General features: G+C 39.0%; 4 protein-coding genes and 2 pseudogenes across 9 annotated transcripts; 3 read left to right on the top strand and 3 right to left on the bottom strand.

Annotated features, from left to right (window-relative positions):
- Nucleotides 1-9,375: 9,375 nt before the first annotated feature.
- Nucleotides 9,376-12,224, top strand: LOC143853105 (Tetratricopeptide repeat (TPR)-like superfamily protein). Of its 2 annotated transcripts, XM_077362832.1 has the most exons (3): nucleotides 9,376-10,401; nucleotides 10,630-11,070; nucleotides 11,730-12,224. In XM_077362832.1, the coding sequence occupies exons 1-3, from the start codon at nucleotides 9,739-9,741 to the stop codon at nucleotides 11,901-11,903; spliced, it is 1,278 nt and encodes a 425-aa protein (XP_077218947.1). In that variant the 5' UTR covers nucleotides 9,376-9,738; the 3' UTR covers nucleotides 11,904-12,224. The 2 variants fall into 2 exon arrangements, with proteins under 2 accessions (XP_077218947.1, XP_077218946.1); XM_077362831.1 differs by having other exon boundaries at nucleotides 9,378-11,070.
- Nucleotides 12,225-30,483: 18,259 nt separating this feature from the next.
- LOC143853090 (uncharacterized) lies at nucleotides 30,484-34,853 on the top strand. The gene is made up of 5 exons (XM_077362810.1): nucleotides 30,484-30,645; nucleotides 30,759-30,824; nucleotides 32,541-32,724; nucleotides 34,360-34,449; nucleotides 34,528-34,853. The coding sequence occupies exons 1-5, from the start codon at nucleotides 30,562-30,564 to the stop codon at nucleotides 34,680-34,682; spliced, it is 579 nt and encodes a 192-aa protein (XP_077218925.1). The 5' UTR covers nucleotides 30,484-30,561; the 3' UTR covers nucleotides 34,683-34,853.
- Nucleotides 34,854-39,945: 5,092 nt separating this feature from the next.
- On the top strand, nucleotides 39,946-76,225 carry SCY2 (SecY protein transport family protein). 3 transcript variants are annotated; one of them, XM_077362055.1, is made up of 14 exons: nucleotides 39,946-40,138; nucleotides 41,503-42,036; nucleotides 43,021-43,112; nucleotides 51,182-51,261; nucleotides 51,386-51,475; nucleotides 54,068-54,159; nucleotides 60,413-60,496; nucleotides 62,742-62,883; nucleotides 63,444-63,560; nucleotides 64,010-64,139; nucleotides 71,030-71,153; nucleotides 71,270-71,376; nucleotides 75,558-75,679; nucleotides 75,756-76,225. In XM_077362055.1, exons 1-13 carry the CDS (start codon nucleotides 40,066-40,068, stop codon nucleotides 75,645-75,647), a joined length of 1,755 nt encoding a protein of 584 aa, XP_077218170.1. In that variant the 5' UTR covers nucleotides 39,946-40,065; the 3' UTR covers nucleotides 75,648-75,679; nucleotides 75,756-76,225. The 3 variants fall into 3 exon arrangements, with proteins under 3 accessions (XP_077218170.1, XP_077218171.1, XP_077218172.1); XM_077362056.1 differs by having other exon boundaries at nucleotides 43,024-43,112; XM_077362057.1 differs by lacking the exons at nucleotides 71,030-71,153; nucleotides 71,270-71,376; nucleotides 75,558-75,679; nucleotides 75,756-76,225 and adding an exon at nucleotides 69,481-70,365 and having other exon boundaries at nucleotides 64,010-64,200.
- LOC143853146 (DNA (cytosine-5)-methyltransferase DRM2-like) lies at nucleotides 43,563-44,538 on the bottom strand (annotated as a pseudogene).
- A 1,605-nt stretch (nucleotides 76,226-77,830) lies between the features above and the next one.
- LOC143852651 (uncharacterized) lies at nucleotides 77,831-100,718 on the bottom strand. 3 transcript variants are annotated; one of them, XM_077362154.1, is made up of 9 exons: nucleotides 100,001-100,715; nucleotides 93,961-94,041; nucleotides 93,794-93,871; nucleotides 84,421-84,924; nucleotides 84,269-84,337; nucleotides 82,199-82,363; nucleotides 79,072-79,288; nucleotides 78,643-78,984; nucleotides 77,831-78,551 (listed from the first exon to the last, which is right to left on the bottom strand). In XM_077362154.1, exons 1-9 carry the CDS (start codon nucleotides 100,568-100,570, stop codon nucleotides 78,439-78,441), a joined length of 2,139 nt encoding a protein of 712 aa, XP_077218269.1. In that variant the 5' UTR covers nucleotides 100,571-100,715; the 3' UTR covers nucleotides 77,831-78,438. The 3 variants fall into 3 exon arrangements, with proteins under 3 accessions (XP_077218269.1, XP_077218271.1, XP_077218270.1); XM_077362156.1 differs by having other exon boundaries at nucleotides 93,961-94,048; nucleotides 100,001-100,301; XM_077362155.1 differs by lacking the exon at nucleotides 77,831-78,551 and having other exon boundaries at nucleotides 78,779-78,992; nucleotides 100,001-100,718.
- A 7,627-nt stretch (nucleotides 100,719-108,345) lies between these two features.
- Nucleotides 108,346-109,820, bottom strand: LOC143852751 (putative aspartic proteinase GIP2 pseudogene; annotated as a pseudogene).
- Nucleotides 109,821-118,156: the final 8,336 nt, after the last annotated feature.

Consider the following 118,156-nt stretch of genomic DNA (forward strand, 5'->3'; position numbering starts at 1 on the left):
ACAGGATAGGTCCCCGACTCTAGAAGCACATTTGGAATTCCTGGTTAAGAACCCCAAAAAATCACTCCGAGTGACCTATTTTAGCTACATGTTTCAATTATATGCTATGTGTGGCAAAAATGATTAGCATAGGAATCAATGAAGCCCAACATAAATATCTAGATCTGTTGAAAATTTTGGAAGAACGAGATAAAATGACAACCCATGATTCATGTAAGATTAATAAAATATTCCCAAGTGGGAAGAAAAATTTGAAGACGATGTCTTCAAATGTTAATTATTGTTGTGCAAATGTCTTGTAATAGGACCCTGACGGACTAATGTGCACGACGCACATTAGTCCAAGAAGAAGAGAGTTTGTAACCCTATACTGAAATAGTGGAAAATCTTCCTGCGTGGATGTAGGCATTGCCGAACTACGTAAATCTTGCGTTTCTAATGTGATTGTGTTTCTTTCCATCATTTTTTGGTGTTTTGTTGCACATTGTGTTCGATCCGTGTTGAGAAGGTTTTTCTTGTTTTTTCTACAATTATGATGGAAAGCTCAAAAAACTATAGGCATAAGCAGACGGTGAGTAAGTGAGTTCGACATTTCTACCTTGTAATCTATGAAGATGGATTGCGAAATGTCCGTGGGTCAACTCTAAAATAAATACAGTGGCTGATTTTAGAGTTAGTCAAAAGTTGGATATCATTGCCATTCAAGAATTTAGAATGGGTCGTGCGAGAAGATCTTTTAGTAGGAAGCTCGTGGGCAAATTAACGGAAGTAGGGAGGGGGTTATCATCTTGATTTCGCGTCAGGAGGCTCTGTTGTTGACAAACCCACTGTATAGGAGAATTTTCAAACTTTGCTTGCCATCGATTGATCAAAGATAATTTTGAACATGTTTTTATCGGGTTCATGGTCCCAATGATACTAGAAAAAGAAAATACCTATGGCAGGAATTGGGTGCTATCCCGAATAGGTGGAACCTTCCTTGGTGCCTTGGGGGGCTTCAGCAATATCATGCACATTTGCAAAAAACCCAACAGAGGGAGACACACTACCAGTATGAGAAAGTTCAAATTTATTCAAGTTCATGAATTGCTAGATTTTCGAATGTCATGTGCTAAATTCACTTTGACCAAAAACCATCACCTATCTTTATTCATGCGCTTGGACATATTTCTTTTCTCCAAGGAGTGGGAGGACTATCATTCAAAAAAAAAAAAAAAAGGAGTAGGAGGACCATTTCTTAAATATAAGCATCTTGGTTGTCCCAACGCCTATTTTTTATCACTGCCCCCTCATGCTATCTATGGAGGTTATTGCTTCTGGCCATAGGTCTTTTAGATTTAATTTAGCCTTGCTTGATGAGTTGATGTTTTAGTTCTTAGAGAGGAAGTTGTTAGATGGTGGAAGGAATGACAGGTGGAAGGCTAGAAAAACTTCCACTTTATGCATAAATTGAACCAAATGAGAAATTGGAGGAAATCAGCTGGGGACAGGAGTCGAGTTCCACTTGTCTCAACGGGAAAAGCATTTTTTCTTTCACAAAATGTTGACCGCTACAAGAGGAACCATATTTAGAGTATAATGGATGGCGTTGTTTTGGTGCAGAAGACAGGAAACATTGGAAGTGAGTACCTTAATTACTATACTTAACTATACTCGTGTGATGGCTGTTGGAGACCTAATCTTGATGGGAGGTTCCAATTCAGCTGGAGAAGAGTTTTGATTAGGAAGAGGTTATGTGTGCGGTTTTCATCATGCCAAAGAAGAAGGCCCCAGGCCTTGATGGCTTTCCATTGGTCTTTTTACAAGAGCTCTGGGATGTAATCAAAGATCTGGTGGGTATCTTTGAGGTGTTCTATACTTCAACCAAAGTATGATTGCCTCCTTCACTTTGCCCACATTCCGAAAAGAGGTGTTGTGGAAGCCAAAGATTGACCAAATAGTTTGGCGTGCTGCCTCTGTAAGTTCATAACAAGATTCCTTGCTTCAAAATTGAAAAAGGTGCCGCCAAACATCATACCTGACTCAAGGAGCCTTTGTTGGGGACAGCCAAATTCTAGATGGAGTGCTAATTGTCCATGCATTATTAGATACCCTTCATCGTAGCATGAAAGAAGCTACCTTTGGAGGATCAACATAGGGAAGGTCAAAGACTATGTGGACTGGTCTTTCTTGGATTCCATCATTAAAATGGGCTTTGGGCAGACTTGGAGAAACATGATCTCCGAGAGCTTCTCAACTGCATCATCCTCCCTTCTAATTAACAGATCTCTTGTTGGATTCTTCAATAGCATCATAGGCTTTATTTTCTCAGAAAAAATAGCAACATAGGCGTTAGACAAGGGGACCTTCTTTCCCTTCTTTTTTTTTTGGATTTTGGGAGAAGCGCTGGCTGTTTCATGCGGTTTAATATGCAGATGGCATTATTATCTTTTCCAACAATATCGAGCACGATCTCACCAACATCAAATCGATATTGAGATGGTTTGAGGCAGTTTCTAGGCTCAAGGTAAATCTGTACAAAACTGGTTTGATTGGCATTAACTTTCATTGTGAAAGAGCAGTGAACTTGGTACAAGATTTTGTTTGCCAGGATGAATTACTCCTCATCCAATATCTAGGACATTCTCTTGGCATAGGTGCCCCTTCTAAAGCCCTTTGTTCAGTGGTGGTGGAAGCTAAGCTTGCTTCGCAGAAGAAGAAGGACAGTTCGATGGAGGGTCGGATTACTCTCATCAAATCAGCTATGGGCCTATGGCTAATCGTCATATCCTATGGCTAATCTTCATATCTCCTACATCCCGATTTCTAAAACCCCTTCCTCTATGGCTAAGAGGATAGAGAAAATCCGAAGTGACTTCTTCTGGTATGAGAGGGAAACAATGAAGAAAATTAGATATCTCATAAATTGGGAAGAGGTAGATCAAAGATAGATGGTGGGCTGGGTATCAGAGATATGGAAAATAGGCTCTCTTAGGAAAGTGGCATTGCATTAATGAAAGGAAAGATCCTCACTTTGGGTCACCTACAAAGTTGAGTGGTCGTGGGCCTTCCGCCTGTATTTCAAAAAACAAGAAGAGTACCACTTGCGCTCATGAACAGACTGGATCAGTTCCACCTATCCCCAGTTCTTTGTGACACTCATTGGGGGATTTGGGAATCGAATGGCCATTTTTCTCCCAGGTCTTTCTATCGAATGATTTGCTCAGGTAGTGTTGCTTCCCATTCTATAAGATGAGCTCGGTCTGCCCTTCTCCCCCCACACGTTGCGGCATTTGTTTGGACAGCGATGTCTGAGAGCATTAATATGCTTGATATGCTTAAGAAGGAAAAAAAGAAAAGAATGGCCAACTGGTGCATCATGTGCAAGAAAAGAGGAAGAATCTGCCAACCACATGTTAATCCATTGTGAGACTGTCAGCGTGGTTTGGAGTGCAATTCTAAGCTGCTTTGGTGTGAATTGAGTGTTCCCCTATTCCATTAGCAATCTTTTCATCAGCTGAAGTTCAGCAAGTTTGGGAAGAAAGGTAGAATTATGTGGAATGTCGCTTCTTTTGTGATCATATGGAAAATCTTGAATGAATTTAATGACATAATTTCTTAAGACAATGAAACCAAAATTGGCCATCTCATCAGCAACATCGAAATATACATAATGAAGTGCGCTATGAAACTGGTCATACTCCGTGTCAGTCTCTTCGATGATGGAAAGTGATGGCCATTGACAGATCTTACAAATGTAAACCACTAAACTTGCTCCTTGATGATAACCTTCGCAACTAAATTCTAACTTTGATGGTAGTTCAAGAAGTAATCCAGGTTTGACCCAGATTGGAGGAGTGATCAGAAATGATGCGTGTGTGTGTGTTTTTGGGGAGGGGGATGGGGGGGAGATCGAAACTTTTTCCGGTCCTACTGGCTTTTCTGTTTTCTGTTGCTGATTCGAATGAAGTTGAAATCAAAGCCCTTCTTGAAGGCCTTGTCATTCTCAAGGATATCAGATTTGCATGGGAAGTGACTCAACAAATGTCATTTCCTGAGCTACTAACAAGTACATGGGTCATTGGAGGTTTCGAAATACGATCTCGAGATGAGAGCCTTAGCTTTTTGATGAATATATCCTTCTCCCTTATTCCACGATCCGCGAATGCGATGGCTGACGATATAACTAAATCCGGGGCTGATTGTGTTAAGTCTTAATGTATTTGGTTATGTCCCTATAATTTAATGGGGCTGTTTGGCCTAGGGTCATCTGGACCATAGCCATCTTTTCTCTTAATAAAGTTCCATCTTTCTGAAAAAGGCAACTTCCCTTGTACCCAGGATTTTAAGGGTGGTATCTTTTAGTAGCAATATTCATTTCTGTGAAGAAGACCTCCCTTTTAACTATACTAATTTCTAGCCCAGATATATTTTTTACCATATTGAAGATATTCATGAGGTTGGAAGCATTCTCTGGTTGGCTAAAAGGAATATCATAAAATCCTGAGCAAATACGAGATGACATATAATAAGATTACCTCTTTCAAATGAAAATGATAAAAAGCTTTCATATATAGATTTGTTCATATGACTCATAAGCATCTTTATCATAATGCAAAAAAGACAGACAAAGTGGATCTCCTCGTCTTATTCCTCTGTCACCTTTGAAATAGTCTTTTTAGGCCCCCATTAACAATATTGGAGAAACACGAAGAATTGAGGCATTGAGAAATCTAGTTCAGCCAAGTCTCATTGAACCCTTGAAGCTTTATAAATTTATTCAGAGGATGTCAATTAACACTTGCAAAGGTCTTCCTCACATCACACATGCACTTGGAGTCTTTTACATTCTTTCTATGGAAATTACGCATAATGTCATGAGAAAGAATAAAATTCTGATATGAGCCTCCAATGCCTCTCTGCCTGCACTAGCCAATCATGTGGGTGATTTAGCATTCACATTTGTGATGTCCCTAAATATGATCGAGGACACGTGGTCCACCTTGGATATTAGCAGAGATGAGGATGATGGTTAGTGGACCGTTTGGATTCAATTAGTAGCCTTGTTCATATTATTGCTTTCCATTAGTTTGATTACTTTTGCATTGGAATTGATTTTTCATTTACTTAGGAGGTTATCACTTATCACATTATATGGAATGTTTCTGGTATTGCAATGTTTTTGTACGGTAGTTTCTTTTGCTTCAATATTAGTCTTGTTTTAGAAAGAAGTGTGTCTGTTAGATTCCAATTTATTTTGGAGTCCATGCTGTTTAGGATTCTTTGGAAAGTCATTTTTTTATTTTTAAAAGTCCACAGTGTTTTGTACTTCGGATTGTTGGCCCTTTTTGGAGATTTATTTTTACGTTGAAGACTAGAAGGACAAAAGAAGAATATGATTGGTATGGAACTTCGGCATTTTTATGTAATGGTAATAATTTTCTGTTGGCTAACTGGTGAACAACTAGTTCAGAACTGATTCTGCAACCGTTCAGTTAACTTAGATTTTCCCAAAAGACTTGAAGGCAAGTTGCTTGTCCTCTTTTGACAAAAGCTACCCATCGACTTTTCTTTTCCAATGCCTTCAACCTTCATCAGGATTTCAAGCTTTAAAACCATGAAGAGTTGCAGGAATTTCAGGTTTAATTCACTGAGTTTAGTTCCTGGGGTTCTTTGGCTGCTGCATCCAACTGGTTTGGACAGTGTTTCAAACCGTGGATGCAGGTCAAAATGTAGCCAAATAAAATCTCAGTCAAGTTGGCACGATGTAGTCAAGTACACGTTTGATGTGGATTGGTACTCGGTTGATGTTAAAGGAGTTTTGATTGACTTTGTAGGGAAAAATACTGACTCGGCCAAGAATGTGGCCAAGGGAGTTGACTCCCCTTTTACTCAAGGGAGTCCACAATGACGTGCGGGAGTTTTGAAACTATGGTTTTGGGTTTGAATTCTCATAAAAAAATATAAGTTCCTGGGTTTAGCACTACAAACCCACGTTTCTATGTGGAGCAACCAGATTAGTCATTGATAGTCATGGTGCCATCAATCAATGGATTGTTGCGGAAGTTTGATTGATTTGCTGAGATGCATATTTTCCAAGCCATGCCCATGAAAATCTTGCTATTCTTTGTCATCATCATAGTCAAATTGTGGAACTTGGATTAGAGTCTTCTGAACTTTGGTTTGAATCTCACAAGAATTTCTTGAGCATGGGAGCTGATAGTTCTTCGTTATTTCTGGAATCAATCATGGAGAAGCCTATCAACAATACAATCTTAATCAGCATGTGAAATTGTGAATGCCATAGTTTTGTCTTGGAATTATTATTGAATTTGCAGCACAATATGATGGAGCTTTGTTTGAATTTCTCTGTTTTCCCAGCATTGAAACGACCATGTATTTGCTTCAATGATTTGGGTTGTTTTGGCTTTGAAGCTTTGCTACCGGAGGTGGTTTGGAGGGCTGAAGATTCAGAATTCTTGGTTGCAATGAGTTGATATATGGGTTTTCATAAGTTCTTGATTTTTAAACTGTTCTTGATTAATGGGTTTTCCTTCTCATTGAAGATCATGCTGGTGCGCTCTTTGCAAATTGTCTAGAGAATAGCAAAGGGAGTGAAAATACACTAGGTCTTTGCTTCTTCTTTTTAACAACCTCTCTGCATTTTTAACTAGTGAAAAGGATGCTAACAGAACTAGGGAAAACCCAATAAATCCCGAAAACAGTTAAGAATGGAATACCAGAGAGAGTGGACTGCTTCACAGTGTAATAAGACATGCTCGGCCGATTCATCGTCCTTCTTGAATAGAATCAGATTTTTTTCCTTTTCAACATGTGTAAAGTGTTATACTTTCTCTAAGTTTCTAATATTAATGCTGCCCAAACGAAAGCAGGCGGCAACTTCAGTAGTAAGCGCCGCATGCTAGGCATGACTTCATGTTTTTTTCGAACAGGTAACAACATTTTATTCCAATCGAGAAGAGATTACACGATGGGGTCCCCGATCCCCAATCAATACATGTAATCCATTACTCAGCCGGACTAACCATTTTCACAAGCGTGACTTCTATGGTCGAGAATAGTGCCACTATAGCTGATCTAGAATAAATTTGCCTGTTATAATCCCATGTTCAGTCAAGTTTATCTTTACAGCTCATCTATATGTAAGGCTCTGTTCATTTCAGATTGTGGCAACCTATGGTGAGGCCCTAAACCGATTCTTGGACCAAAATTCAAATGAACAAGGCCTAAGTTTGCTCCAATTTTCTTGCAAGATCAAAGATCATCCAACTTTGTTGTTGTTGACACATTTGCCAATTTTTTCAAGATAGCCTGTTCAGAGAGGGATATTGAGCGCAAAGGTGTTTGTCCCCAATAAAGTAGTCATTGCAAAATGTGATGTGTTTGCCTTGGCCGATGCTGATTCTGATTCCTTTATGCTCTGTTGGGTTGCCCTTTTGGGAGGATTGTAGGAGTTTCAAATGCTTGAGATCTTCCAAAGATCTCCCAAAAGCATGTTTGGTTGCCATTTGGAATTTTGACTACTAGACAACTTCCAGACATCATTATTACATTTTATCCTACGTGGCCAGAGATGTCCCCCCTCCCCCAATCTTCTCCCCAAATTTGGTGAAATTTGAGGAGAAGATCCCAAGAGGTTCTTGTCTTATTATCTTTTATATCTTTCTCTCTCTTCCACCCTCCATTTTGGTAATGGCACCCCTACACCTTCCGCTAATCTTCTCGCGGATTGCCGCGCAACCAAACACACCCGGTCAATCTTCCACTATTCTCCTCCCAATCTAATCTTCTTGTCTTCTCCCCTTTGACTTCTTCTTCTCCTAATCCCCCACCCAACTACCAACAACCAAACACAGCATTAGAGAACTCATCTAAAACACAGCTCTATTGACTGCAACATGTGAGATACATTACCTACAGTGGGTTTGGCAGTACTGCAACCAGAATTTGGATTTCCATACTTAATATGCGTGAAGAGCAGAATCTTCCTCCCCATATATCCAAAGCCACTTGCATCATGCATGATTTCTCCTCTTCGTATCCCCATTGCCCAATCCTCCGACTTTCTTCGGTTTACTAACTTCTTCCCAATTACTAAGGTTCCTAAGGCCATGTGGTGAGCAAGGGGTGGAAAGAGTGGGAGATGGAGAGAATCTGAGAATGCAGGAGTGAGGAGACAGTGGTAAGTGGCTGAAAAATAGGAAAGGAATTCTATCTTGAGTCGAGTTTTTCGTTTCCTTGATTTTTAGCCACTTCTTCCTCTTTCCTCACCCATGCCCTCTCAAATCTCTTGTTGCGGTCCTAAGTGGGGGGCCGCTTTGGTATGGGACTATATGGGACCCAACCTGGTCTGGGACAGGTTTAAAGCGCCTTGCCTAATGCGTTTCATTAGTTTTAGAGCTTTTGGCGTATTGGTAAGGTACCTAACATTTGGTATCAAGCAGCCACCATGTCCTGTGTTCGAGTCACGAAAGGGGTGATCTATGAAGAGGACTACATGGCAAAAAGCTGGTGAAAGATGGTGGGCCTTGCTTGACATGTTCCATCAGCCGAGCTTTTGGCATATTGGTAAGGCACCTAACATCTCTCCATCTCCTACCCTCTTTGCCCTTCTCCCATGACTACAAGAACAGAGTGGCAACCCACAGCTGGCAATCCATGCCTTCAACACCTCTATCCATCACCGATCAAAATGGAGAGAGAGAGAGAGAGAGAGAGAGAGAGAGAGAGAGAGAGGCATGTGGGTTGGATAGGGAAAACATGTCATTTTTCTTCTACTCGTTTTCATGCCAACAAAACTCATAGTCAACTTCCGTTCAGGGAAAAAAAGTGTTCCTCATTTTCATGTTCAAGGGAAGTGGTGAAAAATTAATTTGGAAAAATTGTCAATGGGGGACACCAAAATACGAGAATTGCCAAAGGGGACACTCGTTTGAAAAATTATAAAGGAGTCAAAAACGGGGTTATCAGTTCTAAAAAAGGGTTATCAAGTGCGAAAACAGTGAAAACCTGACCAAAATATCCCTAGGGGTTATCAAGTCTAAAAAAGAGGTTCTCAAATCTAAAAAAGGGTTATCAAGTACTTAAATAGGGATTACCAAGTTCGTAAAGACTTGATAATCCCTTGACCCTGTTGAGAACTTGATATCCCCTGGCGAGATTTGATAACGCTGTTTAGATTAGAGTTGTTAAATCATATTTAGACCTGTTAACTAGTTGATAACCCCTTCTCCTGCAAATTCCATTTTCGACCCCCATTTATAAGTTTTTAAAAGAGTGTCCCCCATTGGCAATTCTCGTATTTTGGTATCCCTCATTTGCAATAATTTCCAATAAATTTTGGACTCGCAATCGGCTGCCTGATGTATGGCAGATTATCGGTAGAAACTAGAATCATTGATTGATGAGCAATGAAGAAGCCAAAACTGTGATATTAGAATAGGGTTGGACCCAAAATTCAATAGCGCCCAAGCTCACGCCGCCCTATTAAATAATTCCCATTTCATACATTTCGTCACGTCATTTCCGCTCCTTAGAAGAACTCGGAAAGAACACCTGCTCTCTCTCTCTCTCTCTCTCTCTCTCTCTCTCTCTGGATCTGGATCTCCTCTCTGCAAGAGAAAAACAAAATCCCTCAATATACATATCGTCTATCTGTAAATGCTAGGGTTCTGATCCAGCAACCTCAAATCTTTCTCCATTTTTCTATATCATCAATCAGAAAAAAAATTCAGAACTATGAATTCAAACCCTGGAAATTCTCAGCGTGGATCATCAGTTTCCCTCAACAACTACCAATTCGATTTCGGATTAGGCTCCACCTTCTCAAAATCTTCCTCCCCTAATGTATCTCTCAACGATAAAAAACAACAACCTCCTCCTCCCAAAACCCCCTATTCCTTTTCTTCTTCTTCAAAACCCACATCCAAACCCTCATGGACTCATCAGCCATCTCCAACTACCGCGCCTAGATCTGGCCTCCCAAACCCTAACCCTAATTCCATGGTCGGTGATATCTTCGGAAAAAGCTGGGGATCAGCCGCGCCATCCGGTCAAGGTTCGCGTCTTGGAATTGTTGAACCTAACCCTAATTTGTTTGGGGATCTTCTTGGTTCGAGTCTAGGGCAAGGTAAGAACAGTAATGTTCCGTTAAAGAATGCTACGCCTGCTAGGAATTCGTATTCCATGGGGAATTTGGCTGATTCCCTGCCAAAAACTGGGAATTCTTCGAAAATTGGCACTTGGGAATCTGCTGAGAATTTGGGGAATTACTCTTCTGTTAATAACAGTAATAAAGGAGGGAATTTTTCGGGTTCTTCGATGAAAACTGGAGCGCCCATGAATTCGAATAAGGATCCTTTTGGGTCTTTGATGGATTTTGGATCGAAGCCCAAACCACCGGTAAATTCATCTGTCAATAAAAATAATAGTAGTGATAACTCCTCATTTGGGGCTTTTCAGAATGCTCCAAAATCAAGTGGATCATCATTTGCATCTAGTTTTTCTACTTCTATGAATGATAAACCCAATACTATGAATGCTTCGAAATCTAGTGGACCCACATTTGCATCTAGTTTTTCTCCTTCCATGAATGATAAACCCAGTACTTTGAATTCTGATTCATTTCAGAAAATGGAGGATTTGGGGGGTTTTGGTTCTCTGAATCAGCCTCCACAATCTAAAGTTGTTGATCCACTTGATATGTTGTTTTCATCCTCATCGTCTTCCTCTGCGGCTGCACCTGCCGCTGTGGGTGCTGGAAGTGAGCCATTTTCGGGGGTCAATGATTGGAATTTGGGTTCGGAGTTTGGTGGGAATGATGATATGGGTGGTACACTTGAGCTAGACGGGCTTCCCGCCCCTCCTGCTGGGGTCACAGCCTCAATTGCGAAAGAAAAGGGTTTGGATTGTCACAAACAGGGGCAGCATGCTGATGCTATAAAGTGGCTCTCTTGGGCAGTTGTGCTTATGGAGAAATCTGGTGATGCCAGTGTGGAGGTTTTATCGTGCAGAGCTTCATGTTACAAAGAAGTTGGAGAATATAAGAAGGCAGTTGCAGACTGTACAAAGGTAAACACGTTTATTATATTTATTGATTTAGCTTGCTCCTTTTTTATTGGTCCTACCAATCAATTCTTATATCTTGCTCCTTTGTTTCGTTTTGGTTTTAGGTTATCATTTCTTGGTTAGCCTTATTGGAATCTAATGGTTTACTTAATACTTTTGGTATTTGTGATATTGATTTGAATTAGAGGATTTTTTACTTTCCTGAAATTATAGTTCTACTCAGTTTAGATTGATCGATACATACATTGCAATTACTACCCTCTTATCCAAGTATAATAGCTCGATATTTGAACTTTTAAAATTTGTACCCAATTTTTTGATTGGTTGAGATCCCCATTTTGACCCATGCATAGCATGGCCTGGAATATTAGTTGATTTATATATATATATATATATATATATATATATATATATATATATATATATATATATATATATATGTGTGTGTGTGTGTGTGTGTGTGTGTGTGCGCGCGCGCGCACTTTTGTAATTGAACCCAATCATTCTTTGATGTTGCTATGCACGGTTGTTGCTATAAATTGGGAGGCAGTCATGTTTTAGTTTACTTAATCATGTGATCAGAAGAAAAATCTAGTGCTGCTATTTGCTTAAAAGAAGTGAAAAGAAAAAAGAAAGTTCATGGTTTGCATCTTGTCTTGCAGGTACTTGAAAATGATAAAACGAATGTTTCCGTGCTACTACAGCGTGCACTTCTGTATGAAAGCTCTGAGAAGTACAAGCTTGGGGCTGAGGATCTGAGGGCTGTTCTGAAGATTGATCCTAGCAACAGGCTTGCGAAAGGGACCATTCACCGGTTGGCTAAATTGGCTGACTAGAGAACTTTTTGTTGTTCACTCAAATAATTCCTCTTGGCTGAAGGTGCATATGAATTGCTTGATCTCACATGTATGTGGGGAAAATATCATATTTCTTGCTAGGAAACATGTGTCATGCTTTGCCACTTTTTCTTGTCTTCGAGTCAGATATTGCGTGTGTATTGTCACCATGTGTTGTATTAAATTTCTTCGAATTGCTGGCTTTGTTGATGACTGCATATATCTTTTTCTTGACATTCATACAATTCGTTATTGTAGTAGATTCATTATATCTAGTTATGTAAACATAGTTTAGAAAAGCTGATTTCCATGTTTCTCTTTCATGGCCCTCTTGGGGAAATATTTTCTTCTTTTCTTATTTTAAATTTTCTCAAGGGTTTACTAGATCACTGATTTATGTCGCAGGGACAATTTAGTATTTTATTGTTTGTTTTGATCATTCTCATATGTATTTACGCTGCTGCAGTAGTATTTTCTTTTTCTTTTTCAATCCTGCCCAAGATATATATATATATATATATATATATATATATATGTGAGGAAAAAGATTGTACGCTCTAGCTTACCAAGCTTATGGTACGCTCGAGTGCCCCAATCACATGGATCCCACATTTTTTGTGGTGATCCAAAGCATTCATTTGCAAGGCCCTATCATTGATAGGGTGTGTACCAAAAATCAGCTCCATTGAATCATCCTAACCAAAATGGGCAGATTTGTGGTATGTCCATTTTGCCCTCCACAAACGGGATGGGTTAGGATGATCCTATGGAGCTGATTTTTGGTACACACCCCATCTATGTAAGGGCCTTTCAAATGAATGCTTTGGATCATCCTAACAAAGTGAGCCCACATGTGATTGGGCACTCGAGCGTACAATCCTTTTCCTCTCTCTCTCTCTCTCTCTCTCTCTCTCTCTCTCTCTATATATATATATATATATATATATATATATATATATATATAAAGAGAGAGAGAGAGAGAACTGTTGGGTGAGACCATTTTTTTCGTGCGCTTAAGTTGTTATAACGCCTCCCATTGGTGCACTTAAGCGGGACCCAAACATTTAGACGAATGGGAGGCGTTATAACAACTTAAGCGCACCAAAAAAATGGTGAGCTTAAGTGCACCAACAGTTTTCTCATATATATATATATATATATATGAAATGGTAAGAGTATAATAATTAAATAACAAGAAAAGCCCCGAGATCGAGAATATCATGGGGGAAATACAAACCACAAGAAAAAACAAAGAAAGGGGACAACCAACAACACAAAGTCAAGGCAGCAGGAAGTCAAATATCTCCAATGGCGTTTGATTCACCCCTTCCCTGGCTAAACGATCCACGTCACTATTAGCCGAGCGACGGACATGAAACCGGCCAGGATGGCCATCCACATGATCATGGATCTCGTCAATCAAATCTGTGAATCCCCACGCAAATGACCTGCTACCGTCCATCTACCTAACGGTTTTTAGAAAATCACCATCGTCTATCAATCTATCCAACAGACTCTCGTCAACGATTCTCATGCCCTGGAGCACTGCTCCAACCTGTGTCTCATTGGAGTCATTGACCCCAATGGGTCCCGAGAATGTCCATCTTGTCTCTCCCTCCTCATTTCTAAGCAACCCCCCCCCCCCCCCCCCCCCCCCCCACACACACACACACACACACACACAAACACAAAATCTCTAGCCAGCCCCGGATTTCCCAAGATAGATCCATCAAAATTTAGCTTGAGCCAACCAGGTTCAGGCGGCAACCAACTAGAATTAACTACACTCCCTATTTCAGAAGAATGACAAAAAATCTCCTTCCACCCTCTTTTGAGATCAGAGCTAGTACAATTTGGAAGGGAGGAGAACCTTTACCTAAGAGATTATAATGGATAAGATCTTCGTAAATGTGAACAGCAGGCCTTTTGATCGGTTCTTGAAGAGCCTTGTATTTCTCTCCTTCCAAAGAATCCATATCAAAGCAAGCATTCCCCTTGCACAGTGCCTCAGCTGTTTAGTTTTTTATCTTTACTTATGTATCATACTCATTTCCACTCAATTGGATTCCCTCCGTTTTGGGGAGAGACAAGAAGTTGCAAGGGGAATTCTCTGTGCAGGTTGGGTCTGAGTCAAAGGAGGATGCACAATGTCAAAGGGATGTCCATTGAGGTCTTGGAATAAGATCCAAGGGAAATGTGGAGGGTTGGGAAGGTTTTCTCTGGTTAGAATAAGATATGAAGGCTTCGTGTATTGGCGCTAGTACTTGACTTCTTCCAGTTTCTCTAAAAGTACACCATGACTGAAGTATGGTAGGGAGGCATATCTCTGGGTGTTTAGAGAAAATCTAATGTTTATCACATTTGACAACGTCAATGGCTACTTTGTGGTGGGATTGAATGATTGATACCTGCAATGAAACTTTAGGGAGATATCTATAAGTCTATAAGAGGGAAGAGGTACTCAAACACTTGTTGATGATACGTGAAAGACGTAAAAAAATGGACGATGAGCTTACCATTCAAAACAAAAATTAACGTTGAGTAACAAATAAGGTGAAGTTCAATTTCAGTGCATTGACAAGGCGAGAGATGCATTTTAAAGTTGTAGGATGGATTAGGTATGAGGGGGCTGGGATGGATGGTTGGATTAGGTATCTATCTACCAAGGTTACGTGCAATTTGCTTACACCAATTGCATAGTAACATGGCCTTTTCATCAGATGCTTTGAAACCAATGGGACGGGAATAAACTTGAATATTTTCTCACCGAGATCTTTCATATCAAAGCCTGATTTCAAGCTCTCTTTTACTCATTTTAATTTATGTAGTCACTTCTAGTAATTATAATATCATCAACGTACAATAGAATCAATGCCATACTTGAAGTGCAGCAAGGAATTGCCTGATCTGCTCCTTCCATTCATACATCTCTTAGCAGTGCTTTATTGGTGCTTGTTTGGGCTCATATGTAGCTTCCGTTATCTTGCATACATAACTCTTTCTGCTAGGTTTCCAATAGATGAGATAAGTGTTTTGATATATCAAAGGGTGGGAAAGCTGTCAAAGGAAGGTGTTGATGAAAGTAGAGGGATTAAGATTTGATTGGTTGAAAGATAATACTAGAAAGCTAGGCTTATGAATACTAATTAAAGGGATTAAGATTTGATGGGTTGAAAGATAATTCTAGAAAGCTAGGCTTATGAATACTAATTAAAGGGATTAAGATTTGATGGGTTGAAATACTAGAAAGCTAGGGTTGTGAATAGTGACAGAAGAAAATAAGAAAAAGGTTTGAATGGATGAGAAGAAGCCATTCAAAAAAATGGATGAGAAGAAAATAGGAGCTAAGGTTTCTAGATGTGGGAGAAATGCCTCTATTTTATATAATGGAGATCTCCTTCGGATCATGGTCACCTGAGCTTTAATACCATAGCCCTAATACCATGGTAAACCTGCATGAATCTGATGTGGATTGAGGGGGAGGGAGGAGGAGTAAGAAGAGAGAATGGGAGACGAGAAATTCTGGGATTTTGATTATTTAAAGACATTAGGCACACCCTGATAGAATGACTTACTTGGAAGAAACCAACTCCTTTGGGTCTTGATCAACTGAGCTCTAATACCATGGTGAACCTGCGTAAATCTGATGCAGATTGAGGGGCAGAGAAGAAGAAAATGTGGCCAAAAAAGACGAGCAATTCATGGAATCTGATTATTTAGGGACAATAGGCACAACTCGATAGAATGACTTGTATGGTAAAAATCAAATAATTAGCAATTACTGGGCTACATTTATTACATATACACCATAATTAAATCTGATGCAGATTGAAGGGCAGAGGAAGAAAATGAGACAAAAAAAGATGAGCAATTGATGGAATCAGATTATTTAGACACGACAGGCAGAACCCGAGTTATATAGTGAAAACAATCTAATTACTGAGCTACATTTTATAACAAACTAATTACTGAGCTACATTTATTACATATTCACAGTGTGTGTGTGTGTGTGCGCGCGTGCGCGTGTGTGCGTTCGTGCGTGCGCGCCATTTGTGAGTATCAATATGTAATTAGGATCCCTTTTGAAGTTTGACTGTTTGGGGTTGCCATTTGTGAGTATCAATATGTAATTTGCAGTGTGAAAATGATGTTACATTCAGTGCTCTATCTGGTGGTCATTTGAATGCAGCGTACTCTTAATTGTGTGTGCTATATTGTGGCATTATTTTCTGTAATTTGGAGGATTGGCTAGAGAAGAATGATAGGATTTAAAAGACTATGCTGGTGAAGGGAGAGATGTACTTGCTTTCACTCAACTTGTTTTGTGTTTTGACGGTAAACCTTTAGCTGGTTGTGCAGAGTCGCTTGATCTCCGTAGTTCCCAGCAGGAAGTTTATGCATGGGTCTTCCTAAGGGCATATCGAAGTTGAATTTCAATTGTAGTAATGGAAACCAGCGTCCCTAGATTCTGGTGGGGCATTCGTGATTCTTTCTTCTATTGGCAGACATTCTTATCTGGGTTGGCTTGAGACACTGTCACTGTGCTAGCAGTCTAATTGTTCTTAAGGGAGGTCTTTGAATTTCCTTCTTATTAAATCCACTTCTTTATTGTAGACTGAAGGAGACTCCCATAGTATCATCCGATGGATCATTAGGTTGAGATGAAGTTATATATGTAATTTTGAATCCCATCATAATGGCTATTTGATTTGTTTCGCAACTCACAAGGCCTTTGTCGTATTTTTGCCTCTTACTAGGAAATTCCTGTTTATGAAATGGCCTTTTATTTTGTATAGATGGAGATGACACTTGAGCCATTCTTCTATTAAAAGCTTAAAGTCTTGTTAAAGATGAGAGATCAGAAATATTTCTTTGATGGAGGCAAGATTGTGGTGAGTGTATAATATGTTGTTGACTTGGTTTGTCCTTTTATGAACCTACATGCATTATTTATGATCAAGAAGCAGCAAATATTCAGATGGGAAAATGAAGGTGATCTATAGACATGGAAGTCTACCATTCCATTGAGTGCAAATCAAAGGGCCACCCTAGATTTATTTGTCTAGGCATCCAATCCAACTGCATCAGCCAATAGGGCCACTTCCTAAGTCCACGGAGCACGTAACTGATCCTTTTATACTAACTTAAGCTATTGGAAAACATTTCTTCCATTGCATATTGGCTAGCTAGGAGTGACATTCTTGTCAAATACACTGTTGGGTTCTTTCATAACTGTTATAAATCTGCACTAGCTGAAGCCTTTTTGTGGGTGTGAATTCGGATCACTGAGCAAATACTGGGGTTCTTATACGATGGATGCGCATATTTCCCCTTTCAAAAGTGGCAATAAGGCCAAACGATCTAAAGAAGTTATCTGGTATGTCATCCTATGGATGAGCCATGGATCAAAATTCACTCCCATTGGACAATTCTAAATATTTATTACAGATCTAAAGTAAGAACAACACCAACAAATATACTACAGTTTTTTTTTTTTTTAAATAGAATAAATTTTACATTAATCGGAAGTCATAATGTAGTAATTAAATCATATTTGTGGTTTTGTTTGGATGGTAAATTTGGGAATGTGATGGTTTTTTTAGTATTTGGAATGCGTAGATTTGGGAATGTGGGGGTTTACCCACAAAGGAGCGGCAGGACACCCGGGTAGGACAGCAGGGCCGAGACTGCCATTTCATCCGCGTGCCCTGCATGTCGGATAGCCTGGGATGTTGATGCAGAATCTGTGGCGTGGAACAAGCCCTTATTCTTCAACTTCTATTTTCGTCATCCTATATTTAACCTACTTTTTAGGCATCAAATCTTGTTTGATTGGATTGATTTTGGTACCATTAGAAAAGTTTTTCAATTACCTATCTAATTAAAGAGTCCAAGATCACATTATTTGAGGAAGTTATGTACGATGTACGGTCGTAGTACATGTCTATTACGGGATTTTTATTTTATGGTTATTTAATTCATATTTCTAACTTTTATTTGTGTTGCTTTAGATGGACGATTGAGATTAATTGTTTAGGCCTTAAGTTAGCATTTAGGGTTTTTTTGGGGGTGGGGGTATGCTTACCATCTATACAATGTAATGACATGGGGAAGAAAAGATAGATTTTTTTTTTGAAAGATGACAATTTCATTGATATTACAAAGGCATTGGGGACCAGGAGTCCTCGTGACTCACGTCCTGCATTACAAATACCAATAAGACTGGACCAGGCATACCCAGAACCAGATAAGGTAAGCCTAACAGAACAAGTTCACTACCAAAAGATTAACTTTTTCCTTCACCATACCATTCCAGTCTTACCTATGTTTTCCAAAAAATTCCCTACGACTGTCCTTTTTACAATCCAAATCCCACTCCTTTTGTTAGCACCAATATTAACAAGACACCAGAAGTTCATAGAACCAGAAGCAAAGGCACCCAACATGCTCCTTCTCCATCTATGAATACGAGATTAACGGAGGCATAAAAACAGACTTCCTTACCCCGAGCATTTCTCCAATTCCTTCTAAATGGATTTGATTTCGTCAAGGACCTATTCTTCCTCTGAAGCTTGGTCTTCATTATTTAAATTCATATTCTCCGAAGCCTCTTCTCTTGAAATCCTATCCTCCAGCTTCTGAATCCCAGCCTCTTTCTTCGCTTCCCAGTCCAACCTCCTTTCTTTTCTTTCGTCCATCATGAACTTGACAAAGAAAGGGTGTTTAACTGTTTATGCATGGGCTTATGGCATTCTTTCACATTATAAAGCCCAGTTAAATTAAAGAAAACATCCCTCCTCCTATTGGCCTCTCTTTTAAAAAGAGTTCATTCCTTTTTCAAGAATTCACTAATTCCCTCTCTTTGGAGAAGATTTTGAGGCCTATTCTTCATTGTAACTCAAGCCCCTAAGTCTTAAAAGAAGCTCCTCCCGAGCCAGCTTGTCTGAAGGACGTTTCCTTTTTAGACTTGGTCCTACCGAGGAAAGGGGAGAGATGGGAGGAGATTGTTTCTAATCCATTCTCCAAACTATCTGAGAGAACCGACAAGATGCTTCCAAGGTTCAAAAACACATAGGTAACCGCCAACGAGGTTTAGAACCCAGGTACTAAAACCAATACCCGCCCCCATAACACACGTAGAACGAGGGTGCCAACCTGGAGTTAAACTCATTTATGACGCCTGAACATTCTTGGCCAAGGATTCCACCTTTTCGTTTTCCAGAGATAATAAGACAGAAATTCCTGAAGTAACGTAAAAATCGATAGAAGATCCCTAGCATGGACTCTGACATATTGCAAATCATCCCCTTCGATAACCCAAGGCACCATAAATGAACTACTATAAATAATGATGGCTTCAGCCCCCTAAAGAGGGAGCGCCTTAGCTCCTTGACCTTTCCGATGATCACAATTTAATATATCGATTTTGAGGTCCAATTGAGTAGCGTACACGTCTAGCTTACTTTTTCGATTCCCAAAAAACCAAAACCATCTAGAGATCAAGAGAAATTCCTGCAGATATCCAAACACGTAAGGGACCCACAGATTTCCTTGAAAGATAGGTCGGCGAGAGCCCCTCCACTGCTTAATTTGCCAAAATAGAAAAAAGGGGACGGGATGGCAGGGCCAAAAAGGGAAACCAATTACGGGGTTTGAAATTTGAATTCAGCCGAGAGGGGTCTACAAGATCACCCAACTTTTTGCCCATTATCCTCTAGGTGGACAGATCCCGAAACCCACTCCCCTCCGATAGAACCAATGGCGACAACCCAGTACAATGGACGCTGGGACGATTCAAGGGTGGCAATTCTGAAGAGTTCGGTGACAAAGATTGTCAAAGTTCAATACCTATAGTAAAAACCTCATCCAAGACCCAAAGGAGGACAAATGAAGAGAATTTCCACCTGGGGCGAGAATTTTCGCCAAGACAAAGCTCATACACTGCCTATGCTCTCCCTCCATCCTTATCTCCAAAACCTGACCAAAGATGCTTCCCAAAGCTTCCACAGTTGACGTTGCCCATGCATGAAGGGGAATTCCATAAAAGTTGACCCAGATTTCCTCAGCTCCCTGCCTGAAATCCCGAGACCATGCTGAAAGGGAGAATAGTTGGTTGCCACATGCTTCCCTACCTTTAGCCAGGACTTGAGACGCCTGTTCAGCGGATTCAAACATAAAGAGGATCTCATCCTCCGCTAGCAAACAGGGGCATGAGAGGGAAGGAATGTTCCAAAAGCTTTTTGCTCATGACCATAGTTCGTCTAGAGACCCGCTTGGGACAGATCTTCTGCCGACCAAGCATGCTTTTAAGATATTCATTCGAGATGTCACTTCCTTCCCCGCTACCGATAAGGACGAGATCCCGTTTCCGCTCTGGAAGGAGATTTCTCCAGCATCCGGCCAAGAATCCCCCTCAGGTGGCCCAAGATTGGTTATATCTAGGGAAAAGAGGGTCCGCTCTCTTTCCTTTCCTTTTTTTCCTTTTTTTCTTTTTCGGTTGGGAACACCACCGGCAATTTGTACGCCATTTGAAGTTATGATAAGGACAATACGGACAAGTCCAATCTCCTGGCCATCTTCTTGGGTTCACCTTGGGGGGGGGGGGAGATGGAGTATTTGGAAAACATTGTTTTTCCCCTCCAATTTCCTCCACACAAAGTTCTTCGACCACTTAGAACCCCTGAAAGCCATGTCCTATCGCTCTTTTACCTCTAGCTATTTCAGTTCATCAGCTACGAAGAAAAGATAGACTTGAATAAAGGTAATTTTCGGAATATCCTTTGTGAATTGCGTCTTGCCTCCTTCAGTGGTTGAAGGAGCTTGGCTCCTTCACATGATATTGGAGTTTTTCTCCAAAACCGTGGTATATTTTTTTCAAACCCCAACTAGTTGTTTTAGTTGCTCTTTGTGTGATCTCCATCATGTGCTGCTGCTCGACGGTCCTTGCATCAATTGGTACCAGATCTTCTGTTTTGCGCTCCTGCATCAGTTTGTATCGAAGCACACATGCACAACAAGATGAAGAAGTCTCCGCAACATGAGGAAGATACATATGGATCTGAGAGTGCCTTTGAGAGCCTCTTTCTTGGCTAAGTGCCATGTAAGGGACCATGAAAAGATGAGAAAAGGAAGAAGAGAAGACGCAACGTCGTTCTTATGATGTCTTTATTTAGAGACAATTAGATTTGGAAGATAGTGGTCTAAACTCGAGGTTAGGTTTCTTCAAGAGGGGGCGAATGATGCAGAACGTGTGGCATGCAACAAGTCACTTATTCTTCAACTTCTATTTTTGTCATCTTATATTTAGCCTACTTTTTAGGGATCAAATCTTGTTCGTTTGAATTGATTTTGGTATCATTAGAAAGGTTTTTCTATTACATATCTAAGAGCCCAAGATCACGCAATTTTGACATGATTTGAGGAAGTTTTAGACGATTTACGGTCGTGGTACATGTCTATTATGGGATTTCTATTTTAGGGTTATTGTAGTCATATTTTTAACTTATTTTTTTGTTGCTTTGGATGGACAATTGAGATTAATTGTTTAGGCCTTAAGTTAGCATTTGGGGTTTCTTTTTGGGGGTTTGGCCATTTATATTATGTAATCACATAAGAAAGAAATGATAGATTTGAATAAAGTTAATTTTTGGAACATCCTTTGCGAAGAGTGCCTTGGCTCTTTCATGTGGTTAAAGGAGCTTGGCTCCTTCACCTGTGATATTGGAGTTTTTCTCTAACACCGTGGTATCGTTTTTTCAAACCCCCACGAGTTGTTTTAGTTGCTCTTTGTGTGATCTACATCTTGTGTCGCTGCTCAACGGTCCCTGGATAAGCTGGTATCAGCAAGGACGGACAGCCCCCAACAAATTTTTCTAGATGGGATTTTACTCGGTTATCAAAAATGCCCTTTGCCCCTCTTCCTAATTTAGTCTGATATTCTGAAGAGGGCAACGCCCCTATGGCAAACCTCACACAATCTTTTTTTTTTCAAAACTGCCTGGTGCCCTAGTTCTCTTCAGTCTCCCCTGCGATTCTCCTTTTCTAATCATCAAGCGTTCCAGGTATGCTCTCTCTCTATATATATATATATCTGTGTGTGTGTTGAAACCCCTCTGTTCTCATTCCCTCTCACTTGGACCTCTCTTTGTTTTCCCTTCCACTCTTTGTATTTTCCCCTCTCTCCGATCATGTGGGTTTTGGGTCTGTCACCCAGAACCTATCAATAACCGTTTGGGTTTGAGTGTTTGCTCTCTCGCCCCTCACCGTCTGGTTCTTCCTTCCTCAACCACATCAATCATTAATGTACGTATAGTTTCCCTCTTTCTTTTTTTTTTTTTTTGGTTCGTGTGTTGATGGTATCTGTTGATTCTTTCTTTTGGCATTTCTTTTGTTATTTATTTTTCTGTCATCACTTCATTGCATTATAATAGATATATTGAAGTGGGTTTTTGGTAAGGTGTTTTGGGTTTTTGAGTTGAAATTCTATTCTCACATAGAATGTATTTTAGCACGAACCGACAGATAGTTGAAATTTTAGACTCATTCTTCTGTCTGCTTTTGCTAGTTTATTACTGCTTAATGTATGCAAACATGTCTGCAGAATATAGATTATAGTGATGTAGCATAGAAAACTAGAAATTATTAGGACTGTTTAAAAAGTCATCATAGGATGCTGCTTTGAAATTAGTTTTTTTTTAATGATCCGCGTATTTAAAATCGACTCTAATTATTTTCCTTGAGTGAGTGCAATAGGATTCAAAGTACCAATTTTCTCAGTTGTAGCAAACTAATTACCTTTAATCATTTTTATTAATGACCAATTTGTTGGATGGTATATTTAAATTGCTAGGATTTATTCTTTCTCACTACCTTTGGGGTACTCCTGTACATGTCTCAATAGTACATCTACTTCAATTTATTCCTCTCATTCCGGCCAAATTCTACATTTCTGAGCATACTATTATGACATGATGCAAATGTCGTTTGACATAAGAATTGATTTTTTGCACTAAATCTAGTTGTTTTCCAGCATCGCCATTAAAGAATTGGATCATAGAAAGGCACACTGTTCTTCACCTTCGATCTAGAGGGACATGAAAAGAAAATTGCTAAAAATTCTCTCAATGTCAGTACTTGGTTTGCACACTAACATGGAAAAAATTGATAGAAACATGAGAGCCCTATGGTTGGGCCACCACTGAACAGTTAGTGTGAAACCAGTGATGCCCTCGTCTCTAAGATACCATGAGCCCCCACTGATTTGGCCATCCCAAAAAAATTAATCAGATTAGACAATCCTAATTGACCACTTTATCTATAGGCATATGTGGGGACTGTTGCTCAAATTATCGACTCCGATCTATTTCCAAACAACAAATTGATAGAATCCTTCCAAAAAGATCTCTAAGTACTATTATAAGTGACTAAGATGACAAGCTTACACCCTCTAAAAGATCAATGCTTGATCAACAAATCACTTTTTTTGGGTAGCCTCCCCTGCCTCTCTCTCTCTCTCTCTCTCTCTCTCTCTCACACACACACACACACACAGACACACACACACACATGTAATAGTATACTTAGATATGAATGGTGAAGGAGAGATTCAAAATGGTTTCCTTGTGAAGTATCCTCAAATATACTTTTGTAACATCAGGGACCGAGTGACCATCTTCTAGCTTAATATTCGCCAAATTTGCCTGACAAAAATGGGATGCATCTAGATGGATGTCGTATCATGTAATTACTTTACTAGATTAAAGATTTGGATGAACAGTAGTAAGACCACATGTGCGAAGTTCTCCCATATTTGGATGCTATTCTAAATCATTGGTGGCTGCACTAATGAGATTAGACTAGGCTCTCAAAAATTATTAATTAGATTGAAAGTTCGTTCCGAGGCCAACAACAAGAGCTTCATGCCCTCTTTTACCAAATGATTGATAAATAACAACAGGATTGCCGAATCGACCTTGAGATGAAGAGGCACCCTATTGCACTAGAGAACATCAAGATTGAGGCCCATGAGAAGAGGAAGAAAGATCTTTCTGCTTTTTCTCTTTCTCTCTCTTTTTGTCAATGCCCTCCCCTATATGACTCTATTCCTATTGATAAAAATTCAAGGAAGCAATTTTCTCAAATCACATCTTAAACTTGGGAGTTAGGAAGAGTAGATAAACTTCTAATCCAAGGATTATCTATCATGGCCTTTAAAATAGTAACTTTCTAATAGAACCCAAACCAACTCCAAGAATGATGCTCCTCAAGAGAAGATGAGCTGATCCGATACCATAACAAAATTCAGAATTTGAATGATCATATTAATTCAACGGGCAAAAAATAATCACTTATAGATGTCTCTACTAGTTTTACAAAGTCAGAAAGTATATCTGAAGATAAAAATACAAAAAAAAAATATATTTGAAGATTAAAAGAACAAAAAATATAACTATATTTGAAGATTTCTACATCTGGGGGAAATCAACTGATTTTGTTCGTATCTTTGGAGATTGACCAGATTTGTTGTGCATGCTTATCCTTCTGTGATATGTGGAACTCCCCCCCGCCCCGGTAAACAAACTCCCCGGTAAACAAACTCTCTCTCTCTCTCTCTCTCTATTCAGCCTACTTCTGCCTACCCTTGTACCTAAGCCAAGTAGGAGAGACACAAGGAAGCACTAGATGTTTTAAAGGCTACCACCTCTCTCGTATAAATAGTTTTTGTTGAGAAAATCCGCCGGCAAATCCGATCCGATCGCGCACAAATTAAATGGAAAGAAAAATAAACCAAGCCACAAGATGAACACCAAGATTTTTTACGTGGTTCGGCCAAGCCTACTCCACGGGCGAGAAATACGATCTTCCACTATGAGAAAAACAATATACAAGGATTACAATGGATTTAATCTCAAACCCACAAACCCACAACCCTTTCCTTGCTTCTCAAACCCAAGACCGTACACCGAGAGAAATCCGAGAGAAAACACCAAGAGAAACCCAAGAGAATAACCCAAGAAGAAAACCCAAAGAGAAAACCCTCTCTTCTTCTTCTTCTTCTTCTCTCTCTTCATTTGGCAGCCGACACACCAAAGAGTCCTCAATCTCTTTCTCTAGCCACAACCCTTGCCTCAACACTATGATCGTGTGACAAGCATAGCAATCTTCTACATCTTAGGTTTATTTCCCAAAACCTAAAAAAGGATTTCTAAGTTTGCCTTAATTGCCTTCCCATGCACGGTGGGAAATAAGGCAACATTCCCACCGTTGTCGTGGGAAACAAGGCAACATTCCCAACAATCTCCACCTTGGCTTGTTTCCCAGCCACTTGAAGATTTTCCGTTGATGCTGTCACCGATCCACTATCGCCGCAAACCACCATTGGCCTTCTGAAGTACCAGCTACACACCCTTGAATCATCCTGGTTCTCACTCGTTCCGATTCGATCAACACGGCCAATGCACATACATGTGTAGCTACGAACCCGTTGACTCACCCAGTCAACCTTGGAGAGGGATCTCGATCCACCCTCCCAAACGCAGGTACTATCATCCTCTCACCATCGTCTGCAACCTGCAAATTCGTCTCTGCACCAACTGTGAAAGAGACCCTACTTGTGCGCACATAATTACCCCGTTTCCAACTAGCCATCAAGATCTTAGAAACACTAGCTACCGTGTCTCCGTTCAGACGATATAATCCACCACACTCTTCTCCTTTCATCAGAACCATACAACCGCGTGTGATTTTCATGGCTCCACCTGCAGTTGAAATCCTGCAACCTCTGGAGTCCAACCGGCCAAGAGACACTAGATTCCTTCGCATCTTTGGGACATACGCCACACCACTCAAAGTACGAACCACTCTATCAAACATCTTGATCTTCACCGTCCCAACTCCTGTAACGTCACAAGTAGACCCGTCACCCAAGGACACTACACCTGCCCTTGTCTCTTGGAACGTATCAAAATATTCCCTCATGGAGCATACATGAACAGAGCACCTTGAATCTAGTGTGATTACCTGTGGAGACTGTGAGAATGTCTCCAAACACTTCGCTCTGTTCATCCGTTACCGCCACCACAGTATTCGTAGCACCATTGTCCACCCAGTCAGCTCTCCTTGGACAATCCAGCTTGATGTGGCCATATTCTTTGCAATGGTAACATTGCACGCCCTTTCCGCCGACTCTGGATCTTGACCTGCCTTTTCCTGATCCCCTGTTATACGACCTTCATCTTTGATTCCAACCATGAACAACCAACCCTTGTTCTTCACTTATACCAAGAACATGTTTCTTCCGCATCTCATTCGATAAAAGCGACGCCGTGACTTCCTCCAACTTTATCGTATCCTTACCATACAATAAAGTCGTCATCAGGTTGTCATACGAATCAGGAAGTGAAGTAAGAAGTAATAGGGCCTTATCTTCTTCCTTCAACTTTTCGTCAACCTTGTGGAGCTGATCCATAAGCCCGTTGAACACCGTAATATGTTCCAGAAGATCCCTGCATCTTCAGCCCGTACAATTGCCGCTTCAGATACAACCGGTTGGCCAAGCTTTTTGACATATAAAGCTTTTCCAACTTATCCCATAATTTAGGCGCATCTTCTTCTTCCATAACGTTAAACATAACGCTATCTGCCAGACATAGTCGAATCGTGCTGACCACATTCGACTCAATGTCTTCCCACTCGGCACCCGTCATCTTCTCTGGCTTCCCATCCTTTCCTTTCAACGCTTTAGCCAAGCCCTGTTGAATTAGGATGTCCTTCACCCTCATCTGTCATAGGGTGAAACTGCCTTTTCCGTCAAATCTTTCGATGTTCAATTGAGTAGAACTTGATTTTACCGCCATCCCAGATTACTCCTCTCTTCACGGTGCAGCGCTCCACCTCGAACTAAAATCTTTCTTGGACAATCTTTCTACTCCTTACGATTGCTCTAACCACGATCCAACCACAACACCCACGATCACTTCACCTGTGCTCTGATACCACTTGTTGAGAAAATCCGCCAGCAAATCCTATCCGATCGCGCACAAATTAAACAGAAAGAAAAATAAACCAAGCCACAAGATGAACACCAAGATTTTACGTGGTTCGGCCAAGCCTACTCCACGGGCGAGAAACACAATCTTCCACTATGAGAAAAACAATATACAAGGATTACAATGGATTTAATCTCAAACCCACAAACCTGCAACCCTTTCCTTGATTCTCAAACCCATGACCGTACACCGGGAGAAATCCGAGAGAAAACACCAAGAGAAACCCAAGAGAATAACCCAAGAAGAAAACCCAAAGAGAAAACCCTCTCTTCTTCTTCTTCTCTCTTCCTTTGGCAGCCAACACACCAAAGAGCCCTCAATCTCTTTCTCTAGCCACAACCCTTGCCTCAACACTATGACCGTGTGACAAGGATAGCAATCTTCTACACCTTAGGTTTATTTCCCAAAACCTAAAAAAGGATTTCTAAGTTTGCCTTAATTGCCTTCCCATGCACGGTGGGAAATAAGGCAACATTCCCGCCGTTGCCGTGGGAAACAAGGCAACATTCCCAACAGTTTTAATGTTATCACTTCGCAATTGTCCAATAATTTGGGACTATCCCTAAAACCTTCTATGCTTAATAAAATCTAATATACATGTCTCTAGAAAGAGACTACAAGAATACACTATACTTGCTACATCTCTACAAATATCTATATGCTTCTAAGTCTCCTCGAAGAGACTTTTAGACCTTTTTCTCCACTACTCTCTTGAGTCTCTCTGATGCCTATAAAATGAGATGTGATGAACTAAAGTATCTCGTTATAGTAGGCTTTCAAAGATATGCTGTTAGAGGTGCTTTGTATCTCAATTTTGAGGTCATAGGTTCAAATCCTAGCTTACCTACAAAAAAGAAGAAGAAGAAGATATGAAGTTGGATTTGTTCAAGAGGAAAGAATAAAAAAAGGGAAAGAAAAATACATCATAAAAATGGTAAACATTTTAAACCTAATCACATCTTCTCAAAAATTTGTACTAAGAGTACAATTACATTCTTTCAAAAAAAAAAACCAATAAGGAAGAATACTATTGCTTAAAAGGGACAACTGCAAATTTCATATGATTACGTTTTTTAAGAGAAACTCTTAGACCATGTTTGGTAACTATGAAATGTCTTTTCCCTGATTTTCAGCCACTTTTCACCCTTTCCTCACTCATGCTCTCACAATTTTCTCCCTCTCGCACAGATGGATAAACTAGTATCCATGGAAAAAATTCTCATGGCTGCCGAACATGGGTGGCCATAAAAAATTAACAAATAAAAATGCACGTGTTTTGGTTAGAGAGAGAGAGAGAATATTTTGTTGGATTATAGATAAGTAGGCGAGCTACGGTTAGAAATTCGAATTTAGAAAATGGTCGAGTTTTGGTTGGGTTAGGAGATTTTAAAATAGGTTTCTTAAAATTCTGATAATGCACTTGTGGGGTTTTGGTTGACATTTGAGACTAGTTTTACTGTTGGGATGGTAGGTAGATGCTGAGGTACGGTGAAAATTGAGTCTTAAGAGAGAGTATTTTCATACAGGACCACTCAAATAGTCCGCGATACCTTGCAGGTATTTAACTCAACCTATAGTATTCACTTGTCTCCTAGTATTAAGCTAGGTCCCACTATTCCAACAGTACCGTCCGGATAGATGGTGAAGATCAATTCTAGGTTCTCACATGATATGCGTCTTTAGTCAAGATAAAATTCAATGGTTCTTTACTTTATGGAAACAATATTATCTCTGGTTGAGATTGCCTTTGATCAAATGATCCTGGACCCTTGATCGATCGAGGCCCAATATTGAGGAAAAGATTTGCGCATGATTACCCAAATCAATAGTCATGTTACGTCCTAAGTTGGGGCCTAACTTAGTATGGACTAAGTTGGACCCAGCCTAGTACGGGACAGGTTTAAAGGGCTTAATCTAGTGCATTCCAACAGTTGTAGGACTGTAAATCGACGCATTTGTTAGGGGTATATATAGAAGCAGCCACCACACTACATGGTCGAGTAACAACAGATGGGCCAACATGTGGAAAGGACTACCTGAAAAAAGGCTAGAATGAAAGCTACAACAAAGTGGGCTGATGAGCAAGGATTGAAATTTTGGTTTCGGCCTCAGCCAAAAACAAATTTGATGGAAATTTCGGTGGCAATTTTCGGTGTCGGTTTTAAATTTTGGTCCCGACCAAAATCCGAAATTTCGGTATTTCGGCTGAAATTTAAAGCCATGCTCATGAGGACTTACAGTCCTAAGTAGGGGCTGCCTTGGTAAGAGACTAGGTGGGACCGAACCTGGCTTGAGACAACTTTAAATGGCTTAATCTAATGTGTTCCATCAGCTCATATGGCTGTTTAGTTGTGGTTTAGCGCAAGATGTACACCCAATGAACTACATAACTCAGTAGTCACATGGACTACAATGAGAAAAATTAGTGGGTTGGTTCGGTAGTTAAGGAGAAGAAGTGCTAGTGTTGCAGGTGGCAAAAGAGTAGAAAACATGCAGCCTCTCTTCCCTCAAATCGTCATTCTTAGAAAAGAAAAGAAAAACTATAAACTAAATATAAAAGGCAAATGATATTGCAATCTCCTCTTTTAATATCGGCACTCCTCTAGTTTCTCACTTCTCAAATTCTATATCTCAATCAGAGAAATGTTTAATAAATTTAGGAGTGTCATTATGAAAACAAGGGGTACGGATAAGAAAAGGGCAAAAATTGAAAATGCAGTTGGGCTCGTGGGTGAATGTTTGTGTGGAGTTGGAGAGAGGCAAAGGAGTTACGTGAAGAAGAATTATAACTGTTTTGTAGAGAGAGAGAGAGAGGGTGGGAGTTTACCGAACCCAACCCAACCCAAACCACGTCTCTATAATCTCACGTAGCTTGCCTAAAAACGAGGACTTGGTCTAATGACTAAACTGCCCTCATTACCATTGAACTTTTTTTTGTTAATGTATTTCATATTTTTTGGGACCATGGTTTCAAATTTCAGTTTCGGAATGCATTTCGGTCCTCACTGAAACCGAAAATTCGGCCAAAATTTTGAAATTTCCGTAGAAATCCTACCCACCGATTAATATTATATTTAATACCATGTTTCGGCCGAAATTTCTAGCAAAAATAAAGTACCGTTTCAGGTATTCTAAATTTCGGTTTCTGTGAGGACCGAAATCCAAAATTTCAGATTTCGGTCGAAATTTAAAAACATGTTTGGGACTACAGCCGCTCATTTGATTGAACAATCAACGTCATATCAAGATTGATGTAGATATGACATATGTATGGTGGAGATGCAGCGAAATTATGTGATATAGGGCCCACGCATGGAGGTTCTTTTGTGGGTCCACTGTGTGGCACTTATATATAGTGATTTGAATGTCTGAAAATGTAGCCTCATTCTTCTATGGGCGTGGAAAAATATATAGCCTATGTTTCTCTTACAAAATATTAAATTTCTAGGGTATTGTTCGTAATTTTAAATAAAATGAGGGGCATTTCTTACTCCTACACCTTCTCCACGTTCTTATAATTGGTTACGTTGCAGGTCTGGAGTTGGAGCTCAAAGGCCTCTCTCTATTGACAAGAAAACAAGGAAGAAACATTCTATCTCTTAACGGTTTCTATGGAAGAAGACATGGTCTTGGGTTTTGAAGATGGAAGATTGTGGCTTCCTGCACACATTATTGGCGAGGCCTGTGATTCAAAGGTCTAATAACAATCTCTCTAGCTTCTCTCATGTGAAAATCTTGTTTAGTTTGAATTTCTTTATTAGAAAATAGCTTCATTGAATTTGGGTTTTTTCTGAACTTCTGTTTTCAGGTATATTCAAGGCCCCAACGTCATCGCCTCTTGCCAGATTCTCTGCTTGAAAACCCACTTCCTCCGGTACCCTTTTAACCCTTTTTTCTTGTTTTTTACTCAATTTACACATACAAACAAAGAGAGGTAGACAGAGAGAGACCCAGAAAATATTGGAATTTATAAGGAGAGCCCTTCTTCCATAGTGGTGTATATTGCTGTATGGGAAACTTTAGAGGCTTTGTGTTATTGCCCCCCTAAACTTTGGGCCTCTTTCTATTTTAGAAGTTGGGTCTGTAACTCAATAGGCTTTGCATCTAAACCTTGAGGTCTTAGGTTCAATCTCAGCTTACCTGCCAAAATAAAAATTAGGGTGTCTTTGGATATCTAAAAGTCATTTGCTTATAATCTGGTATGAAAATGGTTTTAAAGTTTTTTTTTTTTAACACGGAATATATCTAAGAACCCGCTTTTAAAGTTAAATATGATTATTATTTGCAGTTAGTGATTTACATGATATGGCTAATGGCTTCCTCCAAAGTGGCCTTATTGGCTTACATAATTGTATTTACAAATAGGGATTTGCTAGGGTCCATCGCAAAAGGCATTTCATGGAACATCTGTTGCATGAGAGAGCAGCCACAGAGGCTTACTTTCCAACAGATTTTGTCATTATTCATGAGGTGGCTGCTCTCTCATGCAACAAACGTTCGGCGAAATGTCTTTTGCGAGACCCTAGCAAATCACTTCAAATAAATTTTAATTTTTAGTAAATAAAAACAATATTTTTTTGCGAAATTTTTTTATTTTAATTTACTTTTACATATAGGACAAAGTGATATTGTAAGTATGCCTAATATTAAGGGAGGGAATAACAGGCCCGCCAATTTCTTATTACAAACATTTCTTTGTTAAACCTCTCAGTGTATGGTACAAACTATTTATTTCTTAGGCCTTCATATGGATGGATCATGATCCAAAATCCACTCCCATCGAATGATTCCAACCCTTCAATTATTATTAGGTGTGGAATTCAGGTCGCTTTTTAGGAATTTGGATTGAGCTTTTACCATAAAATCGGGTCGGGTTCAGTTTGATTCCAATTCATTTTTTTACCAAAAGCTCAACTCGACTCGACCCAAGTTGCGCTCCTAATTTTTCCCGTGACTACAGACCATACTTCGTAGTTTTCTGGCCATCTATTTAATAGACACAGATTGGAGGGTTAGAATTATCAACTCAAAGTGGGTTTTTGATACATATACGACACATCCACACATAATATATAGTTTGGGTCGTTGAACAATTTGGCCCCAATTATACTTTTGTCAACTTTTTCATGCAAAATATGCACCAATTTCGATTACGAATTGAAATAACTTCATGCACGTGGAACTTCCTCTTTGGTTGGTAGGAAAATGGAGGAAAGAAAAACCCTTTTAAAAGTTTCTCCCATTTTTCATTGTTTGATTAGGCAAGAAAAAGTGTTTGGTTTTAAAACAAGTAAACACTGTTCATAACTTTGTTAATGTGTGCAAATAGAACAAAAACAAAGTCAAGATGCACAGGTGAAAGGCGTGGGCCCATTGATACTAATTTCTTTGTAAATAGCTCTCAATCTTGGCAGGTCACCCAATATAGACTAAGGAAATTGACTGCTAATGTGTCATCAAATTCTCTTGAGGACTTTTCTGTATCTCATTTTTCCAGCATTCAGTTTTTCTACTTTGAAGAAAAGGGATTCAAATGACTGAGATAACTACTCCTACCCTTTACTAACATGTACTTATGTTGTTATTCTAGTATCATCAACCTTTTTCTAAGCCCAGATGGAAACCGCATCACAAGCCGCGGTTTCAGGCTAACCGTATGTCCGGCGGACCGGGAATGCAAGCCATCTTTCTAGATTCCGGCCAAAGATCATGTGGAACTGGTGTCTTCCTCCCCCGGAATGGTGGCAATGACTCCCAAACAAGCAAGAAACCAGGTATATCTATTAACCAATCCAAAATGACACTGAGGAATGGTATCATGAAACTAGGCCATGTTTGGATTGCCAGAATTTTTTGGAAAGGTTTGGAAAAGAAAAATATTTCTAAAATTTCCGATTTTTTTTTACACATGCACCAAAAAAGATAACTTGAGCAACCCTATTCAATTTTATTTAGAGGGACCTTCAATTTTTGATAACATTGCTCTAATTAAATTAACCATAATCAATTAATCATATCAGTTTCCTCTAAATCATGGAAAGAAAAATTTCCATCAGAAAAGTTTTTCTTGCACTTCAAATAGGGCCAAGTTTATTTAGTCTCCACAAGATTATGCATGAGGTTTCTAACATAAGAAAAAAGGGATTAAATAAAAATATGAAGCACTTAAAATAAATCATAGCATATTATATTATAGTATTATGGTCATTTATTCGTGCATTCATCCACCACAAAAGTTCTTGCCCGTGGTTTCCATCAGAAAAAAAAACATTTTATTTTTTTTAGGACTAGTGGAAGTCCAACTTTTAGCCTGGAGTTGCAAGTGCTTTTAGATCTTACCTTATAGTTGTGTGACAAACAATAGTTTTAACTTCTATTATCCATGTTTCCCCAGGTCATCTAATTATAATATATGCTAAGGTTACTGATACTCCCACTACCATGTTTTGGTAATGAGACGAACTCACATTGTCCTTTATAATTTAACCAGCTATCAAAAACTATTGCAATTCCCAAAAAGTACTTAGCTGCAAATTAGAATAGAGAAGACAAGGAGAATTCGTCTCTTCATCAAAACATGGTAGTGGGAATATCAGTACCCTATACTAAATGTAAATCATATCCTTCGTCGTTGATTTTTTTTTTTTTTTTTTTTGCATGAAAAATTCTTTTTGGAAAGCTTTATCTATAGAAAAAAATTAGAATTTTTCTATGGTGGATTTGTTTACACCTCATGCATAACATGGGCCGGGCTCACCATTTCACCTCATGTTTTGATGGGGTGGGTCCGACAATATCCACCCAAGCCATGCATTAAGGTGGGGCCCACCATTTTACACCTCATATTTTGGTATGGTAGGGCCTACCAATTTACACCTCCTGTTGCACATGCAAGATCTTTATTGTAATTTTTTGTCAGAATTATTTTCATGCAAACTCTTTATTAGAATTTTTTTTTCCATAAAATATAAATTTTCTACCATTTTCTATAGTCATTCCATGGAATTATTTTCCAAAAAATTTCCTAGTAAATTGCAAACTGACCTTGGATTTTTTCTGTGGAATTTTATTATCTTTGGATATTTTTTGTGCTCCTCATGGATAGCATGGGTGGGGCCCACTATTCCAAACCTCAGGTTTTGATGTGGTGGGGGCCCACCATTTTCTCCAGAACCCATGGATAACATAGCATGGGTGGGGCCCAGTATTTTAAACCTCATATTTTGATGTGGTGGGGCCCACCATTTCCACCCAAACCCATGCATAGGGTAGGGCCCATCATTTTACACTTCACCTGTTAATGAGCTGGGCCCACCTTTTACACCATGCATAGCATGGGTCACGAATGCAAGTATAATCTAACCATATATCTTGTTTAACACCGTCTTAATTCGGACGTTACCGTGTAGGTTGCTCTCCAGTCCTTCTCCCTTCCCGAATCGTGCAGGCCCTCAACCTTAATGTCCATGCATTAGGATCCCCTCTCATGCCTCAGCGAGGTTTGCCCCTCGAAAACTCCATTGATTATCTTGGCCTATTAAATCTATACTGTACTGAATATCTATCTTTGGTTGCAGAACCGAGAGACGAACATAAGAGCAAGATTCGCGATTTCATTCAAAATAAAACTGGAGATGAAGAACAGGATAGCGATTCTCCACTGTGCTGTGTTTTCTCAAAGTCTCGGAGCTCTTCCCCAGAGATATTTCTTCCAAAAGAATGGAGTTACTAGTTCACAAGAGAGATCAGTGGAGTCCAACTGTGACCAAGCTCTATAGAAGATAAGGTCCTTGGTGCTAGTGTTAATCTTGTATGATATTCTTGAATAAGAACAACATAGATTTCCTTGTGATTATGGCATTGTAATATTTGATTGGTATAGATAACAAATTGCTTTCATCGATATTGTTGATATTAATCACCTGCAGAGTGTGAGTGTTCATACAATATGATGACAGTTGTTGGGCCAAACTACAAGAAAAACACCTTATCACGACGAAGAGGAAAAAACATTGCCATTGGTCTGTCATCATGGCAAGATATGAAGCGACGGATGTTTCAGTTTAACCATCACAAAATCAGTCCCCATATATCCATTTAGGGACACCCTTTCTAGGGACGGACAATGTTCCATCCCTAAAGACATATGTCGATGGCTATTGTACTTTTGGGGACGGATTTTGTCCGTCATCATTAGTGTATTTCTTGTAGTGCATTAGGGAAATTGGATGATGCACCTATCCAATGGAAGGATATTTCTACATCCTAAATGGATGTACGCATGTGCCTTATAATCAAACTAAAGTGGACGTCTTATAAAAAAGGCTGAGAAGAAAAGAGCAAAAATAGTCTACTAGAAAGTTTTTTATTTAAGAGTTTTTATATAGTGCCCGACCATCAAGTACCCTCAAAACAGTACCGCTCCTGATATTTGATCCAACAGCAGCGCACTTTTTAAGATGCTGCTGTTGATCAAATATCAAGGGTCGTACTTTTGCAGTACCACCTTCATGTGATTTGACGGACGGGCATCATATAATTTCTCTTTATTTCATAAATGATCTAATGAAGCATGTTTCATCATTTAAGGGGTGTCAATGTGTTATGTGCCTAATCAGCCGTAACAAGAATAAACAAAAATAAATAAAAAAGAGGAGGGAGAGAGGTATCTAACTCCGGACAACCCACTACTAGACTCCCACGTTTTTGCAAGTTACACCCCCCATCTCTTGCAAACATGGCTGAGGATCATGGGTAGTGGGAGAAAATCAAGGGGTTGAGGGTGATTAGGAATTAGTTGGTAAGTACAACGGTGGCGGTGTTGTGGATTTAAAGGGGGACACGCCCCACCTGTGATCAATGGGATTCATCAACTTGAATGCATCAAAAAGATTGGTTAATCTTGCCCATAAAAATGACTTATTATGATTGAGAGTTTGGAGTTGCCACACACTATATTTTATGTGGTATTGAAAGTGGTGCTGTGTCTGAAATTACTGAAAAATTATTTTTATATGAATAGAGAGCAATGATCATTGCTTGCTCAAAATTTTAAATTTGTAGAGTTATCACATAGGAAAATAGCTCGAGGATTAAATTTAGTTTGATTTTTCAAAATCGAGAAAAACATATATTGAATCGTTGCACAATTGATTTGAAGATATGGACTTTCTTTAACCATTGACCAAATCAATCCACTTCTTGTTCACCTCTGAGTTCAGTGGTGCCATCTTCCAATCCCAAAAGTGCCAGGGTGTGGGATCTCTTTTTTTTTTTTTTGTACTTCCTCAATTCAATATAGATGGTCCCTAAAACGCTGAAGCTTGGGCTAGGTCTGTCATTTCTCAATTTGTGATGTTAAATTGGTTAATTATTTAACACTGCTTTAATTACTAAATTAGCTATTATCAGTTGGTATTCTTAATAATCTACATTGTGCACTGCCTTCTGAGAGTTTCCCAATCAAGTATATTTATTAAAAGCAAGGGTCCATTGCAAAAGGCACTTCACGGTCAGTCTGTTGCATTTCAGACCAGTCACCTTGTGAATGGAGACAAAAGTTGTTGTCTCCATTCATGAGGTGGGTGGAGTGACACGTGACAGACTGGCCACGAAATGCCTTTTGCAGTGGACGCTAGTAATTCCTTATTAAAATCTCATTTTGAATAGGGTCAAATAAGGTATTTTAACATTTTTATTATTTCTGTATATTTCTATACATTCTCGATTCAAATGGTTCCTCAACTTGATCGGCCAAAATGTTTAACCATTTTGCAAATTCTTACAACATAATTATTTGAGAAAATAAATATTTATTAATACACTAATTTTTAAAAAATTTGTCCCTTAATTCTAATAGATTAGTGATGGGACATGAATACGGCGCTACTCTCAGATCTCGCCACGTGTCGTCCATGCACCAATAAAGCCTAACCATCATGAAGAAAGGCATTGGGAAACGGCAAGACCATACGATCATGATGCGTGTCGCTCCCTCGCCGTCCAGGCCTCATCATCACAAGTTATGGAAGGAATTATCCGGCAAAGCCACGCGCGCCGGCGGAGCAGGAGAACGGCTCAATCCTGCGAAGGAAGGTTTTCTCTCCATAATGATGAAAAAGTCTGCGCACCTCCCTTTAAAAGGGGGAGAAGGGAAGAAGCGAATGATGGAACGTTTTGGAAAGACATCCATTTTTCTCAGCTCCCGCATAACAACCGGAAAAAGAGGCGAGACAACAACAGGGGAGACTAGGAACTTAATTCTACTCTCCCTGTTAGTCCCCTCCGACCCACTCATCTGCACACCCAGAAAAGAACTCACGCCTTGGTCCTGGTAACCCTGATCAAACCCCCTCCTCTTCTCGCTGTCATTTATATTGATTGGTCGAAGGATCTGACTTGGGTGTCGAAGTGGTCGTCCGGGACCCACCCCGGACCCTCTGACCCCCTTTGTTTGTGATTGCAGACTCCGCGGAGGCCCTCTACCGACCGTGAAATCGCAGACCCGGATTCAGACGCCATCAATTGGATTGATCAATCGTCAGGTATAATCATGGTAACTATATTTAATTATTGTGCATCTATTGGGTGCCCCAAAGAGTCATGGATTAAAATTTCATTGTTACTTCCTCAACTTCAATCGGCACATTGCAAAGAGTCCCAGCATGGACATTCATCGTTTTCTTCCGTGTAGTCTCTATGTCTCATACTAAATGCAAAAAATAAAAAACCTGCACCTGGATTCCTCCGAATCAAGAGGAGTTTAAGCTGAATGCAGACGCTTCTCTTGATAAGGAGGGAGGAAGTATAGGAGGCATCCTAAGAGACTACTCAAGCATGGTAGTGAGGCCGTTCTCTATCAACACAAGGAGAGAGGAAATATATGAGCTAGAAATCCAAGCCATCCATCAAAGTCTTCATCAAGCCAGACGTCAAGGAATCAAAAGACCATGGCTAGAATCCGATTCAAGTTTTGATGCGGATGTAATAGAAGGAAAATCTAATATATCTCAATGACATCACAGAATATCTCAAAGACTTCTCCTCCTAGCGTATCACGGATATGTGGAGAGAGGCAAATGCGGCAGCAGACCTCTTATCTAAAAGAAACTACTTGTGCAAAGGGGACCTCTTATCTAAAAGAAACTACTTGTGCAAAGGGGAGATCATTTCACCCTTCATCATCCCTCCAAAGCTTCTTCATATCATAGGAATGTGATAGAGTACTCCGCGATGTAGATTCCTAGGTCTGCCATTATTGGCCTTTCTCTTCGGTCTCTCTTGGATTCCCATTTTGGGCTTTTTTTTCCTCTTCCTTTTCTTTGTATTTTTCCGATTGGGGTCTTGCCTAACCCCGGCTTAGTTATAAAAAAAAATAAAAATAATAAACAACTTCCGTAGTTGAGTACACTACTTATAAACTATAGGGGTGCAACTCGGGTTGGGCGGGGCAGGTCTAATTTTTTACAGAAAACCTCGAGATTCATGAGCACGACCTTACCCAAGATAGTTTCTTGGCCCGGGTCGGGTTTTCATTTTTTATCGTAAGATAGTGACTAATTTTAAAGACTGCAGGAAAAAAAAAATCTTCACACCAAAAATTTCTAAGTGTGTAAATTTAAGGACACTATATTTTCACATAATAGACATGATCACGTCTAGGGCTGCAACTCGAGCCGGGTTTTACCCAACCCGCATCGACCTGACCCGAAAATAGCCTGGGTTGGGTTCAGGTTTCTCGGGTTTCGGGTTGAGCCAGGTTGAGCATCCAAAAGCCCGCATGAATCTCGGGTCGAGCCGGGTTTGAAGGGGCCTGACCCGACCCGACTTGAGTTACATAAGTTATAGTATGTATTTTTTTTCCTATTGTTAGTTAAAAGTTAAAAGTGAAAACCCACGCACGCACTGTTATAGTATGTGAGTGTAATTTCTGCTTCTATGAGTTGAGTTGATTCAAGTGTTTGATTGTAATTACATCATTGTTTGATTCAAGTGCAATGTGAGTGGAATTACATCATTGTTTGATTCAAGTGTAATGTGAGTGTAATTTCTGCTTCTATGAGTTGAGTTGCCTTGCCAAACAAGAGTTTTCCTTAAAAAATTGCGTCAACGTGAAAAAACATGACCCGACCCGAGATTTATCATGGGTACGTAGGGCCGGGTTTGGGAATCGTGGGTTTTTCAAAAAAAAACTCGACCCGGACCCGAGATATTTCTCGGGTAGGGTTGGGTTCTCCAAAACCCGACCCGCCCGACCCGAGTTGCAGCCCTAATCACCTCAATGAAAACAATTGTATCAATATATTAGAAAATAATTTTCTATATTATTCAAGAGATATTTAAGAAAGTCAAAGTACACCGAACCAGGTCAGGTTTCTAATTTTTTTCTTTAAACCTGTTCCTACCCAATATTGAGCCGAGTTTTCCAGTTTAAAACCCAACCCTACCCAAGACCCATAATTTCTAAACCCGACCCATGTTTATTTTTGGGTCGCGTCGATGCAGGCCAGGTTTATCCGACCCAAGTTGCAGCCCTAGAATCTAACACTCCTCTGATAGTCATTAAGGCATTGGAGGGTAAGATTGCAATCTTAAAACAACATCGATGAAAAGATCCCATATTTTTTTACGGGAAATGTTATCAGCACTACTGAATTTTGATGAAGGCACTCCTCACTTTATTAAAAGTAAGGTATGGCCCTCAGCATAGGATGATCCAAACCGTCCATTAGATGGGCCACAGCCTAAATAGGTTGTGCCTCGAAAATCATTTCCATAGGTTGATCCTAACCGTCCGATCTGAATGTTAGAGGGTTTATCCTAACCGTCTATGTATCGGATTGCTAGGATCAACCTATGGAAATGATTTTTGGGGCACAACCTATTTAGGCTGTGGCCCATCTAATGGACGGTTTGGATCATCTTATGGTGCGGGCGATACCGTACTTTTAATAAAGTGAGGAGTGCCCTCATCAAAATACAGTAGTGCTGAAAGAACCTGCTTCTAGAGAATAGAAGCAGGCCTGTGGCTGAGCATTTTCTCCCGCCTCCTCGTTGGTTCTGGAAAACAGCTGCTATACCTACTCAAACTATTTCGTTTTCTTGCGATTTTCCCCATGGAAGCAACGTCCTTCAGCCCTAGAAATCTCACTCTTCATCTTCTTCCCAAGAAATCCCCAAAAAATCGAGGTGGGTTTTCCTCTATCTCTCTCTTTCCTCCCTCCTCTATTGCAATTCCCTACTCTTACGTCTCCCAAACTTTTCTAGGGTTTGATACATATGTGGGTCTTTGGATATTTCTTTCAGAGGGTTATTATTATTCACTTATAATGAAACTGGGTTTGCAATCTTCAGCTTGTTTACATCTCAATTATTTCTTCATTCTTATCTTGACATATTTTATTTATTTAATTTTTTTTTTTTGGGTTTTGTTTCTCAGATTGTTTGCATTTTTTTCGTTCCCATGATGTTTCCTCTCTTTTTTTTTTCCTCTTGAACAAAATGACCCAAAAATCATGCTTTTATTTTGGGAATTTCTTCTTTTTTCTCTTGAAATCCAGACTTTTAACTTCCCATTACTGTTTCATAATCTTTCACTCAATTATGGTCTTGTTATAGGTTAAGTCGAACATTCATACACTCTGGGTGTTGATTGGTTCTAAACTTGCAAGCTATTTATGCTCTGTAAGAAATCACTTGTGATCAAGTTCTCAAATATTGTTATCAGTCTATGTATTGGGCATTGCCCAAACTGATATCCAGGTGTATTACCTGGTACAGCATAGGTCTATTTTTAAAACATAATTTTATTCTTTAACATAAATGAAGTGCGAACATCCACCATCCCTACAGCTATGCTCCAGCAACATAAGCACTGGCGTTAATTAGAGAAACGTATTTTAATATGATTGTAGAAGTGCAAAAATACATAAAGAACACAAAATTTAACATCCGGCATGAGTCGCCTTGTGTTTGGAAGGTTACTTTGTCCATTCATCATAATGCTGTAGTCTTTTGTGTTTCTTATTGTTTTGCTTAGTTTTTCTGTTTTTTTATGGTTCCTTTTAAAGTCATAAAAGGGTCCTGTTACTTCAACAGAACTCTACCTTGTGTTTGTATTTCTTGAAAGCATCATTTCTCCGTGTTTGTGCATTTGTTCATAAGTAATGCCTTGAAGAATCTTAGTGAACTTGCTTCCCATATAATTTCAAATATTTGGAATTTACATGTGTATATATTATTCAGAATTTGAAAATGGTCACTACATCTGTATATATAATCCAGGATTGAAAATGGTGACTACTAGCTTCTTACAGGTAGTTCCTCACTGTAATTCTAACGACACAGAATGTTATCAATTATCATTTGTTTTGTGTCTTAATACTCTTTGAAGCATTAGATTAAAATAAAGGGTTGATTGTCTCTATATGTAATCTGGAATACAGTTGGATAATTCTACTGACACTAATGTTATCAATTACCATTGTTTTGTATCTTAACCCTAATTGAAGCATTAGATGGAAAATAATGGGTTGACCTGTCTCTATCTGTAGTCTGGAATACAGTTAGACTGGCTGAACATAATCTCCGATACAGTCATCAATTTTATGCTGCAAGCTGCTTTATCCTAACGGACCATCCATTCGGGTCCCACAGAAAGCATTCCAGACTGTTAACCAGGTGCTCTTCATCCAACTTAAACCGGAGGTTTTCCATTTGTTGTTCAGATCAGCTCCGAAGTGACTATCTGGAGGATGAGGCCATGCCTTTGCAAGCTTCTAATTCTGAAATTACTCCACTGATACGAGAAGGTGGAACAAATCCGCAAGATTCACATGATATCAGTGACTTTAGAACATTGGAAACCAGACCGAAAAGTTTCAAAAATAGATTCTTAACTTTTGTTCGGCTGGGATCTGTGGTTAATGGTGCTGCTGAATCTTTTTTCAAGAGTGAAATAAGGCGAAGGTTATTTGTGACAGCTGTGTTAATCCTTGTTAGTCGTATTGGCTATTTTATACCATTACCTGGGTTTGATAGGCGGTTGATACCTCAAGATTACCTTAGCTTTGTTTCTGGATCTGTAGGTAAGTACTTGTTATCAGTTTCATCAGGTTCCAGTTTAAAGCTTCTTCAATTAATTATTTGCATTTCATATTTTGCATGCAATCTCTTGATTTCATTCCATAGAAGTTTGATGCAATAAAAAAAAATGCTTTCTTCCTTTTTTGTGAATGGACTGGCCTAAGGCTAGGGTTTGAAACTGATTTGGAGTGAACTCATTCTACCCCTTGTTTGTTGGGCAAACATCCTTTATATATATGTGTGCATGCGTGTGTGTGTGTAAACTCGAGTAGCAGTTTTAAGTTAACTATGTCTACCTATCTGTGTCGTTTTCAACCTTTATCTTGGGTTTCACAAGTGAGCACTGGTGAACATTGTAAGGTTACAGCATAAGTCACACTGTTGTTGGATTTTCCATGAATTTGCATTTCCTTTCTCTGTTAATTGGCTGTCGCGCTATATTTCATGGACTACTCGTCGCTTTTGAGTTAGTGGTTTTGTTTATATTTTGTTATCAACACTGCATAGACAGTAATACCAAAGTAAAAAGCATACAGGAATGTAGATCATATTCTCCATTAGCAAACAATGCCGGATTTTTAGCTGTTCCAATTGATTCTTATTGTCTAGAGAAAAGGACTGCCCTCCTTGCTCTGCATTTTTTATTCTGAATGATCAGACTTGGTGATTAGATGACTGGACAAGGAATATCCTCCTTAGAGATTCTTATTTAGTTGTTGATAACTAGGAATGATCCTAGCAGATTCCTAGTTTGATGAATTTCCCACATCTAAGGTATATTCTAGCAAAATATTGAACACAGTATATCCATTTTTATGAAATATATATATATATAAGCCTTTCGGTAGGCTTACTGCCGTTATTTTGTACATTTGTTTTAGATCTACCTTGTAGTAATTGCAGAAATCTGCTTCTTACACTAAGATGGAAAATACGCAAGTCCTTTGCACTCAAAACATTGCAATTTATTCATTCTTTATCTTTAGCAGATGAGCTTGGCGATTTTTCAGCGGAGCTTAAGCTGTCACTTTTCCAGCTTGGGATCAGTCCTCAGATAGCAGCATCAATTCTTATGCAGGTTTTCCACATTATACCCATTCTGGCCACTTCTATATTTATGCTTTACCAATTAGATAATTTAGAGTTTAATCCACTTACTATGTGATTTCCACAACTTATCTGTGAATATGTTTATGTATTTAGATTTATGCCTCGACCCCGAACTTAACCCGAGGAACCATTTACTCAACCCGAACCTGACCTAGTTCCAGCTGATGAGGTTCAACCCGACCCAAGCCGAGGAGCCCTTTTTTCCAACCCTAACCCGACCCGACCCGAGTTTGTAAGGTTACTAAAAAATAAAAAGAAACAATTGATAAAAAAATGTTGGGTTTCACTCGGGTCGGGTTGCCCAAGCCCTCAACCCGAACTCAACTCGGGCTGCTGAAGTTGCTTTACATCGGCTAGGCAATCCACTGAAGACAGTTGTTTCTCCTCAACTCTTCGCGCGAACTTCCCTCAAACACAATTACATGGGTTTCAGAATACTATTCTTCACAATATCTATAATGCGGAAATACTCAAAGAAGAGAGTAGAATCTTTACAATTGATTCCATCTCTGCTCACCCTATTGCTGCAGGGATTCTCACCAATAATCAAATTGAAACCCCCATATATATTGATCATTTGCTCCAGTCTAGCATGATTCAGTTGTTCTACATGTTCAATCTCTATCAAATTTCCCTGTTGATTTGTCCATTCCCACCAACATCGAACAATGTTTCTATTAATATCTCAACTGAAACAACTGTCTTCAGTGGAATGCCTAGCCGATGTAAAGCAACTTCACAGCCCCAATACCAGAGAAAAGTGATAAAACATTGATCCCATTAGGGAACATGTATTTCAAGACAGAGAGGTGGTAGGCCACAGTGCCAACCTGAAAAGAATTGTTCAATGATTTATACCTCTTTGCCGAACTGATTCCACTATCTCTTGTATGGTTCTTTGGGAACCCAAGTAGCATCTCAATCTCATCAGGCTCAAGAGGTGCGACCTTGTGCGTGCCAAACCAAATTTCATTTTCGGCACATTTTAAGGACATACTCTTGGATATATTATGGTGGCGGATCATCTGAACCGGCAAGGACATCCCGTATACTCTTTACTACTTTAGAACTCGTAATGCAAGTTTGTAAGCAATTCGGCTGCTTTCTTAGGTCCCACACAGGCGACCATTTTCTTGTCAATGGAAATGCTTCATGTATTGTACGTGGGGGAGTGGCTGAAGTTGAAATCTGTTGTGAATGGGAAGGTTGTGAATGTAGCCTCTTTTTCTTTTAGCAGCACATAAATGCTTTGAGTCGACAAACTCTGACTCAATATCATACTAGTGGCGTGATAATGTTTCCCAAACACCTTTTGGAGCACGGGCCACGTTTTCATAGTAGAAATAAGGCTGCCCAATGGCTGCTTCTGGAAACGTCCTTTCAATTCTAACCATTGTCAGTTCTAACCATTGGCTCATTCGGGACCAAAACCAATCATATGGGTTGAAATTTTTACTCTTAAGGGCATGCCATCCTCATCCATGAAAATATTCTTCTGTGAATGAATGTTTCTTCCAGAACTCCCTTCTCCATACCGTTTCTTCCTTTGCTTGACGGTTCGTTCACTTGTGTTCTCGATGAAGGAAAAGAAATTGTGCTGGGAAGCCTTTCCTGAGGCTGTTCACTTGCTTAGAAACCCAGAGAAAGCGACAGAAAGCATGCAAAAAACTAGAAATAAAGCTGTTCAGTTGCATAGAAACCCAAGGAAACTAAATATAAATATGATGAAGGTCCTTCCAGGCCTCATCTGGAACAAATTTCATAATGTAACATACATTAGTTATGGCCCACAAGTGGGCCCAAAATAAGTTTGCTACATATCCGTCTAAAATATGAACACCTTAGCTGCAATCCCCACACCAATGGCCAACACAAAAAACCATCGAATAGTGTAATTGGAGGCCTCGGGAACCCCAGAGATGTGGATGTCCTCTTTGCGATCTTCACGCTTGTCTTCAAAGTGCTCTTCATAGCGTTCGTCAGAGTGGGGAATAAAGCCCTCTGCACTAATGCATTCAACATACGCATTGAAGGCTGCTTCTGCCTCCTCCCTTGTGCCATAGGAACGATAAGATGCTCCACTAAAGCCGTTGACTTGAAGGTGACAGTGTGCCCAACTGTTAAATATGCCTACCTGTCTTCCTTTGAAAACCACATAAAATTTCACCTTGGCCATTACCTGTTACCCATAGGAGTGTCTTTTAAACAGGAAGAATATGTAAAATGCTACGAGAGATACTAAGGAAGATACATGAAGAATGAAATATAAAGGATCTAATGTGTACAATTGGCAAACAAAGATCATCTACATCCACATCCACCAAATTCACGGCCTATTGGTATACGGACAATTGGCAAACAAAGATCTAATGTGTGTAAAGGATCTAATGTGTAAAATTGGCAAATAAATATAAAAGATCATCTACATCCACCAAAATTCAGCAAACAAAGAATAAGGCAGTAATAATAAGCAGTGCATATGGGTTTGTATTCATAAAGAAAGACTCAATTCATATACGAACTCAACCATAAAAACTTTTGGATACACGGCCTATTGGTATACGAACAGTTCCAACAGATGGATATGCGAACTCAACCATATAGTTCCAAATCCAACAGATGGATATACGAAATCAACCAACAGTTCCAACAGTTCTAACACTTAGAATAGTTTCAACAGTTGGATATCGGTGAGAGATGCATTTACAACAGTTCCAACTGATTCATTTACAACAGTTCTAACTGATTCGTTTACGACAGTTCCAACAGGTCTAACTGATGCATTTACAACTGTTCCAACTGATGCACTTACAACAGTTCCAACAGTTCCAACTTATATTTAGAAAAACTCAGTCCAAATATAAGTTATTGAACCAACATCTAAATATAAGTTGGAACTGTTGTAAATGCATCAGTTGGAACCAACATAAGTTCCAACATCTAAATATAAATGCATCAGTGGGAACCAATATAAGTTACAGAACCAACATCTAAATATAAGTTGAACTGTTGTAAATGCATCAGTTGGAACTGTTGGAATTGTTGTAAATGCATCAGTTGGAACTGTTGTAAATGCATCTCTCACTGATATCCAACTGTTGGAACTATTGTAAATGTATCAGTTCGAACTGTTGTAAACGCATTAGTTGGAACTGTTGTAAGTGTATCAGTTGGAACTGTTGTAAATGCATCTCTCACTGATATCCAACTGTTGGAACTGTTGGTTGATTTCGTATATCCATCTGTTGGATTTGAAACTATATGGTTGAGTTCGTATATCCATCTGCTGGAACTGTTCGTATATCCAACTATTGGAACTGTTCGTATACCAATAGGCCGTGTATCCAAAAAAAATTTATGGTTGAGTTCGCATATGAACTGAGTCTTCTTTATGAATACAAACCCACGTGCACTGCCTTATTGTTTGTTTGCTGAATTTAGGGGGATGCAGATGATCTTTTTTTTTATTCAATTTAGCATGGGTAATGGATTGGTTTGCCAATTGTACACATTGGATCCTTCATATTTTATTCTTCATGTATCTTCCTTAGTATCTCTCGTAGCATTTTACATGTTATTCCTGTTTAAAAGACACTCCTATTGGGTAGCAGATAATGGCGAAGGTGAAATTTTATGTAGTTTTCAAAGGAAGATAGGTAGGCATATTTGACAGTTGGGCATACTGTCACCTTCAAGTCAACAGCTTTAGTGGAGCATCTTATCGTTCCTATGGCACGAGGGAGGAGGCAGAAGTAGCCTTAAATGCGTATGTTGAATGCATTAGTATAGAGGGTTATTCCCCACTCTGACGAACGCCATGAAGAGTACTTTGAAGACAAGCGTGAAGATCGCAGAGAGGACATCCACATCCCTGGGGTTCCCGAGGCCTCCAATTGCACTATTCCATGGTTTTTTGTGTTGGCCATTGGTGTGGGGATTGCAGCTAAGGTGTTCATATTTTAGATGGATATGTGACAAACTTATTTTGGGCCCACTTGTGGGCCATAACTAATGTATGTTTCTTATGAAATTTGTTCCAGATGAGCCCTGAAAGGACCGTTATCATATTTATTTTTAGTTTCACTGGTTTCTATGCAATTGAACAACTTTATTTCCAGTTTCCTGCATGCTTTCAATCGCTTTCTCTGGGTTTCTGGGCAAGTGAACAGCCACAGGAAAGGCTTCCCAGGACAGTTTCTTTTCCTTTCTTTCATCGAAAAAACAAGTGAACAAACCCTTTTAGAAGAAATTGGAATGCGCTACTTGAGAGAAAACGGAATTTACACTTATTCTTTTCTCATTTCCACGTCAAATATTACCATTTCTCGGGAATGCAACATATTACTATTTCTCGGGAATGCTACAGAACAACGCTTTTTTCAATTTCTCAGGAAAAAAAAGCGATAGTTTCATTTCTTTTCACCCTTCCGGAAAGCAAGTGAACATACCCCTAGAGGAACCATCGTACATATAACTCTGGTCATCCTGTAAATATACACAAAAAAATAAAAAATCAATCAATCACCAAGGTTATTAATTACGGTCAGTCAGCAGAATGAGTAAAACTCAATTCCCAAGTTTGATATTTCCTCTAAAGACAAAGTTTCATCTTCCATCGTTCTTTTTTTGTGGACAAGCTAGGGTGAAGCGGACCCCGATTATATTTTTAAACAGATAAATGAGGCATTACAACCTAAAGAAAACCACACCACTACTTTCACCTTGAATAATAGCCATAAGTTTAGGAGGAATTGTAGATAGCATATTAGGAGGTGGGCTAATTGTGATGCGGATCGCCTCGTTCATGCAGGAATTGACAGGTCGAGATTGGAGATTTTTGACGCGTTGCTCTCTTGATTTTCTTCTTTGATTTTGTTATGATATGTAGTTTCGTTGCTTTTCTTGTTATATTGACCATCTCGGATGCGTTTCCCCTTTCATTAATAAATTTATTTATCATTCAATATATATATATATATATATATGTGTGTGTGTGTGTGTGTGAATAGGGATATTTTATCCCACACCCTTGCATTAATATTGACACCCCCTAGTTTGTCATTTTGTGACATCTTAAGGGCTGGGGTGTAATAGCATTCCAAGCAAGAACATCCAATTAAGGCATTTGTTCGCACTTTAAACAGCTCACACACAATTTTTTTCCTGTTCAGTTTAGAATACACATCGATACCATGATCGAGTCCTTTTCTAATAATGTCATGGTGAATTAAAGCACTCTCTTCCAAGTTCCGCTTATGCCTTCAAAACAAAAGTATTTATCTAGTTCTACTCCTTACTCTGGTATGCGAGAGCAGATTTCAGATTTTTGCATGAACGAAGGTAATGGTAGTCATGATAAAAAGCTGGTTTGTTCAAGGGTGATGCGGTAATTTCAGCTGCTGCAATTGAATGAATGGGTCGATTTATGTACTTAATCATTGTTAAGAGCTGCATTCGATATGCTGTCCCCATAGCGGTCGATGTCCTGTTTCACCTTCTTGGTGAGATACGAGTGTTTTTAATGCGTTATAATAGTTGGAGAAAGTGTTGTTGTTGCCGGAGAATGATTGAAGCCAGATCTTTATTCCAAACCCTAGTCATTTTAGGGTTAGAGACGTCATTTTGAAAAAAAACTCAGAGAAAGTATTCCCCTCTTTCGTGTTCCCATCGATAACTTCTCCAGCTGCAATTGATGTACTTTCCACCTCCTCGGTAGCATCTGAGACATACCGGATTTTCTTTCCGAGAAGTATTAAAAAAGACAAGAAGAATTAACAGGGTAGGGAGGGAGGGATAAACAGCACTTGCAATGTGCTGAGGCGTTTATTACCGCCCCAGCCCTTAATATGTTGTAAAATACCAAACTAAGATGTGCCGTTATAGGTAAGTGGGCATGGGAATATCACACATACACAGATATATATATATATATATATATATATATATATATATATAACATTTCCTACACACTTGTGTAGGTAAGTTACCTACACACTACCTTAAAATACAGTGGGGGCCCACATTGTTTGGGTGATCCAAACAATTCATTTGAATGGTCCTCACATAGATAGGGTGTCCACAAAAAATCAGATCCATAGGATCATCCTAACCATTCAAACTACGGAGGCAAAAAATGGACTAATTTGTGAAGGTTTATACACGTCCATTTTACCTCCACAAATCGTAGGGTTGGGATGATCCTATGGATCTGATTTTTTGTGGACACCCTATCTATGTGAGGACCATTCAAATGAATTGTTTGGATCACCCAAACAATGTGGGCCCCCACTGTATTTTAAGGTAGTGTGTAGGTAACTTACCTACACAAGTGTGTAGGAAATGTTCTCTCTCTCTCTCTCTATATATATATATATATATATATATGAGAAAACGGTTCCTACACATATGTGTAGAGAGTTCTCTACACTAGCTTAAAATACAGTGGGGACCCACATTGTTTGGGTGATCCAAGCCATCCATTTTAAAGGCCCTCACATAGATAGAGTGTCTACAAAAAATCAGATCCATAGGATCATCCCAACCCTACGATTTGTGGAGGTAAAATGGATGTCTTTAAACCTTCACAAATTAGTCTATTTTTTGCCTCCACAGTTCGAATGGTTAGGATGATCCTATGGATCTGATTTTTTGTGGACACCCTATCTATGTGAGGGCCTTAAAAATGAATGGTTTGGATCACCCAAATAATGTGGCCCCCACTGTATTTTAAGCTAGTGTGTAGATAACTTATCTACACATATGTGTAGGAACCGTTCTCTCTCTCTCTCTCTCTCTCTATATATATATATATATATATATATATATATATATAGAGAGAGAGAGAGAGAGAGAGAGAGAGAGAGAGAGAGAGAGAGAGAATGCTAAAATAACTACAAATAGCATGAATTGGTGGAGTTTAAGGTATTGTGGCTAACATCATGGTAGCGGTACTTGGTGGTGGGTCAAGTGGCGACGTTCTGAAGTGAGCTGGAGAGTTGATGGTCCTCTTTTATCTGAGACCAATAACCAATCGACAAAGATCTTTGAAACTAGGAACAGTTGCAGCCCTCTGCTATATCAACTGTAACACTGTGATCAAAATCATTATCTTCAATACCTTCTGCTTAAAATCTTTATCTGTTGACTCGTTGCTTCGAGGGCTTTTTCTTTTCATTTTTTCTTTTGACTAGTAAAATGGGAATCAAGAAATGAGAGTGATTTGGAGAAAATGATGGACATGAACACGCCAATTTGGGAGGCTATCTTATGACTTATCAGAAGCAGCAGGGATCACATGTTGTGCCCAATGCTGTATTTCATAATCTGATTTGACATGTGAAAAAGTGATGCTGTAGAGAAAGTTGCAAATTCCTGTGTATTCAACGCTAAAGCAAAACTGACATATTTTTCATGGCTTAAAAGGAAGGCCTAAGATCTGTGTACATCCTGCTTTAAGAAAATAAGGTACAGATAAATCTGATATGGAAGCTTAATCACCCACAGGACTAACTGCTAAATAATTTAGTGTTGAATAGATGGCTTTAAACACCTCAATGGAGAAATTTCCATTCTTATTAGTGCGTTGTCACTTCTTTGGATGCTAACCTGCAGTTAGTGGGGCATTTACTTTGGAATTCTCATTTACTATCGGTTCGCTTTATGTGCCTGTCCTGTTCTAGTTTTTCTCAATTTGAAAATTTTGTCATGGTGTTCGAGCTTGTGTGGATGACTGGAATTGTACCTCATGGCATGTCTGTTATATGGCTCTAAAATCATTGCCGAGTACCTTTTGTTTCTGAAATTTCCTAATAGTTTCTTGTTGTACATGCTTCATGGATCAGTTTAAGCAACCTAGCCGCACACTTATGATTTCTTTTTTATTAACCAGAAGAACTAAATGCTCTGAAGCTGTAACTTTTGATTTTTATACTTGTACATATTCTTATGCTTCCTCTAACCTCCATGCTTATATTATCCCTTTCCTGGGTTTTTCTTACATTCAAATAATATGCTATAATTTATCAATCCTGTGCATAGGTACTTTGTCATGTTGTTCCTTCCTTAGTGAAGCTGCGGAAAGAAGGCTTAGATGGACATGAGAAGATTAAGGGATATATGTGTGTCTAGTTATTCATCTCAAGCAGTGAGGCAGTCCTTGTTCTACATTTATATGCCATCCTGAATTTGCGAGCCATCAATTTGAAGAATGCAAATCGTTTGGTATTTATTTCTTAATTTCAGATGGTGGATCTCGCTTGGGTTCGCAATGCTTGAGGCTGTGATCCTTGCTATTTATTCACTTCCTTATTCAATCTATGCAGCTAGTCACAGGTATGAACAGTTTTAACTTTACTTTTTATCTAGATTATCCTAAGCTTTTATGCATTTGGTTGAAAACAAATCTGGGGTATGAATGCCTAACTAGATTACTGGCCATCCGTGTCCAACATGTTTGGTTCTTCACGAGAAGCCTTACGGACGTCGCATAATATGAAATGGTCAGCAGAATTGTTTTATATTATTTTTCCCCTTGCTTACATTGGCTAGAAGATGGTCCCCGTCACCTGAGATGAATACATAAGGAGTTCACGCTTCCCAAAAGTTGCTTTTAGCACCATATTGTGTTTGTTCAGCTCCAGCATCAGAAGACTTTATGCAGCCACGTTGATGAGGGACCGTCCACAACAAGAAGACCATCAACACAAGAACCATCGATTCAAAGTGGCTTTTTTATATTTTATTTTATTTTGTATATTATATTTAATTAAGTCTTTGTAAGCTTGTATTAACATGTTGTAACAATTAGAGGTTGTCAAGTGTCTATCTCTCAAACATATTAGAGTGATTCTAGTATTTTTTAATTTTTTTTGGAGATCTTAAAGATTCTAGTATATTTATCTCTTGTGATTTTTTTATTAAGGCATTTATTTCTTGCAATTTTCCTTCTATTTACTGTGATTGAATATGCATTTCTTTTTCATAAATCTTTCTTTTTCTTCTATCTTTCCCTCATTCCTTTCGATCTTCATTTTTCCATTTTTCTTCATCTAGTGTTGCTAAAACTCTAATCTAGATCCTACGACCAGTTCCTAGAAGTTTGAACTTATCCTCCACCCCCTCCCCCTTTTCCTTGGTTAAACTCCATGCTATCCATTTGATCAAATCCTAGTTCTCTAAATTCATAGTCCTAAAACCTGGAACTTTCCAATCCCTTTTATGAACTCATTCAGCATCAGTTTGGTATCAGAGCTATGGTGAGTATATTGTCTTACGGAAGTGGGATTACTATGAAAGAAATCACAAAGGATGATATTTGTTCAAAAGAATGAAACATTGTTTCTGTTTCAGCGATAACTCTGACCTTTCGTTTTTAGATAAGTATGACTCTTTTCTAGCTTGATTGTGTGACTCCATCAAGAACCTATCTAGATTGGTGAGATGCTCTCATGTTGATTTAATTTGAGTTATGTTGGTGCGACTGTGCAAGATAGAAGGATCTCTGAGGAATGGATGAGTCATTACTCGAAGGTATCTATAGAAGATATATTAAGTTTCTTCTTTCAACGGTGTTGAGTTCTTTCAAGTGGGGGAGTATGATGGGGGACCCTCCACAACAAGAAGGCAGCCAAGAGAAGAACTATCAATTCAAAGTGACATTTTTTAATTATTTTAGTCTTTGTATTTAATTTGTTAAAGTATAAAAGATAAATAACGCCTTTCTCCAAGAGCTTAAGCTTTTGGAGAAGTTGGTAAGTTAACATGGTATCAAAGCCAAAGGTCTCGAGTTCAAACCTCCTGGATAGCAAAAATCCACATGCGATGGTCAGCCCAAAGTGGGGACCACATGTGCCACGAGTTTGCCAAGTGGGCCACACGTGTGGGGGAGTGTTAAAGTATAAAAGAGAAATAACGCCTTTCTCCAAGAGCTTAAGCTTTTGGAGAAGTTGGCAAGTTAACATAATTAAATCTTTATAAGCTTGTATTGATGTGTTGTGATATTTAGAGGGTGTCATGTGTCTATTTCCTCGGTACTCCCACATCGTGATCTTTGCTAACCTGCTCCTGTTCTTGAATCTGGTCCTGTTCTCATTCTCTTTTTGCAGTCAAGGGCTGGGTTTCTTCTCTGCTGCTTGTGTTTGTATAGAAGTGGGTTTAGTATTCAATAAATTGGCAACTCAAAAGTGTTTCTCTGAGATCATTCTTTATGAGAAACTTCTCTTTAGTGCTGCTTTTTTTGGTATTCTATCCTTTACATTTCCTGCTTTTAGTTAATCAAGTTTTACTTGATGAAAAGGAAAACAAACTGACTTTTGAGTGAATGAACTATCAATACTCAAAAGGAACTTGTTATGCTGCTTTTTTTTTTTTTGCTATTCTATTCTCTACATTTCCATCTTTTGGTTAAACAATTTTTACTTGTTGAAAAGGAAAATAAACAGACTTTTGAGTGAATGAACTATCAATACTCAAAAGCAACTTGTTTTGTCAACGTGCACTATATGCTATGAATAACAATTATTTAAAATTAGAAATTATGCTTCATCTATTCCAGTCCTTTTCCCGAGGGCTTTATTAATGTTCCATTGTATCAGTGATACTCGTTATTTGGTCATGGTGTGTTCAATACTTAATGCTCCATTGTATCAGTGATACTTTTCTCTGTGAGATGTTGGTTTTACATGGGAATCATTATTTGCTTGTAGTGTGTTCAATATTTTTGAACATTATGCCTCCAGTGAACTTTTATTTGCTAATTTTTGTATGAACTTAGTAGGTTAGCACATGGTAATCACAATGATGAATGTCCTTGGCTAAATCTATTAAAAAAACTGTGTTTAATTTTCATTTTGTATCTGTTGCAAATGCCCCTTCACATGTTTGAGGTACTTCACCATCGGTCAGCATTTTTTTTATCCTTTTCAGATTCAGGCATGTGATGGTTACAAGTCTTTTTTTGGTTTCTGGTGCGATGACTATGACATGGATCTGTGATAAAATATCAGAATCGGGATTTGGTACTATTCTATATACCTTGTTTTTTTCGTATGATTTTTTATTCTCAGTTTGTTTTATTTTATGTTGATCTGGTGTTGGCCTTTTAATTTCACTTGCTGATCATTATTTGTGTTGTCAGGCACACTTTTGTATTACTTGTTTACTTCACTTTTCTTTCTTTAGTGACCTCTTCTCTGTGTCCTTCCACTGTTTCTTCATTTTTTTATCACTCCAGCTTAGTACACACTGTTAACAAGCTCCATATTTTTCTTGTATGGATTTTTTAATGAGGAAATCCATTGACTTGTAGTTTTTTTAATGAGATTGGACCAAGATAATGCATTTCTTATAAGACAAGATGTCGTATGGAATGGTTCAATGATTCTGATTCAATCCAATCAATCCCATGCTGGCAAATCATATGGGATTGAATATGATTGCAGTGATTAAGAATGAATTCCTTATCACCATCCAGTATGTGTATCTACGCTGTAGCCCTTGCGTAATCTGTGTATAGAAAGAAGAAACACTTACTGTACATTCTAATACATAATGGCCTAAACACATCCTGTCAAACTGATGTGGAAGCATCAACATGCATTAGTTTGTGATGCCATGGCCCACAAGATTGGCATGCGTGGTAGCTAGGGTTGCAACTCGGATTGGGCGGGTCAGGTTTTCCATAACCCTACGCTACCCAAGAAATTATCTCGTGTCGGGTCTCTTTTTTTTAAAAAATTGACAATGTCATTGATACTATGAAGATTACATTGGGGACCAGGGGTCCCTACTTGCATTACATAGAATCAATTAAGGGTGGCTAGGTGCATGCTCCTAGACCAGTAAAAAGCCAAAAAATGATCTTCTGGGTCAACCACTACAACGAGTTCTACACTTCCATGCGCTGCCTGTCGAATACCTATTTCACTTCCCTTTTGAATTCTTCATCTACTGCCGCAGCTGAAAATGCCTTCACCATTCCCCCTTCATTTCCTTTACATTTCACAATGGTCTCATTTGAAAGTGCCATATTTGTGGACCCCATCAAATCATAGCTGTGACCTGCCACGTCACTCAGACTGCTCTACCACTTTCTAGCCGGCTAATTCAAATTTTAAAAATCCCGCTCAAAGGCCTAAAGCTATTGTGCGCCTCTAACCGTGCACGATAGCCAATTCATCGAATTCGATCATCAGCGGCCTCCACCTTGCGCCACCGCCCGTTCCGGGGGATCCCCCATTAAGCCACGAAGCCAAAAACCCTAATCTAACCCTAGAGACCACCATTTTTTACCCTAACTTCCCCTTCAGCTTCACCAGAACCTAAAATCCTAATCCTACCCTTATTTTCACCTAATCCTAGAGCCCACCATTGTTCACTCTAATCCTACCATTCTAGCCCCAACCTTGCACCTCTTTCAAACCCCATCTTTACCCTCCGCATCCAACCTCTTCCTTTTTTCCCCCGAATACGGCCACCTTTTTTCACTCCTGCCACGTCCACCACTTTCGACAACTCATCAGCCCACTTTCTCCATCCATCCACCCAACCCAGATCCGATCCTTTCCCCAATAAATCCAACCCACTCGGACCCAGATCCGGCCATTTCGCACCTCCAGCCATCATTGCTGCATCCCTTGCGAGATCTGCCCAACTCCGGGCATCATCCGACCACTAACACCTCCCTTGCCCATCAAGGGAGAGAAAGGGAAAGATCAAAAAATAGGAAAGATAGATCTAAGAGAAAGAGAGACCAGAGAGGAAGAAAGAGTGGGGAGTAGAAAAAGCAGAAAGAGAGAGAACAGGAAGAGATCAGAAAAGTGAAAGAAAAAAAGATAGGGGGAGAAAGATATATCAGGAAAGGAGAGAGGGAGATCGATTGAAGAGAGAAAGATCAGCGAGAGATGGGGGAGAAAAAGAAGAGAGACGAGAGAGAAAGTGAGACGAGAGAGAGAGAGAGAGAGAGAGAGAGAGAGAGAGAGAGAGAGAGAGAGAGAGACGGGAGAGACGAAATAGGGAAGAAAACGCCTCCCTCCCTAGGGTTTCCATCGACCTAGGGAGGGAGCTCCGAAATCGCCTAAAAAATCACCTCCTTTTCACTTGGGGAGCTCCGAAATCGCCTCGAATGGGGATCCGAGTCGGGTCTTTTTGGGAAAACCCAAGATTCATAAACCCAACCCACCCAAGATAGTTTCTCAGGTTGGGTCAGGTCACGTCGGGTTTTTAATGTTTAGCTTAATATAGTGATTAATTTCAAAGATTGTGGAAAACAAAAAATCTTCACACCAGAAATCTCTAAATTTAAGTTGTCAAGTGCATAAATTTAAGAAGGAAACTACTTTTTTAAATCACAAACATGATCACCTTAGTGAAAACAATTTATGAATATACTTGAATATAATTTGGCATGTTATTTAAGAACATCATAGCATACCTACAAGAGTCGGTTGGGTTTCAAGTTTCGGGTTTTTTTCTTTAAACCCGACCTATAAATTATCTATATTCCTGTCCACGGGCTATTCTGTAAATGATCTGGTTCAGTGCGTGAACCATTCACCGTACCCATTCTACCTACTTAAGGTCAACAACCCAAGTGACCGAGATAAGCCATCCCAACTTGTTATGGAGGCAGGTTTGATGCTGGTTGTGTCGTGGAAGAGAAGTCTAGTCTCAACCCCAACCAGGAATGTTTTAGGTCTGCAAAGAACTGGAATGTCATATCTCCTTGCCCCTCAGGGTCTATGAATCCATGGGCATGACGATTCCTACGATGCTGCCTAGAAAGGAACATGTGTCAAAAGTTAATAAGCACATCACACATTTCCATACAATACCCAATTGATGTCATGAAACGAAATTCTTTATAAATGTCAATGAATTCAATACACAAATGACTTGCTTTTAGTGCATACACACTAACAAATGGAAGCATTTGACTCCAAGCAGACCCATATATCTCATCACACCAGCCATTTTTACCCAATGTGGTTAGTCATTAGAACACTCTCTCTCTCTCTCTCTCTCTCTCTCTCTCTCTCTCTCTCTCTCTCTCTCTCTCTCTCTCTCTCTCTCTCTCTCTCTCACACACACACACACACACACACACACACACACACACACACACATAATATAGGGATTTGCTAGGGACCATCGCAGAAGGCATTTTGCGGTTGGGCTGTTGCATGTGAGAGCAGCCACATAGGCTCAGACCTTATCCATTTAATTTATCTGAGGTGGCTGCTCTCACATGCAACAGCCCAGGCGTGAAATGCCTTCTGCGATGGTCCCTAGCAAATCCCTAATAGCTTATATGAGCTCGAGTGCCACAAACACATGGGTCCCAGATTTTTTAGGGTGATCCAAATCATTCATTTGGAAGGCCCTCTCATGGATAGGGTGTGTACCAAAACTCAGATCCATAGGATCATCCTAACCCATCCAAAAGTGGAGGGAAAAAATGGGCAGACACTGTTTGTCCACAAATATGCCCATTTTTTCCCTCTACTTTTGGAGGGGTTAGGATGATCCATAGGATCTGATTTTTTGTGGACACCCTATCTAGGTAAGGTCCTTTCAAATGAATAGTTTGGATCACCACAAAAATGTGGGACTAACCCATCCAAAAGTGGAGGGAAAAAATGGGCAGACACTATTTGTCCACAAATCTGCCCATTTTTCCCTCTACTTTTGGAGGGGTTAGGATGATCCATAGTATCTGATTTTTTGTGGACACCCTACCTAGGTAAGGGCCTTTCAAATGAATAGTTTGGATCACCACAAAAATGTGGGTCCACCCTGTTTGTGCACTCGAGCGCATAAACAGTTTTCCCTATATATATATATATATATATAGAGGAAAAGGATTGTATGCTCGACCGTACCTAAAGTTAGGTACGGTAGAGTGCCAAATCACATGGGTCCCACATTTTTGGTGAGCATCTAAACTATTCATTTGCAAGGCCCCATCATAGATAGGGTGCATACCAAAAATCAGCTCCATAGGATGATCCTAACCCATCCATTTGTGGAGGCCAAAATGGACAGACAGTGTTTGTCCACAAATCTGCCCATTTTGGCCTCCAGTTTTGGAGGGGTTAGGATGATTCAATGGTGCTGATTTTTGGTATGCATCCTATCTATGATGGGGCCTTGCAAATGAATGGTTTAGATGCCCACCAAAAATGGGGGACCCATGTTTTCTCATATATATATATATATATGAGAAAACATTTCCTACACACTTGTGTAGGTAAGTTACCTACGCATTACCTTAAAATACAGTGGGGGCCCACATTGTTTGGGTGATCCAAACAATTCATTTGAATGGTCCTCACATAGATAGGGTGTCCACAAAAAATCAGATCCATAGGATCATCCCAACCCTACGAATTGTGGAGGTAAAATGGACGTGTATAAACCTTCACAAATTAGTCCATTTTTTGCCTCCATAGTTTGAATGGTTAGGATGATCCTATGGATCTGGTTTTTTGTGGACACCCTATCTATGTGAGGACCATTCAAATGAATTGTTTGGATCACGCAAACAATGTGGGCCCCCACTGTATTTTAAGGTAGTGCGTAGGTAACTTACCTACACAAGTGTGTAGGAAATGTTCTCTCTCTCTCTCTCTCTCTCTCTCTCTCTCTCTCTCTATATATATATATATATATATATATATATATATATATATATATATATATATATATATATATATATATAAGGGAAACGTTTTTTGCGCGATACCTCAGATAACTTATCTGAGAAAGAGCTCAAAAAATCATGTGGGCCCACATTGTTTGGATGATCCAAAGCATTCATTTGATAAACCCTTACATAGATAGGGTGTGCCCAAAAAATCAGCTCCATAGGATCATCCTAACCGTTCGATTTTTGGAGGTTAAAAATGGACAGATTTGTGGAGGTTTATACCCATCCACTTTAACCTCCACAAATATAAGGGTTAGGATAATCCTGTGGAGCAGATTTTTTGTGCACACTCTATCTATCTTTGGGCTATCCAAATGAATGCTTTGGATCATCCAAACAATGTGGGCCCATATGTTTTTTGAGCTCTAGCTCAGATAACTTATCTGAGGTATCGTGCAGAAAACATTTCCCTATATATATATATATAGTTTGGATCACCACATTTTTCTGGTGATCCAAACTATTCATTTGAAAGGCCCTTACCTAGGTAGGGTGTCCACAAAAAATTAGATCCTATGGATCATCCTAACCCCTCCAAAAGTAGAGGGAAAATGGGCAGATTTGTTGACAAACAGTGTCTGCCCATTTTTCCCTCCATTTTTGGATGGGTTAGTCCTGCATTTTTTGTTATATATATAGGGAGATGATCCCCCCCCCCCCCCCCCCCCCCCCCGCTGTAGGATTATGCGCCCCCCTTTTAACGTGGTTTGACCTCAAAAGGCATTAAAGTCTGCCCACAGTTCCGTTAAAAGGGGCGTGGGGTGGGGGCTGGAAAAATCATCTCCCTATATATATTGTGCTGCTAATAGAAGCATTTAACTCCAAGCGAAGCTGTTATCTCGTCATGTCTGCCATTTTTACCCCATGTGGTTAGAGTCCTTAGACTCCTTAGCTTCTGTATAGTTTTATATCCGAGCTCAGAGTTATTCATAAATAGCGGATGACACTGTGCTCTAAGAGTGCAACAAGTCCTGCTTTACATCAACAGACAGAACATATATAGGTAGATTGATATTACAGAGTGGAAGCATTCTAGTACTGCATGACTAGTGCTAGAATTATTGTTGCATTGTTTTGTTATTAATCCGTTGACATCTTCTCGGGGGTGGATCATTTGATCGGATGGTTTACAAATTTGCAGTTCTCTTTATCTTATTGATGCCTTGAATGGTGGTTTGGTCATTAGGCCATTCTTATGCATGTAGTTGACCCTGCACGTAAGATTGCAAATTAATTCCTGTCCATGGTAGTGGACCTCACACTCTGGTCTAACTGAAGGTTTACATTGTTAATTTATGCGTTAAGTATTGACTCTAGTTCTTAAGCTTTAGTCGTGATGGACATGGTGTTTTCTCAACTGTAGGTAGCTCCTGTATGTGTTTTGTGTAGGTAATTGTCATGTTTGAAGACCAGATTTCCTCTTTGTCATACATCTGTAAACATTGTATTTATTCGCATTAAATGGTGTAATATATTGCCTTTTCACTCTATATATTTGTTGAAGCCTTATGCTTTTGTAGACCCCACTCTTGACGTTATTCTAATTAATTTCATACATGTCCCAGGTCAAGGGTCATCTCTAATTATATGCGTAGGAATATTGACTGGTTACACAGACACTTTGTACAAGATGTTGTCTCAGCTATCCGGTAGGTGACTGTTTAAATTAAGAACTGTACATAATATCTTTTTTTAATCATAAGAACTGTACAAATTATCAATTTTGCATTTTCATTGGGGGAAATGATATCAACCCCCCCTCCTCCTTAACGTTATCTGTTAACTTCAAAGGTAAGGAAAGACGTTAAAGGGGGTGAATTTATCCTCAAGGAGTGAACCATGCTCACGGAAATCATTAGGGGTGGGGGGGGGGGGGGGGGGCGGATTTTTATCCGTCAAAGGGCGGGAAAATATCATTCCCCTTTCATTGGTTCCGTTGCCTAATGCTGGAGATGGAGATAAGCAATATTTCTTTTACATGTTATCTTTCAGAATGTTCAAAAAGATATCCTGCATTACATTCACAGGAATATTTAAGTCATGTGTGCCGTGCAATATCTTGAAATCTGATTTTCCCCTTCTGCTAGATGATGAACCTAATTGGTAGGATACCAAAGCCCAAAGTGACAAAAAAGGGGTTGAGATTGCCCAGAAGAAACTAAACTGTGAGATAAAAGCCTACTCTAATGGGAAACCATGCCCAACTAATTCCAAACAGCTTCAAGTAGTGTATCATTCTCTGAGAAAAAGCCTGCTATTAGGAGTCACTCTTCAGCCACCAAATAACTCTTTAACCTTGTTAGGGAATGACTAACGGCAAACAACTTCAAGTAGTGCTACATCCCCTGCATCATAGGATACAGGACAAATAGGTGATGGTGTTCTATTCTGCTCTTTTGCACTTATTAATTTTATCTGACTTAATAATTTGATATCTCATTCACTATAATCTTCTTGGATTGTCTCATATGCTCCTGTAACTGGGAGGCCCTATTTATTATTTGATGCAAATGAGCAGAAGAGAATATTCTGGCTTTAGAGTCGACTTGTCACATCCACTCTAAAAGTCCTGTCTCTGTATGGTTCTCTACTTGTTGTTTTGTTGTGTCCATTAGGGTGCTTATGAAGTAGTTATATAGTTCTCCAATTATAGCTTCCTGGACAGGCTGTCTATAAATGGAACACTTACTATTTTCTGTTGACAGTGTTTACACAACTGGCATTAAATGTGGTCTTCTATCTGATGATTGGCTTAGTTGAGTTGAGTTGAGTATCTGATGATTGGCCTCATTTTTTCACATTCCAAACGCTAAACCAAACAGATTCTTGTGCTGCGGACTTTGTATGTGAGTGTATTAAAACAAGGTAGTGTCAATATCACTAGCCTACCTTGTTTAAAAAATTATTAAAAATATGATATTTTATTTGTTCATTTTCTTTTCAAAAAATATAGCAGGGCCTACCTTGTTTGAAGATCCAAACCGTTCATTTGAATACCTCTGACATAAATAGGGTGGCTCTTAAAAATTATCTCCAAAGGATGATTTCAACCCTCCAATCTATAGTGTGTTTATATTGTGCTGTCCTTCTACATATCAGAGGGCTAGGTCATCTTTTGGAGTTGATTCCTGGGGCCCACCTTATTTTCTCTGTGTCCATACAAATAAATTAAGGGGAATGATATCCCCCGACCTGACGGACGTTATTTGTTAAGTTTTAAAGGCAAAGAAAAATGTTAAAGTGGGTGAATTTATCCTCAAGCAGTGAACCATTGTCACAGAAACCGTTGGGGGTGGGGGGATATCATTTCCCTAAATTAACTGTTTGGATCTTCGAACAAAGTAGGCTCCACTATATATTTATTTTTGAAAAATATGCTCAAATACACACGAACATGATATAAAAACTCTGTTAAGAAAATACATGATGCATTAAATGCGGTCTTCTATCTGATGATTTGCTCAGTTGAGTTGAGTTCAGTATCTGATGATTGGCCTCATTTTTTCACATTCCAAACGCTAAACCCGACAGATTCTTGTGCTGCGGACTTTGTATGTGAGTGTGTGTATGATATGTTTTCCATAATTGTCGAGGCTCAGTGTATTAATTTGGCAGAAGTTTAAAAAATGACTGTTTATTTGTTTGTGTGTGACCAGAACTTCTCTCACTGTTATGTAATATGTGTAATATCTTATTGGTACTACAACCTGCCTAATTTTCTGTGTCGTTCATTTTCCAATTGCATCTATTCTTCATTATAGTTTTTTTTTTTTTTTTTGAAAGATAATTCTTCATTGCAGTATTATATAACTAAGTTACTGGCTGACTCTATAAGTTGCCAGTTGTTATGAACATGACTTGTTTCTTTTACTATATCTATGAGTTGTATTGCAGGAAAATCTGTGAGTTGGTGGCCATATACTGTTGGAGTATTAGGCGTTTTCACTGTAGTTACTATGTGGGCAGTGCTAGTTACGGAGGGTTGCAGGAAGATTAAATTGCAGTATTATGCTTTTAAACTTGCGTCTGCTGCAAGGTCAGATACCCACCATTGATTTCCTAAGTTTAGTATCTTGTTGGTGTCACTTTGACAAGATAAATTGTTAGCTGCAAGAACTGAGAGTTTTCACTTTGTATGAGGTTTAATTCATGATATTGTGTGTACTTATTATTTGCTATCTATGTTTTCTTTGCAAATGTTGCGTAAGTTAAATCCATTGCAGCATCATGCCATTAGAAGTGGTCGAAAGACTCGAAGCTTATGATTGAGGGTATTTTAATCATTACGACCTCTCGTATATATGACTTGTAACATGTTCTTAAGTTGATTCAATGAAATTGGGTTGAGACCATACAGAATCTCTTTTTCCTGTCCTATTTTTTTGTCTCACCATATTCTAGGTTGATTTTAGATGGTATCAGAGAGAGATGATATTTGCATATTGTTTTCCATGAAATCTAAAATTGTCCTTTATTTCACATTCTGTTACCTTGAATGCATTATATATTCTGCTGGTATAATATTCAATGCTTCTTGAAATGTTCTATGCTTGTGCTGACGATTGTCATTCTTTCCTTTTTTTTTGTTTTGGATAGAGAAGATTCCCCAATTACCGAGGTGGAGCCCTATATTCCTTTCAACATTAATCCTGCAGGAATGCAGCCTGTCCTCACCACCACCTATCTCTTGGCTTTTCCTAGCATTCTGGCAAGGTTATTTTTTGCTTACAGTTTTTGAGTGGTTTATAACTCTTAAAGTATAAATGATTAAATAACGCCTTCTCCAACAGCTTAAGCTTTTGGAGTAATTGGTTTCACATGGTATCAGAGCAAATTGGGTTGAAAACTCCTTGATATTAAAAATCCACATGTAATTGCCAACCCAAAAGAGGGGTCACATGTGCCAAGTGTAGGCCAACCCTAAAAAGAGGGGCCACACGTGAGGGGGAGTGTTAAAGTATAAAAGATTAAATAACTCCTCCTCCAACGGCTTAAGCTTTTGGTGTAATTGTTTGTTTCACAATAACATTTATGTTGTCCTACCATTCCAAAAAATAATAATTATGTTGTCCTAAATGTTAACCTATTTCCTTAGACCAAGTTTTTCTTATATTGCCTTCAAAATACAATTTCAACTTCTAATATGGAGCATTTATTGGCAGTGTTCTTGGTTCGCCATTTTGGGAACATGTGAAGGAGATATTAAACCCTGAGACTTCTGTTGGTGCAAAGCCATGGGTTTTCTATTTGATCTATGCATTTCTTGTCTTTCTATTCAATATAATTGACATTGTAAGTATCTTCCAAGCCTAGTATTTATTAATTTCAGAAAAGACTGTTATCTTGATGACCAAACTGAACCATAGTTACCCGGTTGGGAAACGGATACGTGAAACGAAACGTGAAACGGAAAATTTAAAACGCATGAAAAAAATTTAAGGGGAAACGAGAAACGATAGAAAAACGCATGTGAAACGTGTTGGGAAACGCAAGGGAAACGCGAGTGAAACGTATATGAAACCTAAGGGAAACGCGAGTGAAACATATATGAAACCTAAGGGAAACGTGAGTGAAATGTACATGAAACCTAAGGGAAACGCAAGTGAAATGTTATGGTAACACAGATTAATAGATGAAAATGCTTGTACTAGAATCTAGAATATAATATATCTAATTCTAAGTTCTAAGTCTAACATAAGCAAATCAAATACAATTCGAAATTTCAGACTTTAAAGTGATAAATCATAAATATGCTTTTCAATTTTCATATCATATCAATTATACAAGAAAAGTATAAAACATTAAGCGAGTTAAAGTACCTTTGTTGAAGCAAGAAGTGGTACTTCATAGCTTTGTTTGGTACTCCAATAGTCCAATGACCTCTCAAGGAAATCCACATCATGGCTACCTGACTTCAATACCTTTGTTGAAGCAAGAAAAAATAGAAAATGTAAGCTTATGCTATCAGAAGTGGTACCCAAAAAGTATAATTCACACTAGTAGTTGTTGTTGTAGAAGTAAAAGTGTAGAACATAGTTCTATATCAAACTTAAGTACCCAAAAAATACAAGTCATCATGAAATAGTCAGATTAAGTCATAAGTCATAACACATTTAATTAAGTACATGCCCCAAAAGTCCAAAACTAGCCAAAATATCCAAAAAACTCTTTATGTAAATTTTCTTTTCCCCTTTGTATGTGAAGGTTCAACTCTAGATGAACCCCTTCTGCCTCGGCCTCTTATTCCACGCCTCCCACCATGAACAAAATCTGGAATGCCTTGCTGTCTAGTGAATCGTGCAGGCAAAGGCGCATCACAAGGTGACGAAGATGTAGTCGCCGTGTCAAGCATAGTGAGTGAAGGGCAATGATGGTTGTGGGGGTCGTATTGCAACTGGTTGTGGCTGCAATGGTGGAAGTGGAACATCCGATGTAACAGGTTGTAAAGGGTCATCAAGATTTTCCCATCGCATATCCTCCATCCTAACCGCAGAGTCATCAATCAAGGGGATCTTAGGATTTATATCCCACTTGCGGTGTGGTCCGTCTTTATAACTTCCAGTCAACCTATTAAAGATTAAAAATAATGGAAATATGTAAATAATTGTAACAAAGTAACAAACAATTATAAAAATATGAATTAACAAAACAAGAAAATACCTCGAAAGCAATCTCAAGTTTGAATGGATATAAACCAATGTATCTGCATGAGCTGCATTCATTCTATTCCTTTTGACGTTAAGGATGTAGCTATATGTGCTCTATGCCTTCTCAGCTGATGATGTGGTAATGCTCTGAGAAAGAACTCTGATAGCCAAAGTTCTTAACTCAGGAATATCGCCTCCATGAAACCTCCACCACTCAAGTATACTCATCTTTGGATTTCTAGCTTCTCTTGATGCAAGGGGTGAACCAAACCTTCCTTTCTTTGTAACAAATCTAACAAATTGTTCTCTAAGGAGATCCCTCAATTCCAGATCCCCCCCTGCCATTTTTTCCATTCCTTTCATGGCATCATCAACAACTTCATTATCTTGATCTCACAAAGTTGACATAAAATTATATTAAAAAACTAAATTCATATGCTATCACTTTAAAAAAAATAAGTAACCAAAAGTAAAAATAATTTATAAGGACAATCAAAACTTCAAAATTAAACATTGTACCTGGAGTCACCCGTTTAAATCCACCTGGTGCAGGTAGCTTCAAATATTCCGAGTCATAATACTTAGGTGTCAAGGCATATGCTAGAGAATGAAGCTTGACATTCATCATCTTTCCCCATCTTGTGAAAACAAATTGATGAACTTTTTGATAAATCTCTTCACAATTCTCAGTTCCTTGTAAATTGTCCTTGATTTCTCCTAGCATGTTATCCATGGCCTCATACGCCTCTCCAATAAGAGGCCCCTCTTGATCTGTAAATTTGATCATCTTATATATCGGTTTTGTCATTGAAAGAACGATTCGCACCGAATCCCAAAATGCATCTGACATCACATCTATCTTCACTCTTGCGGAGAGCTTTCGAGATTCTTCATCAACAAGTGCATCTGTCCATGATCTCCATGCATCTGACACCACTGTCTGTAATAGTGCTTCCCTAACAACAAGAAGCCGCTTCAACGTAATATAATGGGATGCAAATCTTGTCTTCGCAACCTTTAATAGCTCTAGCTTTGAGTGGCTTCTAAATATGGCTGAAGCTTGAGAATGGTTCGTTATATACTTCACAATATCTTTCCCTGAAGTATATGTCTCTTTCATCCAAAAGAATTCCTTAGCCAAATCCTTAAATATTAGATTCAAAGTGTGCACCATACATGGAGACCAAAAAATATGCTTATAGGCTTGTTCAACTTCTTGTCCTGCAGCCTTGCAATTTGCCGCGTTGTCTATAATGACCTGAACAACATTCGAAGGTCCAATGCCCTCGATAGCTGTAACCAAGAAGTCAGATATATTCTTCCCTGATTTTTCCACTGCAGAAAAATCATGTGCATACAAGAACATGGACCCAAAACAATTTGATGCAAGTATATTGATAAGCGATTGATTTTTCAGGCTTGTCCATCCATCAGAAACAACTGCAACTCCATGAGCTTCCTACTTTTATGAAAATACCTGTAAACTTTTCCTCACCCTATCCTTTTCATTATCAAGCAAGGTTGTCCTTGCTCTCTCATACGACGGTGCTTTGTACCCCGGTACTTGACTAACTGCGGAAACCATCTCATCCCAATACGGTGACCTCAACACATTGAATGGAATTCCATTTGCAGTCAAGAACCTGACAACCTTATAATCCACCTCTTCTCGCTCTTGTATTTTGAAGGCTTTTGGAAGAGGGTCTGCACTACCCCTTGATGTAGATGATTTATTTGTTGTAAGAAATGGAGTAGGCCTGTCAAGGCGTGACCGCTTCAATTTAGGTGCTCCTGATGCATTCTCAAACCTCTCTACTTGTCTTCTCATCTTGGCATGTAGTTCTCTATTGTTCTTAACAACATTGCAGTAAGCGAGTCCGGCTTTTTGGAGCACCCATTAGATGGGCATGCACGCGAGTATAGGATCCCTGGTATATAATATGACAATGCCTACATTTCCAAGCAACCGATCCACCATGGCCCCTCCCACATTTTTTGCCTTTAACAACATGTCTCCATAAAGGGCCTTTGGCCCCGAGAAGAAAATTTCCATCTTCATCATAAAGATCATCATCAACCGTCACATCCTCATCGTCATAATATTCATGATCTTCATCTTCCCATTCGTATTCATCACCGTCATAATCCTCTAAATTTCCTTGCGGTTCATTGGGCAAGGTATCTCGATTATCCCCATCCCCATCTCCATCCCCAAAGTCGGCCCCACCGAATTCATTCTCGAAAGGCATCCTATTATTAATTACAAATAATCATAAAGAGAATTAGAAAATATAATCAAGTAAAAGAAATTATAACTATTATAGCAAGGGATTTGCTAGCATCCATCGCAGAAAGCATTTCTCGGAACGTTTGTTGCATGTGAGAGCAGCCACATTGGCTCACTTTCCAACAGATTTTGTCATTATTTATGAGGTGGCTACTCTCTCATGCAATAGACGTTCCGTGAAATGCCGTTTGCGATGGATGCTAGCAAATCCCTAATAGCAATCATAAAGTGAATTACAAACAATCACCAGATTAGTTGTAGATCACTAGATCCACTCAAAAAAAGATAAAAAAAAAACAGAATGCAAGATTAACTCCTAATTTGCTATAGAGTGGCAAGTTGACAACAACTGTTTCAAGTTTCAACAAAAGAATTTTAACATCTTCCACAAGAACGATTGAATAATTGAACAACTATATCACTAATATTAGTAGTAGTGTAGTAGACTAGTACTGTAGTAGTAATAAAATTATACTGAGTTTACTGACAATGAAAACTGACTTTATCAAATAAAAACTGAAGAGATGGAATGCTATCAGTTTTAGGAAAAAGGTCAAAGACAAAAATAATGGGATATAAATGATGCAAAATGGGCTAGAGTAGAGAATCTAGAGATAGTCCTAGTGAAAAACTATATATATATATATATATATATATATATATATATAAAGTCAAAGACAAAAATAATGGGATATAAATGATGCAAAATGGGCTAGAGTAGAGAATCTAGAGATAGTCCTAGTAAAAAACTATATATATATATATATATATATATATATATATATATATAGTAAAGGCAACACTTATATAGTACAGATGTTGGCACCTGGCACTAACAATAAATGGTGAAGAAATCTGAGATTGAAGAAATCTGTGATGAAAAGGTTACCTTCTTATTCTTCTCAAAAATCAGCCCTAGAAAATCAGATGTAGAGAGAGTGAAAGAGACGAGAGATGAGAAACTCTTCTTCTTCTTCTTCTCCTCCAAGACCTAGAGAGGAACCCACTCTTCTCTGTGATTTTCCTCTAAAAATCAGCCCTGGAGAGGAACCGAACCCACTTTCTCTGATTTTCTTCCCCAAATGATTTGTCGGCGATTAGGGTTAGGTTGCAAAGAGAAGTCGTTCGGGAGAGAGGAGAAATCGCACAACTAGGGTTAGGTTTCAAGTTTCAACAAAAAAGAGAGAGTATATAAGGTGAGTTGTTATGTCATATATTCAGCCCATTTTTTTTACTTGGACCAGCACCCTTCAGTGTATTTATTACTCATCTTTTACACTAGATGGGGCTGTCTCAGTAAACAAAAGGGGCGCAATTTATATACTTAAAATGATATATATTCACCCCATTTTTTTACTTGGAACAGCCCCCTTTAGTGTATATAGTCTTCTTTTACACTAGAAGGGTCTGTCCCCGGTAAAACAGAAGGGGCGAATCATTTCCCTTAAATTTGTTAGAATTAAAATGCGGAAACGCGTTTCCGAGGAAAAAATAACGTTTCCCCATTCTTGGAAACGCTTTTCCATTACGTTTCCCGTCCGTTTCACATCCGTTTCCCGACCGTTTCACATACGTTTCCCGGCGGTCTCATATACGTTTCCCGGCCATTTCACATACGTTTCACTATTTTTTTTTGGGCGTATCGTACCCGTTTCGGAAACGCGTTTCCCCCTTGCCCCAAGTGTTTCCTGCAACATTGAACTGAACTGACTGATATTAACACAATCACCTATAGGATTTTGATGTACCCAAGAATAGATGAACAATTAAATTGTGAAGGTATCGTCTGTTTCTAACAGCATGAATGAAAACATGAGGTTAGCCGACAAAGAAGAAAACACAGGTTTCAAAACTGATTGCGGTAATAGGAATGAGGTCCATGGTTTTAAATTTCCCCAAAACGACCAAAATGTTTCCATTTCCATCCCCACCGAAACGAAATCTACATGAATTCCTTCCACGCCATTGTTTTCCCGAAATTTCAACTGAAATTCCCCAAATTCGACCGAAATGGTCGGAACAACAAAAAAAATGGGAAGATAATCCTGTTCAAAAACAGAAAGGGAGGATATTATGATTTATATTTCATTTCATTAATGTAGAGAGTGATATTTGGAGTAGTGCCATGGAAATGATTTTCTATACATTCATCCAAATCATGTTCTTGATTTAAATACAAACAAAATTGTTGGAACAAAAGTTGTTGGGATAATATACGATTGACAACACAACCGACTCACTTCCTGAAATCCTGGTCATCATTTTCATCAACGGTTGATCCTGTCAACTCATCATGGTTGATCTGCAAGGCCTAACTCAGTCTCTAATACCAAATAATGCTGTGCGGAACTGGAAAATACAAATTTGGATTAAGGAATCCGTCTTGCAAGGCTCGTATTCAAGAACGGGAGGAATCAAGAAGACGATACCAAATCAACTCCAACTCATTCAAAATAGAGTAAAAACCATACACAGGCATGACCCAAATCATTCACAAGACATAATCAAAACTCCCCTAAAACCCTAAAATGTGCTTGCTGCGGCACTTAAACGAAATTCGACTCCTAATTTGCTAAGGAAACAACACACACAAAAGAAAGAAAGAAAGAAAAAACATGCTAAAAATAGAGTTCGAAGTTGTTGTTCTGTACTTGTCATCGCTCGTTGTTCTGTACTTGTCATCGCTCGATGGCTGAACTCTCGATTGATGGTTAGAACTCTCAGTCGATGGATTGGTCTCTTGATCAGCAGTTCAGGCGGTTGATGATGAATCACCTCCCCAGCTTTGGTAAATAGTGAGCTCCTATTTTGAAATTTATTCTTGGCTTGATCTGGATTTTCTATGGTATCCTGGCAGACCTGGCCTGCATTAGTACCCTTCCTTTTTGTGTATTCATGTGCAGGCTAATGGTATAGCGGATAATCTAGAGAGAGTTTGTCTCCTGAGTTAAGAGAGGCTAGGGGAGCTCTTCCCTTGATGTGTTGTTGTTTCTTTTCTTTTTTTGATAAAGATCTTTTCATTAGTGATCAGAAAAACAATTTGCTGTATATTTACAGCTTGCCACTTGGTTAATTGTAAAACCGAGCCGACTCATTGAGCTTCTAAACATTTCAATGATCTTGAGTTCGATTAGGCACTGGTATTAAAAAAAAAAATCAATTTGGCACTCAAATTCTGTTGTTTAGATGTATGTGGTAAAAATGTTACTTATGAACATCTCTATCATGATCATCAATCATTTATGCAGGCCAACCTACCAAAAGAAATTGCTGATTACATGACCAAAATGGGTGCTAGAATACCACAGATAAAACCTGGAAGGGCCACAATTGCGCATCTAACAAAGATTCAGGCTTCAACACGTTTTTGGGGTACCCTTTCAATTGAAAAGCTATATCATTTTACATGCAGTAGTATTCAATGTTATACTTGCCTATTATCATACATGTTACTGACATAGTCTCTTGTTTCTCTGAATATATTGCAGGAGGGTTACTTCTAAGCATTTTGGCCACCACATCGACCTTGCTCGATCATTATTTACGCCGTATCAATGAGGGATTTTCAATAGGGTTCACATCGGTCCTAATCATTGTATGTGCTGTGCAACTCTAAATCCAGTTCTTATAATTGAGTTTTTATAAAGTGCCCGACCGTCAGGTACCTTGTGGGCAGTACCGCCCTTGATATTTGATCCAACAGCACCGCATTTTTTAAGAGGATGCTGTTTGATCAAATATCAAGGGACTTGACAGTCGGGCACCATATAATTTCTCCTTATAATTTATACATGAAATCAAATTCAGGACTAAGCAATGCATGCTATTCAGGGTCACCAGAACATATTTATTAGAATATCTAATGATGCAATGAACTTCACGCTTGTTAACCAGCACATTCATTCTATCACTGCTTAAATTGCTCCTTAGTACCTGTTTTATCATATGAGTACAGAATGGATGAATGAAAACAGAAATCATAGAAGAAAGAAACAGGATGGAAAGTTCTATCTATATTTTCAGCTAATAGGACACAGTTGCTCATTTTTTGCCCTTACTCATTCTGTTCCTACCATGTTCTGAAATAATCTCTTCGGTGGTTGTAATTATTTTGTCGATGGGTTGCTCTGCTCTTTAACTTACAAGGATTTATGAGGTGAACGATATGCCCATTTTGAACAAAATTTGTTACCATCGTGAAACAACCAAAACAGAACCAGATGAATGATAGCCATAATCATCTTGAAGTTCTTAAAAAAATGTAATGGAGGAATTAAACCGGAAATCAGATTGTTAATTGAACAAATGAACAGGAAAGTATGAGGATCTTCCAGTTATAGAGGAGCAGTTCTATTGAGTTTAGCACCGGTCTTGTTTATTTTGAGTTTAAAATCTTCTCTGTTGTGGTCATAGTTTTTAAATATGGCCGGCCACTTCCAATTTCATGATGGCTTTCTAGATAAAAGTAAAATGCGGTTAGCTTGTGGATTGTTGAATCAGGAATCGGAAGAGCTTGGTAGCATGGTTCACCCTAAACATTCAAAAACAAAAAAGCATGGTGCACCCTATCATGTCAGTACAATCATCCTGATCAACTCTGTGAAGCCGCATGCTTTCAATGAGGATCCTGTGCTTCAGTTGAATTGTTGTTTATCGGAGGAAAGTTGGTGCTAATTTGTTTTGTTAATGGGAGATGCTGAAGCCTAATATGACTGTTAGATAATGGCAAAGCCTAATGTTAGATCATTCTGTTTTATCGCTGATGGCTTTCTGAATTCAACAATTAAAATCATCAATATTTTCTTCTGTCAAAGGTGTCTGAGGAAGTTTTGATCCTTGGAGATTTTGTAATTGGACTCCATGACTTCTTGGTGGGAAGACCAGTTGCAAGATAAGTTGTAAGTCATGAAGCTCAGAGGAGAGTAGAGTACTAGTGATGATGGTGGTGCTCTTGTTGAGACAGAAGTCATTCACAGAACAATGCTTGACCATTACAGAAAATGTGCTCTAGTTTCTCTTGCAATTCGATGAAGATGTTATTTTACTTTGGACCTTGACAACTACCTTTCTTGTAGCCCTAGCACCCGTTCCATATTGTGCCCCACCCCCACTCCCACCCCCACCCCCACCCACCCACTCTGTTACAAAATACGTAAAGAAATAGTGCAGACGCTTAATTTGATGTAATAAGAGTTGTATGCGTTTTGCTATTAAAAAAAAAAAGAGTTGTATGCTTTGAGAATTGGAATTAGCTCGACTCTAATTTGGAGGAACTTGTGGGATTTGCATGTTGGGCCTATTTTAAATAGGTCATGTCTTATTTGTTATTATTATTATTTTTTTGAAAGAATAGGTCACGTCTTATGAATTCACAATTCATTCAAAAGTTGAGAAGTGTGTAAATAGAAAAGAGAGGGGCCACAGTCTAAAAGCCAAAACCAAGCCTGCTTCTTTGATGGATTTTATTTGTTCATTATGCTACAATATCACCACGGGCTTTTTTTTCTCTTAGTTTTGATTAGAAATTGTTGGAGATTTCACTGCATTGTTTACCCAACGTTCGTACATTTCCTTTGTTCTAATTCTTTTACTTTTTAATTTTATGTGGTTGGAAAAGAGACGAAGAATAGTAGCAATGTATATTATTTCCATGCCCCATCATTTTGCTTTCTTAGAGAGACGAAGAACAACAGTAGTATTGGTTATTTTCATGGCCCTTCATTTTACTTTCTCATCTTTGGGCAGTGACAGCTTCCTTCTTACAATAGCATGAGAGTTGGCAATGAGGTAACACAAGTGATACCACTCCATAGTGAGAAACCACTCACCAGTTAGTAGATTTCAATGGGCGACAATAATGGGTGTCCGAATGAGTAAAGGACACAATTTTGAGCACCGTTCGTGCCAGGAGTGAGCACCCATGATCATCACAATGGTACTCCCTTTTGATTTTTGCGGACCCTCTTTCATCCATCAATGGACAATTGAGTATCATAGTCTTGTGGATTTAGTCACCGTTTTGAGTTCTTAGTTTGAACAACAGAATTTCGTGTCGATTTGAGTAGTTGTGGGTAATTTTTCAGTGAGAGCACATGTCTTGGACCGAGAGGAGAGAAGTGAGAAGATGAAGCATGGAAGGTCCATAGTCTGTACTGTAGTTTCCAAAAGTGGAAGTGAGTGCGACAAGCAATGCAGAAAGCGGAATGGGAAGCAAGCAGTCTAGAAAGAGAAAATGTGGGAAGCAAAAAAGCTATAAGTAGAGAGGAAACATGTGGGATGCGTCACCAAAAGTCAACATAGAAATAAATAGGGTTATCATAGGTTAGGGACGAAAGTTTAATGTGGGTTAAGGTTACAATAGTAAAGAGGACTTCATGTCTGATTTGAGTTACTTTTTCTTAGTAATTTATAGTTTTACATGTTTTATTCGGGTAGATTTAATATATATATATATATATATATATATTTTTTTTTTTTTTATATATATTTTTTTAAGAAATTGCAGATATTTTATTTAAAACTTAAAAGCATTAAAACTTAAGATTAGCTTTTAAGTTTTAAATATACTCCTTGGCATTATCAAAAGTAGAAAACATAAAAAAAAATCACCTAAATAGAATGCATACTCGTAAGTAGGAGGAAACATGTAGGAAGCCCTTCTCCTAAATTTGGGAAGCAAAGGAATTTAGGTTGCGTTCAACGCCGCCCATCCTTTTTCAAGACTAGCAAAATGGGCAGGACGGAATCACGTGGAGCGACTCCGCTTCATTCTGGAAAAACAGTCCCGCAAGCCTTCTATGAGGGTGTTCCTAGTAAACAAAAGAGGCACATCTATCATCACCCTATAATATATGTATAGTTTGTCAGAGGGAACATTTTGAGTTCTGCCTATACTTTTTTAATGAATTAAAGAGTTGAGGCTTTGGCTCTTATTAGATGATCTCTACTCCCTTTTCTAACTATTTTTTGTTTATTGAATTCTTGATTTTGATCAAGCCCCTTATTTCGCAGCATCACACTAGTTTATTCCATTTCAGGCCATCCAAAGATCATGAACAATGCAAATTTATGAGACCCATGGTTTTAAATTTTGGTTTTGGAATGCATTTCGGCTCACTGAAACCGAAATTTCGGCCGAAATCCAGTAATTAAAAAAAGGCTTATTTTATTCATTCTGACATTTCGGTAATTTTGGCCGAAATTTTGTAATAATATTAATTTTTTATTTAAAAAAACCAAATTATCAAAATTTGACCTGAAATTTCCGAAATTCCGGCCGAAATTTGGAATTTCCCGAAATTTGGGATTTCGCCAAATTTCCGTTTTGGTCCCAACCGAAATCTCGATTTCGGACGAAATTTAAAACCATGATGAGACCAAACTCTTATTTAGTGATTAACCTAAGGGAATTCATCCAGTTTTGATTACACATCCCTCCATCCAGCCTACACCAAATTGTCCTTTGTCACATCAGCTGATTGACAGATCACTGAATAATATTCAATAAGATGCAGTCATAGGGGCATACATAGTTTTACGTGCACCTTAGCACGCGTATGCTGAGTCTCCTGCATTATCACTGGTATGAGAACAGGCTGAACCTGTTGTGGACTTGATTATTTTCTGAAATTCAAGTCTTCCTATTGGAAGATCAGTTTTACTCTGATTTTTGTTGGCCCATTTTCATTGTTTTTGAAATTTTTTTCTGCCTATTACACTGGCCAGGAAGCAAGCAGCTTTTACTATCCCTTACCTTCTGAGTTGTACTCTTTTCAGGTGGGCTCGATTATAGAACTGAGAAGATCCTATCAAGCATATAATGTGATGCCGACACTGAGTAAAGTTTTAAGGCGGTATGGCGTCTAGGCTTGGACTGGTCTCTGTAACACCAATGGAAGGTAATATTACTCATGAATATTGGGAAAGCAAATGCCCATATCTCAATAATTCTTATATGTAACTGGTTTGTTGCAGGTCCCAATGTGTGGTAATTGTTGTTGGTCGGTTTAGCTGACTGGCTATTTTTTATTATCGCACAAAGAAGCCATTCTTACAAAGATCAGTTAGTATGTCGTCGATATTAGAATGACAGTTCTTGACACCCATGGACATCTGCGATGTGATTTTAACTTCCGTGATGATGGGAATGGTTTCATGCTTTGGCAGCTCAACATTGTCCAGTCCAATGCCCAACATTGTCAATGTAAGATCAAGTTCCAATCCTCAACATTCAGAACTGTCACTGTAATAGGTCTTGAATGAACTTATATAACATTTGTTCCAGCTTATAGTTTCATTTAAGCTAGTTTTGTAGCATTTAGGTTCACATTGATTTAAAAGTTGAAATTGAAAAGTTTTGTTCATTACAATATTAGGGCTTGAAGCCTTACAACTTTACAAAAAGCTGACTTGAATCAGACAATATTATGAATTAATTCATGTAATTAATGTTTGTGACTAGAAAATATCTCAAACAGTATCTGTTCTCTTGCAATTTTTTATAAGTTCTTCATGATTGTCTGCAAGATCAATGATCTCACTTATACATGCTCTTGTGTGGGAGCAAAAGATTGATTATTAAGACTAGATACAGAAGGTATTTATGGGAGCAATTGGAGCATTGGTTTCAATCTATCGTACGAGTGGATGACTGAAGCTACTATTTAGAAAATTGGTGAGACCCACACAATTCTGTGTCCAAAGTCGAATATCAAACATGGAAGAGCAGACATGATAAAAAATTGGTTTGTGAACCTAACCCATGTCTCTTTTTTCTGGGGCCATTGTTGAATTCGTTAATGCCATGTTTGGAAGCCATGCAAGTTTTTTCCATGGAATATTGGTTTATCTAGTGGTGGGAGAGGGGCGGGGAGAGTGGGAGATGAAGAAAATTGAGAAGGCATATGAGTGAGGAGAGGGTGAGAAGAGGCTTCTATTTATTAGATTTTTGTGGTTACTTTGGGGCTAAATGCTGTCATAGAGGTGGTTGGCTATATGGTGGGGTGTATTTGTGAATTTTTTTCCCCCTCAAAATAACCTTTAGATCCTTGAAGCACGGGCAAGTTTAGTCTTGAGTTTGGTTAACTCACAGTAAACCTGCAGTTGAGTCATGATTAAATTATGGGAGCGAAGGTGATAATGCAAATCTTACCATGCAAGGCACTCCAAGGTGATTGAAGGGTCCCATTGAAGCTTTGATGCCACTTCTTGGCAATCTGCACCTCTGACCGACTGATCTACCTTAAATTTTACCCTACCTTGTTTGGGACCCTACGAGTCCACCTATGGATGACTACTGATACTGGGGATACCACAAATAAATAATAAGGGCAAAATATGGGAAGTCTACAGTATGGTGGATGAAGACTACGCCAATCCTTCCGAAATACCCTTCAATTGGGGCATTGTTGAATTTTTTATGAGAAAAATGTACATTTTATGGAGCATGATTCTTAGGTAATAGTTAGCAAATTGGGATGTAATTGTAGAGAACCAAATGGAGAAAGCAAGGAAATATAGGTGAGTTTAGTTTCTCTGCTTGGCCAATATGGGTAACCTCTTACCTCCCATATAATCTCCTCTCAACAACCTACAGACGAGCTTTTAAAACCTGGCTCTTCTGCTAACAAAAACTAAAATAAAAAGACAAAACTAACACCATTAAGGCTTAGAATTTCAAAAATAAAAAAATGTCACTACTCCGGCCAGATGCTGCGGAGTGAAGTTTCTCTTCTTAAGAAGAAATTGGAAAAAACATCAGCTTCGGTAGATTTTTTTTTTTTTTTTAAATCATTCTATTAGAAGTTCCATTCATCCAAACAGGTGTCACTCAATTCTTGTCTTCTCGGCACACAAGTCACCTGCTTGTTGGCCGTTTTATAAAGAAAAAAAGCAAACTTGTTTTTGCAGAAGCTCTAAAAAATCTGTCATTTCAAAAGGTGAAAACAAGAGATACCCAACAAGGAAAAATCTGCAATAGTTTACATCTCTTTTCATACCATTTCGGCCACGTCTACAAATCCATACAAACAGATCCACAACATTTGATCTTCATTAACAATATCAAACAAAGTAGGAATCGATTGATTTTCTTGCAAAAGAGATCCTCAAGCTCTGTTTTCCTCTCATCAATAAATAAAATTTTGCATGATTAGAAGAAAATAATACTAAATATTGGGCATTACAAGCTGCTATATATCAGTGCATGCTTATGAGGAACTTCAATTTTCCATGATCATTTATAGTCCCCCCATTGTTGAACGCCAAACTTTGAAGATTTTCTCTTGATACCCACCTTTAAATCTTAACAACCCAACAAGCACAGGACTTGTACAATCAAATATTTATGCTACAACTCTCTAAAAAGAATACATATGAATGAATGGGTACCTTGCCAAACTCGACCTGCTTCTGCACCACAATATGAACCAGCACACCTTGCGTGTCGATCACAGCATCAGAAGAGCCTCCAATAAGCTTCAACATGGTCGAATTCTCGATTCGAAGTGCTCGTTCTTGCATACTCCGTCAATTGGTTCATGTCACTCGCGTTTTGCAGCCATAGCAACCCTTCTTGAAGGAAATCACTCTCGAGTCCATTCTAAGGTAGCCCATAAGCTGTATGAAATCCAACTACAATGTTTGCATCTTTTTCTCTTTAGCTAATAAATATATGTGGCAACCGTGGAGAATCAAATGATATCCTATTGGCCCACAAGTTCGCGAGTGTGAGAAAGTAATGCTCCCCTTCCCAAAGCACCGCTTTCATATCTGCTTAATTTGAGCAATTGATCAGTATAAGTTGTGAGAGATGATAATCACATTACAAAAATAAAGGGATCCTTTCGTTTTTATACCATACCTTGTAAACATTGCAATGATAATAGCGACAATTTACAAATTGGTTCCTTCTGACGAAAAACATGGTTTTGCAGAGCAACCTCATTGATATCACAAATAGATTGGATGGATTCAAGGAGTGATTTGATCGTCCTTTTATATTCGGGACCCAGATCAGAGATGCTCTCAAGAGCTTCTTTCAATCCTGAACCAGTCCATGCATTTGTGCACTCATCCAAGCACGTAAATATGTCCACAGATTCCCCACAGCATGTTAGTAGCCAAGGCTTGTAGAGTTTTGTCGAGGCTCTTAAAACTTCTGCCACTCTATATATTTCTCCAAGGGCAACAAAATATTGCAAGCCTGTATTACTTAAAGAAATGCTCTGAATTAATACCAGGTAAAGGAAGATTGAGAAGCGAAATAATGGCTAGCTTGAAAAAGATGTACCTCGGGGCTGGGAAAAGATTTGTGCATGGACATTATTCTGTAATGATTGCATCCAAATCATGGCGCCATGTTGCAGCTCTCGAGCACAAACGGAAATCATTTTAGACCACGCACTAATATATGTGGATTGATCCAACATGGATCCCAAAGTCATGATATGTAGCATTGAAATGGCATGCTCATAAAGCCCAACTGCTGAGGTCAAATCCTCCTCTGACTATTTGCAGCATCACACGAGTTAGTCATAATAATTTAACTGGAGATAGGATATAAGTATTTTCATTATTTGGATTTTGAATATTTTCTTGCATCATTGGGTAAGTCTAGTATTCCCCATGAAACGGATTTTTGTAAATACAGGGAAGATTATCGTAATTACTTTTGAATCTGACATAATAACAGAAAAAATTCCATGAAAGAGTGACTAGATATTATAAGGTGGAGTGACTAGATATTATGTGGTAATAAGAAACGTACTAAACCACATTTCAAAGAAAACATGAGCGATACTCTGCTTTAAAATAAAGTCATAAGCAACATGGTACCAGAAAATAAAGAGAAAAAAATGGTTGCTAAGGGAGAAAATTAGTAGAAATAGGCACAGAAGTTTTTATTTGAAACGGTGAATGGTTTTGTCAACCGGGACGATTTGTAGGATTAATGAACCTCTAGATATTTCACAAATGAGAGAGAGAGAGAGAGAGAGAGAGAGAGAGAGAGAGAGAGAGAGAGAGAGAGAGAGAGAGAGAGAGAGAGAGAGAGATACAGAATTATGTTTTTATTTGCAACATTGAATGGTTCATCAAGGACAATTTCTAGAATTAAAGAATCTATCACATTTATCTAAAGAGGGAGAAAGGGAGGGAGGGAGGGAGGACAATTTCTAGAATTAAAGAATCTCTCACATTTATCTAAAGAGGGAGAAAGGGAGGGAGGGAGAGGAGAGGGAGTGACAGAGAGAAATTAGCAGAAACAGGAACATAAGTTTCTTATTTGCAACAAAGAATAGCTTTGTTGACCGGGACAATTTCTAGAATTAAAGAATCTCTTGATATTTCTTAAATGAGAGGGAGAAAGAGAAATTAGCAGAAATAGGCATAGAAACAAATTTGTATTTGCAACGATGACAATTTATAGAATTAAAAAACCTCTAGATGTTTCTCAAATGCATGAGAGAGAGAGAGAGAGAGAGAGAGAGAGAGAGAGAGAGAGTGTGGGTGGTTGGGGGTGGGGTAGGGGTAGGGGTAAATGCATTCCTAATTGAGTTTTGTGCTTCACAATGTTAAAACATAAGGAAATTGCACAGTAACACCACAAATGAACCTGAATGAGCAACTCTATGTTTCTGTTCAAATCCTTGGACAAGTCCAAAGTTTGCAAAAACAAAACAAGTTTCGGGACGAAAGAAGTGAGTATTCAGACAATCCTTGGGGTTGAAGAACCCTTTAAATATAGCATCTAAAACTATGGCAACACCAAAGAGCTGTACCATAATATAAAAAAGAAGCAAGAAACCCTTTCAATATATCATCTAAAAATATTTCATGAACGTAAAAGGTTGTCTCCAAAGGGTCAGGTCCTTTAACTCCCCACTTGATCACATCAAGAAAAATGCCTTCCATGGTTGGATGACCCAGTAAGGAGCTATAGTCCCAATGACCTAGAGGCCCAACCCCAAACATGAAAGTTTTGCTAACTTAGGATTGAACCTGTCAATTATATTGTTATATATTCCTTGCTACTTTACTATCTACACCTCCAATCTCTATGTTGGCCTAGGTTCTTCCTCTACGTTATCGACGCTTCTATTTTTCTTTTTGTTGTGCCTGAACTAGGGCACTCCTTGAGATAACAGAACACTTCAAGGCATGTACATGTGCAATGTCACAGTAACATAATACAGAAGTATCCTTGGTTGGCAAAGTACAATGAAACTACTATTTATCAGTTTGGATTTTCTTCAGTTTAACACCTTTTATATTAATTTAATAATTTTCAAATCTGACTATCTATTTGTTATTTTCTCGTGGAACTTATAATTTCTTTACTTTCTACAGAACTGTCCCCTTGTCCAAATCTTTAGAGGCAATCATGTCGGACACTTTTGACACTTGGAACCCATGCCACATGTCCAAGTAAGACTTAAGGTTAGTCATCCACGTTTTCATGTTATAACAGTAATTAAGGTCCAACTGTTCTTGTGCATTTTGTCACTTAAGCAACTCCTTTCCCTAACATCTGGTTTCTGAAAAGATCATTATTTCTCTTCATAATATCCAATATTGTTGGCAGGTTAGAGCCACTATCAAATAAACACTTGTGCCTAGACTACCAGCTTCTTCTACAATTTTAAAGCTCATGTAGCCCCTCCTCATAAATGAGCTTCCTTTGCATAATTTTATGGCCTTTATGCATATTTCATCACAGACCTTTAACAAAACAAACTTGGTGTTTTTAGCCCTTGCACGTCGCACTCATACAAGAAAACATCAAATTCTGAGACTTGGAAGTAGAGCCGATAATGAGAAATGTAGGTGAAACTGCGTAGAAGGAAAAAAGTAAAAAACAAAAATGAAAAATAAATTCTCAAGAGTAAAATCTATTAAAATCCAATGTAAAATCATTCCTAGACATATTTAGAAACCTCAACTAAAAGAATCCAAATCAAATCAAATAACCAGTTGCGCATTTAAATCACAATATAAGTGCCCATATTTTGAAATGCACAGATAAATATTGGATCTTGTTCCAATCCATAATATTAATATATGATTTCCCATTGTTGCATCCATGATAGTAGGCTATTGGACAAACTGTCTAAGCAGTGCATAATCAATCAAAAAGTTCAGACTACTCCTGTACAAGGTGATGAATGCAGACCATTTTTTATACAAGTATGTGCTTTTAGGCATGTTCTTCCAAGAAATATTAAATAGAACAAAAGAATGTATACAAACGCATGCACATAAGATTCGTTTTTTTTTTTGCAGGTAAGAATGTTCATCCAAAAAAAAAACTAAATGGAGCAAACGAATGCATCTTCAAATATATAAGCAATATAGGACTTCTTTAGAGGTAAATACATTAACTGTTTCAAGAAGGAGAAATGCAAGGAAAGAGAACATACTAATGATATTCTCTTTGATAAGCAATATTCTAACTCGAGCGCATGGAAATCTGGGTCCTTCACAACTTCAAGCAACTCATTAACACCGATATTTCTGGGTGGATGCTTCTCTTGATGATTTTTTCCGTAAACCGTATTTTCTGCCTGGAGCTTCTCATAAACTGACTGAAAACATAGTAAAAAAAAACAGAGTTATCGAAAAGGAAAAAAAAGGAGTTAGAGGTACAACAAAAATGTCAACCAATTCAGAATCAAAGCCAGGTTAGTTGTCCATCAATTCTCTAATGTTTTTTTTTTTTTTTTTTTTGAAATGGAAAATGAGAATTCATTAACATGAAAGAGACCGAGGGGGTCCCTAAAAGTACATTAATAAGGAAGGAACATGCTCCCCAAAAAATTACAGAGATCGAAATGACTAGAGAGGAAGAAAATCAAATAACTCAATTCTTTCTCTTAGGACTCCCTCTCTAGCAAGTTTGTCAGCCTCTGTGGTTGAAGGAAATCAAAGAAGATCCAATTTTGTCCTGCATCTCATAAAAAAAATGTGGTGAATCTCCAAGCTGCACTATGAGAACCATTTCTCCTAGTCCTGCATCTCCAAGGTGCACTCAGTTCTCTAATGTTATTTGACCATTTCTTATGATATGACAAAAATCACGGAAGCATCATAAAAAAGAAGCTCGGGATGTCAAAGTTGACTTATTACTGTGGAGACCAGTTTTCTAATAAAATCACCACTAACTAAAATCAGTGGCACAGAAGACAAACTACGTACATCTGTGCATGAATGTGGACAAGACATAATGCCAGCTGAACACAGAGGACAGCCCCTTGAAACCATTGGCAGATTTTCATTCATTGAAAGAAAGTGATTTCAGCGTTGCCGGACAGCTCACAGAAATGAATCCCAAAATCAAAAGCATTTAATGTTTTGAAATAGTCATGGCCGAATACATCTATGGTTGAGTACCGCACCGAGTTCTGAGTTGACAAAACAGTCAATAACTCAACATAGATTTTGCTTTGAAATAGTTAAAATATCTAAAACATAAAAAGAGGTAGAGCAACCTTCAATATGATATTTGGGCTTTTAAACTGCGATCAACCAATCTCTTCTGTAAATGTTTCATATTTTATAAATGTAACAAAAATTTTAGAGTTTTATCATCTCTTTTTTTTTTAATGGTGAAAGTTTTATCATCTCCCATCTTAAATTTATAAGTTCGAGATGTCTTTAAAAGGGGGAAAAAAAAACATGCTTTGAAGTGTGTGTGTGTGTGTGTGCATGTGCGCGTGTGCGCATGTAAGGGGCTCTTATATGATGGATGCACATATTCTTCCAATGAAATAGTAAAACCATTTATTTCCTAGGCCTTGCAACGGATGGGCCATGGATTAAAATACACCCCTATTGAATGGTTCTAGGCCTCCAATTTGTGGCCACTAAATAGAAGTGTAGAAAATAAAAAGGAAACAGACTGTTGAATGATTCTAATTCTTGATGAATACAGTATTTTTATTTTTATTTTCTACATGTCTATTTAGTGGCCAACTAGAACCAGGATTAGAGCCGGGTATATTCCTTTTACCTTCTTCATGATTTTTTTCTAAAGGATTAATTTAGCCGACTCCAACTAGTTTGGGACAAAGGCTTTGTTGAGTTGAGTTGAGTTGAGTTGAGTTATGTCTATTTAGTGACCACAAATTGGAGGCCTAGAACCATCCAATAGGGATGGAGTTTGCTCCATGGCCCATCCATAGCAAGGCCTAGGAAATAAATAGCTAGGATCATTGAGAAAGCGGCCCTCACTTGTACTTTTGCACACTCATATTTTTCCAAGGAAAAATATATGCATCCATCATATAAGAACACACATATATAAGTGGCAGAATGAGGTTTTTCCTTTTTTCTAAATAATAATGGGTTTTGTCTTATGCAATCGGTTGAACTTAATGACAACGTTACTTCAACATAAACTCCTAAACGTAGCATGTTATATAATGATATACCAAATGGAATTACATAACCATGTGTCGCATGGAATGCATGAACCAAATGAAACTACACACCTGGATTTGCTCATTGAGAGCCATAGCTTTTGCTTCTTCACGAGAAAGAATGGCAGCATCCTTGGCTCCCTAACATAAGCCATTTTTCACAAGGTTAGCACTACAAATTCTTAAAAGACAGATCTTACAATTTACAATAAATCTGCACTGACCTTTAGATCCTCAAGATGGTGAACTGACAAAAAGTGTGATTTTTCTTTCAATCTAGAGTAGAAATGCACAATTTTCTCCAGTTTTGATTCTGTAGAGATGTTACGATACATATCTACAGTCCCCAATCCAGTATTCACGTTTTCGACTCCAATTTCTGACAAGGCATCCTTAAACTCCCAACAATTTTCATCCACATCATCATCATTGTTTGCTAAATTAGAATGCAAGCCCAACTGAACTGAACTAAATCCACTTCCAGCAGGTTTTATATTAGAGTTGGCAGCAGAGGTTTGCTCGGTCTGACTGTATAAATTTGGCATAATATCTTTAGGAGCAATACCAGAACTGAAGTCGAAGCCATTGATGCCATTTCCAACAGTGGGGGTGGGTTTGTGAAAAAATCCATCATGGGCGTTAGACAGATCAAAGGAATCCAGTTTCCCATTGCTAAAAGCATACAGTTGGGGGGCTCTCTGACAATCCTCCAACTTTTTTTCCATGCCCTGATAAGTCAAAACTTTCAAATTCATCCAATGCCGAAAAATATATTACAAAAGCATGTGAAACTAGAAAATTCAAGTAGACAAATGGATTAAGGTAAAAATTAGACTAATCCGTGAGCGAAATAGAAATATAACAAGTATGGCAAGAGTGTAAAGCATATACAAACCAGTGGAGAGAGTATTAATCTTACCTACATGGTTCGTAATTGCAATTCTGCTTCTAAAGGCGGTAAATGTCGCAGTCATGATATTCTCAACAAGCCTACCCCCAAGCGCTTGCTGGTCCACCATTTGAAACACCAAAATGTGTTTCCCTGCTTCAATTCTTCTCTTTTCATCGTAATTCATTTTTGGTATATGTTGTAAGTTTTTCGTATTTATGATAGGGCCTATCACTCAAGCAGTTAAGTTATTATGTATAACAAATACGGCATATCACTCAAGTAGGTAAGTTACTATTTATGTTCATTTAGGATGAAGCCATCATAATTAACAAACAACGGTATATAATTGTAATTGTGAGATTATGTGATACGTATAAGAGGTATGGGGGTTGTAGGATTTTATTTCAACATCGCGAACTCTCTTCTTCCTCTCCATCGTCTTCTCTTCATTTCTCCTCTCTACTTCTCTTCTTTTTCTTCTTCCCTTAGAACTAATAACAAGGTGATGTAGAATGGGTTCGATGGAAGTGGTTTTAGGAAACACAAATAACGACGGATTTGGTTAGGGATAGTGAATGAGAAGGAATCCACGGAGATTGGTAGAGAAATTTGAAAACAGCAATGGTTTAGGACTGTAGGGGTATCAATATCAATCTTGAGGGCCATGTGGGCACAACTTGACCATAAATTGGCCCAACTTTCCTTGGGTCTCAATATTTTCCTATAAGAACTGAAGGGGTGTCAATATCAATCTTGAAGGGAGTGCCATGTGGGCCCCACTTGACAATAAATTGGCCAAGCTTCACTTGGGTGTCTTCTTCTCATGGATGGTCCCCATCACATGGTATCAGAGCATGACCTGATTTTGTTTTGGATAACCCTCTTTCGCTTTTCTGCTTCTACCTCTCAGTTCGATGTTTTCCTTCTTTCGCTTTTCTGCTGTATTCTCGATGGTGTTACTATATATTGAAATCCTATTTCATGAATCCAAATATAAGCTATTCATACATGATGTGAGTGTTCTCTACATTGGAAGCGAGTACGAAACCGACAAGAAATAACCCAAATATTTCTGTTTCCCTCCCCACCGAAACTGAAACCTGTACCGATACCAAAATAATAAGGGTATTAGTGATATGCTAAATCAATATTGGTATACATTTATATACGTATGAATTGCGTTTGAAATGTAATATATGTATTATGTAACATGTTTATATAATATATGTGAAATGTAGTGTGTACTAAATTATCAGACACGAGCGACAGAGCATGTCACCAATTGTTTGAACTTCGAAGTTGTTAAACCATTATGGGGATGGGGGGTTGTCCTGCTCATGTGAAAGCGTGTATTTGTTCTTATTCTAGTGTTTCCTGGAGTTATATCTAAAAATTGTATCATTTCCATATGTTTCTGAGATATTAAAAGATTTCCATCGAAATTTCCAACCGAAACCGGAATTTAAAACCTTGCTTTAAGTGAAGCAAGTTGACTAGTGTGTGCTCCTCGAAGACATATGCGGTGTCTCCTTGTTGTAGTAGGTAATCCTTTTTTGTGATTTACCTTTTTCTTTGAAAATAATGAAATGCAAATCCAATGGAAGGTGTTGTGTATTTGGCCCATTAGAATTTCTTGGACTTCATATGACATCTATAAGATTAAATGGATGAGACTATAATAGTGGTCCAAATCAGTTCATGTTTTCCTTACTATGAAGGGAAAAACCAAAGTAATATACAGAAGATGTCTTCCCTTGGTACATTTTTTTTTTTTTGAGACGGTAAAAGTAGAATATATTAAAAGACGAACCGAGCTGGTTCAAAGCAAAATACAGAAAGAGAGAGAGAGAGAGAGAGAGAGAGAGAGAGAGAGAAAATACAAAATCAAGGAGGGAGATAATCAAACCGTTCCAAGCGAGGCCTAAATACACCACTCCTTGCTAGGGTGTCAGCCTCAGAATTAGCTGATCTCCTCAGATGCCTAAAGGTTATAGATGAGAGAAGAACTAAATCATCGAGTTCCTCAAAGAAAGATAAAAAACGTCACGGAGGAGAGGCCGCACCCTGAAGCCAAAGAATAACATTAGATGAGTCCCCTTCCACTATCACCTTATCTAACACAGACAGGTCCAAAGACTTGATCCCACAATGAACTGCTCTCACTTCTGCTTCATTCGAGTCCGCCACTCCAATGGGGCCCGAGAAAGCCCAGAGAACATCCCCCTTGGAATCTCTACATAAACCCCCAATCCCTGCATCGCCAGGATTGCTAAGAGAGGATCCATCGAAATTCATCTTTATCATTCCCTCAGGAGGAGGGAGCCAGGGTTGAAATTTTTTGACTTTGCTAATCCCCTCCTTGCAAATAATCTGCCATCCTTCCCAAAGATCATACGCTGAGACGAAATGAAACAGAGGAAGGCTTCTAGCCCAAGAAATAACCGCTGAAATGATCTTGATAAATATCCAGAAAGACGGTTTTGCCACACCTTCAAATACTCGGGAATTTCTTTTCTTCCAAATGAACCACCATGAAGCCACCATACACATCTTCCATAGCGACTTACCTTTTCTTTTCCAGGGGCACCATTCACAACTTTTAATGAAATCAGATAGGGTGTTAGGGAGAGCCCAAGATACCCCAAATCGAGATAGAATAAAACCCCATAAATCTCGAGCAAACTTACAGTGAATGAAAAGATGATCAATGGATTCGCCATCCGAAAAGCATAAAGGGCAATGGTTGACCAAAATCATCTGTCTCTTCCGTAGAAAATCTATTGTCTGGATACGACCACAGCATACTGCCCACGCAAAAAAAAGAAACTATTGGCGGGCAAGAAAACTTTCAGATCGAAGCATAAGGAGCCTCCACTTCGCTACACACCAAATGATGATAGAAAGATTTAACAGAGAAAAACCTAGATGTACACCAAAACCAGACACGGGAATCAACCCCACTCCGCTTAATATAACACCCTTCGATCAAGGCCATCAATTCAAGGACTGAATTCAACTCTCTATCAAAAAAGTTACGTCTGAACTGCGGCTTCCAAACCACTACCGAGTTCACCCGTTCAAAACAATCTGCCACCCATCCCGCCTTTTGAGAAGACACTAGATACAGATCAGGGAATAGTGCCCTGAGAGGAACTGCCGAACACCACGGATCTGACCAGAAACGGATTCTATCCCCAACATAAACTTTAAAGCAAATACCTTTGGAGAATGGAACCTCAACCTTCAAAATATCCCTCCAAAAAGTTAGACCTTTGAACTTAAAATTATCCGCAATACACCAATTCCCCTCCCGCAACCCATATTTGCTCCCTAATACTTTTACCCATAAGGCAGGGGGTTTTGACCCAAACCGCCACAGCCACTTTCCCATCAAAGCCGTGTTAAAGGCTCTTATTCTCCGAATCCCTAACCCTCCATTTTTCAGAGGGAGGCACACAGAACTCCATTTGACCAAGGGAATTCCACCAGATGAAAGAGAGCCACCCCACAAAAACCTCCTTTGAATCTGTTCAATTCTAATAACTACACTTACAGGGCATTTGAACAAGGAGAGAAAATAAATCGGAATGTTTGATAAAACTGCTTTGATGAGAACTAACCGCCCACCTTTAGAAATCAAATTACGTTTCCAGGAGTCTAGACGCCTCTCAACTCTATGGATGATTGGATTCCAAAATAGTTTATTCGGTCTTCCCACCCCCAAAGGAAGGCCAAGATAAGAAGCAGGCAAAGATTTCAAGGAGCACCCCAGAATCCTTGCAAAAACAGAAGCTTCGGAAGAAGGAACATTTATAACATATAACCCTGACTTCGAAAAATTAGTTCTTTGGCCCGAGACCATCTCATAACACCTTAAGACAGCTTTAAGATTCAATATCTGAGAAAACACTGGGGCACAGAATAGCAACGTATCATCTGCGAATTGAAGGAGCGAAACCTCAACTTTATTACTCCCGATTAAGAACCCTTCAAAAAGACACAGCTCGCTACCTTTTCTCAAAAGCCGGCTAAGAGACTCCACAACAATCACAAAGAGAAAGGGGGATAGAGGATCCCCTTGCCTCAACCCCCTAGAAGATTTGAAAAAACCTTTGGAAGAGCCATTAATGAGAACTGAGAATCAAGCAGAAGATACACAAGATCTAATCCAACCTCTCCACCGAGAACCAAAACCCATTTTTCCAAGACTATAGTCCAGAGACTCCCACTTAACCCAATCATAAGCCTTTTCCATATCAAGTTTACACAAGACTCCTCCTTGACCGCTTCGCCTGTAGGCATCAATAGCTTCGTTTGCAATGAGAGAACAATCCAGAATTTCCCTTTTATTAACAAAAGCGCTTTGACTATCTGATATTATTGAGGGAAGAACTAATTTGAGGTGATCCGCCAAAACTTTTGCCAATACTTTATATAAACAACCGACTAAGCTTATCGGACGAAAATCCGACACCTTTGAAGCCCCCTCTACCTTTGGTATTAGGGTAATGAAGGTTGCTCCAGTACCTTTGTCTAGAGCAAGCCCTTCAAAAAATTCTTGGAAAAAAACTCATCAGATCCGATTTAACAACTTCCCAACAGACTTGGAAAAAAGCAAGACAGAATCCGTCCGGACCAGGAGCTTTGTCTTTAGCCACGGAGAATAAACCTTTCTTTACTTCCTCCTCAGTAAAAGGGACTTCTAAGTTTGCAGATTCCCCCAAACTTAAACTGTCAAACTCCACCTCTTGCGGGATAGGGCGAAGGATACCATCAGAAGAATACAGAGCCTTGAAAAAGCTAAGAATTTCGGCTACAGAGCCTTGAAAAAGCTAAGAATTTCGGCTGTAATCACCTCTTTGTTAGAAACTCTCTCCCTTGCCAAAACCAGAGATTCAATTCTTTTCCTTCTCCTATGAGCACTAGCCATAGCATGGAAATAGGCAGTATTTTTATCGCCCTCTACAATCCACTTAACCCTAGATTTTTGACGCCAAGTTATTTCTTCCTGAAGCAGCAAACTATTATGTTCTTGGCTAACCCTTCCCAACTCCTCCCAATCCTCTGTCGAAGCCAAACCACACTCCCCCAGAGCATTTAATTCTAACATACGATTCTCCAGCCATCGCTTACGCCCGTGATCAAGCAACTTTCTCTCCTTGACCCAAGCTTTCAATTTTGCCTTAACATATCTCAGTTTGGGTAGAATAGAATGCCTTGGTACATTTTATTCCCTTGGTACATTTTTATATAATGAATGGGTAGAATAGAATGCCCAAGATGACATGGCTTCGAAATAGTATGGGCTCCACTGTTAGTAGTAATGTATTGCTTCAAGATATTACTAAAGAGAATTGGGACTCTACGTGAAATGTATCCGTTTGATAAGAAAGAATACTAAACACATTTAAAAATTGTATCAAAAGAAATTTGCTCTGCAACAAGGGGATAAAGTGATGGAGAGTATTATACTAGTTTTAAGAGGAATATGGTAAGAGGTTAACGTGAACCTGGAGCCCACGAGGGATGGCCAAGATCAAAATGAATCCTCAAGCGGAGGCAACGGACGTCACTCAACATTGCTAATCACGGAAGTCACTCGACGCGACCAAGCCACAAGCTTGATTCGTAGGAGGAATCACTCAACTCCAAGAGCAAGGAAACTTGCAGAGAAATACTAGACACATTTCCTAGACACACACAACTTATTAGCTAGATTGTATTAACTACTAGACATTTTCAAGACACAACTTACAAGATAGTCAAAGCATACTTTCAGGGTAATTAAACAACCACAGCTTACTAAGAAACTTACTAAATACCAAAGACTAGATATTAAAGACTCAAAGACCAAGTGATAAATGTGTTGCATGCAATTTAATTATGCTCCTGAGTCATTCTCCTTTGCTTGACTTCAAACTCAGCATACTTGGTGATTGCCGTCCGCATCATACTCCCCTTGTTCAAAAAAACTAGTCCTCGAGTTTCGAAGTAATGAAGAATGCTTACCATCTGTAACTCTCAAGAATCAAATAATACTACATTATCCCAAAGACGAAAAATATGCCATGTCTTGAACTTGAACATGCTTGAAGTCATTAATATGAACTGTAGGCTTCAGCGCAGGATCCAGTATAAATGGATCGATATATATTGATGGAGAAATCAACCCAAACTTTCTCCATTTATCCATCACTTCAATCTCCAAGCTGTCAAATCTAATTTCTTTGAGTTCTTCATTCAATATTTCGTAGGGCACCTCAATCATTTCTTTGAGTGAATCATTGATCATTTTGACACCATCAAAAGTCAATGACTCACCATTGGAACGTTTAGGAAAGATTAGATATCCATCTTCTGAATACTCATCATAGATTGGTGGTGATTCCCAATTTATGATTTCTTCCTTTAAGTAATAAAAAAATGATTTCAAGTCTGGGTTCACCTCCCAATTTTGGCATTCGGAAACTCTTCTTTGAAGTGATCGAAGATACTCCGTAGCCATTGTGAATCCACGTAAACTTTGCTACCAAGCTTCTTCAACCAAGGAAAGAATCAAGAAAACTTTGGAATTGCAGTCCCCTCAGTCAACCTTTAGAAGAATGCTAATATCTCTCTGTAGAAAACTCCGATTTACGATCCGTTTGTTGTGCTGGAAACTAGACTCGAAGATCTTTCTGTTGGTATATGGCTTGCTCAGATAGGACACCGATAACGCCTTCAAAAACAGAACGAAACAGACCCCAACTTTCTGGACTGCAAAATTCTGGATTGTGAACAAAGTGCGCCACAGGTTCTTGTAGCTCTGATACCACTTTGACGCAAGCTGGAGCCCACGAGGGATGGCCAAGATCAAAATGATCTCAACCAAGAAGAAATGATAGTTCCGAGAATCCTTAACAGGAGGCAACGGACGTCACTCGACGTTGCTAATCGCGGAAGCCACTGGACGCGACCAAGCCACAAGCTTGATTCGTAGGAGGAATCACTCAACTCCAAGAGCAAGGAAACTTGTAGAGAATATGTTTTTACAACAATCAAAAGTCCCTCTCCTTCTATTCTCATTCATATTTATAGAGATTACATGAAAAGACTTGTGGTCAAAGACTCAATAAAGACTAGACATATTTCCTAGACACACACAACTTACAAGCTAGATTGTATTAACTACTAGACGAAGACACAACTTACAAGATCGTCAAAGCATACTTTCAGGGTAATTAAAGTATTAAACAACCACAACTTACTAAGAAATTTATTAAATACAAAAGACTAAATATTAAAGACTCAAAGACCAAGTGATAAATGTGTTGGCATGCGATTTAATTATGCTCCTGCATCATTCTCCTTTGCTTGACTTCAAACTCAGCATACTTGGTAATTTCCGTCCTCATCACCAACCCATTACAAATGACAAATTGACTCAAAGACAGCAACATGAAGAATCATGAGTGGCTTTCTCTATGGATTAGGATCTGAATATGGGCTGATGGAATCACGATTTTGGTCAGCAAAGGGATAACTTGCATTGGAATCACATACAGGAGAAAAAAAATTGTCCAAGGGTATCTGTTGATGATTCAGTATCTGTAGGAGTGTCGAAATCTAACATAACTGACTGTTGAACTCAATAAGCCCCAAAAAATAGTTTTTGGATTCGGCAGTATTTTGTAATCGATTTTAGAAACTAATACTTTTATACAAGCATAGGGTCATATTGGGGTATGTAATAGGAATTTCAGTGGGTTATGTCAATAGCATGTTCTATTGCCAAATAAAAAACATAAAAATGAAAATAAGGTAAATCTGAATTTATGTTAGTGGAATTCAAAGTAGAGAAAAAAATGTATTAGATTCAGACTGAATCCATGCGGTGTCGGAATTGGTCATGGATGCTTCCCTTGTCTAGAAGAATTCATTCAATATAGGGTTTTAAAACATATTTGAACACTCCTTACCATGAAGTTCTCCTAGCCAGCTGCTAAGATCAGCTGATTACTCATAATTGTGTACAAAAAAAAGGGCGGCCCGTGCACGAGGTTCTCGCCATTGCAGGGTCTGGGGAGGGCTAGATGTACGGAGCCCTACCCCTTCTTTGCAGAGAGGCTGTTCCCATGACTTGAACCCGTGACCATCAGGTCACAATGGGGCAACCTTACCGTTGAGCCAAGGCTCGCCCTCAATACTCATAATTGTGTATGCAAAAATATTTGATTGTTTTTTATGACCTCTCATTTTCATTTGCCCTATACTTCAAATGAATGGAGAAAAAAAAAGATTTGATTGTTTGTATGACCTCTCATTTTCATTTGCCCTTTATTTTAAATGACTGCAGGAAAAAAGAAGTCCCTTGACGATAAAGAAAAATATTAAAGTTCAAAATTTGTCAATGTTTTACTTATATATATCGGCAAACATAGAACGCGGAAGAATGTGTGTGTGTGTGTGTGTGTGTGTGTGTGTGTGTGTGTGTGTGTGTGTGTGAGAGAGAGAGAGAGAGAGAGAGAGAGAGAGAGAGAGAGAGAGAGAGAGAGAGAGAGAGAGGGCAAGAGAGGGCAAAGTTCTGATTATTTTCCTAGAACGAGGTACTATATAGCATGTAAATTTCCTCAACTTCCTGAAGCCTTAACAAAATTGAAAATAGAAAAATCTAATAAGACAATGCCACATAATACAAACTTAAGATAGTTCAACAAATTACCAACCTGAATGTCACCATTGGACATGGGTTCTTTGACTTCTTTCAATTCAGCTCCCAAGAGATCAGCAATATTCCATTCTTTCTAGCAGCCCAAAAAAGAAACGAAAACTTAATTATAATTTAGTACTGTTAAATCTGAAGTACTAAAAAGTCAATGAAAAGACCAATCACCTTAGAGGAATCTACATCTGAAGTACTAAAATTAGCGATCCCATCAACCAACTTGGCATTCGATCCATTTTCAATTCCAACCTTCAAACTACAAGTTATTAGATCTCGAGCACCAAATAAAAATATAAACAAATTGGTCACATTATGGACAGCAGTGTGAACAAAAACATTAATGATTTTTTTTTAGTGGTAAACAAAAACATTCATGATACTGCTAACTTGACAATAGACTAACTAACCAAGAAAGCAGAAACAGAAAAGGATGTACAAAAATGGACAGGAACAATACAATTCCCAACACCTTGATGTAGTTCCAACTACATGTGTCCATTTTTAAAAGCAAGTATTTACTTTTTTGTCGATATTTAAAAGAAAGAAATAGAACTTTTCTAAGGCACTCCACAGACATCTTCACAGTAATTTTGAAAAGGTATGGTACCAATGACTGATTCTTTGTTCTCCAAGTCACTAGTAAGTCAGCTAGAGGAAGCTTCAGGCTGCTCAGCCTCCATCAGCTTTGCTTCCCACTTCAACCCTCATGTCTTAGAGGTCAAAGGAAATACCCTCAAAAGCAATGTAGCCCTCCAATTATTACAATCAACAAGTGACGACATCTAAATAGGGTGGACACAAGAGTCCAACACTGGTAGCTTACATTTGGCTAGGCAGTTTCTGTTTTTTTTCTAGTGGTCAAACAGGCCTAGAAGCATGGTTTTAAATGTCCACTGAAACCAACACAAAATGACCGCAATGTTTCCATTTCCATCGCTAACGAAATGATACTGAAACCAAAATCACAAGAGCGTTAGTAGTATACTATATCAGTATGCGTTACAAAATTATATTTATATCAGTGTTCCAAAAAAACACAGATACGGGTCAAAACGTGGCTAAAGAAAATCATAGTTGACTCGGCACGGCACAGTCTGGTACTCGGTTGAAAGGGTCATAACTTGGGAGAGTCAAAGGAGTTTTTATTGACTTTGTAGGACAATGCGGAACACGGCGACAAAACATGGAACGCGGCCGATGTAAAAGGGAGTCGACTCGGGGGAGTACACTATGATGTGGGGGATTTTAAAACTGTGATCTATATAAATTGCACGTGTAAGGTGGTGTATGTACTATGAATTACAAGTGAAATGTGATATGTACTATGAATTACAAGTGAAATGTGATATGTACTGAATTATCAGATGTCACTAGGAGTTCGATGTTATTAACCATTATGTATGACCACGCATGTCACTAGGTGTTTGATGTTGTTAACAATTATAGACGCCTGTCTAACTTATGTGATGGTTCTTAAGTATGTTTTTATGTTTATTCTAGCATTTCCTAAAATTTCATCCTTTTAAGTGTGTTTTTATGTTTATTCTAGCATTTCCTAAAGTTTCGTCTTAAAATGCTATAATCTGCATGTCTCCATAAGGCTTTCCATCAAAATTTTCAATCAAAGCTGAAACATTTCTGTTTCTGAGGCAACCAAAGCCGGAACCAGAACCGATATTTAAAACCTTGCCTAGAAGTTACCAGCTTTAATTGATCACCAGTGTCTAACAGTGCTGCAATGTGATGAGCATTTTGTCTCTAAGGATAAACATTTACAGATCGAAACCACTCCATGCCTGAATTTCAAATTGGGTGTTAAAGAGGTGAACCATTACAATCTTCACACTTATGGTTCAGTAAATTAAAAGAAAAAAAAAAGAGTAAAACATAAATGAAGGGTAAATACATGTCATTTCCCTAGTTCTTCATCTTCTTTTTTCACCTTCTAAACCATCTAGTTCCCATCAAACTTTCACACAACTTCCTCCTCTAGAAGGGGTAGATTCTACCTATTTCCCACGCTCCAGGGATACTTAGGACATTTAAATGTGCTTGATCTCCCTTTAAGTCCATTGAAAAGGTAGGTGGTAATCCACCATTGGTGAAGAGAAAACTCACCTTGGGAAGAACCTAGAATATGACACTTGATGGCAAAGGACCAACTTGTCATTGTGTTGATCAACTCTGCTCTCATGCCTGAAGTCCTCGCACACCATGGAAAGCCCTACATGATTTATATTCCCAGCACTTTGAGGCTTGTATCATCTGGTTATGGATGGAGCTCCAAAGGTGTGAAAATGACCTAGTTTATTGTAATCCAACAACCCTTGGATGAAAAGTATAAGGTGTGCTACACGCTTATAGGATTGGGAAATGAGTGTGTGGTATTGTTTAGCACATCCATCCACAGGCGTACAGAGTACCCTGCACAGGGCGTTCTCCTCCTTCAACATGATGGTCTTCTCTCGACCACTAAGGCTTATGAGCCTCCAACAACATGTTCCTCTTTGTTTGACATCTTTGAGGATCTTTAAACTACTAGATCCTCTGACCATGATCGTGGTTGGGGTTGTGATCATGGTCATGATCAAGGCTATCCCCAGCATTAGCCGTGACAGAGTTTCTACCACCATCGGCCCCAACCTGAACAGATTGTTGCTCACCCCGGGTAGAGTGGCACCCATCATGGGTAGCTTCTGACTCCACCCACTCCTAAGTATCTGACTCAGGCCCTCATTTGCCCTCACACTCGGGGCTCCACCACGAGCTACCATGTCAAGCCCAACCTTTAGAGCCCTTTTAGTTGCAAAATATATGGTTGGTGGAACCATAGGGTTTTCGAGTGCTATGGACTGCTTTCACACTCACCTTAGTTGTCGGTTTGGTTCCATGCTAGTCAAAGTTTCGAGAAAATTCCATTCTAGAATGGATTCTTGAAAACAAAAACTGATGCAGAACAAAAGGCGAAGAAAGGTTCAGATATTCTTATGATTGGGTTTTGTTCAAAACTATATTTAGGCAATAGAATGGGTAAAGGAATATGGTTCAGACTGAGGGGTTTAAAGCGAATAAATCAAGATGGATCTAGAGTAGTAGGGTTTGGTAGAATGGATAGCGTGGAGTTTGAACAAGACGGGAGAAAAGTTCAGAATTCTAAGAGCTGCTCGTAGGATTTAGAATAGGGTTTTAACAAGAACTAGTAGTAGGATCTAGAATAGGGTTTTAGCAACGCTACTAGATGAAGGGAAATGGTACAATGAAGATTGAATGGAATGAGGGGAAGAGAAACGAAAAAAAAAGAAAGAATCATAATAAAGAAACATAGATTCAGTCACAGTAAATAGAAGGGATATTGCAGGAAATAAGTACTTTAATCAAAGAATCACAAGAGATAAATATACTCAAATCACTCTAGTATGTTCTAGGCTTCACACCTCCAATATTTTCACCCCCTCTGCAACACGCCCCCCCCCCCCTCTAATGTGAACAGTGGGCAACTTTAACGCCTTTTGATGTCAAATCATGTTAAAAGGGGGGTGGATAACGTACATAATTATAAGGCTAACTAGACACAAAATACAAATGGAGATGACATTTTCACCCCCTCTGCAGCACGCCTCCACCCCCCCCCCCCCCCCCCCCCCTCTTTCTAATGTGAACAGTGGGCAACTTTAACGCCTTTTGATGTCAAATCATGTTAAAAGGGGGGTGGATAACGTACATAATTATAAGGCTAACTAGACACAAAATACAAATGGAGATGACATTTTCACCCCCTCTGCAGCACGCCTCCACCCCCCCCCCCCCCCTCTTCTAATGTGAACAGTGGGCAACTTTAACGCCTTTTGACATCAAATCATGTTAAAAGGGGGGTGGATGTGTACTGCATGGGGCGTGAAAATATCATTGCCCAATACAAAAGATAAAACTAAAATACACATAATTCATGAGGGTTATTCCACATCTTTCTCCCCTGCTAAAAATGACTCGAATCCATTGAGTGGTGGATCTCATCTAGTTAGAAGAGCGTCTCACCAATCTAGAAACGTTTTTTATCGGACCACACCACCAAGCTAGAAAAGTGTCACACTTCACTAGAAATGAAAAGTCAGAATTGTCGGTAAAACAAAAATAGAGTTTCATTCCTTTGACCGTACATTCTTCTCATAAAAATCCTACTGCAACATGTAGAACCAAGGTTTTGCTCTAATTTGATGCAGGAAATGGTAGAATGAAGATTGAATGGAATGAGGGGAAGAGAAAAGAAAAGGAAAGCATCATAGAAAAGAAACATAGATTGAGTCACAGCAAATAGAAGGGATATTGCAGGAAATAAGTACTTTAATCAAGGAATCACAAGAGATAAATATACTCAAACCACTCTAGCATTGTCCAGGCATCACACTTCAGAAGACTCACACCTCCAACTGTAAGTTGTTGCAGCAAATAACTTTCAAAAGATGCCTTCATTCGTCATTGAAAATAACGTACAAAGAACTTCTTTTTAAGAGAAGAGGAGAGATGAGTAAAACTGCATGTGTGCTCTCCTTTAATGAGAGTTAGTCACATGGCACTCTTAACACATTACAACACATAATTACGAGGTTACATACTCAACTCAACTCAACTAAACCTTTGTCCCAAACTAGTTAGGGTCGGCTAATGAATCCTTTAGAACAATTTTATGAAGAAGGTGAAAGGATCTACCCGGCTCAAAGCGGCTAAGTCTAATCCTGACACTAGTTAGGTTCATCTACATGGATCATTTTCTTCCATTCTCTCCTATCCATGGTCATGTTTTCTGTTATGTTCCTAGCCCTCAAGTTTTTCCTCACTGTCTCTACCTAAGTTGTTTTCGGTCTGCCCCTACCTCTTTTTACTCCATCAACTTGGCACGAGCCACTTCTTCTCACAGGAGCATCCGAAGGCTATGTTGGATATGCCCAAACCATCTTAAACGGTGCTCTCTCATCTTCTCCTCAATTGGTGCCACCCCCACCTTTTTACAGATGTCTTCATTTTTAATTCGATCTAACCTTGTATGGCCGCACATCCATCTAAGCATTCGCAACTCCGCTACGCTCATTTTATTCACATGCTACTTCCTGGTGGCCAAACATTATGAGCCGTATAGCATGGCTGGCTTCATAGCTGTCTTATTAAACTTCCTCTTCAACTCGGTAGGTATTTTGCAGTCTCACAGAACTCCTTATGAAGCATGCTTCCACTTCAACCAACCTGCTCTTATTCTGTGGTTAACATCGTCTTGAATCTCTCCTTCCTTATGTGGGATTGAACCAAGATAGCGAAAGATATCCCTCTTAGGTACCTCCGTGCAATCACATTTACTACATCCTCTGATCAGTCATATTTACTATATCCTCGCCCCACCTCCGTACATTACTAAAGTTGCACTCCATATACTCTGTCTTAGTCCTGCTCAGTCTAAACCCTTTTGATTCCAAAGTAGTTGTCCATAACTCTAACTTAGCATTAACTCCTGCTTTGGTTTCATACACAATAAATTAAAATACACGAGATAAAACTAAAATACACATAATTCATGAAGGTTGTTCCCCATCTTTCATCCCTCCCCATCTTTCATCCCTGCTTAAAATGACTCAACTCTAGTGAGTCGTGGATCTCATCCACCATCAACATTGCCTTGAGAGCACTGAGTACTTCATTCCTTTGATTAATAGTCAACCTTCCCATAGAGATCTTGTTGTCTTACGTTGTCAACCTATTCAAAGCTCATGTTTAAATCCCAGGTAGAAGACCATCTCACCAATCTAGAAAGGTTTTTTTTTTTTATGGGGCCACCCCACCAAGCTAGAAAAGTGTCACACTTCACCAGAAATGAAAAGTCAGAATTGTCATTGAAACAAAAACAGAGTTTATTCCTTTGACCGCACTTTCTTCTCATAAAAATCCTACTGCAACATGTAGAACCAAGGTTTTGCTCTAATACCAATTTGATGCATGACAAAAAGGGAAAGGCAACAAAATGGTTTAGATCATCACATGATTAGGTTTTGATAAAAATAGGAAAAGATGCTGCATGATTAAAATAAGATAACGCAAAGCAATATGTACCATAACTTTCTAGAAATTGAACAATTACCTCCCAAGAAAAAACAATTTTTTTTTAATCTATCTAAGCAATGCAAGGAACTAAAAGATAAGAAACATGCGATTTCACCCTTACCCCAAAATCGCCACCGCCATTTGGAGTTCCAGAAAACGCGTCCTTGAACTCCCATCCATCCTCATCAAAATCATCATTAAAATTCTGTTCCTTTTCAGCCCTGATCTGCTCTGTCTGACCATACAAGTTAGCAATAAGGTCATTAAGACCCACAAAACTGGATCCATTTTTAGCGGCAGGCTTCAAAGAAAACCCATCTAGGGCATCCAAAGAAGGATCAATCGAACTGGGTTCTTCCTCTTCTTCCCCGAAAATCGATAGCGGCAAAGCTCCCATAATCTTTTCTACACCCAGTGGAGCCGAATTAATCTCCAGTTCATGATGGGTCGGATTCGATTCAGGAAATATTGGATCCAAAATGGGTTTCTGAAAAGTGGGAAATGGATCGAAAGAAAGGGTATTTGGGGGGCGAATTTGGGAGAATTGAAGTGGGTTTTCTATGAAATCTCCCCATTCGTCGTCTTCTTCTTTTGGATTGTGATTTGAATGAAGAGAAGTAGAGGGGTATGAGACAAACTTGAAGTCGCCGAAACCCTCGTCTTCTTCGCCGGCGGCAGGGTTTTCCGGCATTGTCCGGCGACGCTTTAGGACGTCAGGTTGCGAAGAGACCCCTGCTTTCAGGAGTCTAGCTGGTTTTATATTGAATATTCATGGGGGGATGATAAAGTCGCACCCCCTGCAGGATGATTCGCACCACTGTTTTACGTTTAACAGGGGTGCGAATTTATCATCGTCATATTCATGGCTTAGTGCGCACGTTTGGTTGTGCGCTTGCTGCTTATGTTAGAGATGCGGCGTGACTCGGATGACAGCTAAGCAAAGATCCACCGACTGATGTTGACACGTGCGGTGGTGATTCCATGAAAGCGGTTTTTCATCCCAAAAAAAAAAAAAAAAACCGATCATTCTATTTGCTGCAAAATCCTTTCTATCCTTAAATTCTCATCTTAGGCCATTGTGTTATTTATGCTCAATCAAGACCGTTGATCTCATAGAACATCATGAGGTGAGCCACGTTGAGGATATTTACGAAGGTGGACCTGTCTGTAAGGATTATACACAAGGATTCGGACAATCTTTGTGTCGTCTTAGTTTGGTGTGGCATTTAGAAGGTGGGCCCCACCCCTTGTTTGTTGTTCTGATTCGTTATCTAGGGCATGATTCTTGTTGTTGGTTTCTCTACTGTTCACTTGTTTTCCCGGAAAAGGAAAAGAAAATATTTCCTGGGAATCTGACGTGGCATTAGGAAAAGAAATCCAGGGAATCTGTGCAGGAAAAAGTTTCCCTAGACTGTTCACTTGTGTTGGAAAAGGTTTCAAGTGAAACTGCTTGCCCTTCTTTTTGTACTAGTTTTTCAGGGAAACGAAATCCTTGTGTTTTTTGTCGAAAATGAAATCTCTAATGCTCTGTATGGTTGCCAGGTTTTTTTTGTTCCCGGGAGTTATGTGGGAGAAAAAAATACCCTGGGAGATAGGTGGGGAAAAAAAAGTCCTGGAAGTATTCTGGTAAAATAAAAATCCCATGTTTGGTTATGTGGGAGAAAAAAATACCCTGGGAGATATGGTGGGAAAAAAAAAACCTTTGTTTGGTTGCTTGAACTGTTGGGTAGAATAAAATTCTTCTCAAGCTTATTTTTTGTTCCTGAGTTTATTTTTGTTCCTGGGATTATCTTGGGATGGGATGAAAAGGCAATCATTACAAAAGTGGGATTAAAAAATTCACCCCACAAGTAATCATTACAAGAGTGGGATTAAAATAAACCTAGTGCTAAAAGGCAACCAAACATGGGATGGGACCAAAATTTAACTTACTCTCCCACAAAACTCCCAGGAACAAAAAAAACCCGGCAACCAAACAGAGCATAAAGGGTGGGAAAATGGGATTTTCCATGTCATTTTTTGTTTTTTTGCAAATATTCCACATGTGTAATTCTATTTTCCCCGGAAAGCAAGTAAGGGTGTCAATTTTGGCTCGGGCTCGGAAGCTCGCTCGAAAAAAGCTCGGCTCGAGCTCGGCTCGGCTCGTTAAGGCTCGTTAAGAATTTAATATATTTAAATATATATATTATATATTAATATATACATTAAAAGGGTTGTCCATGGAGTGAAAGGGGGGGGCAAAATATGTCACTTCATTTTTGGAACCCCATTTGTTACTAGGACCACCCCCCATAGTGTAAAAAAAGTAGTCAAATTACACTAGTAGGGCTGTCCAGGGAAGATGAGGGGTGTGAACATAATATAACCCGAGCTCGGTAAGGCTCGCGAGCCTGACCGAGCCGAGCCTTACTTGTGAGCTTAACGAGCCGAGCCGAGCCTGGCCAAGCTCGGCTCGGCTCGGCTCGTTTACACCCCTAAAAGCAAGTGAACACCAGAATTCTTTCTTATCAAGGTCTTGTCAGGGAAAAATAAGTTGTTTTCAAGGGATTTGCTTTCCAGGGAACGCAAGTGAACAGAGCCTAATGCTACGGGTATTTTGATGAGGTTAGGGCTGGAACCGATTTGATAGGCAGATATTGTGCCCTCTTTTAATTTCTTCTTGTGAAATTATGATTGCATTTGAGCGTACTATTGAATATTGATAGTGTGTTTCGGATGGTGAGCCCACTATGTTATCTGGATAAGAATTTCAACATCCCTACTATTTCTACTTTCTAGTATCTTTGTTGCTTGGAGGAATGCTAAGCTGAAGGGCGCCCTTGTAAAACCCGACAGCGAGGGCGAATCCATTGGATCCATTTCATCAAATTACATTTATAATAACACTTAAAAATGTAAAAGTAAATGAAGTATTAATTCACTTTGATGGAGTGATTCAATGGGAGCGCCCTTGCAGCTGACTTTTGCAAGGTTGCCCTTCAGCTTAGCTTGAATAGCCCTTATTTATTATATTTATTTTTAAGCGGGATTTTTATTCTACAACTTGAGCCATATTTGGAAACCATGAAATCTTTTTGCGGTGGAATAGTAGCTTATACAGTGGTGAGAGCTGAGTAGGGTGGATGAGAGAATGAGAGACTTGATAGGGCATGAGTGAGGAGAGGACGAGTCTGTGGCAAAATAAAAACACAGAGAAAAATAAATTATATTTTGAGTGGAGTTTTGTATCTTGTTTTTAAGCCTTTTCTCATCATCACTCAATCCCTCTCTGGTTTCTCCCTCTCTCGCCTTCTTCCCTCACCTTTGGGCAAGCTTACATAGAGAAAAAAATCTCGGTTGCCAAACATGGCCTAGGAGTCCACAACATGTTGTTTACAGTACACCCATTTTTGCCTCGTGAAAGAGGGAATGGTCAAGTGGCAACTCGTTTGAATTTGAACTGAGTCGGTATAGTTATGTGTCAGGCTGGCGTTTGGTGAAAAAGTGAGGGAACATGCAAGTAATGGAACCTAGAAGGTTGGGCAGTTGTCAAAAGCCCCCCTCCCCCTCCTAATTACTTATCTATTAGCCCAATCGATCAGGCGCGATCGGGTTACCACTCATTTGGTGTTGCATCTGTACTGTAAACTACACTTCAATTCAACAACTGTAACAAATATCAATAATGATCAGCTGTGTCAATAGCCTCTCAATAGCTCTCCTTGAAACTTTCAAATTCACTTGGAAATAACATTAGCTTTGCCTCTTTTAATACCACCATGAAAATGAGCTAGGCAACCTAAGAGGGAGGTGAATTAGGTTTATAAAAATTATTGTTTAGAAAATCGTTATTTTAAAACTCTTTTCTTCTTGATTTATAAAACTATTATCTAAGCAAGTATTTATAATGCAGAAATGTTAGAATGTTACCAATGTGATTGCAATAAGGTAATGAGAAATAGAGTAGAAAGCACAACACAAGTACATGGAGATTTATAGTGGTTCGGTCCACAAAAGAGACCTACTCCACTTTTCTTGAGGTCGCACTCAAGGTTATCAACTATCTGAAGGCCACACAACGCCCGGCTTCGAGGCTTCTTACAAATCCGAGTCTTTAAACTCATCAAAGGTATCAACTATTTCTCTTTACAATGGTAGATAAAAGAAGTAAAAGCTCTTAAGCCCCTTCAATAGGCATATACAAATGTAGAAGCTCAATAAACACTCTTGCTTTTTACTCAATGAAAACAACCTTAAAAGGATCTCTCTTGGAATATTAAATGTAATGGCACACTAGAGAAATCAAAGAAGAAGAATCTCACATTCAATATCAAACTTAGAGTGGGTGAGAGTTTTATGACTTTGAAGATGGTAGCTAGAGTTTAGAATACAAGAGATGTGTCTAGGGTTTATCAAGAGGTTGTTTAAATAGCAGTCACAAGGAAAACCCTTTTTTTTTTTGCTTTCAAATGTGTCGCGGACGAAGTGCCGGACGACCGCCAATTATAGCCGTTTGAAATTAAGTCGTGCGCCAAAGTCCGTTCACGGACGTCCGTCATATCTCGAACGACCGCTGTTTTCTCAGTTATTTTTACCCACCCATTCAGGGTGCAGGCGGACGTCCGCCAGATTTTCGGACGACCATATTTTCCTCAGTTATTTTATTTGAAAATCATAAGTACAGACAGACGTCCGCCAATGTCCTGGACGTCCATATTTTCCTAAGTTATTTTTCTCAAAAACCTGGGGTGCAGACAGACGTCCACCAATATTCCGGACGTCCGTAAATCCCTCAGTTATCCAGACTTGAAAAATCAAAGTTCAGACGGACGTCCGCCATAATCCCGGACATCCGAAATTCCTCTGGATGTTTTAACTTGTGTTTTATGAGAAAATTTACTACGGAATTAAAATAACTAAAGGGAGTGTGATTCCTATAGATGTCTAATGTTAATTTTAGGACTCCCTAAGTGCCAAAAACACAATCAACCAAGAGAGAGCATACAACGTAATCTTTTATGAGAGCGGCTACTCTTTGGGTTGCTTGATTCTTCAATCTTGTTGTTGGCTTCAATCAATCAGTCTTAGATCTTCAATTTGTGTTCACTGTAGTTCCATAGATTACTTGAAATAACCACGATATCTTGCTTCGATGTCTTACTTGCTTTCTTATGAATAGAACATGTTCAACTCATATACAAGCAACTTGCCATGATCAATCAATATGGGTTTGGGTTCAATCAAAACATGAGTGATCGATAGCCATTCGGCTTACACACCAAGATCGGTTCTTATTTGTAAATAAGAATATTTAAAATTAATCCTTTTTTTAAAGGTAATATGGAATTGAACCTCCGACCTAATGGTTGAAGAACCTAGTCCTTACCAATTGAGCTAGAGGCTTAACCCCTTTAAAATTAATCTTATTCGGTGTTCGGTCTAAAAGTTCTCCGGCGCGGTCCGTGTGTGTGTAGAGTGGATTGGGTGTGAGTATGTGGGAGGGACTGATACAAGGTCGTGCCAGCCTCTTTCGAGGCAAGAAATCGGAAACTCAATTTGAGGGGTTCAAAAAGCAAAATGTTTTCGTCCCCTGGGATTTGATTTTAGGCGATTGAGAAGGGCTCCTCTGCCTTCACACAGGGGGATTTCAACAAACGCAGAATGTGAACAACACATCGATACGCTTAGAATGTGAACGACTCGTGAATGGAAATTAGTCCCACTACTCATTCGTTCCTTCATATTTTCCTCAAATGCCTATGTGGAATACAGCTTTATTGACCAGGTAGAACGAGTTGCCACATGGTAATTCAGTCCTTTACGGATCACACCCCAAAAATGGGTGTAAACATTCACATATGGGACATTCTAGGGAGCATCATGCCAGCTTTATAACTATCTTAATATATTTTATTTATAGGTAATTTGTGATTGAACCTCTTTCCTCATGGTTGAAGAACACAGTCTTTACCATTTAGCTAGAGGCTTAACCCCTAACTTAATATTTTCATTATGTGTCACATATGTTTAATTTACGTAAGATTTTTGGTCTTCTACGATAAGGATTTGTAAATAAGTTGAAGTATTTAGAAATAAATATAAAGTTTCATGAGATAGAGATCCCTTGAGTAGAAGCCTGTAAAATCATGTACATATATTTAGTGCTCTCGATTGACAGAGAAAATAAATTATCTATAATAGATTTAGAAACCTTCCTAGGTTTTATATATGCCTATAAGTTTTTGTTCATCAAGTGCAAAAAAGCGAAAGTATGCTTTTCTTGTTATTGTTTTGTGTTTGACCAAATTATCGGCCACAGTCTAAGGTTTGTAATTTAAATTCTCTAATGAGGCCGAGGTGGTGCATGGATTTTCAAATTGTCGGATTCCAGTGTTGGAATTGGTATTCTATTCCGATTCCAGTTGACTCTGATCTATTGGTTCAAAAAATGGAAATCAGGAGCGAACATGGCACCGGGCGGAATTAAAGGGATAAAATGCGGGAATCTATTTCCCGCCCACCGATATGTTATTTTGATTCTGCCCTAGACGGAATGAAATTTTTTATTTGAAATTTTGGAATTAAATTTTTTATTTTATTTTTTCCATTATGTTTCAGTGGGTATCGAAGTAGAATGCCGATTCCAATTCCTAATTCCGCCAATCCAAATGGAGTCAGTCACTTTAGATCTCTATTAGGGCTGTGTTTATCTCTATTAGGACTGTGTTTGAATGGCTGGAATCATAAAGTGATATTCACATCATATTTAGATTCCTATTCTGGTTCTCACTCAAACGGAGATAGGAATAAAAAACAAAATAAAATTTTTAATTCAAAAAAATCTAAATTTTTTTTTCATTCCAATAGTTAGTAATAATTGTTTCTTCGTCTTTTCTCTTACAAACGCCACGTGATAGCATTAATATTTGATGTTAGACCTATGTGAAGTGCGGGTCATTTTTTATTTTTTTTAGCTCTGTTCATTACTACTATACTTTTTTCTTGCAGTAAAACTCATTTACCCTGATTTTATTTTCTTATGAAATGTCAATAGTAAGCAAAAGAAAAATACAAAGAAGTAGGCCATGTTTGAGCAACATGACATTTTTCTTTTACCGGCATGAATAATTTCAATTACAACAGTAGCACATGCCAGAAGTAAATGAAATGAAATGGCCAAGATGAGAATAAAATGATTTATAAGTAATGGATGAACATCTACAACACCAAAAAATAGAAGCTGTATGTTCCAATGTTCCTCACGTGTTACAATAGTAGCACGGGCTCTTGGTGCTGTATAGCACCAGAAGCTCTTGTATAATAAGAATTTGTGATGATATTCCCCCCCCCCCCCCAACATGCTACCCACTTTTCATGTCAAATCAGGTTATAAGGGGGTGTGCAAGTAATGCAGGAGGGTGAAAATATTATCTCCCTACTTTTATTCATTTAAATTTTAATAAGTTCCCTCAAAAGTAATTATACCCTAGATGTCAAATCCACTTTTTATATATGAAAATCCAAAGATCACGACATTTATTGCTATTTTTTAGTTGCCAGTAAAATTTTTATCCTATAGAGTTTTTAATCCAAACAGTGAAGTCAATAGGATTTGGTAGGTTTTTTTTTCCTACGATTCCTAAAATTCCCGCCAAAATTTAGAGATGTCATTACCAAATATGGGAAGGGAGGAGAGAGAATGAAGAGAGAGAAAGAGAGAGGACATCATTCCCTAGGAAAAAAAAAAGGGGACAAGGAGTCTATGTCACCACAGAAGCAATTATTACAAGAGTGGGATTAAAAAAATTCTAGTGCTAAAAGGCAACCAAACATGGGATGAGACCAAAATTTTACTAAAATCTTCCCAGGACAAAAATTTTATTGGCAACCAAACGGAGCTGTGTTATCCAATGGAGACTACAATTCTCTGTTTTGATTTTTTTTTTTTTTTTATTTCATTTGATTGCATCTATTTTATTAATTTTAATTTTATCTATCATTATTAGGGGTGGCAAAATTGGCCGAACCGAGCCTAAACCGAACCAAAAATTCGGTTTCGGTTTGGGGATCAAACCGAACCGAAACCGAATATTTCCATTTATTATGAGTAAGGGGTGGCAAAATTGGCGGAACCGAACCGAAACCGAACCGAAAATTCAGTTTTGGTTCGGTTTTGGTTTGGTAAAACCAAACCGATTCAAATTTCGGTTCGGTTTGGGGGTCGAACCGAACCGAAACCGAACCATTGCCACCCCTAATCATTATATCTTGTTTGCATTTTTTTACTAGTTGTACTAAAATTTGTATATAAAGCGTTGAAATGAATAAGACAACTCTTGTGGCAAGGAATAGTTTATGCCAGTCAAATCAAAGGAATTCCACAACTAGTTGGTGGATTCACATTGGTGCATTCCGCATTACACATCTCAACAAATAAGTTCACATTGGTGCATTCCTTTTGACTGATTTGCATCAATAATACACCAATTTAAGCATAAAATGCCATTCATTAGGAGGATTTGCTAGGCAATTTCAAAGACCCTTGAGTAGAAGTACATTGCAATGAAAGTAAAGCACACAATTCACGATATACAATATGAAAGACTCTACACAACCTTACTAGAAGAAGTAAAGTTAAAGTTAGCACATGTAGTTTGCCTAAACAAAATAGAAGAAGTAAACCCAACTCTCTCATTCTCCAAATCTATTTGTACTAAATTATCCTCCAACTGATACCCCCCTATCACAATCGAAGTCCTTGCCTTCAAACCCCCATCCAAAAACCCTAAACAAAACACATTTTCCTTCACTGCCACCATAGAATTCGCTCCAAAAATCCTCCAAAACACATCTTGACTCTCCATCACAAGATCAACGGTAGGCACGGCAGGGCCCACCCGCGTGCTAAATACACCCTTCGAACTAAAGCACGTACTAAAAGGCTTCACACCCTTCACTAATGTGATATTCATAGAAGCAGCTTCACTAATAAAACCCTCACTAAAAGCCTTATAAATCGATGTCTCCAATATGGTGTAAGGATTGACGGTGCTGATCTTGGTCCCACCGCGTCCACCGCCGTCGATCGAGAGTAACGTATTATTTAACGGTACAGATTTACCGTTAATCTTAATAGCGGTGATTCCGATATAGTAATTAGCAGAGGGTAACCAATAGGTTAAGTCACTATCCGAGACGGGGTTAAATAAAAGCCGGGTGTAAATAAGTGAAGGTGCAAGGTCAATTTGGGGAAGAAAAAAGTAGGGCCCACGAGTACCAAAAAATGCGACACCTGGCGCAGAGGGAGAGCCAGAGAGACACAGGGCAAATACATTTGGTAGAGAGAGGGCGGTGCTAACTTGCGCCGGGAGTGAGAAATTATACCGGCCAAGTCCGGCGACTCCCCGGCTACCGGAGGCGAGACCATGGAGGAGTTTGGTGGGGCCACATGAAAAAACAAAATGGGGAATAATTGAGAGTGGGCCCGGGTTGTGACCGTCGGTGGCCGGAAGGGCGAGGGCGTCACGGATAGCGTCGGCCGAGAGCGCGGCTCCGGTGATTGGGTTGGCTGGGTAGAGGTCACAGGTGTCATTGGCACAGCCGGGTTTTGGAGTGGAGTAGCAAAAGGAGCAGATTTTGGAGTTGAGAGATAAGCATAGAGAGGAATTGCATGGGATGGGGAGGTAAGAGGAGGAGGAATAGTGGTTTTGGCAATCGACCCAAATGAAAGAGAAGCCTAGATCGAGTGTGAGTTTAGTGGGTTTTAGAGGGGTTCCTAGGTGGATTTTGGTTGTGTATTGGAGGGTTGTGGGGTCTTTGGTTATGGAGGTGAGAAGGGGGGTGGAAAGGGAGGGGGTGGAGGAGGAAAGGAGGAGAAAAGTGAGGGAAAGGAAGAGGAAAGTCGGAGACATTGTTGGGTGTTTTTTTTTTTTGAGGGATGGATTAACGTGTTTAGATGCGGGGAAAAGGAATGGGATTTGGGTTTAAATAGTGAGGAGTCAATAGAAGTTGTTGACTTGTAAGTAGGGTTGTTCGTGGTAGCAAGCTGCACTTGTAAAGTTGTAAACTTGTAACTTTGTAAGGTTCCTATGAAAATGACAAACTAGACGTCGTGAAGTTAATCCGTTTGGAAGATTTTGGATATACTTTGAATTTAGTAAATGATATTGCCACTACCATGGTTTAATAATTTCACAAACTTGGCTTCTCTTTTTCGTTTGAATCGGCTTCTGGGAGCTTTTCCGGAACTTTGTGTACTGGCAATATCAGTAGCCTAAATTTATTTTGGAGGAAAAAAGTACCTTTTTCTAACTCAACGATGCAGTTAGACTCTTTGGTGTTTCAACCTTCCGAGTTTCATTAGAAAGGGGGGGCAAGAACTAATAGGCGAAGGGTTTTATTAGAGACAGCAGGCAAGAATGGCCTATGGTTTTAAATCTTAGACCTCTCTAGAAAACTAAGGCAAAAATGACATGGTTTTAAATAGGGCAGCAACTTCACCCGGCCCAAAAAACCTTGAGTCTAGGCTTAGAAACTGTGGGTCTTGAGTCCAGATCGGTTTTCATATTGAAAAATAAATAGGACAGTTTAGGTTTAAGGAAAAAAAAAAAAAAAACGACCCGTACTTTGGGATTTGTCGGGCGGATAGCCATGTCGCGACTCATAAGATGAATTAAGGGCCCGTTTGGATACCTCCCATTTTGTATTTGGATTTGGAATTGAGTTTTGAATACAAATTGAATAGATCCGGCAGCTCGTGTAAAGGGGGGACAGAGAGGGAAGGGGGTACTTCCTAGTGGAGGGGAGAGCGTGAGGAGTAAAGTGGGTGAAGGAAACTGCCAGATCTGTGGATTTTCAATTTCTTATTTCCACAGCAAATTTAGAAATCTGATTTTTTTTCACTGTCAGCTGCTGAATTAGAAATCCAAGAATTTGATCCGATCCAAATTACAATGCAAAAAGGCTGCAAATGTGAGAAATCAAAATCATCTCGGCATCCAAACGGGCCCTTGCTGTATGTTAAAGGGGACAAAAATGATTAGGAAAGAAGCATGTTAAGGAGACAGAAAATGACTTTGCCATGTGTCCCATTTACTTGAGCAATCTCGCCTAGACTGTCGGTGTTAGCGTAATTGCTCACTAAAGCAACAGGCACATGGCCAAAAACCATTGCTCACTAAAGCAACAGGCACATGGCCAAAAACCATTGCCCATCACTAGATTTCGTCCTATTATTGTATCCTACAATTATTTTTCTCTTTTGAAAAGACAGATCACTTTGGGGGCCGGAGCTGTTTGGTTGTACATTTTGGAAGACTTTACAAAGCAGTTTACTAGTAATGTATGGTGTCATGTGATAAAGAAGCCAAAACCCCACTACTCTACTGTGTGCTGAGGTGACACTCTTTAACTCTACAGCTTAAAAACTTGTTTTAGAAGGTAAGTTTCTAGTAGTAAAATGGGATTTATGTCTCTTTCCCTTCTCAACGTTTGACCCCTCCCTATTATTTTTTTTTCTTTATTTTTCTTTGGGACTCGACCATATTGAATTTGAATGTGTCTCACAACCCGAACTCCTTTGGGGGAGGGGTCAATTTTGGACCCGGGAAATGCCGAATAGGTTCAAGAGATGAGATTACTAATGAATTCTTGACAATTATTTCATTAGGAGACCGCTAGTCCACTACCCCACTACTCTACGAGTTGACAAATTATCCACTACTCCACCTAGGACGCAAGTGTGCATGAGCAAACACTTATAGGCTCATTTCTCTCAATATTACTTCCTGCACTCACAAAATTAAACCCATTACATATGCCATTAAGAAAACTTATAAAATTAAAGTAGATGAAAACAGTGGTCTGAGAACGCTAGGGCAGGGACAAAACTACCCAAAACATCTCTCAGGAGAAAGTAAAAAAGAAAGGATTTTGTTTCTGATTTGGATTTTCCCCACAAGCTTAGGCTACATAATGTATGTTTTTTTTTATTACATGTGCATGCAGATCCATCTACCATATAAAAAATCCATTAATATTAGTGTAAATATCATTTCGCCACGGTATTTATTTATACTATTCTTTTGTTGGATAAAAAAATCTATTGTCATAATTTTTAATTTGAGTATTTTTTTCCCACTTGTACAGTTGTGCCGCGCCCCAACAGCATTTATCTACTAAAACCATAAAATCATAACACAAAGGATTAATGGAAATCATAATACGAAAAAAAGGATTATTTTTCGACTCGCACCGTTGTGCCCCGCCCCAACATGATACCTATGACAAAAGGATTTGACCAAAAATTACTAAAAACCCCATTTACTGAAGTTTCTCAACCGAAATCTCTCCAAAATAATTTTATTTTATTTTATTTTATCTACTAAAAATCTAAAACCATATAACTTGCAAGGTTAGGGCCTCTTTGGATGTGACCTAATTTGATCTTTATTTGCAAATTAATAAAGCTTTTAACTTAGGGTGGTGACAAATCGACCCAAGCCCATGCATAGACAGAGGCCCACCATTTGACACCTCATATACTGATGGGACGGATCCCATTATTTTACAGCCAATGCATGGATCAGAGTGCTAGAATGATTCTATGCAAACAATTTTTTGAAGACCATAAATTTATCGTACTTAAAAGGACCCAAATGCCCTTATGAATTTGAGTACACCAATATACATATTAAAATAGGGAAGTGATAAATCGACCCCCAAGTATCTTAAATCGACCGCTATTTGTCTATCTCTCTCCTCTTTCTCTTTCTAACCCAGATGAGAGGGAAAGACACATAGGGTCGATTTAAGATATTTGGGGGTCGATTTATCACTGCCCTAAACATATTATTGACTAAAACAATATATGTTAAGATATGTGGATCTAGCCGTTGGATTGCATGATGGTAGATCAGGTGGTTGGGTTAGATTAGGTATCTTGATTGGATGAGGATGATATCCTCCTAATCATATCAAATCTTATCTTTATCCCCGTCTATGTTTATCTGTAAATACTTATTTAAGCATCATTTACTCGTTAATGAAATCAATCAGAAATTAGTAGAATTCTTAGAATTTAACATGGTATCATAGCACACGATCAGCTGACCACAACTAGTGAAATCTCGTTCTCCGACGGATGGCAGATTGGTTGTCCGTCTGGTCATCATTTGTGCCCGCTGTTAGCTGTCCATCGAGCCGCCATTGATCCCCACCACCCGCTGTAAAGTATGTTAGGAAATAATCCTAACGGTGGATGTGGCTTTTGCAAGATCGATGGTCAAGATCAATTGGTTAGTTAATTGGTTTTGTGAAAAGTCATTAATGAAAAGACTTTATGTGAAAAGGTATGAACGTAAAGAGACGTTTGGGGAGAGGGATGGGCGTGATGAGGAGTCGCATCTCTTCCCACAAACGCTTATAAAAGGGAACTCTTGGGTCCTATTTGCACACAACAAATTCGCTTTTCAATCTTTGAGAATCCACGCTTGAAGAAAAAGAAACCGGTCCCCATCACCGACGGTTGTGTAGCGAAGAGAAACTCAGAGAGTAAGAAAAACCCAATTCATGGCTTCCGGTATGATTTTTTTCCCATTACAATTCAATCCCTATTGTTCTGTAATGTTCTTCAAAGTTTCGCGCCCAAGATCGTGTTCGTGCTCATCCGGTAACGAGCACTCACATGTGGTATCAGAGCCACGGTTGCCGGTGTTGAAACGGCGAAGATGCCATTAAAACCGGCGTCAAAATCAAGCTTTTAAAGTTTTTCCGGCAGTTAGAAAATTTGGCCGGATCTGGCTATGTGACTGTCATTCCGGTGATCATATGGCATGGATGGGCAGCCGGAGGCGTTATGAATCCAACGCCACCGACCGTTCGTCGATCGGACATCTTGATCTCCGGCAATGAAAAGTCGAAGTTTGACTAAAATAATGAAAATCTGAAACTGTTTCAGAAAAAACTAATACTTTACTTCCCCGAGTCGGGCACGATGATGACCAAAAGCCCCGGGTGGGTCCCGCCCATTCGACTCATCTAAGATCTAGACTATCTAGTTGAATAAGATATATACAGCAGCTATGTGTATACACAACACATAAATGAATGTATACAGTAACAGGTATACACAATAGTTATATGTATATAAGTTTGCTTTTTATGACTCATGCACCGCACCGACATCACTATGACGCAAGTGCATCTCGTGGCGTGCAATGCATGTTCATAGTTTCTGAAAAGCCCTTCAATTTTATTTACATTAAGTTATAATGAAAAAAAAAAAAAAAAGGGAACCGTGTCACATGCACGTCACTGTGACACGCACTCTTCACACAGTGACGTGCAATGGATGCAACTGTTTTAGAATTTGTGGGCCATCCATTAAACAGAACTGGTTCAAACCGGTCCGGTTCAACCCAAATGTGCTAATAGGTCCGGCTAATATTGGTTCTAGGGGTTTGGAACCCTCCTGAACCCATTTTTAAAATTTGGTTTTATTTGTTTGATTTTGAGTCAAATTTTTGGGTTTTGTGTTTGGTTTAAATCTCAAACACTAAATGAATGAACAAAGAATTGTGATTCCGACTGGGAAACGGAATCGCTTAGGATTAGTGGTTTAAATAAAGAACAGTGTCGCATATAGTGACACATTATGAACTACAAAATCACTTTAATTCCGTCCATTTGTCCAAGAGCAACACTCAGCCCAACGGATGACTGTTGCTTTGCACAAATATGCGGTGTGAGAGGGCTAGGCCTGGATAACTTGGTTTGGGGTTGCACTTCTGCCCAACGGTGATGTGTACCTTAAGTATAGAGTTATTTGGCCCTAGTTAGTCTCATGGATGAGAGCCAAATGTGTGTCGTGGCACGGCCCAACGGACGACCCATGATGATACGCTGGTGTCTCCCTAGAATCACATTTATGTGTTTCTGTGATTTTAGGCAATCCAACTGACTTCCCTAAAGATAAATTGACTTAAAAAATGGAACCAAATGTGTATCGCGGCATGGCCCAACGGACATCCCACGGTGACACACCGGGTGTTCCATCAAGAACACACTTATGTATTTTGTGTTTCTGTTTACTTTAGTCATTTATTTTAAAGTTGGATTACATTAAATCGTGGATTTTAGTGAATAAACTTCTTTTGTGGATTTAAATGGTGTCTTAGATAGTGAGCAAAATTGTAACTGTCTGTCTTTTTCGTCTACAGCATTGAACCCTAGTTCTATCTCTAGTTATTTGTCCGGGATCGAGGTTTTGAGTGGGACTAATTTCGGAAAATGGAAGGATCATATTCACATAGTCTTAGGGTGTTTGGACCTAGATTATGCACTTAGGAATGACAAACCTGAAGTGCCTTCTAATGAGAGTACTGCTGCGGATTTGGCTACCTATGAAAAATGGGAACGGTCAAACCGCATGAGCCTTATGATTATGAAAAGCACGATCTCTACCTCTATCCGAGGAGGCATTCCCGACTCAGAGGAAAATGAGGAATTTACTGCTAGCGAGTACCTACAGGCAGTAGAGGATCAGTTTAAGGGATCGTCTAAGGCTCTTGCCAGTACACTGATGATGAAGATGATCACTATGAAGTACAATGGTAGTAGTGGTGTGAGAGAGCACATTATGCGAATGAATGACATGGCCTCCCAGCTAAAGAAAATGAACATGGAGATCTCTGAGGGTTTCCTTGTTCATTTCATGATGACATCTCTTCCTGCGCAGTTTACTCCATTTAAAATTAATTACAATACGCAGAAAGAGAAGTGGGAAATGAGTGAACTCATAGCCATGTGTGTTCAAGAAGAAGAGAGGTTGAAGACCGAACAACCTGAAAGTGCTCATTACACCACAGAGGGAACATCGAAGGGTCACTTCAAGAAGAAAACCAAAGGAAAGGGCTTTGGGAAAGGCAAGAAGAAGGTAGCAAGTGGTTCGGCTCAGGGCTTGACCGGTGGGATGAAAAGTCGCATTAGGTGCCATTTCTGTAAGAAACTTGGTCACATAAAGAAAGAGTGCTCCAAGTATGAAGAGTGGCTGCATAAGAAAGGTAATAATTCAGTTTTTGTTTGTCATGAATCTTTCCTTGTAGATGCTCCTAGAAATACCTGGTGGATAGATACAGGTTCCACTATTCACATTTCGAATTCCTTGCAGGGATTTCAAGAGAGACGGAGACTCAAGAAAGGGGAGCGAACCATTAAGATGGGAAATGGAGTAGAAGCAGACGTCAAGGCTATTGGCACTTTTCGTCTTGTATTAGATAGTGGCTTCATTATGTATTTGGAAGACACATTTTATGTACCTGCCATGAGCAGAAACCTTATATCTGTATCCAAACTTGTTTCCTTTGGATTTGAATTTAAGTTTGGGAATAAAGGTTTTACATTACTCCACGATTCCAATGTTGTTGGTTCTGGTCCTCTTGTGGGCAATCTATATATGATTTATTTAGATAGCTCGTTTGCACATTCTCTGTTATCCATGTATGTGAATGAGGAAATCAGTTACCGTGGTAATAAACGGGGTCGAGTTGATGAAAACTCTTCCAGTTTGTGGCATAAGCGTTTAGGCCACATTTCCATTAGTCGTATGGAAAGACTGGTGAAGGATGGAGTTCTTCCTCCTCTTGACTTTTCTGATTTCGGGATTTGTAGGCAGTGTCTTAAGGGTAAACAAACCAAAACTAGTAAGAAGGGCGCCACTAGGAGTACCGGCCTGTTAGAAGTTATTCACACTGATATCTGTGGGTCATTTCCTACTCCTGCCCTAAGTGGCGAGAGATATTTCATTACCTTTATCGATGACTTTTCACGTTTTAGCTACGTCTATCTCATCAAAGAAAAGTCGGAAGCACTGGATACCTTTAAGATCTATAAGGCTGAGATTGAATTACAACTTGACCGGAAGATTAAGGTTGTGAGGTCCGATAGAGGTGGGGAGTACTATGGCAGATATTCCGATACGGGTCGCAGTCCAGGTGCGTTCGCACTTTACCTACAGGAGAACGGTATTGTCGCTCAGTACACGATGCCAGGTACACCTGAGCAAAATGGTGTTGCTGAGAGACGAAACCGTACTCTTATGGATATGGTGAGGAGCATGATTTGCAATTCACCATTGCCTGAGTCCTTGTGGGGAGAAGCATTGAAAACAGCCGTTCATATCCTAAACCGTGTACCGAGTAAAGCTGTGGCTAAGACCCCTTATGAGTTATGGGCCGGTAAAAAGCCTAAGCTAGGATATTTGCATGTTTGGGGCTGTATGGCTGAAGCCAAAATATATAACCCACAGTTGAGAAAGTTAGACGCTAGGACCATCTCTTGTTACTTCATAGGTTACCCTGAACGGTCTAAGGGTTATAGGTTCTATAGTTCTACTCATAGCACCCGGATTGTAGAGACTAGATACGCTGTATTCTTAGAGGATGGTGATCTCAGTGGGAGTTCTGTGCCTAGGTCACTTACTTTTGAGGAGAACCGGATATTTGTTCCAATACCGGTAATCCAAGAAAGAATAGTGTCGATTCCTCCACCTGAGGATATTGATGCACCAGATGGCACATTGGAGGTTTCGCCACACATTCCTGATGCTCCAGCAACGATTGTCGCTGAGCAATCTGTGCGTAGGTCACAGAGAGAGAGGAGGTCAGCCATCTCTGATGACTATGTTGTCTATCTAAACGAGTGTGACTACGACGGTGAAATGGATGATGATCCACTTTCATTTGGTCAGGCCATAAATAGCGACCGATCAGCTCAGTGGCTTGAAGCCATGAATGATGAGTTGCTCTCGATGGAAAAGAACCGTGTCTGGGAACTCACCGAGTTACCTAAAGGGGTCAAGCCTGTAGGCTGTAAATGGGTCTTCAAGACCAAAAGAGACTCTAAGGGCGGTATTGAAAGATATAAGGCCAGACTAGTCGCTAAGGGGTTCACTCAGAAAGAGGGAATAGACTTCAAAGAGACTTTCTCTCCAGTATCAAGGAAAGACTCTTTGAGGATAGTCATGGCTTTGGTAACTCATTATAACTTAGAGTTACACCAAATGGATGTGAAGACTGCTTTTTTAAATGGTGATCTTCATGAAGATGTCTATATGATTCAGCCTGAAGGTTTTAAGGCTGAGAGCGAAGAGCACCTAAGCTGTAGGCTTAAAAGTCCATTTACGGACTTAAGCAGGCTTCTAGGCAGTGGTATCTGAAATTTCATGAGGTAGTGTCTAGTTTTGGGTTCAAGGAAAATGTTGTAGATCAATGCATATATCTTAAGGTTAGTGGGAGTCGAT

This window comes from Tasmannia lanceolata, unplaced genomic scaffold (genome assembly GCF_043159265.1).
Source record: "Tasmannia lanceolata isolate RefF3 unplaced genomic scaffold, GAP_Taslan_0.1 ptg000019l, whole genome shotgun sequence".
Taxonomy (NCBI): Eukaryota; Viridiplantae; Streptophyta; class Magnoliopsida; order Canellales; family Winteraceae; genus Tasmannia; species Tasmannia lanceolata.

What these genes read in the sequence shown, in the direction of transcription:
- LOC143853105 (XM_077362831.1), top strand. Translation starts at nt 9,739, where the DNA reads ATGAATTCAAACCCTGGAAATTCTCAGCGTGGATCATCAGTTTCCCTC. An exon ending in CAGTTGCAGACTGTACAAAG is followed by an intron (nt 11,071 to 11,729) that starts GTAAACACGTTT and finishes CTTGTCTTGCAG; the next exon opens with GTACTTGAAAATGATAAAAC.
- LOC143853090 (XM_077362810.1), top strand. Translation starts at nt 30,562, where the DNA reads ATGGAAGAAGACATGGTCTTGGGTTTTGAAGATGGAAGATTGTGGCTT. An exon ending in TTGAAAACCCACTTCCTCCG is followed by an intron (nt 30,825 to 32,540) that starts GTACCCTTTTAA and finishes TTGTTATTCTAG; the next exon opens with TATCATCAACCTTTTTCTAA. An exon ending in CCCTCTCATGCCTCAGCGAG is followed by an intron (nt 34,450 to 34,527) that starts GTTTGCCCCTCG and finishes CTTTGGTTGCAG; the next exon opens with AACCGAGAGACGAACATAAG.
- SCY2 (XM_077362055.1), top strand. Translation starts at nt 40,066, where the DNA reads ATGGAAGCAACGTCCTTCAGCCCTAGAAATCTCACTCTTCATCTTCTT. An exon ending in GAGAAGATTAAGGGATATAT is followed by an intron (nt 51,262 to 51,385) that starts GTGTGTCTAGTT and finishes TCTTAATTTCAG; the next exon opens with ATGGTGGATCTCGCTTGGGT. An exon ending in GGCTTCAACACGTTTTTGGG is followed by an intron (nt 71,154 to 71,269) that starts GTACCCTTTCAA and finishes AATATATTGCAG; the next exon opens with GAGGGTTACTTCTAAGCATT.
- LOC143852651 (XM_077362154.1), bottom strand. Translation starts at nt 100,570, where the DNA reads ATGCCGGAAAACCCTGCCGCCGGCGAAGAAGACGAGGGTTTCGGCGAC. An exon ending in ATGGCGGTGGCGATTTTGGG is followed by an intron (nt 94,042 to 100,000) that starts GTAAGGGTGAAA and finishes TGTAGTTTGAAG; the next exon opens with GTTGGAATTGAAAATGGATC. An exon ending in TATCAAAGAGAATATCATTA is followed by an intron (nt 79,289 to 82,198) that starts GTATGTTCTCTT and finishes TGCTGCAAATAG; the next exon opens with TCAGAGGAGGATTTGACCTC.